Source organism: Furipterus horrens, unplaced genomic scaffold (assembly GCF_987537825.1).
Source record: "Furipterus horrens unplaced genomic scaffold, mFurHor1.1.pri manual_scaffold_2, whole genome shotgun sequence".
NCBI classification, from domain to species: domain Eukaryota; kingdom Metazoa; phylum Chordata; class Mammalia; order Chiroptera; family Furipteridae; genus Furipterus; species Furipterus horrens.
The window spans coordinates 20195017-20339195 of NW_028327172.1; the positions used below are offsets into that span (position 1 = coordinate 20195017).

The 144179-nt window shown below is 43.3% G+C and overlaps 1 protein-coding gene and 1 pseudogene across 1 annotated transcript; both read right to left on the reverse strand.

Moving 5' to 3' along the window:
• Nucleotides 1-9674: 9674 nt before the first annotated feature.
• Nucleotides 9675-97993, reverse strand: CD44 (CD44 molecule (IN blood group)). The gene is made up of 15 exons (XM_090262700.1): nt 97747-97993; nt 61549-61714; nt 57706-57839; nt 51929-51997; nt 49485-49718; nt 39565-39690; nt 36950-37063; nt 31608-31736; nt 28568-28669; nt 26751-26840; nt 25770-25976; nt 22483-22545; nt 18902-18973; nt 16719-16797; nt 9675-10605 (listed from the first exon to the last, which is right to left on the reverse strand). Exons 1-15 carry the CDS (start codon nt 97811-97813, stop codon nt 10401-10403), a joined length of 1857 nt encoding a protein of 618 aa, XP_090118826.1. The 5' UTR covers nt 97814-97993; the 3' UTR covers nt 9675-10400.
• Nucleotides 97994-117343: 19350 nt separating this feature from the next.
• Nucleotides 117344-118118, reverse strand: LOC150017971 (large ribosomal subunit protein uL30 pseudogene; annotated as a pseudogene).
• Between the last annotated feature and the right edge of the window lie 26061 nt (nt 118119-144179).

Here is a 144179-nt window from a genome sequence, read left to right on the forward strand (position 1 = left end):
CACTGTGTAGTAAGATGTTGGCAATAATAAGCCTGCATATTCCAAACTTTCCCAGAAAACAGAGGGGAACCATTTTTCCTTTCTGATGACTACTTGAACCTCTCAGGGTTGGAGGGGGTAGATTTTTAGATCCAATTATTACAAAGGTTCAGGAGGGGCTCATCAATTCTTGGAATAGCCCTGACTTCCTCTACATCATGGTTCATATTCTATTGAGGTTCCCTCCTATGAAGGCGGCAGGAGGGAGGGAGGAACACCTGTGTACATCTATTATATGCCATTCATTTTACATACATTAACATATTTAATCTACCAGCAGTCTTTCTGGTAGTAATTACTATTCCCATTTATAGATGAGGAAACTGAGGCACAAAGCCATTCAATAACTTCTGTAAGGTCATACAGGGAGTAAGTGGCAGGGGTTGGATTTGAACTTGGAGTCTTATTTTAAAGGCCACCATTTTCGAACTCAACTTCAGCTGCCTTTCCCAAGGCTCTCACCATTCCTCTTTAGGGAGTGAGGAAGGAGGAAGTGGTTTGGATGAGACTGCTGGGAAACAGTAGTCATCACATGGTGAAGAGCAGTCTGTAAGCCTGAGGGGGCGGGTTAAGGAGGCAGGTTATGGGGAGGCCCGATGGGCAGACCACTGTGTTGAAGGCCAGATGTCAACACAGGCAAGAGATGGAGCGAGAGGCTGGGGTGCTGGTTATTGGGAAAGGAATATGGTTTAGCCATACTTCCTGCTCCCCTGACACTTTGCCCTGAGCATTGTAGCAAAAATCATAGTTATATATGACCTGGTCCTTTTCTTTTGAATAGACACAGCATCTATGAGGTTGTTTACAGTTTCCCAAATTAATTCTGTCACCAGTATGACTTTAAATGGTGAGTGAATCTTCACTTACTCATCCCTAAACCCTTTCTGTGGTTTCTGGAAGCCTCCTTTGGCCCCACCAGGCACAGAGTGAGGGCATGCTGACCTGGTTTGCAGCATTCAGAAACATCTCTTAGTTTCAACAAATTCAATCTACCAAGCTTCTGACAATAGGCAATGAAGCACATTAATTCAGGAACTTTGGACAGAGCTTAGCTCCAATCCAGCTACCACTTCCTATTTGTGTAGCTTGGGGACCATAATTAACTTCTTTGCACCCCTAGTCACCTTGCCTGTTAAAATGGGATAAGAATTCTCCTTTCCTAAAAGGAAGAAAGATTCAAAGATATCTAAATGCTGGCATCCATAAGCACTCAGTAGACGGTAACTTTTGAGGCAATTACTGATCTTGGCCTTTAATTGTGTGTTGGAGATACAGAGCCAAATCTTGGCCTCAAGAGGCTTGCTTGTCTCATGGGAGAGACAAGGCCATAGGCAAATTAATGAAATGTAGAGTAAGACCTGCTTCAGGGACATGTGGGGACAAGGTGGAGAGATGGCATGAGAGGGGGAAATAGGCTCAGATCACGTAGAGACAACTTTCTTGAGATTATGATCAAAGCATGGGTGGAGTCCCAATTTTGGTTAATCTGCAGCCGCAATGGCCACGGTTTCATCAAGGGATGCCAGCCGAAGTGCTTCCTGGACTTCTTGCTTTTCAGTCGTGCTTTGGAAGCAAACAGCATTTCTGTTAAAATCATAGCGTTTCCCTTATAAGGAGCCTTGGATTATGAAACATTCTGGTCCCTGGCCCCTTACGTTAATAGAAACACACACTTAAAGCTGGTTAGAGCCCTGGCTGGTGTGGCTCAGTGGACTGAGCACCAGCCCACAAACCAAAGGGTTGCCAATTCGATTCCCAGTCAGGGCACATGCCTGGGTTGTGGGCCAGGTCCACACTTGGGGGCGAGCAAGAGGCAACCACACATTGATGTTTCTCTCCCTCTCTTTCTCCCTCCTTTCCCATCTCTCTAAAAATAAATAAAATCTTTAAAAAAATAAAAATTAAAAATAAAAGCTGGTAGAGGTTAGGAAACTGGAGCGATGGTGAAGGGAGAAGTTTAATACCTACTGTGTGTATGGAGAGGATAAATTAATATTCCTGTGGGAATTAATCTTTCTGAGAACCCATAAATGCCAGGCACTGTTGTGAACTTATTACCTCATTTAATCCTCATAGTGACCCTATGAAGGTTTTATTCTCCCTCGTTTACAGATGAGAAAAGTAATATTCAAAGTAGTTATGATAGGTGAGCAGGGTTGCATAGTTCTGTGATAGTGTCAGTATTAAAACCCAGGTTTGTTTAATTCCAAAGCTCATGCTCTTTCTCCTAGACCAGGTAAGCTCGAGGACATGTATTTACACAAGATCCTGCTCCTTCTTTTTCCCATAAACATGGTATTTATAAAGTTGTTTATGATTTTCTAAATTAATTCTATTGCCAATATGGCCAAATGATGTACATTTATTAAGCACAAATTTGAGAGGTGCCCTCCTCAATCATAAGAATCTTTCAATACCTCTGTCACAGACTGATGGCATTCATGGTCCTGGTCACTGGCCTCCTTGTAGTCACACTTTTTGCAGTATGATTGTGCAGTGCCTCCCATTAAGAGGTAGAATATATTTCCCATCCTTTAAGTTTGGGCTGCTCTTGTGACTTGTTTGGTCAACAGTATAAAATATAGTGCTAATTCTGGCCTACGCCTCAGGAAGACTCGTGGGTATCTGCCATCGCTGCCAGGTCTGGACAAGGCAGCTGAAGGCATGTGAGGGACACTCAGAGACTCCAGTCACCCAGCCATCCCAAATGACGCCATCATATTCCAGCAGACCTGTTTGCTAACCACAGACCCCCATGTGAGTGCAGTCATGTTCAACTGAGCTCTGCCCAGATCAGTAGAAACACCCCGTCAATGGGTGGACTCATGAAAAATAACAAATGTATGTTGTTTTAGGCGACTGCATTTTGTTTTGTTTTGTTTTGTTTTTTGTTTTTTTTACTTCTTTTTTTTAATGTGTTTTATTGATTATAATATTACATTTGTGCCAATTTCCCTTCCCTCTGCTCCCCTCCACCCGGTGGCCCCCCTCCCTCCAGTTGTCCCCCCCTTTTAGATCATGTCCATTAGTTGTGCATACAGTTCTTCTCAACCTCTCTCTGTCTATTCCATTCCCTCCTACCATGATCCGTAATTCCTATATCATCTCCCTCCCTCTCCCCATTCCCCCTCCCTGTTGACCTCCCCCCAATATGCTTCCCGTACCCACAGTTCCTTTTCCACTTTCGTTGTCTGTTTAGTTTGCCTTTGTTTCATCTCCCTAGCTTCTGTTTTTTAAACCAGTCCCTTTAACATCTCATATAACAGTGGTTTGGATCTAATGAACTCTTTCAGTTTTATTTTGTCCTGGAAACACTTTCTCTGTCCTTCTATTCTGAATGACAATTTCGCTGGATAGAGTATTCGTGGTTGTAGGTTTTGGATTTTCATTACTTTGAATATTTCTTGCCAGTCCCTTCTTGCCTGCAGGGTCTCCCTTGAGAAGTCAGCTGATAGTCTAATTGGGACCCCTTTGTACATAATTCTTTTCTTCTCTCTTGCTGCTTTTAAGATTCTCTCTTTATCTTTAATTTTTGACATTTTGATTATAATGTGTCTTGGAGTGGTTCTCCCTGGGTCCAGTTTTTTTGGAACTCTCTGTGCTTCCTGGACCTGTAAGTCTATTTCCTTCCCCAAGTCTGGGAAGTTCTCCTTTATTATATTTTCACTCAATTTCTCAAGTTCTAGTTCATCTTCCTCGCTCTCTGGCAAACCAATGATTCTTATGTTGGGCCTTTTATAGCTGTCCCAGAGGTTTCTGATCCTCTCATCGTTGCTTCCCATTTCCTCTCTCTGCATTGGTTGACTGCTTGTTCCTTCTCCATATTCCAGTTTGTTGAAATGAACTCTGGATTTTATTTCCTCACCATCTGTCTCGTATGTGGTTTTGTTCCTTTCGTTATGAGTGTTTTTCGCTTCTTTCTCATCTTTTTCCAGATCTTTTGTGAATTCTGTAAGCCACCTGATAACAATGGCCCAGAACTGAGCATCTGACAGGTTTCTTATCTGTTCATCTGTCAGGTTCTCTATCTGTTGCCTGGTGAGCTGTGCCACCGGGATTTCTATAGTTGTCTGCCTCATTTTGACAGATGCGTTTTGTTTTCTTGGGCTGGCTGTAGGGGGCAGTGCCTGTGTACGCGTCACAATTCAGCGACCGGCGCCTGTCCGCGACCTATTTTGCAGCCCTGTGGCGCTTTCTTTGGGGGCGGGGGTCCAAGATGGATTCACACAGTTATTCCGCTAGGAGACCGGGATCCGTCCTCCCGCCCCCCTGGGCCTCACTGTTCAAGGCGATGCGGTGGCTGCTTTCCCCAGCGTTGGGGTCGCGATCTGCCAGGGGTTCGACTGCAGCCGGGGTTGTTCTCCCCGCCGCTGTCCCAGGTGCGACCGCAAACAGCCCCGCCCCCTTTCTCTCGTCCTACCTGCCCAAAGAGCGCCGCTGGTTTATAACTTCATATGTTGGGCTTCCGTGTAGTTTTATTTTCTGGAATTTCTAGTTATCCTTTGTTTTGAAGTAGTTGTATTCCTTTCTAGTTGTAGAGGGAGGCCTAGCGCGTCCGTCTAAGCCTCCATCTTGGCCGGAAGTCCGGCGACTGCATTTTGGAGTGGTTCTCAATGCATCAAGAGTTAACTGATATAACCAAAGACTAATTTTCTTTTTAACGAGAGGTCAATGAAGCCAAGGCATTTGTCTCATTTATCAGCCCACACTCGAACTTGGACCGAATGTTCCCTAGGTCTGCTGTGCAGCTGTCATCTCGGGATCTCCCTTTATCATCATTTTAGAAATTTCCTTTACTTTGTTTTCTGAATCTCATGCCTTCCCCTTTCTTGGTAACTCCCTTGTTTTGCTGGAGTACGTCCTTTGGGAGTTGCCTGAAAATGGATGAGCAGGTTTGGAGACCATGCATATTTGAAATGCCTCCATTCTACCCTTTTACTAAGTCTGTGGTTTAGCTAAATTGGAGTTCTAGCTTAGAAACATTTCTCTCTGAATTTTGAAGACACTGTTCCATGGTCTTCAATGTGGCTTTGAAAAGTCTAATTCTATTTTGATTTTTGATCTTCTATGTTATCATTTTTTTCTCTCTAGAGCTTATAGAATAATCTCTTTGACTTAATTGTTATGAATTCTTAAAATGATGTCCCTTAGTATAGGTCTGTTTTTATCTATTATACTAAACACTCACTTGGCTCTTTTTGCCTAGATATTCACTTAGATATTTGCCTAGATATTTTTCAATTTGGGGGAATCGTTTTGATTTATTTTTTGGATGATTTCTTTCTCTTTGTTTTCTCTCCTTTCTCTTTCTGCAACTCCTATTATTTGCATATTAGATTTCCTTGATGATTCTCTACATTTTTTTCTCTCCTCTGTTTCCATTGCTTTGTCTTCACTCTATTTTCTGGGACAGGCCTTCAACTGTATTTTGTAAACCTTCTATTAAGTTTACTTTTAAATCTGTGCTTTCATGTTTAAATGTTAAAGATCTTCTTTTTTTTTAGGTGTTCCCTGAACAATTTTTACTCTAGCATTTCATAGATACACTATCTCCTCTTACTGTATTGAGGTTATTAGTGATCTTTATTTTTTTCTTCTCTGTGAATTGCCTCAGCTTCTTATGTGTAAGAGGGAGGGAGCCACAGAAAGCTGAGTCTTGTGTGATCCTGGTGAGACCTGAGGTGTGATCTTTACTGTAGATTGCTACGCTCAGCATTTCCTTGGGGAGCTATCATGCTAGTATCTCTATGGTTTTCTCTAAGGTTTATCAGATTTCCCAGAAAGACTGAACTTCTGCCTGGAGGAAGCCATGCTTGGCTGTTGACATTCTGGGAGCCAAGTCAGGGGAAAAGGCGAGACAGTCAGAACATTCCTCGTGCATGGCTTCACTTTTCAGTATGGTATTTCTAGGGTCAACTGTGTGCGCCTTGTTGCCCTTCAGCCAGAGACTCTTTATTTTGCCCTCTTCAGAGGGATGAACTTCTGGTCATTTGCTGGAATTGGGAAAGAAGAGTCACTCAGATACGTAGGGTGGGGAAGGAGATCTGGGTTTCTAACTTTAACTGTGTCTGAAGGAGATATTAAACCCATGTCCTAATTTTAGCGCCTACTTCGCTACCACATCCTGAAGTAGAAGCTTCTGGTTCCTGAGCCTTTAAGGGGTTCTGCTACACAAATCTGGTTGCTTCTCAATTTCCCCATTTCTGGCTTAAGATTCAGCTTTACCAAATGTGCTCAGCCAGTAACCAATGAACTGTCACTTTCCAGCTTCAGATTTTTGTTACTATTGTCTCTTCTTCTATTCTCTTTGACCCCGTTAGTTGACACCTTTTTGGAATACCTCTTATTGTCTTTCGAGTCTTGCATGAGGAAAAAGAGGAATGTTCACTTTCTTCTCTTTACCTGGAAGTCCAGGAGTAGTTCTTGGCTTTAAAGGACTAATGCTTCAATAATTCATTTAGTTTGAAGTATGTGGACCACACATCTTCTGTGGACAATTAGACTTTCTCAAAAGAAGATGCTCAAGTGATAGAAATCCATGAAGTTTTTCCTTTTAGAAAAAATAACGTGAGTGTGAGGCTTCAGCCACCTCCTAAACCTTTAACCTTGTGTTTCTATATTACCTAGACAGGCAGATAATCCCAACTCTGCCCTTCCCAGGATCCCATGCCCCTTAAATCATAGACAGCCAAGTCCATTTTCTTTAACTTTTCAATAGTAACCTTTTAACAAATTTGCCAATAAGTGCTTTACTGGGAAGTATACATATCGCGCTTTCCTTATTATTACTAGCCCATCAAGCCCTGGCTGGTTTAGCTCAGTGGATTGAGCGTCGGCCTGCGAGCTAAGTGTCGCTGGTTCGATCTTCCAGTCAGGGTACATCAGAGAAGGAAAACTCTGACTCCAAAAAACCTCCGCTGCCTTGCGGCATACCTCTTCAGGGGAAAGGCTAAGGGAGTAAACCCCGACAGAAAATCCGGAGCCGGAGTCCCTAAGGCGGTTTGATGTTGTGATCAACACCGGCAACTCCTGCGGCGCACCTGAACCCAAGCTGTATCGACTCCGTCTTTCCCTTGGACCCTTCAGCTGCGAAGAGAGGGGGGGTCTGCTGCATGGGCAACAGCAGACCCTCCATATTACCCTGCCCAGGCTCTGTAGCTTCAGCGTCATCGCAAGATGTCGATTCAACACGGGAGGAGACAGATACCATGTCACTCCCGAGTCGGACTGCACAGCCATTCTCGGCGGTGCAGATGGACTCTTAAGAAGCTACACCATCGTCTCTCGAGACGGACGGCTGCCGACGACGACGACTAGCCCATCAATAAATATACAAAAATCAGAGGACACGTGTGCTGTGGAAAATAAAAAAGTAACAATGGTCATTGTACATGTGCGAATGACAGACTTCGAAAACGCAAAGTGATTTACAAAAGGCATAACTGTGACATAAAGGTGAATGATTCATGCTATTCTTGTTCTTCAATAAATTTTACTCTTTTAGAGAAGTGGGAGGTTTCCTTTCTCCTACTCCTACTGTGCCAGAATTGAATGAACATTGGCCACAGAATTGATCCTTGGTGTTATGGTCTCAATGTAAAACTTTTTGAGATGTTTTGCGGCAAAATCCATTCTGCAGGTGAAAATCTGCAAAATACAGATACGAAGGTATCTTTTGTCCCATTATATTTTCTGCCCAGTGCTAATTTAATGGACACATTACATTTTAAGCTCTTAGCTTTGGAGAGCTCTCATCTTTGCTCTCTTAAGTTTTGCAAAATAATGAAATGCTGGCTCCTTACTAATACAACCAAGGCCCAGTTTAATGACTTAACCCAGGTCACCTGGCAAGTCACTGGTAGGAATGATGTGTAGTCAAGCTGTGCTTCTGGAGTTATGCCATTACATCAATGGGAGAGAATGCATCCTGGTCCATGAACTTTAGGCAATATTGCAGGTGGAGTGTACCTAAGGGATGAAAGATCTAGAGTCCCCCCCAGTCCCACCTTGAGAAGACAAAGGCATATCCAAGTGGGGGACTACAACAATAATAAAAGGAAAGATCATATTTAATTCCAAAATAAAGCAGAAAAACCATCTCTCTCAGTTTATTTGTTGGAAATGTCTAGAAGAGGTGAAAAACAATCCCTGGCTCTGAGACTTATATGACTCTCTAGCGCCCTAAAGAGAATCCGGGGGACAGGTAGAGGTCAGGAATAGCCTTCCTCAACCTGAACACACAGTGACTTGTTGCATTTAGGTTGAAGATCCAGTAAAGTTCTTGGAAAGCAGAAAGCACTTAGACACTAGTGGCAGTAACAATGGAGTGACCACGTGTACATTTTTCTTTTCTTTCAACTTGAAAAGAAAAAGAAAACCAGACAGAAGAAGAGAAAGGGGTTTTCAATGACCATGGCAGGGATGGGGTTGTGAAGGTGGAGAGGGGAGAGCAAAGGCTGGACATGAATGCAGAAAGTGGGCTTCTCTCCTTTAAATATCGCCTTCAGAATCAGCTCTTTGTGTAAGCCCAGCCCTAATTTAGGTGGGAGCTTTATCCTTTTTCTCCCCTCCTCCTTCTTCCACCTCATCCTCTCCCTTCTCCTCCCCTTCCTCCTCCTCTTTCTCTTCATCCTCCTTTTCCTTCTCCTCTCCTTTCTCTTCCTCTTCTTCCTCCTCCCTCTCCTCTTTCTCTTCCTCTCTTTCTTCTCTTCTTCCTCATCGTCTTCCTCCTCCTTCTCCTCTTCCTTCTCCTCCTTTTTCTGGTTCTTTTACTTTTTGTTTAAGAAATATTTTCAGTTAAGCATGTTAGTTTAGGCAACAGATAACTTTTAATGGGAGCCTAAGGAATGAAGTCCTATTTTATAGGAGTTCTCACTTTACAGATCCAATCTCTTGTACTACAAGTAGCTTTTTGAAGTTCCAGGATGAATGGGGTCTTCTGAACTTATGAATAAAGACCACAGAGGACATGCCAAGCAAGGGATAAAGCCATTAATCCCTAATTTCGCTATAAACCTGGTTATCTGGTGGTGGGATTCCAATGGTGGGAAACCCTGTAAACTTTTGAGAGATTTCCCCAGGCACTTAACTTTCTGGGTAGCGACTTCATTGAGGACAGACAACTGGAATGTTAAAGTATAAACAAATGAAGCCATAAAATACTCGAACAGGATCTACACTGTTCACTCTCTCCCCCAACTGCCCTGGCCTGTGCCAATCAGTTGGCTACTGTCCATGCTCTCTTTCATTTCCACTCTTTCTCCTTTGATTATAAGAGGTCAAAAGGCACTTCCATGTTGTTTTTGGACATCACTAATGCAATCAGTGTCCATGAAATGAGCTATCACAACGGTGAGTCATGCAGACGTTAATGTGACTTTCCATAGTCTTTCAGGGGAGAGCACAGGTAGCCATTAAAACACAAAAGCTGCTGAAGCTCCTCCTCTCACAATTCTAGTTCTAGGGCAAGACAGAAAGCCTCTTCCCTGATCTTCTGTGAGATTTGGCTGAGGGAGCCTGAGTACGACTCAGCTCTGAGATGAAGTCTTTCAGGGAGACCTTCTTACATGTTTCTGATGATCAGTGTGGACCCAGACTGGGCTGGTTAAGAAACTGAAGGATCACAGCACCAAGGGTAAAAGTGGAGGAAATACAGACGTTTATTATGAATCAGCTTAAACCCTTTTATGCCTCTGACAAAGTAACAAAAAAAAAAAAAAAAAAAAAAAATCATACGAATCAAAGGACCGCCAGGGTTTAAGATTTCAAAAACAAAGATAAATAGATTACTACAGATAAATAGCTTCACCCTTTGGGCATTCTCAGAAGCGTATGAGAAATCTCCAGGAGGTCTGCAGACGGGGATGTGTAACCAGTACACCTCGATCCCCTACCCCACCAGAAAGCAATGCCCGGGGATTGGGCCCCTGGAGAGGCAATATGGACCCATTCAGATTTCCTCCCAGGAACCAATCCCTCTTAGCTCTGGGGATGTCCTTAGCATGTGGCTGTCACCTGGGAGGTCGGGTGGAGGGAAGGTTGGGGATGGGAAAGATGTATTTAAGGCTTTTGTTAGAAGCCATCTATAGCACACCCCAGGGAGTGAGAAGCTTCGAGATGGGAACTGAAACAGTCAAATTCTTGTCGATTGTTAATTGGGCGCTCATTTCAGAAAGCAGTGCTATTTTTATAAATTGGACTGACTTCAAAAAACAAAGCACGATAAACAAAAAGGAGTAGAAAATTTTATGCTAAAAAATAAGAATCCCAATGAAATAATCAGTAGCACATTGCATCTGTGAGTGTCCCAGCTCCCTGTAATGGGTCATGTGTGATTTCTACCCAAGGTCATGGTGTAACTATTACACCCCAATCTTCACGTCCTCATTCTGCAAGTTCCTTGTCTCGTCGGTGGTCATAAACTGGTCCGGGGTCTCTGACGGCTCCTTGTTCACCAAATGCACCATCTCCTGAGACTTGCTGGCCTCCCCGTTGAGTCCACTTGGCTTTCTGTCCTCCACGGCTCCATTCCCATTGTTGATCACCAGCTTTTTCTTCTGCCCACACCTAATAATTTAAAGATCATGTGAGAAAAGGGTGCAATGACACAATCACCATCATCATGGTTGTCGCCACTATCATTATCACCACGGTTTATAGCAATCTTAGAACACGTGTTTCATCTTATGGGACTCTTTAAAGTGAGGCCCCCTAAACCAGCAGTAAAAAGCATCATCTGTGAACTTGTTAGAAAAGCAAATTCTCAGCCCTACCCCAGACATATGGAATAAGGGAATTCTAGGAGTGCGGCCCAGGACCTATGGTTTAATGAGCCTTCAAGGGGTTTCTCATGCACACTCAGGGTGGAGAACCAGTGGTCACAACTCAGGAAGCCAGTGCTCTTATAGGTGAAGAAACCTTGGGGCTCAGAAAATTCAGTGCCTTGAGCCAGGTTACTCAGCAAGTAATAGACAAATCGGAATTCAACCCCTGGAGTGTTTGACTCCCAAGTTCTAAATCTCCTTTCACCATACGACACAATGGAAATGTCTGCCTCTTATTAGTGCTTTAGCAATTTCTGCAGACTCAGATAAACCATCAACATGATGGTTGTAAATCATTCTGATTTGTGTATTCAAGGAAGTCCCATTACTTCTTCTTGCAGTCAACATTCTGTTGACCTTTTCAGGGTTATTGCTGCATGTACTGAGAAGAATGAAACACCATTTCTCTAGAAGTGTAAGGCTGTATTGATTTTTCCCTAACATTGGTTACCTTTCTATATAACCCTGGTTATAGGAGGTCGAACTAACTACACAAGGCAAATAGTTCAGTTACTTTAAGGTTTCTTAGTAACATTACTGTTACTTTGTTTTCTTAGTGACATTACTGTTACTTTAAGGTATCTCAGTAATATTTCTTAAGAATTAAATGCAGAAGGTCTTCTCTGGAAGAGCATGACTTTGGTCTTTTCCCTGGGTTCACTGTCATAGCACTGCCTCACTCCACGCAGCCTGACACAATGCTTCCTCCTTCCTGTAACATGATCACTGCTACACATTTAGAAGTCAGACTGTGCTTCATGGAAGCAAAATAACAGAGCCTCACAACCAGCACCCCACCCCTCGAGGGACAGCCACATGCTAAAGACACCTCCTGAAGGCCAGGCATTTTCCACATAATTTCATGTAATCCTCACAACAATCCCACATCAGTGGACACTGAGGCCCAGGGAGGTTTAATAACTAACTTGTAGTCGTATATCTAGTAGGAGAGAGAGTCAATATTCAACTCCAGACCTTTATGATCAAAAGCCTGGACTCTGCCCAGCTCTATTCATACTCCCAACCATATGGAGATTTGCGAACAGTATAAAGTTGGAATCATTCACTTTGCTCCTGGATATTTGGGGCTGTAGAGAGAAGGCCTCTATTGTTCACGATTATGGGCCATTTCTGCTAGGACTGTCAAGACCATAAACTTTAATCCCTTGTTTGGGGAAATAGAAATTATAGCTCCTCAACGGGAGTTGGATCTTGTCTCCTCTGGCAGGATGCTTGATGAGGGCAGAGGGAAGAATGCTTGACCCGGCTGCAGATCCGTGGGACCAGCAGTATGGATGCAATCCACACAGACAAGAACAATGGCTTAGGTGGCCTGGTTTTGAGATTTTACTGCTGTGTGACCTGGGACAACCCACTTACCCTCTCTGAGCCTCGGCTTGCTTATCTGTAGTCTCAGGCTACTTAGAGTACCAGTTTCAGAAGATTGTAGAAAGCCCTCAAAACAGAGCTTGGCACTGCATACATGAGTCTATTATTATTTTATTTGTTGCTTGTATGAACATTATAGGGCGAGGAAACCAAACGCTTGGTTAAGCACTTAGAACAGTATCTGGAACACAGTAAATGCTCAAGAATCATGGGCTGTAATTGTTAATCTAATGACCATCACATTAAATGGGTTTTGCTTGTTTCTTCAGCTGTCTACATTTATTATGAAGATGACTTAAAAGGCCAAAGGTGGAATCATACTCATGTTATTTTAGATTCTCAGGTAGCATTTTGTGTGTTCTTTGGAAGAAAGGTGTCTTGTTAAAGTAATCCCAATTTGCCTACCTAATGGGTGCTTGAGAAGTTGAATGCAATATTGCAGGAAGGTGATTTATAAGCATAAAAACAAGTTTGTGCTTTTTGGGGGATAAACGGAGGGTTGATTCTATTGACATAAACAATGTTGATTTTAAAGGTGGACGACATTTGACCTGTAGGGCTTAAAAATGTGGTGCTTGGGCTTTGTTCTGCCCACATTTCCCTTTAAATTTATGTGTTTCTGTTACCTGCCTCAGTTCTTTCAGGAGGGCAGGACAATTCTTTTAAACAACCCAGTCCAATGTATGGTGCTCCAGGCATTTAAATAAGTAATTTAAAAGACATATCCTATGCCTTGACTGGTGTGGCTCAGTGGATTGAGTGCTGGCCTATGAACCAAAAGGTTGCCGGTTCAATTCCTGGTCAGGACACATGCCTGGGTTGTGGGCCAGGTCCCCAGTTGGGAGCATGAGAGAGGCATCCCATCAATGTATCTCTCCCTCTCTTAAAAAAGGAATAAAAAATAAATAAATAAATAACTGACACATCCTAATTTTTTCATCCTTCTTAGTTAGAGAAATTTTAAAAGGAACATTAGCACTGAAGGGACTTCAGAGTCATCCAGTCCAACCTTTTCTTTACGTTAACTGGAAACTGAGTCCAAGAAGTCGAGGCTATCATCCAAAACTGCACCACTAGCGAGGGCAGGACCGACATTGTGCCAACTGAGATTTTCTGAGTCCAAAGGTCACAGCTCTCCACTGAACTGCATCTTGCCTTCCCCTCCTTTCCCTTTAAATCTCAGGCATTAGTTGTGCATAGTGACCACACACTGTGGAAGGACCCAGGCTGGAGCCTTGCCAGGAGAGGGAGGGCAGGCTCCATGGGGCTTAGAAACCAGGTCGTACATTTAGGGCACGGAAGAATTTCTCCTGAAAGACTTGGAGTGGGGGTGGGGGCAGGTAACAACTGCTCTTATGTCTCTTCTACCTGGTCATCCTTAAAGGTATTGAAAGGTTTATTTTGCTTTGTGTTAGAGCTGGGTTGTTCAATATGGTCACTACTAGCACATGTGCCTATTTAAATTTAAACTAATTAAAATAAAATAAAATAAAATAAAATAAAATTTAAAATTCATTTAAGTTGAACTAGCCACATTTGGAGTGCTCAGTAGCCACCAGGGATTGGTGGTTGTGTATTGACCATTGCAGGAAATTCTATAGGACAGCTCTGTGCTAGAGGACAGAACGAGGCTGGGTGAGCACAGATTGCGGCTTAAGAAAAGACAGGCATTCTAAATCCTGGAGCTTTAGAGAGGGGACCTGCCAAGCAGAGGATGGGTGACTGCCTGCTGGGATTTACAGAAAAAAAAAATGATTATTTCTATGAGAGAGAAATCTGGTGAAGACCTTTTCTGCAAAATCAGTGTAGAAACATTGTTTAATCATTCCTGTTTTGTGAAGCCTTTTCTGGTCAGGCCCTCCCATTTTTTCTCTCTTCTTCATACGGGTCAGATAAATTCTTTAAGGAGAAGGCACTTACTTCTCTTGAGCCTCACTGAATATCTACCAATCCAACAGACTCCTAAAACCATTGTTTGCTCTTAAGGACAGTACAGAAAGTACAGTTTTCATTGGCAAGTTGCAATTCAAGGACTCTGGTTCCATGAAGAACAGCAAGAAAAGGTGATGTGGGTTATGACAGGGATGGGAGAAGCTAGGGAAATAACAGGACCCCTAAATCAGCATCTTTAAGATGATGCCACTCACAGACAACATTGTCATGGAAACCTGTGGCCAACCCTTAAACGTCAGCTTTGGCGACTAATGCTTTTTCATTTTGATCTTTTAACTATAATTCATACAATTATGTAGGTGCTCAATAAATATTAGATGACTCAAATCCAACAGGCCAATGTTGCCATGAAACCTCAAGATTCTTTTAGGGAAAGGATGGTACTCTTTTTGTTTTCAATCTTCTCCTTCTCTTCCCCAGTGCTGACAGAGCTGCCTCTCAAAAGATGTTTCCTGAATAAATAAATGCCTGTTGTAGGTCCCTACATTCAACCAAACTTTGTGACAAACATAGGCTTTTGTATCTCTCTAACATACAATGCTCAAAGCAGAAAGGCCTGGCCTTTAAGAGGATTAGAAAAAGGCTGGCAACTTTAGCAGCACAAGTGCACATTAAGGGGCCTGGGAAGCCATAACCACCCGTTAGCTACCTGGCAAGTCTGTTTTTGATATATCAGATCAGGACATGGTAATTTACGGCGTCCAAGCAACTCCTTTCCCAGTGAGATACTGGCCCTGCCAGATCCTGCGTGTCCCTGTTTGCCTGTTGCTAGGGTGACTGCTGATCTTGGGAAGAGGGGGAGGGCAATAATGAGGCCTGCTTTCGCTGCTGGCATGATGAGGAGTGACGTGTGAGCTAACCAGCCACATTGCGCAGACTCCAGCTGCTCTCAGGGACAGCTGCGCTGCTTCTTTGAGGTCCCCCCCACGTCGACACCATCAAGGGCCACCGTTTCTATGGTGACATGTGCAGAACTCATGGACTGTGTATGTGAGCATAGGCAGTACATTCTAGGACCTGGGACAAAAGGACTGATTTCCAAGAGTAGGAAATTCATAGTTAATTGAGCAAAAGTAAGAGAAAGTAAGGAAGCCAAGGAGAAGTAAACAGATTCTTTGTAATGGGTCCCTCAAGTCACATTATTTAAGTTCATCTAAAAGAACCTCTTTCCATTTAGTCATAGAAGATGACTAAATCAACTACCATGACTATTTTTGTGTATGTGTGCCCTCAAAGATACAGATAGCAACATAGCTATTTGATTTTAATATAGCACTTTTATTAACTTGTCCCCATGTAAGCCAGCCTTAATTTCCTCAGATAATTAGTGATACTGTGTGGGCTGCACACAGCAATGGAATTGGGTATTTGTTGTTTGTGCAAAACCCAACAAGAAAGATTCTATCATTTTCTGCATGTTCCTCCTAAACCAAGGGTATTTCCTGGCCTGTTAGAGGATCTAGTGATACAATAAAGGTGACCCCACTTGGAAGTAAGATTTTTTACCTTATAAGAAATCTCAAGAGACACTTACAAAAGATTTAATGTTCCTACGTGTATTTTCAGAGAAAAATAACACATCTTGAAAGCATCTTAAGCAGGAAATTTAGATATGTATTTGTGGAGTACCCCTCAAAGTTCATTTCCTTTGTTGCTAGAATGACTATTTTCCTTTACTTCACTTTAGGTGGCATTTTTCCTGGAGCCTGGTCACAGCTCAACTAGGTATATATATTGTTTAAATACCTACTGAAATAATAGGCCTTGATTGATGTAGGGCAGGAGAGGGACATTTGAGAATATGCAAATATCTCCTGTGTCAGTCCTAGGAACATGACTGTCTTTACTCTGACTTTCTAAGGTAAGTTCTTCATTGTTTGTTTCATAGATGTCACTGTCAGGGAGCTCTCCCTAGGCCAAAATCTGAATCCTTTCAACTGCCGCTTCCAGAAAATAGAAAATAGTGTTCTTACAAAAAACAAACAAACAAAAACAAAACAAACACACAAACTCAATGCCTGTTTTAGGCAAGGGTTCTAGAAAGTTCCATGGACCTCAGGGAATGATCAGCCCTTGAGTCTTTATATGGTGTTTTTGTGTATTGTGAGTGCACTTAATAAATATGAGTATATACTTTTATGTCTTTCTGTGAGATAGTTCATAATTCATCAGATAAAGCTCCAATGGGCTTTAACCCCCAAATAATTAAGATCCCCAAGAGATTCGCCCACTATTTAAAAGTGGTGGTCCAGATAATTACAGTGTCTCCTTTTTCCAAAGAATGTGCCTGAGCAGGGCTTCTTAAGCTGTACCATGCGTACAAATCTCTGAGACCTGGTCAAAACAGACTCTAATACAGGAGGTCTGGGAGGGGTCCGAGATTTTGCATTTGTAACAAGCCCCCAGGGTGCTGAGGCTGCTGATTCCCAGGGCTACCCTTTGAGCAGCAAGGACAGTGCCTAAGTTTAAGTGATGCCCTTCCAATGTCAAAGTCTCCAAGGAACATCCCCTTACCGTCTTCGACTGTTGACAGCAATGCAAACTGCGAGAATCAAAGCCAGGGCCAAGAGGGACGCCAAGATGATCAGCCATTCTGGTGGGAGTGAAGCAAAAGACAGCCATGAACTTGGGGAATATGTTTTGTGAAAACAAACATGCACTTTATAAAACTGATCTGGTCCAAACAAGAACCACAGTCAGCACTACAGATAAGTCTGACCAAATGGTCCAGCCAGTAGGTAAATAATATTGGAAAAGCAATTTTGCTATAGGTGTTTGTCCAAGCGACCTCTTATTTTAATCTTTCATCATCAGTCAGAATTTTTACATCTTTCCAGGAGAAACATGTTTCCAAAAAAATGTAGAAGGATCTGTTGAGACTTGCAGTTGCCCTTGGTACAGTTATTAAGTAAACTGAAAAAACTTTATTCTTCCCTTGAAAGGAAGATTCTTTTCCTATATAAGAGCAGTCACCTAAAAATGGAGGCCACAACTTGTGAGTGAGAAAAAGGACACCCCTGTAGATGTTTGAACTTGTGCATGTTCATTGGGGGGGTCATTTGACAAAATTGTCAAAAGCCTTCAAAATGCACATGCTTTTGATCCAGCAGTTACACTTCAAGGAATTTATAAGACCTTAGAATTAGCTATGAAGATGTTTATCACTGAGCTATCTATAATAGAAAAAGTTGAAAACAACCTAATATGCAGCAATAAGAAATTGATTGAATAAATTAGAGTACATGCATGGGATTATGTACTATAATAAAGAGGAGGAATATTTGATGACATTGGAAAGCTGTGGTCAGCCAGCTGAGAATGGTAGTTTACTAAACAGCATGTATGGTATAATTACATTTTTGTACATAAATTATATTGAAAAATGACAGGAAGGACATATATGAATATGGTAACCATGGTATTTCTGGATGGTGAGGTAGAAAATAAGTGATTGACATTTTTGCCCTTTTTTAGCTGTATTTTCTGAAACATCTGCAATAATTAATGTATAACTTGTGGACTAATAAAATACCATACACATGCATTTAAATCAAGTTTAACATGATAAGATATGACTTGACAACTTGAATAAATTCAGTTGCCAAGTGGACTATATATCTGTGCAATGAACTAGAGCTTAGGAAACAAGAAAGGTGGACAATCATTCACCATATATTGGTCTTTGGGGGTCCTGGTTCTCTAGTTTCCTGGTCAATGTGGCCTTTGCCTGACCTCTGCCTGGTTAGGTGAGTCAGGAGTTAGGGAGGTCAACAGGGGAAAACCATTTCTGTTCTGTCTTGGGTCTCTAGCTCTGAGATGCCCTGCATTCCCACTCACCAAGGCTGGGAAGACTCTTGCTGTCTGATTATAGCAAATTACATCCCACCCACCCTGTCCTTCGGGCAGCCCACTCCCTCTCCATGCGCTCTGCCTCTTGCAGTGCCCAGACCAGCTGAGGCAGGGGGCCAGGCACAGCCCCCATCCTCCCCTTTCCCCACAAGAGGCTCAGTTTGGAGACCTCTGAAGAGCAGGGAGTTTAAAGGATAATTTGCAACTCTAGGAAAACCCTTCCTTTTTTGAAATCCCCCTTTTACAAATGCTCAACTTTGAGCCCAAGTCAAATAAAGAAGTTGCTTCAAAAGCCTTACATCTCAACACTGAAGAAAGCCAGCTGTCTCAGTCCCCTCACTGCACATGTAACACATTCTGAAACTCTTTTCTGTCTGTGAAGACTGTCCCATGAGAAAAAGTAGTTTGGGGACCAGAAGAATGTTTTTACTCCACCCAATACATGTCTGCAACGTGACAGGAATATTGCGTGTGTCTTCCCCAACCCCAGAAATGAAGGGGAAACTTAATTGGGACAGGCAGGACCTGGCTGTGACCTGGAGTCCCCTGTGTGATCAGTCCTTTGAGGAGGAAACTTTGGGAACTAACATAGCACTGTGTTGGGACAGACCAGGGACAGTGTGAATATGAGCTCAGCCAATCTATGGAACCTGAGGGAAAAAATGTTTCATCTTCTCCTACCTTTTGCTCTCATTCATCTTTAGCCTGCAAAGAGGAGCAATCAGCTCCTAGAGTTGGGCATTTAGGAGATTGTGCTTTCAAAATGGTTGCTTCTGCCTTTCTGGGACATTCAGAGATACCTGCTTTTAGCATCATTCCCATCCCATCCCCCTAAGCTTGAAACTCACCTGGAATTTGAGGTTTCCTTTTAGGACCAGAGGTCGTGTTGGCCCCACCTTCTTGACTCCCACTGGAGTGTCCTAAGGAGAAAAACAACATCTCTCAACCAAAGTTGGGGATGCATAACCAGGCATACAAAGTGGCACACGGGGCCAGCCTCTGCATTCCGTAAAGCTACTTATACATTCAAGCCACAGACATTTTATAAGGTGCTACAAGAAAGGGACCTCCCAAGAAAAGTTCCGTTTGATTCAGGCTAAGGTTTGAAAATGTTATTTTTCATCAAGAACGTGAGACTTCAGAGCAGCAGTGCTGTGTAGTGTTTAAGCGCTTGGGCTCTAGAGCGGGACAGCCCTGGGTTCGAGTCCCGCTTCTACCACTTGCTAATAATCTGTGCTGGCTCAAGTGACCCTCTCCAAGTCTCAGTTTTCTCACTCTTAAGTGGGGTAATACTAGAATTCACTTCATCATAACTTTACACAGGCTTAAAGAAGTACACAAGACTGGTAGTTGTGCATAGTTACTTTCTATTTTTAATTTTGGACCTTGCTACTCAAAGTGTGGTCCCTGGGCCAGCAGCATGGGCATCATGTGGGAGAATGTTGGGAATAGAGAATCTCAGGCCTCACCCCAAAACTACCATATCAGAATCTTCATTTTAACAAGATCCCTGAGGGATTCATATGCTCCAGAAAGGCCAGAGCAAATCTAAAAATCACATCCTATGTCGTCATAGACATGAACATAAATATTATAAAATAAGGGCCCGTGGCCCTTTCTATCTATGAAAAATCACACATAACCAGGCTTACAAAGCAACACACAGGGCCCGTCTCCACATCACTCTGAAGCTATTTATACATCCAAGCCATAGACATTTATGAAGTGCTAAAAGAAAGAGATCTCCCCAGAAAAGTTAATTTTGATCAGGCTGACCTATTTTTGAAACATGCTAATATATTATTAAAACATGCTTTGTTTTTGAGAAATGGACATTTTCTTCTGCTACAAAAGAAAATAAGGAAACAAAAATCTTAGACTCAAAGGAAGCACTGTAAGACAAAGAATCCTCCAGTCAGAACAGGAGGCCTATGAAGAGACATCCAAGTGAAAGCTCTGGGTTTTTCTTTGTGTTTTTATATGCTTCCTTTACTACTTCGAAAGAAAAATTGAAAATATCCCACTAAAATTAACTCTTTCTTGCTTATTAAATGGGATTCCAACTGCAGAATCCCAAAGGCCTCCAAGGGATGAAAAAACAAAACAAAACAGGGAAATCTGTTTGGGTAACCAGTGAATGAAGATGGCTGGGCCTTCAATGAAAAGTTCTCCTAAGAGAGTCAATTTCAACTGTGCACAGTAGTTACTGAAGTCTTGATTATGGTGGTTACTTTGGGTCAGGTGGTTCTTGTTTATGCAATTTGACGTGTTTGTTAAACTCAGGTTTTACCATATGTCTGGCCATTTCAACATATCCCATGCCATTTTGACAGTGACCGCTCCCTTTACAAACCTCAGAAGTCCAAGATCCTTTCTCTAGCTGCTGACCAGAGTCCTTGGTCATTGGCAGGTGGTCATATGCACTGGTCATGGGATATTGGCCATTTAAACTGGAGATCTTTGGCCTTCAAAACCACCTCAGAGGTACAGTCAGTCTCACCGGTCTTTCCCTGACTCACAGCAGCCTTTGACATTTGAAAGGGAGGCCATTAATGGATTATAATCTCTTTATTTCTATTTTCAAAAAAAAGTGCTCCCAGCAAGGAAAGAACTGGGTGTGTATAGCCAGATGAAACCTCCTGTATGAACAACAGACACCTGCACAGGAGTCAAACAAAAGAGACTGCTCCCACCCACTTGGTTCTCACTTCAAGCAAAAGCCCAGAAGATGGGAGAGATACAGCAGGTCTTGCTTTGCGCCATTTGAGGCCTGCCCATGTAGGGCTTGTGAGGAAAGTGAGTTCTGCAAAGAGGAAGACTTGATATTGCAGTTGGGAGTTGAGATCCAATCTGAGACATGTGGACAGAGATGATGCGACTGGTTTTAACTGTGAGAAGAACAATCTAGGATAGTGCTTCTCAAGCCTTAATATATACAAGCTACCTAGTGGAGTGGGGAGGATCTTGATTTGGGAGATCTAGGATGGCTGAGGATTCTGCATTTCCAGCTGGCTCCTAGGTGACGTCTCTGCTGCTGATCCAAGGACTACACTTGGAGTAGACGGTGTCTCTTGATCTTAGAGAGCATTGCCTTTTCATAACAACTCCCTATGATTTCCAAAATATTTTCCAATTCCTGATACCTTGTGTTATTCGCAAGAACTCTAGGAGGCAACTGAGGCCAGGGTTCTAATCCCTTTGTTCAAGTAAAGAAATTGAGGTTGGGAAATGTTAAGTACCCCACCCAGGTCCCCAGAGAGCCTGGGACTTCTGTTCTTATTTTAGAAGCATTTCTAATGAGCCCCCACATCCCCATCCTCTTACGTAAATGGTTATTACCAAAACCACCATGTAAATATCCATTTCACTTTGCTTTAGGTGTGTAAATGTTTAAGCTTGGAGGCAACCTTACTTCCAATGTAGGAATAAAGGGGAGGACCATAGTTCATAAGGATGACCTGGCTTGCATGGTGCCACCTGGAATGATGATGCTCAGGGACACCTTGGTATGACAGCACCAGCGCCGCCCCGGTGTTAGTGGTCACAAGTCAGCCCGCTTCATATCAGACTGTTGCTGCCCGGAGTAATGTTTTCAGGAGTGTGATGTGAGTCACAGGTTAATAACGCATGCCTGTTGATAATTACGGTGATTACAGCACACTCTCTCCAGACTGTGCTTATGAGAGGCGATATGAAACCTCTGGGTTTGAAATGGGGCTCCACCACTCAACTCACTAGTCATGTCAACTTAGCTAAGTTACTTAGTGTCTCTGAGCCTCAGTGTCCTCTGTAATAGTGGGATAATAAAAGTACTTATGTAAGTTGCAGGGCAGGAGGGGCGATTAAATGAGTTAATAATAGGTGAAACATATGAAGCATGTTTAATTTCATATTTGACTACTGACCTACTATTTGATATGGTCCAACCTAAGACACTATGAAAATTAATATTATCCCAATTTTATTGATTAGGAAATCAAGTCTCAGATCCTTTAAGCAATATCCCTAGTTTGTATGCAGAGGAGCTAGGGTCAAACCCAAGCCATGCTGATTCCAAAACCCATGTTATTGGTCATTCTGGTGTAGTCTAATGTTGAACTGAGGCCCTGCTTGGATTCTCCCTGATCCTTTCCAATGGAATAATTTTCTCCAAAGTGGTAGTTCTCAGAGTACAGTCCTTGTTTTGCATCATCAGTGTTACTAGGGAACTTAGTAAAAGTACAAATGCTCAGGCTCCACCCCAGACATACAGAATCGGAAACTTTAAGGATGGGGCCCAGCAGTGTGAGTTAAGAAGCCCTCTCCATGATGGTGATGCATGCTAAGAAAGTTCGAGAACCCCTTTTCCAGAGACACTGCCTCAGACTTCATTAATAATCAGCAGGTTCAATAATGATGACAGTAAATGACTAAAGCAGCTCCGACTCACCAGCTGATTCAGATCCGTGAGTGGTATGGTGCCTCCCGCTGGAGCCAGATGAGTCTTGATCTTCTGTAAGGAGCAATCGAGAAGGTTCAGTGCCATGCGTTTCCATGACATTGACACCTGCATTTCCTCACCTTTGCATTTTCATGCACTTTGCTTTCAGCACAAGGCTTAGTCTTTTAAAGGGAAGCAAAATGATGGCAAAGGAGCGTTGAATGGGTTCACAATATTAATTACTACTCATTTCTTAATCCACCAGTGAGTGGGCTAGAGCTGTCATCAAAATTAAGGAGACTGGTTCAGGACAGACCGTCAAGGATGCACAGGAAGTAAGGCTTTGTGGTAGAAACCCAATAGCTGTCACATGCAAACAAAAATATCATGATGTCTTCACAGGTCTGAGGTTGGGAATTGATACTATGTCTTTGAACTAGGGACTACATGGTTTGAATTATGACAAACAGGATCACTGGGAATGGGTGTGCTCTGTGGCTCAGGGCATGACACATTTAAAGAGAGTTCTCTGAGGCAGGAAATAGAACAAGCTTTTGGTGTGCAGTAAGGAACCTTAGGGTTGAATTATGTAAAAATTCAAAGAGAAAAATCAACTGCTTGTTTAAAGAAAAAGTCTGAAAATAAGTGAAAAAGAAATGGGGAAATGACGCTAACATGTGACTATGTTATATGAATATGTTTCAAATGAAAATATTCTTTAAAAATGACATCTGCATTTTCAACACCAAGAGTTAATGTAATCCATCTTCTCAAACATCCATCACCAACAGACTTTAAACTGAGACAAATTCACGAATTGCTAAACTCTGGATCCACATGTCAGATCCTGGATTTAGCATATGGAAACTCTTGCTTTTCTCCCTCTTCCCCATACATTTTTCAAAACTATACTGGAATATTAAAACAAAACAAAACAGAACAATGGTTTCATACAATGGCTATACTAATCCATTATGAAGGTACCTATAAGGAATATACCATAGTCTGATCACTATCATTTCTCATAAGGCGAAGTAGGTGACCTGTATAGAGGAGACAGATTGCTTTGTTCCTTGGCTGATGGTTAGAAAAATGAAAAACAGCATTTGCTGAAATGCCAGCACCAATACCCCTATACCACTGTTGACATCACCACCACCACCACCACCATCACTACCACTATCACCATCACCACCACCACCACCACCACCACGATCATCATTCACCACCACCACTACAATGCCAAATGTTTTAATTTTTAAGATTAAGCATAAAGACCAAGAAAAAATGTTTTGGAAGAAATGAGAACCAATTTGAATGTTTTGGAAGAAAACCAAAAGTGAGAGTTGGATCACCTACTTAGCATTTAATCCATGGAGAACCATTGGAAATCGGTTGGTACCACCATGGAATGTGGAAGAAATGAGAATATGTGGATATCGATCTTGGCGAAAGCATCGTATTTACTAACAAATTGTCTATGTAATCCTTCTAGGCTACTGGAACTATTAAAATTGTCATTTAACTTTACATCCATTGGGTTGCATGACAGGCCTTATTTAAATTAAACAGTGCTCTTAGATTCATTTCTACAGAAAAATACTGACAATGATACTTGGAATTTTAATAACGAAGGGCAGAACCATGCTGAATAAAAAACCAAAGGGTGTGAGGGTTTCTGTCTGGTTAATATTGCCAAGGTCAGAATTTTCTAAGGCTGTTTTCTCTTAAGCCTGGGATGGGCAGCCCAGAGAAAAGATGCCACACACGTGGCATTCTGGGTTTTCCGTCACCACATTAGTCAGAGCATCACAGCTGTCATTTGTTTTATGTATTGAGTTCTCATAAGATTTATTCTTCTTTGGGGAGGGGAGGGAAAGAACTTATTGCACACAAAAAATACAGGAATTCCTCCTTATCCACTGGGGATAAATTCCAAGACCCCCAGTGGACACCTGGAAACAGGGATAGCACTGAACCCTACATGTGCCATTTTTTCCTGTACATATGAAACTATGATAAAATTTAACTTATAAATTAGGCACAGTAAGAAGTTAGCAACAATAGCTAATATAAAATATAAAAATTACAACAATATACTATAATAAAAGTTATGTGAATGTGGCATTAGTGAGTAGAACAAGGATTACTTGAACACAAGCACTGTGATCCTATGGCAGTTAAACTGATAATTGAGATATCTACTAAATGACCAAGGGGTGCCTAGCATAAATAGCGTGGATACACTGGACAAGGGATGATGTACATCCCTGGCGGGGACAGAGTAGAATGGCACAAGATTTCATCAAGCTACTATGAACAGTGCACAGTTTAAAACTTACAAATTATTTAGTTCTGAAATTTTCCATTTCATATTTTCAGACCACAGTTGACCACAGGTAACTGAAACCGTGGAGAGCAAAACCATAAGGGTAAAGGAAGGGGACTACTATATAGTTAAAAATCACTAATCTTTAATAGGCCTTAGTGGTTGAGTGGTAAGAAGTACTTGAATAATTAGAACCAGGAAGAGAGAATATGATTTTAGTTTCTTAGCCAGAGTATGCATTTTCTAGTTCCATGTTCTAAATGTTACTTCTTTAATGTAAATGGGCAAACAAAGAAAAGCAAAAGTAGGGAGGACTGTTTATTTGGAAAAAAAAAAAAAGACTCATTCTAGGTCCGTGTCCAACTTAATTAAGTCATCTTCAGCCACCTATTTGCCCTTACCACAAGAAAAATGGTGCCTATTCATTAATAGTATATTATATCATGAAGTTTTAACTGTGCATCATAACTAGAAGAGGTTTATCCACAAGCCCTCCACCAAAAGTAAAATTCATCAATCCATTGCCAATAGGAGGTAATAATTTCAGAGCAAAGGCATTAGTATATAGAAATTATTCACATGGTGGGTAAAATCTTACTAAATAGGCAGCATGCTATTAGTTGAATCAAATAAAATAGCTAATGTTTAACTTTTTTGACCTATAAAAATATCAATTTCATATAGATCATCTTAATATATCACAAGATCAGTAAGAAGGCAAAGAAAGAAATTCTACCATAACAACCAAGTCACAAAAATAAATGAAAATTATACTGTCAAATGAAAGCATTTTTTATCTAACCTAAATCTAAGTTTACCTGCACTAGAATGATAGCATGACAAAAGCCGTTCCCATGTCACAGATCAGTCTAATCACAGCCTGCACAGAAAATGTCCCCTGCAACATGAAAGTATGTGCTGTTTTTGACATAAAGAAAGCAAACCAGATAGCAAATGGTCCAGTTACCTGACAAGGAACGGTCAACATAAATGTTGGGGTCTCCAATAGCAGTAACTTCCGTAACTGCAGGGGCCCCAGTATTAGCAGGGGTGCCTGGGAGGAGGGTCGTGTACTCCTTCGTGTCTGTAGAATGAGGGGGATAACCTTCCACTGAAGTAGTTGAGTCTTCAGGAAGATTTCCACCTCTTCTTCCACCTCTGCCATCATTCCTAGCTGTGTGAGGTGGAATCAATGGTAAACCCACATTTGTACAATGAGACCACCACCCATTGTGTGCATGTCTTAAGAATGTGCAATTACTGCAATAGCTTTCCACTTGTTATTTATGACCACAAAACAAAAGAGAGTGTGATTTGTTACATTACTGAACAGAGTCTATATTTTGCAGTTGACATCACTCAACGGAAGATCTGGTGATTCTAATACCCAGGCAAGACGCAGTATCGGCCTGGGTTGTTACAGTAAGGTTTATACCATGACAACTGTGATATTGATAATCTTGAGCTCTTACTCAATTAGACCCACCTTTGATGAAGTGGAGAAAACATATCTTTGAATTAAAAAGTATAATTATGCTATATGTGATAGGAAAAGCCAATGCAAGGCTTCAAAGAGCTGGGGTTTTATTTTTTCCTTTGCCAGAGGTCACTGCTTCTAATTCACCAGCATCATGAGTTTATGATCCAGAGTATAAATGGCAAAATAATATTACTAATGCAAGGAAAATAGAGAGCAATATAAGTCAGTTATAAATCAACAATAAGTGATCTAACTCTAGAGTATAAGAAACTTGACCTTTAAGACATAGAGTTGCATTTCATGTCCAATGGCATCTAAAAAGTCTACAAAGCAGAAAACTCAGACACCCATCACCGGCACACCTTCTGACCAGAAGTAACAGCATTAACAGTTAATGAATGTACCTCCACCAAAGACACTGTGCAAAGACACCCACAGGTGAAGCCACGTGGGCTTTACAATCCTTACTGCTAGATGTTGGAGTAGAAGTCATTGACTGGTCTTTATCTTCTTCCAAGCCTCCACGTGATGTAGAGAAGCTCTGTGTATGACTGTGCTCTGTTTCAATGAGGGATGAATCCAGCATTAATTTGGAGCCCTGAAATAAACCCTGTTATCTGCTGGCAGGGAGGATCTAGCTATATCAAGTCAGACAGGCAGGGGCATAATAATACCAAGGTCTGTGCATGCCTTTCTCCTCTGATTGATGAAAACACACAACAGAATTCAGTTTTGTCACTAGTTGGCTCCTAAGACACTTTGTTTTTTCAGTATAGTCAATAAAGATACAGTGCCAACGTAAAGCCTGAGGCAAAACTTTGTCTATCCTGGATCATCCTGACCCCATTGTACAATAGCATTGCTACCAGTCACTTAGGAAAACCAGAAAACATAGAGGAAGAGTAAAAGAAGTGTTTGAGTCCTAGTGCTCCTAATAGCAATCAAGAGCCCCTAGCTGTGTGCCAAGAAGCGTGACTATCGGGAAAATAAACACCATGATACCACATAGTATACCTGTAGCCACCAAAGAGGAAGAAGTTACTTGCTCAAGTAACTCAGATCAAATATATAAAAGGAAATACTTTAGTCCCTCCTAAAGAACATTAAATTAAAGTTATCATTTTACTCTATTAGCAGGTTTTTTATCTCATCTGTGGATGGGGATTCTCATCAGCGCATTGAGACACCAGGAAATGCTTGCCTGGGCAGACACAGGGCCTTCAGCGTAATGTAGGCAATTAGAGGTTGAGCCACTGCCCATCTCTGAATTCACTTAGACTGTTTTGCGTTCATTTCCTTTGTGTTCTTCTAAGAAAAGTACTGATCCCTTGAGTTACAGGTGCAAGCACGCCATACAGCACACCCATAAGCTGTATCCACCACCAAGTAAACATTACAACCAGGAGAGACATTCACCAAACCCTAAACCAACATTAGAACAAAAGTCAACAGGGACATAAAATGGAAATACAAGACCTTCCATTGGCAGGGACCATTTTTTGGCTTGCTGGTTTTTCCCTCTGCCTAAAAGGGCTCACATAAAGAGCTCTGTCCATTATGTGCTGCAAGCAGTGCAATGAGGCTTCTTAATTCTGGATTTCTTTCATAGTTTGTCAGGAAATTATGAGTGATTTTAGGCTGATGTCTAAGATAGCCCTGCACACATAATGGAAATGAAGGCTACTAGAAGCTTAGTGTTCCTTCCACCAGACGTTTAGTGGTAGGAAGAGGTATTAGCAAACTTCCTCCTTTTGTACCCAGGCCTTGCCACCTTTGTCAATTGTCAACAACATGCCTTCCTCCTCTTCTATGGGCTGATGTAATTTCCCAACTTTCTATCATTATCTGTCCCCAAATTGTCTTTGCACAACCAGTAAAACAATCCTACCCCTCTTCTGCCTTGATTGAAGAAAAGAAGGGAATCAAAAGGGGGTAGTCAGTTAAAACATAGAGAAATCACTGTCCTAACCATGATCTTGGGTGACAATGCCATAAGTACTTAGGGAAGGAAAATCAAGGTGAATGGAGTCCCACCCACCCCCTTTATTTTAAACATAAAGTCATTGAATCTGGAAAACACCAGGAACGAAGGGGGAAAAAATCACAGTTAAAGAACTCCACCAAGATAATATAGAAGTGAAGACAGCTTTTATGCTCTGGGCTGAGCTGAGTCACAAAGCACTAAAAGCACCATTCCGCCACCAAGCTCTGAATTGGAGCCAGTATGAGCAAGAACTAAAGCAGAAACGCAGGTCTTATAAAGCGCTAAGTGTCATTATCCTTACGGGTTGTCACTGAAAGAGAGTCTGTCCTGTCCAAGTCTTCCACAAAACCTGTGTTTGGATCTGCAGGAGGCTGAAGTGTTGTACTATGGCTGGAGTCCATATCTGAAGGAATTAAATCAGTGTTATTGTTTGATTTCACAAACCACGGTGGTTTATGATCTAGAGCTAAATTATTCTTATATTCAAATCTGGTTAAAGAAAAGAAAGCACATACTATTCATGTCTCCAGAATTAGAACAAATTATGGTTTCTTCAAAAGAACATTGAAAAAAGTAACTGGCTTTCATTTAAGAATTTGAGTTGTATGAAAGCTAGAATTTTTGTTTATTTTTGCTGAGTCTGGAAGGACTCTAAACAAACACATGATGGTCCCCCTAAACCTTGCAGAGAGACACACATAAACTGTGTGACTTGTCCCATTCTGAAGACATTGCCTTTTTTATAGACATATGGGATCTGCCACATGGAGAAATGACCAAATGCACTGGTTCAGGGACCATTTTCTTACATTGCCCTTACTTGGCAAAAAACTTTTATAGTCTTCTTCCCTCGTTTGGTCCTCTTCCACTTCACAAAGTGAATGTGCAAATAAAACATAAACTCATCACCCAATACTACCTAGGTAGAAGCCATGGGAAATATTCAGGGGCAAGAAATGAGAAGCAGTGGGTGTCAGTGAATCAGCCATCCTGTAAACACAAATGCGCAGTGTCTTTGGAAATTAACATGTGCAATGTTGAGTGGTAAGAAATTTCACTGAAATATTTACAAATGCTTTTTAAATAATTATCACAAATCAATTCTGTTGAAATAACAAGTCTTGGGTGAAGAAAAGGCCAAATAACGCATAAACACCATTATTATTGTTGGCTCTCTGATTCAAAGTCCACCCACACTACTGCCCCTAGAGAAATTTAACCAGTTCCAGATGACTCCAGAGGGAAAAACTGGAATATTGAGCACCTACATCTACACTGAAGTCTTCCCATACAAAAAGAAAAGAAAATCAAGATCTTTGTCAGAAAAAAAAAAACAAACAAACAAACAAACAAAAAAAACGAAACAGAAGAAAACATGGCTGACTCTATTACCCAGATTAGAAAACGAGAACAGGCTAGGTAACCCAAATCAAAACCCAAAACGGATATTCTCCCAGATAAACTTCTGCCTGTTGGTGGTCTCTAGACACCATTTTTTATGTTCCTTTTTATACATAGAATCCTTCAGGAGGTATCATACCATTTCATGGTTTGAGCTGATTTTATTGTCCTTGACATGTTCATCAATTTAATGAAATCTCTTTCTGTTCACCAGCAGAAAGACAACACTAATTCTGAAGTTATTTTACTAGCTTGGTTTTCTACAATGCATGTCATCAGTGCTCCCAGCAGCCACGTGCATAAATATGTGTAGGTCTGCACGTGACTTCAGCTGTTCACCATGATGGCCACAACCTAGCCATTCAAACTCATCTTCCTTTCTGACAAATGAATCTCTTCACTCTAACAAATTAATTTCTTGGCTTTTCTTCCTTTATGTCTTTATTTACATGAGTCTTCTTCCTACAAAAACTTTCTCTGACTATCCAGGTTTTATTCCACTTTTCTCAAAAACCAGATCCAATCTACCTTTCTCTGACACTCCCTGGAGGGTCCTCTGAATTTCTTTGGCGTTATTGTTGGTAACATTCATTTGACATCTATTACTTGCTGTCTCATATTGTTAGATAAATAAATGTTTTCTTCTCCTAGTTAAATTTTAAGTTCCTTAAGACCATGGACCAAGAATTGTACATTGTTGTGTCTCCACATGCCTTGCACACTAGCAGATATTTAATACCAATATAGTTTCTAATGACTAATATTTGGTGATATCTTTAATACTTGGGAAGGACAGTTTCAGAGTTCTAAAGATATGAAACCATAAAAACTTCTGGATCCATTTTGGAGATAATGTCGTTCAAATTCACTACAAAGAGATGTGGTCATTGTGCTCTTAGAGCTCATTTTAATAATGTTGGTGTTGTGCATACTCTTCGCAGTTTGGATCTTGATTAGTCAATGCCATGAGTAATAATTCACATCCCTATATCGATTCTTTGGTTTACCTCCCTTTTTGGAATGTCACATTTCTGTGACCAAGACATTTTGTTAAATAACAAAACAGAATGAGTAACTTTTCATGGGTATGGTAAGAAACATGGATTCTTTAACCTAATAAAGACTGAGAAAAGAGCGGCATCACCTCCTACAAACTCTTGCAGGTTCTCTAAGGAAAGTTGCCCTCTGTAGTGATAGAGGAAGAATTCTTTTTAAATACAAAAATTTGTCAAATAAAATCACAATCTTCCATTTTCCATTCTTACAGAACTACAATTAGTATCTTTTTTACTCTCTCTCTCTCTCCTTCTCTCATTTAAGTCTGTTTTTGAATAGTTTATAGGTAAATAAGAAAACAGAGATTGCATTCTATGTAAAAGTTGTCCACTTTTGAAATTCACAAACATTTATGGAGGGCCAAGAATGGTCTAAATCTCAGGTCACTGGGTACTATATCTATCTCTAAATGTGGCAAAAGTAAATAATAAAGTTTTCTGAGCTCTTTAGTTATTTGTTCAAAATGAGCACTCACCACTTTTTTGCCTTCTAAGATTTCTCTACCAAAGATAAGTTATATCTTTGGGTCTACAATGGAAATAGTCACTGAATCCAACACTTCACATTTTTAAAACCCTGCTCTAAGGAGTAAGTGAAAAAGGACTCTTGAGACTGCTTCTTCTTCAGAGGAAATGACTTCCGCTCCCATCATTTTAGGACTAATTCTTCTTTAACTCTCCTGCCACATTCTTCGCTCTCTGGTCAGGACCTTACATTCAGATAAATAGGCATATCACTTCTACCAAGAAAAGAAATTTTTGCAGAAACTTCAATTTCCTTGTTAAGAATGTAGAGTGGTCTAAAACCAAGGATGTATTTCTAGGAAAAAAAGCCATTTGGCAGCCTTCAAAAACAAAGTATAAAAAAGGCTCAGAGGCTATTACCCATTCTTCTTTCTGTTTGGTGACCTCGTCCCATGGGATGTGAGATTGGGTCCAAGAAATAAGTCCAGGAACTCTCCTCTTGACTCTGCGTTGTCATTCCTTGATTTGGATGGCTGTCATGAGTTGAGGCTGTTGTGACCATGCAGTTCAAGCAATTGTCAAAGTGTTAGTTGATATCTGGCCAGGGATACACTGATTTTTTAAAATACTTAAAAAAAAAAAAAATCTAGACAAGAAAATGAAAACATCTTCCTGGCATCCAGAGCCAGGAAGTTGCATAAACACAGAATGTTTTAGTAGGTATGAGTTCATTCATGCTCATTTTCTTAGCAATCAGGATGCAAACTGGAGGACACAAAAGTTTTAATGACTTCTCCAGTGGACAGAAGACGAGTTATAGACAAAGTGAAGATGAAGGAGTAGTTTTTGACCATGTTGCCACCATCCTTAAAAGAAGGAAGTATAAGAGTCCAAGTACATGATGTCCTTCTGAGATACCCACATCCCAGAGAAATGCACATTAGGATGGTAGTAATTTAGAGAAGGAATCAGGTAACAGCTGCTCATGAGATACATATGAAACTAAATGCCATTCATCTCAAAGGCATGAATGAAATCCATTAGAAGTATTACTTTCTAGCAGTGAGATTTATGGCTTAAATGACATGTAAGAATGTAGCACATGCTTTTGCTCCATTCTGTGTCGATGAAGAGGTATAGGCAGAAAAAATCAAAATAGTAGCCCCTGAGCAATAAACAACCACACCACATTGCCAGTCACTGACTCCATTGCTCTGCCGAGAATGCATTCAGAAGTTGCCACACACTGGAAGGACATTGTGCATTATAGTCCATATTGCAAATGGAAACTTGGGGATATTTCTCATTGGTGCCAAACAAGAATCTCACATTCTTTTACAAGTCAGGGTGTATTTCAATGTCTCTGTCACACAGACAAATGAATCCTGCATAGGAGCTTGCAGAGTCAAGTTATCTGGCTTAGATAGAAGGGAGTTTAGACATGGTAACAAGACTTGAGTTCAATTTCTACTATCCCACAATTCAAGAATAGGGACGGTGTGTTTTTTGTGTTTTGTTTGTTTTTTTCTGTAAATCTAAGAAAAAACCTTATATGTTTAAGGAGAGATCTTCAAACAGACATGACAAAGCACCAAAAGACATCAGACAGGTATTTTTCTCAAAATGTCCGGCTCCATTTCTTCAAACTTTGGGGTTCTGACTACATACTTTCTAACAAGCCCAGCATTTTATAGAACTTTCTGTAAAGCATGGACCCACATCATAAAGTAGATTCCTTTATAAAACAAAAGGGAGTATTTTATAAGATCAGAGTCTCTGCTACAATCTCACCAGGGGCTGCCCCAAACTAGATCTGAAAGTGACATACACAAAGGGCATTGTCTGTGTCTCCTTTATGTACTAATATCCACTCCTGTCCAGGTGATTTTTTACAAGCATTTAAGGGTTGGCTCTGTGTTGACCACACCATAATTTATTAAGGAACCTTAACATCTTGTGACAATTCCTTCAATAACTTATTTGTTCAGTGTCCTCAATGTTCAACATTTAACCCAAGAGGAAGTTGCCACTCAACTTGCTTGTTAAACCATCCGTTACCAGCTGTCCCTGCTGTTGAATAAGAGTTTTCTTTGGACATTTGGAGATATTCTCCATGCCATCCGTTTGTAAACCACTGCTCTTTCTGGGTGGCCATTTCTTCCATTGTACTACTAGGGGTTGCCAGAGCTGTGAGAAGAATTTAAATTGTGAGCCATTATTGTTTGATTTCCTCACCAACACATATCTTTCTATTTTAAGGGCATATACAGGTGGGAAAAAAATAGAAAAGGAAATCATCAAGGAGAGAGAGACCTCTGACCTTCTGAAAGGGATATCAGAAATCAAATGGCCAAATCTTTTAATTTTTCAGATGGGAAAACTAAGGTGCAAAGAAGTTTCCATTTGCTCGAAGTCATATAGCCAGATTAGCACAGTCAGAACTATACCACCAAGGTCTGTGAATTCCCAATATTATTCTTATTTTACTAAAGTCTACGGCTTCATAGATCCTGTCTCAGAGAATTGCCCAAAGATTTATCCTCTTTGTTCATGTGATTCTATTGCAAGGAATATATTACATGACAAGAGATGACAAGATAGCCCAGTAAGAGGCCTTCTGAATTGGTGGTCACATGACCCATAGTCCCAGGCCCTGGAAGCACAGAGAAGTAGATTTGCCCAGCACTAAGGATGCTGGGAATGACCAGGATGCTCCTCCACCAGCACATAATTAGAGTATGCCTAAGTGGCATCTAAAATTGCCAAATTCATTTTTTAATAAAATTAACTCAGTGGAAGAAAACTATTTTCGCCAGTGTTTGGCATTCTATAAACAACAGCAATGTGTGACAGACTAAAATTTTCAATCACTCAGTGTTATAGTTGTCCAGTTTTTAAAAGGACAAAATGAATTGAATAAAATTGTATCAGGGTGCTTATGGGAAAAATAAGAAAGTCATTGACATTTTCCTCCAGGGCAACCAGTAGTAGATTTTTAGCTCTCAAGATAAAGAGAGCTTAGAAACTTGCCGAGTTGAAGTAGACTTTGCAACATTAAAACTAGTTATATTTCATTATTTTAGAAAATATGTGTGATTTTATAGTAGCAAAAACATTTAAAAAATAAAACTGTTCTCACTTTACCTTAATATTGGCCAGAACATTCTTAGAGTTAATTTGTTATCAGATGTGAGTTAAAAAAAAAAAAAAAGTCTTAAGGTGTACTTCCCACCGACTATATCACTGCTTTCTGACAAATAATGAAGTTAGAACAACCATTGTGTGCAATTACAAAAAGGAAAAAATCAACTCAAACATAAACTTACTATTTAAAGTTTAAAAAAAGGAAAAGAAAAGAAATGCATGCACATATGTGCACACACGCACAAACACACACTATTCTATATGCCTTCTATCGTTATCTTTACAAACAATACGATCCTTTAAATACCCAGTAACCCAACCAATTGTTTTCAACATATGGGTTAGCAGAGTAGGATTTCCATTGTAAAAATGTGACTTTCTTTTAGAAAGTGTAACATTCTTTTTAAATAAGCCTTTGTACATTTATTTAACTATATGAAAATTCTTAAAGCAAGAATAAATGTTTGAATTTTTGCATAATTTTTCCAATAAAATTATGATATTTTTACTTTATATTTAAGTTTTGTACTAAAATCAAAAGTAGGGTCATTTCTGTATAACACTCAAAGGTTTTATCAATTTTCTGCAGGGCCTTTCCTTAGTCCGGTGAGATAGTCACATAACTCTTTGACATGTCTATTGTGTTGTACTGTTTCTTTGATAAAGCCCAGAGGCCACCAACCAGAATCTCTTCATGTTTTGAAAAGGCTGATAAGAGTATTACTGAGGCTGGTGCTGCTTTTCCTCTGGGAGGTTCTGCTATGTCAACTCCCTTTCAGTAATAATACCCCACCACCACCACCACCACCTTTTGACAGTATAGGCTCATAATTCTGAGCCTCTTAAGTAGCTTTTGTTTTTTTAAGCACAAACTGTCATAAGTCATTTTTAAAATATAGTGTTGGGGCCCAAAGAGGACTGGTACAGATTCTCATTCTTATTTCTTATTTCTCTCTTTTATCAGAAGACTCTGTTCTGAACTCAGCCCATAATCTTCATGCATACAGCAAATCTATCAGGTTAAGTAGTGAGGTGTACGCATGTTGGATGTATTCAGTACAATATCAGGACTTTTTAACTAATGCCTTAGCTAATGTATGAAACGTTTCTTTTGTTTTCTGAAGACATCCCTCAAACCATGAATTACCAAACCCCTTTGACTTCTCCTTTTGGATTCTAAGTGGATGTTTCTTACATTTTTGCTTTAGAAATATCCACAGCTATGAGCCATAGTTTTCAAAATGCTACAGGCTGTTATCCTAAATTGAGGCTTCTTTTATTCCAAATATAATAGGTATCTTTCAAAAAATAGATGAAAGAAGAGTATATACTTTCTATATTTTTGTCCTGTCTTCACTGTCCAGCAGCAAGACTTGGAAGTGTTTTTAGAAAACCTGAGATGTTTGCACATAAGTAGAAGTAACAGCAGCAAAGCCTTTCCCAAGTTATCCTAGGCTTAAAAATAGAAAAAGACCACCCATAGAATTCAAATGTAGACCATCTGAGCTATTGACTTTCCTCCAAAGAGTACAAAGGATCCCTTTCTATAATGTAGTGAGGAAAAGAATGTGAAGAAGAAACTGAATTCATCAAAGGTCTTCATAGAAAATAAAGATTCCATGGAAGAAAATTTAAAAAGAAAAGAAAAAGAAATAAGGATTCCAAAAAACAATGCACCCATCAAGCTTTCTTTGCAGATGCCACTACTAAGCACCAACAGAGTAAACTCTTCATTATACATTTTCATAAACACACAAAAATCACCCAACTGGAACCTCAAGGAATCTTTAACACAAAAGTCATATCTCAGATCTTTTCCAGATTTCACTTTTTAAATATTTTGGCCTTTTGGGAAACCCAACAAGTTAGCATTTTTTCTTCTAATTTCTAAAACTTGTGTGCAGATTTGGCAGCTTTTCATGCTCTGAGGATTAAAAAAATTATGGTGTGTCCATAGAAGATGTGGACATGTCTAAAAATAGTCTTCCCTCTTTGGAATGACTTCACTAGTTCATCTAACTCAGAACTGCTGACCACCATCCTTCTTACTTGTGCTTGTAGAATGCTGGGTCTCCTCTTCATCATCGTGCTTGTGATGAATGAGAGGAGACTGTGATTCCTGGGTCCAGTTTTCTCCATAATCACTGGTGCCACTTCTGTCCACATCTGTTGTGATGATGGTTATATGCACTGTGACTTTTCATCAACCAACCTTTGATGATTCTGTTCTTCCATTAAAGTGCATGATATTTAACAGTTCAATGCCTGAGCATCTACTAACAATAGTTTTGAGTGACTTCACCAATCTCGCTCAAGAAAGAAAACAATGGGCAAGGAATCTCTTAATGATGACCGGTTATTCCACTATAACCATTTTCTCAGGGGCATCACCATAAACATCTTAATGTATTCACTTTTATAACAGAGCAACATAAAATATCTTGTGCCCAGATAGATTGACAACTGACCCCTAAGTTGAATTGAGTATTGTCATGAAAGTTCTCTAAGAATTTGTGATGAGATATTAACTAAATTTCCCACTGTGTCCTGACCATTGACCTTTGCAGCATCATAGTTTGAGAAAAAAAATCTGTAATTAAGAATGCATATCCCATTACCAGTCATCCTTGTGGTTGTCTGAAGTAATACTTCTGGATTTAAAAAGCCTGGGTTCCACTGGTTCCAATCCTGGTTCTGTGTTGGGATGTCAAAAACCCGTGGTGTGGTTGAAACTGTGATAATGATGATTGAAGTTATTAGGAAAATAGTTTTTCTTGAGCTTTCACCACCTGTTTTGCACTTTTTCCCCTTCTTTGGTCTATATAGTGAATCATCTATACCAGGTTGTATAGATGGTTGAGTGGAAATGGAAGGGAAGCAGAGTGCCTTCAGCTCGATTCAGCCATATTGTGAAGCATCCCAGTGTCCTTTGCATTCTGTCACAGAATACGTTGGGGTTAGAACATGAGAGCTTCTGGAGGAAGCAGCCAAGGAAGCTGCAGCAGGAGGAAGAACAGCTTTGAAAATACCAGCCCTCCACCGAGGAGAACCAAAGACAGCAGAACTTTGCCCATCCATGCAGTTGGTAATGGCCCTTTGCACTTGAAAGATTAAGGAATTTGTATCACTGGCAAGTGCACTACATGTAGATCCTCAGAATGAAGAGGTACATACCTGATAGTTATACTGTGGTGATCACTTTATTTCGTTAGCAGTTTTGGTGGGGAAAGAAATACTCTGGGCATCCAGAGCTTTCCTATAGGTGATTTGAAGAAAGAATATCTACTTCTAACAGCCACATGACTTACCTATACATTTCTGAATATTTATCAAACACCTATAGTAATCTCATCAAATATAAAGCATTTCACAAGCAAGCCATTCATAGTCAGTGAAAGAAAACCAAGATGCATACATTCAGTAGAAAAATACCATAGGGAACCCACCGCCATCACCGCAGATCTCCAAGGGAAAAAAAGAGGCATACTGTCACCCAGAATGATAGGGCTGGAATAGGAGACACCCCCAACAGAAGGATCATGACAAAATCAGAATCAATGTCTTTTGTGAAAAGGTTATTTGCAAATCCATCCTAATTCTTTCAAACTTCACTCTGATACCCAAATAATACAATACTCTTTTCAGAACTATACAACTATCAGCTCTATTTCACAAGTTATGAAAATCAAGTTTAGAGTCATTGATCACATTTACAATAAGCATGAAAAAAGTGGCAGTTTTCATATGCCTATGGAAGAAAGAGGGCATCCTGCTGAATTATGTGCCTAGGGGCCAAGCAGAAAAGTGAACTGAAATTGGAAAATATGCCACAGAGATGAAAATTACCAAGGGAAACTTCCTCCTGGAGTGTAACCATACAATTTATTTTCAGGTTGATCTGTGTGGATTGCCATGCAAGAGTTTAGTTTCTTGGGTATCAAGATCACATCTTTATTAGTGGCTCCACCTAGAAGATGGGACCATATCCTAAACCCAGGAGAGAGTGTAACAATAGAGCTCCAGTGTTTCTGGTTATTTGGTTTTCTTTTTGAAGTTGTTAAAAGAGTTTCCTTGTTCCATAGACGAAGGTCTGAGGTGTCCAGGCTAAAACATATACCACTTAACAGCTTAGATATAAGGCATCTAATTCATCTCAAGTTGTTTTTTTTTTTTTTTCTCTATCAATACCATATATAGTTAGATGCCTTCACGGCCTAAGCTATTTTTTGGAGCCCTCCCTTCCTGGGTGCAGTCCATTTGGAGATGATACTTTCAGATTAGGAGGGTCAGAACTTCAGTGACCCAAGAGGGCTCATGTAACAACTCAATGTGACACCCTCGCAAAGGAAAAGCAGAGCTGTTGTGGAATCAGGTTCAGGATTCTCATCACTGTTCAGCAATATCTTAGATCATTACAGGTATGAATAGGAAACCCAGTCATCTGGCTGAGTATGAGACCAATCATTGCATTTTTAAAGGATATTTTTTTTTCATCTCAATTTCCATCTCTGTTCTCAAAATGTTTTATAATTGTCACAAATTTGGATATTGTTATGCAGTGGTTTTACTACTTGTTTTTAATAATTGGCACTGTTTTGTTAAAGCTCAACTGACATTTGTCCTTTGCTTTAATGTTTTTCTATAATATCCATGCCTGATTTGTTAAAACTCTGGATTTGTTCCTTTGACCTCAACCAGGTTTTGATTAACTAGGACAATTCTTGAGTTCTGATACCCACTGTTGAAGCCTTCCTAGGGCCATCTAAGTCTTCAATTTAGGCTCATCTACAACTTTTAATTAATATCTTCCCAATTACATGCTCAGGTCCATTGCTACAATAGACCATGGGCTCCTTGAAGGCTTCTTTTATCTTCGTGTTCCCTGCACCTAGCACAGTAATTATAGAATGAATATTTGTCATAAATTTTACTATGTCATTTTCTGACAAAGTTCAATAGTTCAAAGAGAATCTGTAGCAGCAGACCAGAGGAAGAACATGAGGCATTAGGAATTTTATAAAACATGTTTTTTCCCATTTCTCTCCAAATATGTTTTGGCTTCCATTAAAAAATCTATTTCTTCCTTTAAAATCTAATCAAGGTTTAACTAAGGTGTGATCATAGACTCTTGCTCATTTTTCATATTAACTATTTCCCAGGAGAAATACTGTTGGGCATCACTGAGATTGATAAGCCTTGCATAAATAGTTCTACTGTAATTGATTATTCTTACTGGTACTGGAGATAAAATCTTCATCATCATCAATGCCTGATCCAGAATGACTGGGGTGTTTGTCTCTTTCATCTTCATTTTCTTCAGTTGGCTCCCAGCCTGCTGAGATGATATTTGAATCCATACCTGTTGTGGTGACTTTCATTAGTAGCTGAGCTGGATGCCAAATAACCCACTTGACAAAGGAAGAAAATCAGACTCAGAGTGTATGTTGGAAATATCAAGATTTTAAGAAAAAAGTGAAATATTTGATGTGTATATCCCCAAATTCTTTTTTTTTTTATTGAATGGTTGAGAGAGGGAGAATAAGAGAGAGAGAGACAGAGAGAGAGAGAAAGAGAGAGAGAGATTGATTTGTTGTTGCACTTATTTATGCATTTATTGGTTGATTCCTGTATGTGTCCTGACCAGGGATCAAACCCCTAACCATTGCATATCAGGACAATGCTCTAATCAACTGAGCTACCCAGCCAGAGACTACCCCAAATTCTTATATCTTGGTTTCTGAAGCTAATCTATAGATTTAAAAACAATTGGCTATTATTTTACAACTGAATGGTCTCTTTAAGAAAGTTGAAGAATAAATATAGACACAACCCAACCAAAGAAGTAAAAGACAAAAAGGCCAATAAACACTTCCTCGTGCTTTTAGATACACTTATTAACTTATAAAGCATATGTCATTAAAGGTAGGACATCCAGCAGGAAATGAAATGTTTCACATGTGCCTACTTGCTTTGTCAAGCTATCTTAAAAAAAAAAAAAAAAAAAAAAAACCTTGGAGAGACTTCAGTCAAGATGAAGGTGTAGTTAGACATGTTTCACCTCCTAACACCACCATAGAAAGAATAACAACTAGAACCACCAGAAAATTGGCTATTTGGAAGTCAGACAAATAACGATTTAAAGAAGCCACATCCATCCAGATGGGTAGAAGGGGCAGAGTTGCAGGAACAAGGTGGAGGGTAGAGTGGCTCAGGCAAGTGGTGGTGGTGGAGGAGGCAGTGTAGGTGGCAGGACGAATGGTTCCCACATTCACATATGGTGGATAAAAATTGGGAGGGATACCCTAGAAGCAAGAGATCTCAGACCCAAGCTGGACCACACAGCCCAGGGTTCCAGCACTGGGAAGATAAATCCCCATTACCTCTGCCTATAAAAACAACTAGGGATTGGGGCAGCAGAAGAAACTGCTGAATTTTCACAGTTTAAAGGGTTCCCATGGTCTTAGAATGTACACAAACCCCAGGGCAGCAATTGGAAGGGTGCCAATTGCTTACAGGAAGTGGGTGAAGTGACTGGAAATGGGGCAAATGCCAAGAAAGTTGCCAGAAGCCAGGCAGTGACACTGACCCCTCTCCAAGCTCCCCACCACAAACAGAGCCACAAAGCAGTGAAGCAGGTGGCCCTGCCCTGGCAATTACTTAAAGCTCTGCCCCACAAAATATACAGGTGCCTTTGTTATACAGGCCATGCTACTAAGAGAGGGAGTAAAAGATGCTCTACATAATATACAGAAACAAGTACAGGGAGGCTACCAAATTGAGGAGGCAAAGAAATGTGGCCCAAATGAAAGAACAGAACAAACTCACAGAAAGAACTAAATGAAACAGAGGTGGCCAACCTATCAGATGCAGAGTTCAAAACACTGGTGATAAAGATGCTCAGAGAACTCATAAAGTATGGTAAAAAAAAAAAGGGAAAGGAAGAAATGAAGGTTACACAAAGTGAAATAAAGAAACATATACAGGGAACCAACAGTGATGGGAAGGAAGCTGGGATTCAAATAAATTATTTGGTGTGAAAGGAAGAAATAAACATTCAACCAGAACAGAAAGAAAAAGCAAGAATGCCAAGGTGAAAAAAATAAGAGGAGAGGCTTAGGAACCTCTGGGACAATTTTAAATGTACCAACATCTGAATCATAGGGGTGGTGCCAGAAGAAGAAGAGGAAGATCAAGAAATTGAAAACTTATTTGAAAAAATAAGAAAAGAAAACTTTCCTAATTTGTCAAACAAAACAGACATACAAGTCCAGGGAGCACAGTCTCCCAAACAAGCTAGACCCAAAGAGGATCACACCAAGACACATCATAATTAAAATGCCAAAGATTAAAGATAAAGAGAGAATCTTAAAAGCAGCACGAAAAAAGCTAAGAGTTATCTACAAAGGATTTCCCATAAGACTATCATATGATTTCTCAGAAGAAACTTTGCAGGCAAGAAGGGAATGGCAAGAAGTATTCAAAGTGATAAAAAGTAAGGACCTACAACCTAGATTGCTCTATTCAGCAAAGTTATCATTTAGAATGGAAGGGCAGATAAATGTCTGGGCAGACAAATGCTTCTCACACAAGGTAAAGCTAAAAGAATTCATCATCACCAAGCCAATATTTCAGGAAATGTTAAAGGGACTCAGAAAAAGAAGATCAAAACTATTAACATTAAAATGACAACACACTCACAACTATCAACAACTGAATCTAAAAATCAAATTAAGCAAAAAAAACAGAAGAGGAACAGCATCATAGTTATGGGGAGCACTTGGAGGGTTATCAGCTGGTAGGGGGGAGGGGTAGAATGGGGGAAAATGTACAGGGATTAAGCATAATTGGTAGGAACGAAATAGATGGGGGGATGTTAAGAACAGTACAGGAGAGAGAGAAGCCAAAGAATTTACAAGCACAACCCATGGACATGAACTAGGAGGGTGATTGCCGGAGGAAAGGGAGGCACTGGGCAGAGGGGGACAAAGGGAGTAAAACTGGGACAATTGTAACAGCATAATCAATAAAATATACTTTTCAAAAACCTTGGAATCTAAACACGTTAGTCATTTCTAGAATGCTTCAGTTGTATTCACAAATTGCTAACTCAGTTGTTATCTTCTCTAAGATCAGATCACTGCACTGTAAATGCAAATGAAATCTATGCTGCAGGTCTCAACAATATTTCAGCATACAGCAAAAGAAAAAAAAGTTTGTCAATTGACAAAGAAGTCATTCCTGTCATTTGTTAGTCAACCCTTTTGGCTCACTAAAGTGGACTGTAGCCAAGATTTGGAGAAATTCTCACTTTTCTCCTTTTAGAAGCAACGGCAGGAAAGAAGAAAACCCTCCACCTCTTCTCCATAGTTACTGGAGAAGGCGTCTCTTTACTGCAAAGGAGTTTCCTACATTTTGAATCATATTCATGCAACCTTTTGGAATAACCATTTGTATTTTCATACTGTTCATATATGAAAACCCCAAGAAGAGTTCCACTGATTGAGATTTTCTGTATTTTGTTAAGCTCTAGCTTTGCTATTGTATTTTCTCCTGAGAAGTCAAAAATTTTACATGACTTTGGCCATTTTAGAATACCTTTCAGAGTCGGAATTTTGCTCTGTCATCAAGAAAGACCTATCCCATTTTCACAGTCCCCTTATTAGGCTCCTCCTGGGCTAATTACTTTTATTAAATGGAAAAAAGAAACCTGCTTAATAGTGCTATAAAATCAAACATACAGATCTTAGAGCTCATGCATGATCCTTCTAAAACAACAGAAACATTTGTGAGAACACAATGCACTTCAATGAGAATTATTGAAGACTCTCAAGAAAATTATGAAATGAGGTAATAATAACTCATTATTATCATGGTTCTTGGACTCATGGTGGAAACAACCGTGAACACCAATCCTGAACTTCTTGCCTCTTGGTTACTGTTTTGGAAAATGTACCACTAGTGTTCATCAAAGCTGTTGTAAGCATAATTGAATCAATTGTTGAAAGGTTAATTATTGGTTCCTAAGAAATAGCATTGTATATGTTTTTACTCTTTTTTCTATTCAAGAGAGTTATCGATACTTGATATAGATGGTGGAATGAAAAGGAAAAAGCACAGAAGTTTCATTTCTTTCAGAGGCCCAGACTGTAGTTCATAGAATGTCAGAGATGGGAGAACCTGAAATATCATCTGATTCATACTCCTCATTTCAAATATGAAAAAATTGTACAAGATGGATCCTGACCTGTCTGAAGTCAGAAGGCTAAACAACAGAGGTTTCAAGAAGAGCATGAAAGCCGTCTTTGAATTTTGAAAAGCTATAATGTAAAAGAGAAATTAAATTTTTGTCTGTGCTCCCAACAGGCTAAATTAGAACCTGTGGCGAGAATTTCAGGGAGGTGACTATTCTTTCAAATGTTGAATTTAAAAAGTTAATAATCTGAACTATTCAACAATGAGCTTCTTCATAAAGTATTATATATCCCACCATCAGAAGGATCACTTTGGAGGAAAATTGTGATTAGAACTATTGATTGAACTAGACCTTTTAAGATCTTCTCCAAATCTGAGAGTCTATGACTCAAACCCTGCTCTTCAGAGTCTTAGCCCTTCATCATCCACACATTCTGTCTTGGCCAACCAATATTATTCTCCAAGAATGTAGGATATGATATTTCTGTGAGCAATCCCAGACACATGATCCCAGGTACATGGAAGGATGACACATGAAGTGAAGAATGGAAAAAAAAAATTGTCTTTCTGCTTTTTTTCCATTTAGAGTCCAAATCCTCTAGCAAGCTTGCCCATGATCACTTTTTATATCAACACTTTGCAAAACAGAGCAGGATACTTTGAGTTCCAGATTTTGAAAAGAGGAAAATCAATCAGGAAAGACAGATAGAGATGAAATGACCCAATGACCTCACTAATAAGACCAGAAGCAAGAGTCCTGATATGGAACCTATTAAAGACTGCTAGTTCTGTAACCATGATGTGCATCGAAAGAATATTAGATAACAGATGAAAAACTGAAAAAAATTCAAACAGAGACACTGAAACCATCATTAAAGTCCCAAATACAAAAATAAGTTGAATTAGATTCTCTTTTTCAGCTATCAAGAAAGCCCAGAAATGATCCAAGGTGAAACACCGACAAGATCATTTCTTTCACAAACTAGCATATTCTTTATTCCGCACTATCTATGTCCCTCCCTCCAGCATTCCCTCCCTCCAGCATTATCTTAATCACTATGATATGCAGTCACATCATCGGCAATATTTTCCTTTCTTGAGCATTTGTTGAAATAAAGAATATAGTGTATTCAATGTCTTAAAAGCTAAGCAAATGTAAAGAACCATTTTTGTTGTCTCCTTCTATAGAAAGAAAACCTAGTTATTTTAGGATATGACCATATCGTCCAGTCAATAAATGAAGATATGCTTGTAATCTCCCATTATTACAGACTGAATCTTTTCCCACAAAAGCTCTCAGGTCAACATACTTTGCAGGAACTTAGAGTTAACAGCCAAATATTCAGGGAGCTTGTTAGAGGCTTGGATTCTGGTGTAAAACAACAGGTCACTTCCTACACTTTGCAGTTGAGGTGCAAAGTATCCAGGGCCTACACTTTCTACCTGTATATCAATACTTCCCTCTATTATTATTGACAGTAATAATCAGCAGTAAGTAGGAGTATGAATTTTCTAACAGACTTTTTTTCTAGGCATCTCCTAATAGAAGCCCCTACAGAAAAAAAAATACAGTAGTCCCTCTCTATATTGCAGTTCATTTATCACGGCCTCACTGGATTGCGGGATTTTTAAAAATATTATATTTAATTATTTATCGCAGGTTTTTCCCTCTATCGCAGGATTTTGCGGTACTGTATATGTATGTTGTTAAAGTTACATAGGTTTAAGAGTGTAGAATAGATGTAAGGTTCTTACTTCGCGGGGGGCCGTAGAATGTAATACCCATGAAAAGTGAGGAAATACTGTAATTTTGATTATTTGGCATGTTGCCAAAAGGAAAACAAGTAGAACATTTGAGGGTATCAAGGTGTATCCCAGAACCATGGGGCTCTCTGATAAATGAGATGGTACCAGACCCTGTTCTTTCAACAACTGTGACAGAGCATCAGCAAAAAATGAGAATGGATGTCCTTTTCATGTCCTTTTCCTCAACAGTGAAAGACTTGGCATTCAGGACAACAAATAAGCAGAAGATATAACAGTTTAGTTGTCCTCGCTGTTGTTCAATCCTGAGTCTTAGGCTCTGAATGATCAAATCAGGACCATATCCAATTAATTTGCTCCTGAGCTGCTGCATGGTTATTTGAGTACATGGTTGAAGTAACTGAATCAATTATGAAAATATTCATCTTATGAGATCTTTCTACAAAACCTTTACTCTTAGTTCCCTCTCTATATAATGTCTGTATCTAGTGTAGAGTAAAGATTAGAAAAGGAGAATAGAGGCCTGATTTTATCTTTCCCCTCTCCTAAAGTCGCCTGGGATCTTAGGATAACATCAGAAATGGGTGTGAATTCAATGCTACTCCTTCTTCAAATGGAACCCCCTGTGTACAGAGTCAGAGCAAAATCAAGTAGCAACTTAACAGCCTATAATGGAAAGAGATTTTATATTAACGTGATTGGGTGACCCAGCCATGCACTGAAGGTCTTCAGTGCATAATTTCATAAAGTTGATTTTATTTGCCTATTTTTGGAGGGTCTTTAGAGGTGCTTGCCTGCTTCTTTTGGGTTCATCATTTTATCCAGGTAGGCTGTGATGACACCTGGCATTGGAAAGCTCCAGTGACACTCATTGACTTTAAGTCAAGCTTTAAACTGTACATAAGCCAAGCAAGAACTTTGCAAAAGGTGTGTGTTCAACATGTTGACATCGGATCTCGAGCATCCATCCATCAGTTCCTGTAACTTTTAATTCTAATTCAGAATGCACAGTATCTCCAGCAAAGAAACAAAACTGCTCAAGTTAGAGAAATTCTGGACTCTGTTCAAATTAGAGAAAGGATAATTGGTAATATTTTTACAATTTTGAATCTCTTATTTGACTAAATTTGGCCTGAGTCCAACATGTTTTCCTATAGAAAAGAACGGCAAAGATCACCAGGATAAACATCTAAACCACTTATGATTTTTAAAAACTATTTTGAGTCACACACCCCTTTGGAAAATCTGATATGAGTTATAGCTTCTGAAAAAATGTTATCCTACATGTACACATTCTCAAAATCTTGCATAGTATTTCAGGTGGTCTTTTATGCCTTATGGTATATCATTGAATCTATCGGAAGTTTAGAACTCCAGGTTAAAAACTTGGACTCTACGCACAATACACATTAACCACCTGCACAATATATTCTATACTACAAAGGATGAATTTTCTCAGAATAAAGAGTAGAGAGAGATAGGAGCCAATTTCACGAACAATGACCTGAGATAAACCTGAGCATTCCCTGAAAATTTGCAGACATCCCATTCTTACCTCAAAAACTTATTAAAGATGCATAACTCACAGTACCCTCACCCTATAGTACACCAAAAAGAGACCAACCATAAGTAAACATACAGGAGCAATACAGAAATTGGCATTATTTCTGTTTTTCTGAGGAGATATAGGAAAAAGCTACTGCCTAGCCAGCAGTTTCCAATTTTCCACACCCAAGTAAGCAATATATATGACATGTATGTGTGTGTGTGTGTGTGTGTGTGTGTTTCTTTGGCAGCCAGGAGACAAGGAAATAGAATGCTCCCAGGCAGAGTCTGCTTCCTGAATTAGGTTAGATTTATGGATTCCAGAGAATTCCAGATCACCAGCAGAAAAGAAGCTGATGACATGCCTCCAGGAGGGCTCTTCCAAAAATAACACTTACAATAAAAAGTTCGCTGAAAATCGAAACCTACCCAGATGGTTGTTCTTATTGGCCTTCCCTATGGCCACCCACTAAGGACCCTTAAAGAAAGAATGAGCCAGCTAAGCCAAAGAGTGATTCTAGGTACTCAGCCAATCCTCCTCTTGACCTCTGCCCTCCTGAATAATTAGGGAGGACTTTTGATCACTCCCTCTCACTAGTTTCCAACTCTCAGTCCAACAGTCATGAGGTTTTGAGAATCTCCTCATGGGCTTAGAACATATGGTCTATTCAGGAACTTATCAGTGCTAACTTTTTTATAGTATGCCATATGCCACCTTTAAGTTTCCACCTGATTGTTTTCTTTGACACCCTTCATTGCGTGCACTGATTGAATGGAGCTGCCATTGGCCTAATTGGATCCTACAGCAGGTCAATAACTCTCGGATTAGCCCTGGACTCACTGTGGTGGACAAATGAGTCTCTTTCTTAACTACTGAAAAAACCTAGCTAAGTGCTCTGGAAAGAGGAAAGCATGATTCATTTCTCATCCCACATCCTGAATTAGGTTTCAGTGAAATCTCATAGCACACTTCTTCCTTGATTTCTGAACAGTGTGTAGGCTCCATGAAAGTAGGTCCAACTCTGAGTCCTCAGCAGCTAGAGCAACATCTGGCACAGAGGAGACCTCAAATATTGGTTGAACGAATGACTAGCTTACTGATCCTTACTGCTCTTCTGTGTCCCTCTCTAATGGTGCTGACAACTGGATCCTAGGCATTAGAATAGACCTGGAATGGAGTAGGTCTTCCAAATGTATTTGCTGGCTAACCAACAGGCAGGAAAAGCATGGTCCTTAAAAGATGTACTATGAATTGTTCATAAAACGTGCTAATTGACTTTCTTAAAGCACATGTGAAATACTCACTGTTAACAGATACATTTGTCAGAATTTTCTTTGGTGGGGAGACCTGACCTGCTTCCTGCTGAGACCGGTAATTGCTGTCTGCCAGCATCTGACTTGCCCTGATGATAAACACCTTCAGCAGGCCCGCTTTTAAAGGGCGGGGAAATCAAGGAGCAACAAGGAGCCAGCAGCAGCACCAAGTTGGTTTGCAGAAGCTTCTCTCAGGAAAGGTTGTCCACAGGATTACAAACAATGAAGTGACAAACAGTTGGCTCCAGAGAGCCAATAATCCAGACAGTGTGGGCAATTTGAAAGAATCTGCTTTTTGAAATGCTTCAAAGACTCTGCAGAGGATGAGCAGAACCCCAAACCTATTTGTACTATTATTATTAGCAAGCTGCTAATATAAATTTAAAGCATGGTGGAGCAGGTAACCTTGCATTAAATCATGGTGCTCTGGAAGTTTTCCTCGCTTCTGGGTGATGAGGAATAGGAAAGGTTTCTGTCTTGAGCATTCACAAATCAGTAAATTTCTGCCACGCTCTTCGGAGAGCAGAGTCCCACCCCTCTGGAGCCGTAGCCAGGAAAGGAGCAAGTCCACACCATACTAGGAAAGCCGCTGAGGAGGCAGATGCCCTATTTGAGTTTGAATACTCCTCCACAGCAGGAACGCAGCCAATGGGGGGGGGGGGGGGGCGTACAAAGAAGGAAGTGAAGGAGACAAAAGGGATATTTAAACACTTCCCAGTGAAGCAAAGCATGGGGCCCATTCCCAGAGAAATCTAAGGCAATGTTTACATATTTCTGCCCTCGCGGTGCCAAGGTAGTGAATGACCCACACAAACTAAGCACGTGTTGAGAGCCTTCCCCTACAGCCTGGAAAAGAAAACTCTTAAGCAGATTTAATCAGATCAGATAACTCCTTCAGCTATGTTTCCTTGGACCAAAAACAAAGGAATCGTTCAGTAAATCTTGGGTGATGAATATGACTGAATATTATACAATCAATAACATGAGTATAAATCAGGTTTAAATAGAAAAATATAAAGTTAGGTGAAACATAAAGGAGCCGACGAGATGGTATACAACTGCTGTGATCCAGAAGGAAACTAAAAAACTTCTCAAATGGCACTTCTTATCCCACAGTAAAAAAAACAGAGTTGCAGATTTAAAAAAAAAAAAAAACTGTTGGCAGTAGCAGTCAATGCATACAGGGCACTGACAGCCACCACAGCCCACCTCCCCAAATGACATCACCAACTTTGAGACAGGAGACAAGCGACACAGGAGTGCCTGTCTCTCAGGAAGGACAGAGATGTTTTTGCCAATGAACAGCTATTGGAAAGCACAGTGATCCATTCTCCTTACTGGTAACGGAGGCATCCTCTGTGTAGTTGGGCACCCAGGGACCGTCTTGGTCGTGGGTCGGGTGTTCTGTTGGAAGGTGGGTGTGGAAGATGGTGTAATCTCTTGGAGTGCTTCTTTCACTGGGGAATCCACTGCTGAAATCATCCTCGGTAGCATTGCTAGCATTGATGTCGTCAGGGTTAGTTCTGTATTCGCCTTTCTTGGTGTAGCGGGTACCATCACGGTTGACAATACCTGGGAGACAGAGAAGGCACTTTCAGAACTTGACAGCTCACATTTTCTGAGTATAGAAAAGACTTTGAATTATCATGTAAGATGGTGACTGTAGTGCTGTTTTTCTTATTTATTAAGAAGAGCAATACCTAACTACCTATCTAGTTGGGTGGGGGGTAGATACGTAGCTGAAGCATTGAGAAAAATGTACCCTCGCCTGCCCACTCATGCACCTTGGAAATGGGGATGGGGAAAGAAGGTGTGTTTAGGGCATCCCTGTGTTTGCAGTCCAGCTTTGTGTGGCTCTAGACAAGAAGGTAACTCTTTGAGCTTCAGCTTTGTCACTTGTAAAATAGGGATAATACTACCTTCTGTTATGAGCACAATATAACATTGTATATAAAGTGCTTAGCACAGTATTCACAGTATAGCTGGTGCTCAACAAATGGTAAATCTCCTGCCTGGTCCCTGCTTTCCCTTCTCAAGAACATGTAAACTTGGTGTTATTATTACTTCAACTTATTTCCAGAAAGGATATGAAGTAGGAGACAGAGGCTATTAGCATTATCAGGGAATATATATTGGCAAACCCATGAAGAATTAGATATTTTTTCTAATGGCAAATTTTGTCAGTTTAAGTGAACCCCAACTCCTGGCTAAGAAATTAGCATGCTTGGATATTGAGAGAGCCTCTGCCATCCTCTGTGAAATTCAGCCTTAAAATTAAGAAGCACAAGTGTATATTAAGATTAAAATCTTTGGTTTAAAGAAGAAAATGACTGAAATGGACAGGAGGAGAAAAAGGAAGGATAAATTCATTCACTGTTCCTTCCTAAAAGTATTTTCTGCTGTCAAGTCTGGGCCACTCACTGCCTAATTACGCATTTACCTGAAATTACTGTTTGCTGCATTGCATTGGTAGGACTAAAGACTCCTTTTGACCATCTATCTAGCTTGCCCAGGTGGAACTATTCATAAAACATAAATTTAAAAATATTCCAAAGTCTCAATCACTCTGATAATCTCCGCAGATGAGGATCTGATAAGGAAATATGTCCAAACTTGTACAGGTCTGGACTTCAAAAGAGATCTGTGGGAACCAAGGAAGTGGGACACTTATTGAGCATCTACTATGGGCTCAGCATGCATTAGACATGCTATCTTTCTTAATTCTCATAAAAAAAAAAAAAACTCGTATGTTGTTCCATCACCCAGATGAGCAAACAGAAGCTGAGAAAGAGTGAGTCATTCCTCTAAGTTCACCCAGGTAGTTAAGGAACTAGGATTTAGGACCAGGCCTGACTGAGACAGCACATATCACATTGCAACGCCTCTGCTTCCTTTTGCAAAGCACAGGCCGGGGACCATTCCCTACAAAACAGAGGGCAGAGGGGCTGGATTTGTATATTCCAGGGAAATTCTCATTCCCCTGCTACTGTCACCACTGTTCCTAGGCACACTGAGGGTCTGGCTCCTAGCAGGCAGACATCAGGCCTTCTCAATACTGTGATACTTCTCAAAGAAATGAGGATCAGAGGCAATAAGATCAGAATTAATTACATGACCTATTTTAAAATTTTGATTAAGATATTCTGTTTTCTACAGTGCCAGATGCCTACTTCTGGGGATCATTTTAGGTGGGCATGGTATAAATAATGTTGAATCACATATCAGGAAGTTTATACCCTTTATAATTATTTTGTAATACTCTAGTTAAATCAAACACAAAATCTGGGGGATAGAGTGCCCTTCCCTACCACTTGTTTGTCCTTCTCTATGAAAGAAAACACAGCTCAGAGCCTTCAGATGCCAGAATTTAAGAATATTATTTAATTTTCCATACATTTAAATTTATTTTTCAGGTTATCTCCTAATGATGACCAGGGATATTGGCATTTCATTTTCAGTTTAAAAAATAAATAAATGTATTTAAAAATAAATGTATTTTAAGTAGAAAAGAACGGGTCAATTAAGTGAAAAATATTAATAATAGTGCCAAATAAAGTGAGAGTGGTTTTCACATGACTGAAGTTTGAGGAACAGTGTGTTGGGGCAAACCAGACAGTGTTTTAAGCCATCGCAGAACAAGAGGAAGGGTCATTGACTCATAGCCAATGTGCCCAGTCTTAGCAAAATGACTGCTATTCTAGTCAAATATAAACCATAGAACATGCCCCTGACCCCCTTTCCAAGAACAGGAAAACTCAATCAAAATGACAAAAGATACATACTTATGGTAATCATTCCCTCAAAGGAATTGGGCAGGTCTGTGACTGATGTACAATCTTCTCCTTGCGGTGCTATGAGATAGAAAAGAAAAAAAGGCATGAGAACACTAAAAACTATGAGCAAAATTGATTCCCACTTCTATTAGTAAATTAGAATGAAATTTTATTATAAATTATCCCAAGTAATTTTCTTTTTCTGAACCTTTGTTAAGTCTCCTGGGAACTTCTCTGGCCTTTGTGACACAGTTTTCATCTTTATTTAGCTTCACACATTTTTTGGAAGCTCACTTGTTCCTCTTCCCACGCCAACAAATTCATTCATTAGCAAATATATATATGTTTTATATCAGGCATTGTGGAAAGCTGGGGGCACAATGATCAATAAGATAGACATGGTCCTTCTCTAAGGAAGCCCAGATTAGAAATTTATTTCTTAATTTGTTGTTATAAAAGTAATCTGGGAACTCTGAAAAACATTTAAAAACATACATAACTATAGTAAGAAAATCATGTGTAATCCCAATAATCTACAAAAGTAATGAAAAAACATGGCAGACAAATATAATCAAATGTTTATCAATATGAACATTATGAGAATCTAAACATTAAATAACCAACAAATTTTTCTTGACAGAAATATTTAAAAACAAACCAGTCTTCAATCTTTTATTAATGTATTAATTTTTTATTAATTTGACTTCTCAACATGAAGCTTCTGAGGTTGCCTACCTTTGGTCCATGTGCCCAGAATATTCCCTGAGATTACTCTTTTGGCATATGTCACTGTGGGTATCTCTGGCTTCTTTTTCTTTTGTCCTCCATTTATCATCCATCATCCCCTTCTACCTTTGGGAATAAAGCTTTCTGACTATACCTTGGGCCTGCCTGATTACCCAAGACATGAATAGTAGCCCTCTGAGAAACACTGTGTGAAACCTTACGAAAACAGGCCTTGCAAGTTCTACCTTGCAGGCCGTCCCTTGAGTCCTGAAAGAAGATGGCAGAATGCCTTAACCAACTGTTCCATTCTTGTCCAAGTGCTCTAGTCAGTACCTAGATCTTGTGTTGAGCTCTAAAATCTCAAAGAGCTTTAAACTGGCTTTGCATTTATAGGAAGGCTGGATCCAATTGTGCATTACAGTTTTTTTACACGGTGTGTATGTATGTGTGTGTAAAATGTAAAATGGCAACTTATTTCTTAGGTTGGTTTCTCCCAGAGTTGCTTATTGGCAAAGAGCAAGGAAGAAAGGGATAGATGGATGGATGATGGAGGAAGACAAACAGAATGCTATCAAAAGGAAGGCTATTATCACAAGTATTCTAAGTATCCTGCCATAAACCATTGGGTGCTCATAACATTGGACAAAAACATGAGTTGAACAGAACAGGGTTTGGTTGCTTCCCAGTTCCTAGGAGCATCTTTTCCCACAGATGCTCTTCACCTGCCTATTTCTTTGGCCTCATAGCGGAACTAAATGGCAGCTTTATATTTCCAGCAGAGAAAAGCGGGTTTTAGGAAAAGCCATTCTTGCAAAGGCTGATTAAAAGATCTTGCAGAAGAGAGACTCTCCAAAGAGAAAGTCACCTCCCTGGGAAAGCCATTTCTCACCATCCAATCTAAACCAGCCCCTCACCAACCCCCATGCCCGTCACCATCATGCATTACCTGCTCTCATTTCTGCCTCAGGCTTACCACTATCTAAAATCATCCTGTTCATTTTCCTAGATGGCTGTTCATGGCACATCTCCCAAACCCTACCACCTGCTCTGTACCCACCTCCACAGAAATATTTAAGCTCCAGAATATGAGTAGGAACCACATCTGTCTTGGCCAAGAACATTTATGTATGATGGAGACAGAGAGGTACTCGATAAATATTGTTGAATGAATGAAAAAGGAAAAAAGTCCATTCTTCTAGTAAACACACCTAAGATGTTAACCCTGAAATTGGTCTGCAAATATAAGCAGGCCAAAAAACATTTAGATAAAGCCTGAATGGCAATGCCATAAGAAATAGTTAAAGAGAGTTCCAGATATATCAGTTCATTTATTCATTTTAAGCATTTACTCAACACATATGACAAATTGCATAATTTTAAAAAGAGCAAAAAAAAAAAGAAACATGTTCTTCTTGTTTCTGCTTCTGAGGAATTCACAAGGTCATGGGGAATAATAATAATTAATATTTATTTTGATTTTTAAAGTTTTCAAAATACTTTTCCAGTGAATCCCTCACTAGAAAATTAGGGCAAATAGCCACCCTGGGTGATCCTGAAGGAGTATCTCCCCAGTCTACTTTGGGGACACCACCAGAAACTGGCCTGACCTGTGACATACTTCTGATATTGTCACATTGCACAGACCAGAAACAGACCTTAGATTATGACTTCTTAATGGAAGGAACTCCACCAAATTTAGGCATAACTGCAGCTAACAGTAGAGTGCACTGGAAATTTCTAGGAGTTAAGTTGTAATAGAAGGATGCACGATGTCAAAAACACTAAGACATTTTTGTAAATGATTATTAGAGCATTTGTTCAAATGAATCCCTGTCATGCCCCAATTCACCTTCTTCTATAAAGCGCATCAAAGCTGGCAAGCATGCTAAGATGAATGGTGACCCAAATGTGCAATTAATACATTCATGCTCCTGGGTCAGAGAGCAGGGCCTCATTTGACAGCCTTTCCTTCTGTTTAATGAGCATTGTGTTGCTGGGAGAATCAGACCTGGTGCACTTTTCCTGAACCTAAAGATTTGGTGGAAACTCTGAGGTGAGCTTCCTGGGGGGGGGGGCTGCATCTCAAAACCTTGCCTCCACGCACTAAAAAGCCAAGAAAAATGTTAATCATTCAGTCTAGCCAATCGCTCAGTGCCAGATAGAAAGGTGCCTTCCTCAATGCTTGATACATTTTAGGTATCCAATAAATATTTGTTCAGTAAATGAGTAAATGAATAAATAAATAAATGTAGAATCTTCCCTAACTTCCTCCTTCATAAGAGGATGAGGCATTTTATTTAAAGCCAATATTAAAAATGAACTAATTCAAGTCAGTTCTCTTTGTGGTTAACAAGAAGTCACCAGGCTCAGGCTGGGCCTTATCGCTGACAGATGAGGGAAAAAACCCCACAAAGCCTTTGCAGGGCCTGCCTTATTTTCATTTGTAAGCCACAGGCTGTGTTTTATAAAAAACATTGCTGAAATTGTAAGCATACAGAAGCTATCTGCTAAGACTGAGCTGGCTTTGGTCCCTATAACCAGTGTGTGTGGGGATTGTATCATTGGGTCCTGCTGGTAGTTCTCAGGCTAAGTTGCATTCAAGGATCTTTCCAATGAGATCTGTAGCTTACTTAATACCCCTATCATCTGACTCTAAAACAAGACAGTTAGAATCTATGTATCCTTCAATAAACATTGTTCTCAAGGTCCTTCACTTTTTATCTTGTTCCTTCAACAAGATTAAGTCCCCAGATAAGAAATACAGTCCCTGGTTCTTTCTCACCCCACTCTGCCCCGCACAGTACAGAGTGCATATAGCTGATCAATAAATAAACTTTTTAAAATTAAAAATAAAATAAAATAAAAAACTTACAAAAGCAGCCTACCCTTATTGAGTAAATCTGGAAAAAGGGAAAAGAAAAATATCACTTTCAACTTCACTACTTTAATACAGCCGCTTTTCTATGCAATATGCCCCCAGGACTTCTCAAACTTTTCAACTAAACTACTCCCCTCCACCAATGAAAAGGAACGTTAAGCAGTACTGTTCCCTCCTTTCTTTGAGGACAGGCCCAAACTTATGGTCAAAAATAAGGACAGGGAGAAAAGTCTCAGTAGTAACTTACCTAGATGGCTTCATTTCTGGGCAATAAAACAGTGTGAGTGCCCACCTTTTCGAATTAAGTTTCTTTTCGGCAAGTGATAACAACTTGTAAATCAGGTGAGATGTTGTGGATATGCAACAACATAATATATTGCATACATTCACTCAACACAACTCTGTGGAAGATGCAGCAGGCAGTAGGTGCTAGCTCTTTTCCATAGGGCTGACCCCCTCATCTAAAGCATGGTCTTCCCAAATCTTCCATGAGCTCTGGCACTAAGATAAGCTAGCTAGACCACATGTGGCTCTGTGGCTCTTTCCTATTTATTTGCAAGGTTTTTTTCTCATTATCATGTCATTAGAATGGCCATTCTGGATATAGTTGCTGGACCTGGGTATAGGCCACATACTGTGTAGCTTCAGCTGGACTCTCCCCCTTTTGGTTAAACTCCATTTGTATTCTTTGTTCATATGACTGGGAGGAATAAATAGTCTACAGTTTTCTCCTTATGTTGAGCATCCCTCCAAAGGTTTAGTGACCGGTATATATATTTTTTGTCACTCCATTTCAACTAACTAGCCCTGATCATTTCTCTTTCTCCTTAACCCTTTGAATCCTCACTCTGATCCCCACTGTTCATGCAGCAGTAGGTGGGTGGTATAGCCTAAAGCTACTGATGTAATCTTACAATTTCTTTGACGTTCCTACTTTGGCATAAAAGTCCATGCAGGTTTTGTATTCTACTGCCATATATAATATCTGTGTTTGTCTCATAAAAAATAATGCCTTCAGTCATCATATAATAACACCTGTGTTCATGTCATACAGAAAATGTCTTAAGTTACTTTCCAAATAATTTAAAGACAGGAAGGATGGAAAACTGGTATGCCAGGTAGATGTGTCAAGTTTACCTTGTGGATTTATCTTCCCCTTCACACAATGTCAAACCTTTAGGCAGAACAGAAGGCTCAGTTTGAGAAGTAAAACATTTGATTGTTGGCGTTGAAAAATGACACTTATGGGTCTGACTTTTCTCAGAAGACTCTGAAAATTCATGATGTATAGAATTCTTCAGTTTTGCTGGGGCCTGAATCAGACCTGTAAGCATGTGTTTCTAGGCTTTTGTTGGAAGCAATTCCTTAGACCGGGAGGGGGCCTGGCCACCAGCCCAGCATGCAAATCTTAACTTGGCATCCTTATTCTCTAGTTACTAAGTTCTCAATCGTTGAGTAGGGACACTCGACAAGGTCAAAGGCCTTCCATACATCCTCCCAATGGTCTCACAGCATATAATAAATACGTCTAAGCTAAGCCATTTGGCTTGTACCCCCTTGCTCTCATTAGATTCACATCACTTCCCTATCCAAAACCCTGCCATGACTTCCCATCACACTGAGAACAAAATCCAAACTCCCCATCATGGCCCACGAGCCCTTATGCGCTCTGGCGCCTGCTTACCTCTCTGACTTCATTCCTTGGCATTCTTTCCTCTGCTTGCTGGGCTTTATTCACCACAGCCTCCCTGCTGTTCCCAGAACCGGCCATGGTGCTCCCACACACCTGGCTTCGTGCTGGCCATCCACACTGCTCACGGCTTTCTCCCACATTTTCCTCGGGCTCACTGATGTGGCTCTTCTCAAAGGCTCTTTCCCTGACCACCTTCTCAGAAAAATCATCCCTAGTACTCTGAAGCCTCTTGTTCTGCTTCCCTTTTTTATAGTTCTTATCTCCCTCTGACTTCATATCAGGTGTTTATTTGCTTACTGTTGGCCTCCCCAACTTAGCAGGTACACACCCTGGAGAGAGAAATCTTGTCTCTGCTGTAGAGATATTCAGTGAGCATCTGGAAGCTACATGAAGCCTCACTTAAGCTGAGATTGAACCACCTTTGGCCATGCTGCCACGAGCTTGCCTGTCAAAAGACACCCCAAACACAGACATCCACTCGAAACCAACCTGAAGCATTGAAGCAGTACGTGTCATAATGGGAGGTGTTGGAGGTGAGGATGTACACTCCGGTGTTGTTTGCGGCACAGATGGAGTTGGGATGGATCCGGGGGATCACCACGTGCCCTTCTATGAACCCGTACCTGCAGAAGAAACACCAATGGTTATCCACCTGCAGGGCTGTGATGGGTATGCCATCATGTCCCATCAAATGACATGTCATGCAGTGTAATGCTTCATTCAACTTACCCCAAGAGGTGTTAGAAGTTTCAACCACTGACTTATGTGAAATCCAAAAATAACAGCAGAGGAAGAGCGAAAGGGATCAACAAGGCTGATAGAGACAAAGTGATTTCATGGAGGCCTCTATGAGAACTTTTTTAAAAAGAGAGATTCGTGAAAGAAAATTTGTTTCAAATAAAAATGTGGTCAAGTCAGTTTGAAGAAAAAGGAAGCCTGAGTCACAGAAGAAAAAAAAATGATGACTTTTATGATGTGAGATTCATTCTGGCTCTCCAGTACCTTCCTGTTTTTCACAAAATACATAAAATGACCAGCTCCCCATAAGACAGAACTAGGTGGCTCTTTATTTCAGCCCTCAAATGTCAAACCTGCTGCATTTCCCATCCCTAAACTTCTCTCCCTGCCTCGCCTTTTCCTGTGATTCCTTCATTCCAGATCCCATTACTCTAAACATGAAGCCTTATTCATATGCCAGATACGAGAGCACTTTGCCTCATGAGCATCCCAGGCATAATTTCATGGCCAGTGGAAGTAAACTGACTGTCATTAAAATAGGAGTAATAGTAATTAAGTAAGTAAACAGCAATGCCTCATTTAGCTCAGGAATTTTCCAGAAGCTGCACAGCCAGGGAAGCGCTTAAGCCCCTCTGCCCCACCAAGGTGTTTCTGGGAGCATGTTGGAGCCGGAGGCCCTTTCAGATACAACAGACAGCACCCAGCCTCTTCTATCAGCATCACGGTGGCTAAAGACTCACTGCACAATGTCTTTGGAATATCAATGCATAAAAAAAAAGAGAGAGAGAGAGAGATGTGCGCTGAGAAAATAGCATTTGCAAGAGATGAGGTGTTGGCAGGGGAAGGGCAGAGAGGGAGGAGCTAAATCCAGCAGGTTTCTGAAAAATGCAAAGTTGGCTAAAATGCACAATCCTTTTAATCTCTCCTGCCAGTGGCAACAATAGTGCATTGCACTGCAAGACCCATGGAACAGGCGGTGAGTTTGAAATTTCGAAGTAGAACTCATTATGTCTATGTTGCAGCTGTAGCTGGCATGACTAATTCCTCATCTAAACCGACAGTCTGGTTTCTCCAAAGATGCCTTAGCTTGGTGGGGGGAGGGGCGGCAATTACATGTTAGTAAGTACCATATATCTGAGAATTGTTACTAATCAGGGTGGGGCAGACAGAAAAGAGTAGCTGCTAAGTAAGGTTCTATCATAGCCTGAGACTCTGCCATCTGTCCTCTGGCAGATAGCTGATTCATAGCTACAAGTGAAATTATGGAGATGAGTTTTGCAACACTTAATACCAGCTATGGAGGCAACAATAGGGTTCTTTGGCATAATTCTTGTTCTCGCTCTCTCTCTTTCTCTCTCTCTCTCTCTCTCCCTCTTTCTTTCTTTCTCTTTTAAATAATAACCCTCCCTCCCATCCTTACTGCATGCATCAAGTCTGTTTAACACTGACAATGCAGAATCTACATTCCCTGTGGAAATTATTCCTGAGTTTTGCCACATCAGGTCAATGGCCAGTTTTGTGTGTCACACTGTACATAAGTTGGGGATATTAAAATGTATATGTGTGTGTACTGCCTGAGTAGGTTGCTGTTCACAGGGAGAAAAGAAACACCCAGCAAATCCATGCATCACACTTGCATCTGCCTTTTGTTCTCAGTCCTTCTGGGGGCTTGGTTATTAAAATATTGCCCTGGGTTCAGACGAAGCAGGACAGAATCTGGACTCCTCCCTCTGCAGTCAATGTGGCCCACGGTGAGCTGTGGAACTTCCCTAAACTTCACTTGCTTCATCTGTAAGTGGGGTAATGTAATAGAGCATGGTTCCGTTTAAGGATTAAGTAAGGGTTGTGAGCAGGTGCCCGCATCTATGTGCTTGATGATTGGCCAGTGGAAGTAGTAAGAACTTCTCTCTTTTTCAGCATATGAGAACATTTCTGTATTTCGTAACTATGTCTTGCCTGCATTTCACAATAAAAATTCAGCTCACTAAACCCACTTTCTTAGTAGATTTCTTACTGACCTAGTCTAGGCAATATTTAAACAACTAGCCTTGGAAATAGAATCAATGCATCTGTTAACTGGCCTGCCTTCATCACAGACTGCAGCTCAGGGGAAGCAGCCACCAAAGCTGGCTCCCTTCTCTGATCCTTGTATGTTCTCGCAAGCAGAGCTTTGAACACACACAGATGTCTTATACAGCGGCTGTCTGTTTTAGAGCAATGCTATGCAGTAGAGCTTTATGTTATCCTTAAAATGGGTATAACTGACTTTGTTCCATACAGGAGCCACTAGTCATTTGTAGCTTGTTGAAATGTAGCTACTGTGCCATTGAAGAACCAAGGTTTTAATTTCACGTAATTTTAATTAATTATAGATCACCTGGGGTCTGCTGCATGGGCAACAGCAGACCCTCCATATCACCCTGCCCAGGCTCTGTAGCTTCAGCTTCACTGGAGAGGACACTCCAGTGACATCGCAAGATGTCGATTCAACACGGGAGGAGACAGATACCGTGTCACTCCCGAGTCGGACTGCACAGCCATTCTCGGCGGTGCAGATAGACTCTTAAGAAGCTACACCATCGTCTCTCGAGACGGACGGCTGCCGACGACGACGACGAGATCACCACATGTGACTAGTGGCTCCCATATTAAACCTCAAGATTTTCCTTTTCCTTTTCAGCAAGAGCCTCAGGTACTGCTCATAAAGTGCATACCTCACTCTAACCAAGGGTGGGGGTTAGATGTATTTAATGATCCTAATGACATTACATTGCAAAAGCACAGAGTGGGTAGTGATGGGCTGGGATGGAAACTTAGCAGTTGCTCAGATGACCCATAGAGCTTCCACTAAAAATAAACCAAACCATACACTTCACTGTGTTTGTCAACCCTGCTTGCTCTTAAAGCGCTCCACTCACCACAGGGCCTTCGGACACTCAAGAAAGAAAAAAGGGAAGGGGAGGAAAGGGGAGGGGAGGGGAGGGAAGGGAAGGGAAGTCCATTGCTTGCTGTGATTGTCCTCCAGCAGGGCTCCACAGAGTACGATATCCCCAGAAGCTCCACAGAAGCTGGGTGCTTTCTGAGTCCCTCCCATCGTTTCCCAATTACCAGCAATTTGTCTCAATAATTTTCATACCCACCCTTCTTTTTGACCCTCTCAACCCAAAGCAACATAGAAGAGAATAAAAAAAGAGAGAGAAAGAGAGAAAGAGAGTTGTTTGAAAAATCCATTTTAAGCCTAGTCTGCAGGGCCAAGATTCTAGGCACTTATTTATTTTAAACACTGTTATTTGGTATACATTTTCTTGTGGTTAATATTGCACATTTTCTTCAAAGCCAGGAGAGCGCTTTGTCAAAGCACTTGAGGCAAGAAGATTCCAGCGGCTGACCCTTAGTGGCCTCCTCTGGGCGACCCCGCTACCATTCACAAGGGGTCTTTGGAAGACTTTAAATTTCAGTTGTTTTGCAGGTTCCAGATCGATAGGCCAAACTAATAGGTGGAGCTCACCCAATCAGGTTTCAGGGAGGAGCCCTCCCAGCGCTAAGCCCCGCCCCCTAGCTCGGGCAGCTGGCGGACAGTTTCTGGTCTCTCACCTGCAAGTCTCAAACCCGGCCTTCAGGGCTTCCTCCATCTGGGCCATGGTGGGCAGGGTGCAGTTGAAAGCCTCGCAGAGGTCGGCAGCCTCCGTCCGCGAAATGCTATAGCGACCATTTTTCTCCACATGGAATACACCTGAGTACCGGCAGGTTATATTCAAATCTGTGTGGGATGAAACAGAAAGGTTAAGATTCTTTTGCGTAAATAATTCGGAAGAGGTAAGAAGTTTGTTTTTGAGCAGCCTCATTAAAAAAGCCAAATGAACTTATCTATTGGCCAGAACCTTCAATAGTTACTCCAACATTCCGAAGCACCATTACTTTAAACTCAAACCTGAGATAAGACACAGTAAAGTCACATCACCCTTACTTGGTCTCCATCCATTTCTGTACAGCAAAGTCTTTTTAAAACATAGGATTGGGAACGTTCCTAACCACTTTGGGTTTGGCGCTGTCTGATTGAAATCGATTTTTGCTAGAATAAACTCTTAAATTTTTTAGTAAGCCCCAGTTTGTCCTTTACCACTGGTGACATTACAAAATGGTACAGCCACAACAAAACTAAGCATTCTATTACTTTATGATTCAGAGACCGCACTCCTTGCTCAACGGAAATGAGAACTTATATCCACACAAAAATCTACACACAAATGTTTATAGTAGCTTTACTCATAATTGCCAAAATTTAGAAGCAACCAAGATATCTCTCAGGAGGTTAATGAATAAATTTAAGAAAGAAAAGAAAAAAAAATTAAAAGCATGTGATTTACTTCTGATTAGTAAAGCAACACAAGCCTGTGGAAAACTTACACAATTCTGGAAAGCAGTGAAAGAAGAGCAAGCCCACCACTAAGAAAACTACAGCTAACGTTTTAAACATTTTGTTCTATCTTCTTTCAGCTTGTTTTCTGAATGCGTGTGTGTTTCTGGTTAAAATGATACTAAATATGAAGTTTTAGATTTGGGAGTCTCTCCCCCCACCCCCCACCCCGCCCCGCCTTAATCTTATATTATGAGCATTTTCCCACAATCATGTGGCGTTGCTCCCTTGCTTATAACCTGCAGTGGCTTCTGGTTGTACCCAGAATAAATTTCCTTACCACTGCTGATAAGATCTACATGCTCTGGCTCCCTCTAACCTTCAAGTATCTCATTCTGCTTCAGATACAAAGCCTCCCTTCAGTTCCATTGGGCATTCTGAGCTCCTTCCCACCTTAGAACATTTATATCTGCCTTTCCCTCTGTCTGAAATGTTCTGTCCTCAATTATCACTTGTCAGCTCCACATCACCTCCTCGTAGAGTCCTTCCCTGAACACTCTTATCAAATGCACAGCGTCTCCCTCCCCTCACCTTGTGCTAGCACCTTCAACAGCAACTTATTTACTTATGTATGAATTGAGTTATTATCCATTTGCCCTTTTTGTGAGGAAACTCCAAAACAAGCCAAGGCCTTTTAGCGGTTTACAGCTGGTTTTTAACAGTACCTGTCATAGAGGAGAGGCTCAACAAATATTGTTGAATAAATGACTCATTGAAATTTCTTGAAAAACATACTTTTAACATCTTGTCAGATAGATCCGAGACCTGCTGTTTGCTCCCAAGAGTTAATGACATTTAACATGAAGCTTAACTGCTATCCACCGGTGAAAGAGTGGTTTAATCCAAGGACTTCTGTGAGTTTTGCAGACATTAATCTGAAATCTCAATAAGGAGCTGAAAAATCCTCTGGTTCTACAGGATCCTCTGTAACAATCTCAAAAGTCTTAAAACATCTTAATTGAAAACTTTTTTTTTTTTTCCTTCTGGGACTGTATTATCCCCAGTTTGCACTTGAGTAGGCTCCGACACAGAAAGATTAAATTACTGAAACCATCCTGGTGAAGCCTAATTCCTCCTGAGCATGTTCTTGAGCCTCAAAGACAGTCCTTCTCTAAGGATTCTTACCCACTACATGGTGGACTATGTGCCAGGCCAGGTATCACTTTGTTAACCATGAGCCAGGTCTAGATTCAGAAGACCTGGCTTTACTCAGACTCTCACGTGGGCAGGTCCGGAGGTAGTCAGGAAGATTCTGCTTATTTATCAACAAGAAAATTGAGACTCAGAGAACTGAGTTGCACAAGGAAGTGAGTATTTCTGTCCAAAGCCTGTAGTGGCCTTCCAGAATCTCAACTGCTTTGTTCTGCAATTCTGAGTCAATAACCCAGGTACTGGAAATCTGTTACTGCATTGTCACTGGGAACCTGGAACCTTTAGGGTTCTGTGTCGCATCAGCTTCCAAGAACCCTAAGAGGTGAGTTTAATGTGTGTATGTACATATTATTTGTAGGTTAAAAAAAAATTAAAGCTCAGAAAAATTGGACGGCTTCCCAAGTTTGTCCAGCTATTAAGTGGCAGAGCTGGAATTTCATCTTAGGTCTGTTTAATGCCAAATCCATGTTCCAAACCACTTTGCTACTTGCCCTAGGACCCTTTCTTATTATTAGAGCAAGATTTCACTCCAAAGGAGAGAGGTACACCTAACCTACTGTGTCATAAGAACAAAGAGAGTGTCAGTACAGTATGATCGGGTTGTAGAGGCAACAACTGCTTTCTTTTTTCTGAGCAGGAAGCGGGGTCCAACCAGAAGAAAACAGTGCCAGCCAAGTACAAAATGCGATGTTAAGAGACCTGGTAAAATTTTCTATGCTCTTTTTTGACTCTGAACATGGTAAAAGAAACAAGAAATGGAGCTTTGAAAAGGCATGAACCAATATCATATCAACTGGTTTTCTTTTCTTTGGTATCATTAGCATGCAGGTGCCTTAAAAAAGCATCCGAAGTAGGCGAAATGGAGAGAATGTGTTTTTGTGTGAGATTAATTCCTTTTGGGGTGGAATGGGGTGCTTCTTAAACCAGTTACACAGCATGTGGCTGATGACGCAATGGGAGCACAGAGGAGGGAAATGCACAAGGCCGTATTGAAATACTGTTTGTTTTCACTGACATTTTCAGCTTTGGCCTCTGTCAGCCAATTTTAGCAAAGAGAAACTGTCACTCTGGGTGGCAGCTCTTCTAGGGTAGACAGCCCATTCGGGGCTCTGCTTGTCTAGCCTACAAAAGAAAAACGAAGCCTCCCAATCAGCTTCTTGGAGGTGAGGCTGATAGGGGAGACTATCAGCAGACAGCAGGAGAGGCCAACTGCCTGTCGGTGCTCAGCCAGGTGGCTTCTGTCACTCCCAGGTTAAAAATGAAGTCTGAGGCGTGGACGGTGGTTTGGCGCTCAGTGGCAGTTTCTGTGTTATTAAAATTAACTCTAGTGTGCTGCCTGGCACACAAATATGCAAATGGAATAGAAACCAATTCAGGCTGAGACTTTTGAATAAAATCCTTTGTGCCACAGTCAATGTAACTTTATAGACAATACATGCAAGCAGTGTGTGAGTGTGCCTATATGTGTGTATGTGAGTAGTCGTGTGTGGTTGCGAGTGTTCTGCTCAGCCAAGAGAGGAAGAAACAGGTAAACCCAACCTTCAGCCTTCCTAGACTTGAAGGCTTAAACAGGGTCTGACACACAGTGTGTATCAGCCAAGGACTGCCAACGTGCCAATTCCACAGCATGCATTTATCTCGATCTTGTGAAAAAGTCCACCTCCCAATCCTGACGGCATTCAGCCCCCTGGAATTGCAAAGATGGCGTCAAAACTTCATTTCAGGTCAACGGTCCCGTGAGTGTTCACTGTCCCTTCCCTCTGGGTCCCTCATACCTTAAAAGGGACCAAGCATCCAGGGCCATGTATCCTTCAAGTCCTGATAACATATGACTTTCTTTCCAATGGGTTTTCTTAACACTAATACAAACCAAAAGGGTATTATTAATAATACCAATGGCGATAATAGTAGCTAATACATAGTGTGCACGTATTATATATCTGCTGGGCACTATTCTAAGCACTTTACAAGTACTAATTCATTTTACCCTTAAAACAGCCCTACGAAATGGGTAATATTATTATCCTCACTTTCCAGATACAGGAACTGGGGCACAAAGAGGGGAAGAAACATGCCCATGTTCCAAGAGCTAGTAATTACGGAACCAGGATTCAAAGCCAGCCAGTCTGGCACCAAGAGTCCACAGGCTCATCCACTAGGCTACTACTCCTAACCCCAATTTAAGTAACTTTTTATGGCCTCTCAACATCCCCAAAGTACAGCTACTGGTATTCGCAAAGTCAGAGTAAGGCAGAGGTGTGAGTAGCCACGGACGACAGATCACCGGAGAGCACCGGTGTCTGTGGTCATGGAACTGGCCACGCTGCCACCCCCTGCAGGCACGTAGGGCTCCCAGGATGTCTGTACACCTCTCCTGGGAAACAGAGGCCCCTGTGATTAGCAATCTGCTGTGACTCAAGAGGCTAATAGCAACTGGCTGATGCATCTTTCAAACAAGTCTTTCCAATTGGAAATAAATCAAGAACATTTTCCGTTGAGCCCTCTGGTCTCTAATAAATCTCCCGTATCACGTAATAAATGAACCGTCCAAGTTACTCCCTCTGAGAGACCCAAACGGCAACATCAACCATTTGAGGCCACTTTTAGATTCAGGGCGGAGCCTCTCTCAAGGGAGAAATACCACCCGGCACGTTAGGGTTGCCAGGAAGACAAAGGGGCCCTGGGGCCCATCACCTGGTGAGCTCTGCACCCACATGGGAGGAGGTCTGTCAGTGTGACCTGTTAGGAAGATTTTTTTAAAAGGAGCTCTCCAAGAAACTATCTCATCGTTTAACCTACTCTGGCACCAAACACATGAAGGCTGGTACAACAGTTGAGGGTTCTAGCCTCTGTGCTATGCTGCCAATTAGGGCAGGTTCTGGGTAAATTCATTCTTGCTTGGATAAACCATAGCTGACCCAAGACACCATTAATCTTAACTTTATTTTCCACTGAGCCTCAGATCAAGGAAAGTAGATCCTTCTAGTAAAATCACTCCGGCACGTTTTAAAACTTGGCCTACCTCGCAGGGCCTGAGATGAACAGCTTCTTGTTTTGCCCATCATATCCTAAGTAGTAGAAAATCCCAAAATCTTCTGGGAGTAGAGCACTGTGTAATTTCCACCCAACTCACCATTATCTACATCTTCCCAAACTTTCCTGAGAGGTGAGTGGGAGGCGGGGTGAATATCACACAGCTGTCTAGCCGTGAAGGTTTTCAGCCTGGAATCTACAAGTTGACCTTCAGGGGGTCTATAAACCTGTGAAATCGTGTGCAAGATTTTGCATATATGTATGTAGTGTGTTCATGTATGTTTGTCTCTGTGTGTGTGTGCACGTGCGCATGTATAGGTGTTTTGGAATACCCCTGGGTTTCATTAATTTCTCAAAGAAGTCTCTGACACAAACACATAAAGAATTACAAGGATTATTATCTCCAAGGTCTCCTCAGTAATCAAACTCCAGGATTCTGACATTTTGGAACTTCCCTGTGGGCTTCATGACAGCAGAGACTGTCTCTCCCTCCTCACTGCGTCCCCAGTACCCAGCACAGTACTGCACAAAGTAGGCACATGTTGAAAGGATGAATGAGTGAATGAATGAATGAATGAATGAACGAATACCTCTTTCTCCCCCTGCCCTGACAGGACAAGCAGACTTACGGGGTGCAAAAAGAGCCCTGCTCAGCTCCCTTCCCCACATCATGTCTGAAGAATTGCCAGCTGGGCCTTGTTGAAAATTCCCTACAGGACACTTTAAATGTCTTTAACCAGAAGCATTTGCTGTTGAGAAACTTTGCTGTTTTTCCCGGAACCAAATGGTTCAGTCCTGACTCGTGTGGCTCAGTTAGCTCAGTGTCATCCCACAAAGCAAAAGGTCATGGGTTCGATTCCTGGTCAGGGCACATGCCTGGGTTGCAGATTAGGTCCCTGGTTGGGGCACATTCGAGAGGCAACTGATCAATGTTTATCTTTCACATGGATGTTTCCCTCCCTTTTTTTCTCCCTTCCTTCCCCTCTCTCTAAAAATAAATAAATAAAATCTTAAACACACACACACACACACACAAATTTTCAGAGACCAACTTTCAGTTTTGTAACTGGCTTTGTCTGTCTGAATTTTATAAACATCACCTCCGCAATTGGCACAGCCTCTACGCATTCCTGTCACGGAGTCATTTCTGAGGTCAGATGTCCTGAGTGGACGCCAGTCATAGTGCGTCTCACGTGAGGACCGCCAGATGATCTACCATCACCCTGTGCCCAGGGATCCTCAGTTCTCCAAACCAGTCTTCTCCAGATGGTCCAAAAAGAATTGATTTCTTTTCCAACATGAGCCACCAGACAGACATGCCTGGTCCCTATTTGTCATCTCTTCAGGAGGGATGTGGCAGAGTTAGATTTTTTTTCCTACTGATTTGGTCCCAGAGGAGGTTATGTGTCTGGGGAGATTGGTTTTGTTGTTTGTTTGTTTGTTCGTTTTTGAAGATGGAAATAAAGCCAGTTCCTGCGACTTAATGACTTGTGCAGTTCCCATCATGTGATAACAGCGAGCACTCACCCAGCACCTACTCTGGGCCACATAGGGTTTTCAACATTCTACGTGTAAGAATCCATTTCATTCTCATAACAACTCTATGTGGCAGACACCTTTATTATCCCAGTTTTACGCAGGAGGTAACCGACTTGTTGAGAAGACACGAGTAACCTGAGCTAGTAAGCTGTGGATTGGATTTCACACTGGGCAGTCCAGCTGATCACCTTGCAGTGTTATATTGGGCATGGGACAGGTGCTAAAACTATAGGAAATCTACTTTTTCTCTGGTGGTTTTCAAAGTGTGGAAAGGTGAGCATTAAAAGGGAGCTCTGGTAAGAGGAATTCGAGCTTACTGAATATTATTTTTAGGATCAGAGTTCACTTGATTCCAGACCATAAGGCTTAAAAGGGTAGGGTCTTCTGCCCAAAAACTTGGTAAGGTTTCAGAGGGGAAACCCTCACTGATGGAGATTCCACCCTCTCTGTGGGGAGTTGATTCCACCTGCTCCAACAATGTGCTACGTCTCTCTGATTCTACTTGTGCTCTTTCCATGATCCTCTTGGGAATTGAGACTCCAGCACAAGCTACAGCTTAGGCCTCCTTTACCCTTTACAGCCTGAAGTCTCTGGCCAAGGTCAAGCAGAGTGAATAGAAGGCCCAGGGACTTAGGGGTGGCCCAGGGCTGGGAAGCCAGACCACAGGCTGTCCTTGTGACACTATAAGATGTCTGCTGCCCAACCTGAAATCTCAACAAACCAAGCTAAGATGCCAGGCCAATCTAGCTGGAGCAGACCCTTTGGATTGATTGCATCTGACTCCATGGAGCTCCTGGGAGTCTGTCACATGCAAGTCTCTTGGACAGTGGCAGCCAAAGTACTGGCGAGTTCTCTACTTTTCAAAAAACTTTTATAGTGTTTATCATGAAATAGCCAGGATTCTGTTTCTGTCTTCTGATATGCTGAGTTCATGTCTGAAAAGAATTATACAACTCACAAACCTAACTGAATTGATTCTCATCAAACATAGGAAAAGAAAACATCAATTAAAAAAAAATAGCATCGTTACTAATTGGATCGTCTCTGTTTAAAACCAGGAGGGACAACAGACAGCTTCTAATCCAATTCTCTTAAATGTAATAGAAAAAAATTCAGAATGACTGAATATTGCCACCCAGCCAGTTATGAAAAAAGCGGGACCTTAGGGGTTTATAATTGCTAGATTTCTGACTCTTAGACCAGTGCTCTTCCATCTGAACTGCTTTTATAAGAGGTCTGAGCAAGTCATCCCCAATAAAATCATAATCCACTATCATTTTTATTGAATTTATTGGGGTGACACTGATTAGCAAAATTATACAGGTTTCAAGTGCACAATTCTATGACATAACATCTGTATTGTGTGTTGACCACCCCGAGTGTCCTCCCTTCACTGTTTACCCTCCCTGTACTCTCCTCTACTGCCCCCATACTCTCCCCTCTCCCCCAGCAATCACCACGCTGTTGTCCATGTCTGTGAGGTTTTTTCTCTTTTTTTTCCCCCTCACCCCCTCCCCATCCAATCTCTCCCAACAACTGTGAGCCTGCTGCTCTCTAGCTATGAGTCTGTCTTTATTTGGCCTGTTGATTCATTTTGTTCATTAGAGTCTACATATGAGTGAAATCATATGATACTTGTCTTTCTCTCGCTGGCTTACTCACTTAACATAATGCTCTCCAGGTCCATCCATGATGTTGCAAAAGGTAAAAAGTTCTTTTTTTTAGTCCACTCATCTACTGATGGACACTTGGGCTACTTCCAAATCTTGGCTATTATAAATAATGCTGCAATGAACATAGGGGTGCATATATTTTTTCAAATTAGTGCTTCAGGTTTCTTTGGATATATTCCCAGAAGTGGAATCACTGGGTCATAAGGCAGTTCCATTTTTAATTTTTTGAGGTAACTCCATTCTGCTTTCCACAGTGGCTGCACCAGTCTGCATTCCCACCAACAGTGCACTAGGGTTCCTTTTTCTTCACATCCTCACCAGCACTTGTTATTTGTTGATTTGTTAATGATGGTCATTCTGACAGGTGTGAGGTGGTATCTCAATGAGGTTTTAATTTGCATTTTTCTGACATTGAACATCTTTTTATATATCTATTGGCCATCTGTATGTCCTGTTTGGAGAAGTGTTTATTCAGATTCTTTGCCCATTTTTTAATGGGATCTTTTTTTTTTTTTTAAGTATTGAGTTTTATATGTTCTTAATAGATTTTAGATAGTAACCCCTTATCAAGTATATTGGCTATTATATTCTCCCATTCAGTGGGCTGTCTTTTCATGTTGTTGGTGGATTCCTTTGCTGTGCAAAAAATTCTTAGTTTGATGTAGTCCCATTTGTTCATTTTTTTTCTTTTGTTTCCCCTGCCTGAAGTGATATATCAGAAAAAATACTGCTATGAGCAATGTCTGAGATTTTACTGCCTAGGCTTTCTTCAGAATTTTTATGGTTTTGAGTCTAACACTTAAGTCTTTAATCCATTTTGAGTTTATTCTTATGTATCGTGTAAGGAAGTGGTCTAGTTTCATTTTTATGCATGTATCTCTCTAATTCACCATTTAGTGAATAGACAATCTTTCCCTCATTGTATGCTTTCGCCTCCTTTGTCAAATATTAATTGACTATAAAAGCATGGGTTTTTTTCCTGGACTCTTGATTCTGTTCCATTGATATATATGCCTGTTCTTATGCCATAATCCACTGTCATAATGAGACATAAAGAAGACATTCTGTTCTTCATTTCTTTGACTGTATGATGTCTTTGAAGCCCTGAAGTTTCCATCTGGGAGTCTTCCTAGCTATTATAGCCCCTGTTGGCACCCAGGCCTGCCCATCCAGAAGGCTGGCAGGCCTTCCTGCTGCTTCCACGTCACTCACCTCTATCCCCTGACGCCCATGTGATGGGTGCCTGGTGAAAGGCTCTATTGTTCAGCATCTACTTCTGAATGAGGCCAAAATCATACTCGGTGGCCGAATTGCCGTTGGCTGCCCAATGCAGACCCTGAGTCTTGAATGACTCAGCCTCTCCCGGAACTGCCCCGGAGGTGGGTGAGGGTTTAATGAGCAGAGAAAATAGTCATACAGCATCATACCCAGAGAATTTCCTCCAGAATGTGTTCTGGGTGGCTTTCAACTGAACTATTCATCTCCTGGCACTCAGAAAGGAAATGCACCCCAACCTCTTGGCACTTCGCCATCCCCCCTGACCTCTCAGCCTTTCGTCCAAGGAGCATGGAGCATCGTGGCCGCCGACACAACCAACAGGGCCCATACCACTCCCTCTGTCAGAGGAGAGTCCCAAGGGGCTCTCAGCACTACTCTGGCCCTTCAGTCAGGCCTCCAAACAACTGAGCTAATGGAGCTTTGAGGTTGTTTTCACAGTCTGAAGAGCTCTCGCCCCTGCTTCCTAGTGGGACAATGGGAATTGGGGGCGGGGAGGAAGTTGGGAGAGCCCCTTCAGGCTCCTACTCCCCACCCTGGGCCCAACAGTTTTTCTGGCAAAAGAGGGTGTGTGTGTCCTAGAACTGTCACCTCATGAACAACTCTGAAAGGTCAAGTGGTCTTTGGTGAGCAAGTCTCCAGGAAGATGGCTGAGGGAGAGAAACCCTAGGGTATATCCCTGCATGTCACCATGGCAATTGGGGGAAATGCTCGCTCTGGCCTTGCAACTTTTGCTTTCTCCTTTTTTGGATCATATCTGTTTAGCAGATTGACTAGCAGGAACCCAGGATGTGGTAAATAAAATTAAAAAGCATCGCAGGGGCCCACATGGGGTTTTCCCTGTTGCAAGTAGAAGAAAAAAATAGAGTCCCACTTTGTTTCATAACTAGATTTTTTCCTCAGGTAGTTGCAATGGCCACATCACCTAATTCATGTACAGTTTTTGCTGGTGAGTAGCCAGCATTTTGAAGAACTGGCCAATTTTTACAGAAGAAACTAAAGAGTAAGAGATTCAGAGACTCAAAAGTCTTACAGAATTTGAGTAAAATCTAGGCCTCCACTCAGATTTTCAAGGTAGACTTCTCTCCCTTCCCTGTGGAGCTGCCCTGTCCATCTGGGTTGCCAAAAGGCAAAGGGGAAAAGTGGCCGCACTCAGAGAGGAGATTTATGGTTTTCACACCTTTTCTGCCTCCCCGCCACGATGTCTCAGGCAGAACCACAATACTTAGAAAGTAAAAGCCGAGCTGCCCCAGTAGGTACTGGAGTGAGGGTGGAGGGACAGACTCCAGACCCCCTATCCACCCACTGCTCATTCTTGCCCAGCCCCCACCCCATCCCACCGATGGCCCTGACACTCCCCACAATGGTCTAGGAGACTCAGTGGAACACTCTGGAAACCACCACAGTAGGGCCTGTCATAGCAATGATAACCAGCACTTAGCAAGGTCTGCCAAGTGCCAGGGGTTCCACAGCATATGGGCCCTAAGAGTGTTAGTTGCCCCACATGGGCACTGTGGAAACTCAGAACCAGAGTGTTAAGCACTGTAACTAGCACAGGGCTCTGCAGGCCAAATGAAACGCACTGTGTAAAAGTGCTTTACAAGTGACACAGGCCTGGCAGTGTTATTTTGTGTTTTTTCCCCTTGATCTCAAGAATAAAAAGTACCTTGCAATTTAAAGTTCTCCCTAAAGATCATCTCTGGTCTCTAAGGAAGAAATAGCAAAGTCTGAATTTCCAATCTTATCCTACAGGGACCGGAGCTGGGTAACAGTGGGCTTGATAGAACTTACTGAATCAGAAACTGAGGTGAGGCTGTTGTCCTTCAAGAAGGAAGGGGCGCAAAGGGCCACCACCAATTTGCAGAGCCCAACTTCACCACAGTCTTGGGTGTCTTCAACTTTGATTTTATCCTCTTGTCTATCCCTTTTAGCATCTTCTCAAGTGAGAAAGAGAAGTCTCACATCAGCGGGTTTGAAATGCAAGTGCACTGTGGGGTAAAAAGTGTGGTGGGGACCCTCAAGTTCCTCCAGAACCTACAGCCAAGCCCCTGGCTGGGCTCCCAGTAATATCAATACTAATATAGCACCTACTGTGTGCAGGGGTCTGAGCTAGGTGCTTCACACTGATTACCTCACTTAATCCCCACAATAACCATATGAGATAGGCGTTATTATTAGCATCAATTTTTTTTTGTAAATAAAAAAAACTGAAGAGTAGAGAGGTGAAGAAGACACCTGTCCAAGGCTGCACCATTAGATCAGGCACCTGGCCTCTTCTCTCCCATCTGCCACACACAAATACCTCTTTCATTGCTTCACTTTGGGAGATTCCAGGCGATAACAGAATAATGCCTCTTGCCAGATACAGTAGTCCCTCTTTATATCACGGTTCACTTATCGCGGCCTCACTGTACTTAGTTTGAGCACCTCCGGGTTGATATTTGTTAGTGTCATGCAAATAGAGCTGGTGGATAGGAGCTGCTTACTACCCTCTCCTCCAATGGGGTAACTAACAGAGCAAATGAGATGGGAAGAATTTTACAGAAACTGGGACTTAAGAAGAAGCCTGTGCCCTAGACAGGGCTGATCAGCTCAGGAGCACACTCCGGAAAAGCTTGGTGAATGGATTAGATTTCCGCCTGGTTGCAATCATAGACAGATCACTCTGTTCTTCCCATGAGGTATCACACAGGTCAGACACCCCTTAGGTTGATGGTTTTTAACCTCATTCTGCCTTAGCATCACTGCAATTCATAGGAGGAACAATGTCAGTCACCCTCTGATGGGCACCAGGTGCCTTGCAATCCCCAGTGGCCTCGTCCTCTGTCATTTAGAAAAAATCCTATCTGAAGGAAGGCGAGTGAGCATGAAAGTTTTTCTAGAAATAGTCATGAGTTTGGTGCAGTTTCTAAGAAAGCAATGCCATTTGTGAGGCTTGCAACTTGGTTGCCAGTAACCCTGTACTTACAGTGCACCTACAACCAATCCTGACCTGCAGGTGGATCGATACAGAACAAGAATCATGCCTTTAGGCTACCCTTTTCCTCTCCAAATACGGTGAAATGACGTACCTACAAAGTATTTATTTGCAACAAGGATTGCAAGTGACTAAGGAAAGTTCTAGATTTCCACTGATTCTGAATTCACTGGGCTCAACAATCATCAGGTCACATTCCAATAACTCTGCCTCTCTCTTTTCTCATTCCCTCTCCAGCTCTCTGTCAGGTGCTAACCTGAAGAGTGTGTGTGTGTGTGTGTGTGTGTGTGTGTGCGCGCGCGCACACACATGCACAAAAGAGACAGGCTCTCTTTCTCAGTCCAACCACCCACCACTATTCATTCTTCAGATGCTTTTAAGAGGAACACAAATGTCTCAAAGCAGAAGCCCTACCGGGGGAGAGACCGGATTGCGGAGACATTTTAAAAAATCTGGGCCAAATAATGTCCAGGATCAGTACAGTTCCAATTGCCCTGTGAGCAAATAGCTTATAATTCACACCTCTTCCTGAGCTTTCAGTCTGTGAAATCTCATCTGTGACTACAGATGCCAGTCTCAAATGCCAGGATCCAGAAAACTTAGTTCTGACAAGCTTTTAAATCCTACTCAAGCCACAGGATTTGGACCAAAATCTTTACCATTTCATGTTCATCTGGAGTGGGCCAAAAATAACTTCCTGCTCCTAAGGAGCATGGCCCAAGGAAAGACCCAGAAGGTTTAAAATCGAAGGAAGTTACAAATGGCCCTTCTGTGAAGTTGTCAAAGAAAATAAGGCCTCGAGTTTCCTTCAAATAAGTGGCCATGAAACATGGCCAAGAGATCACACCTGGTGAAGGCCCAAGCTCCTTCCACCACGGGCATTTGAGAGGTGCTTTGGAAACAGCAAGATGCAGACAACAAGGTCTCTTTCTGTGAAATGGGTGCCTTCCCAATTGCCATCACTCCCCCTTGGCCATGGCACAGACATCAACTCAACACCGCTTCTAGAAGATACAGATGTTACATGTCAGACATGATTCTGGGTCCTGGGGAGACTTACAGGGTGCCTGCCCTGAAAGAGTTTCCATTCTAGTGTGGGAGAGAGACGGACAGTATACAGCTAAAGGATCAATATATAAATAAGGCCGTTTCAGGTAGTGGTAATGCTCACAGAAAATAAAAGGTGATGCTATAATAGGGAATGACAGGGGGCTGCCTTGTCAGGCAGTCTGTGTGGACTGACACTCTTCTATGAACTTATGGGCATATTTTACTTATTTATTATGGGGCTTTGGGGCTGATCAGCTCAGATACATGGTGACAGGAAATATTTCCCTCCACACACACCCACACAAACAGATTAAATCAAATTTGGAATTCACTTTTGCTTTCCACGAGACACTAGAAGATGTCTCCAGAATTTGGACTTAGTAGGGTAAACAGGGAGACTTGGAAGGCAAAGCTTATGGCAGCGGAATGATCTGGTTTCTAGAATAAGAGTTCCATTTGAATCATAAGCTGGGCACAGAGTTGGTGGAACTGAGGTGCGTCTGCCCTTTCTGGGTCCTCGCCTGAACTTCAAGGAGACAAGTCAGAATGGCAGAGCAGTCTCTCCGAGTGCTACCGTGGCATACCGATGCACAGCCCTGAGTCTCCTGGTCACCCAGCATCTTCAGCATCCTTTATTTTACAGTTGCCGGTAACTGAAGCTATTTATCGCCATGGTATTGTGAGATGGCAGAGTGACCATGCTCGTAGTCTTTCATATCAGGGGGACTTGGATTCAAGTCCTGGCTTGGGGTCTTGTGAAATGTTAGGCACACCATGTTTTCTTAACCTTTAAGCCTCAGTTTCTTCATTCATAAAGTGAAGATAATGACTGTCTCATGAGATACTTTGGGGATTTAAAGAGACCTCTCAGCAACATACCTGACACTTAGAAAAATGCCTCATATGGATAAATATTGGCTAATTAACTCAAAGATTAAGGTACATTTAAGGCAGCTTAAATATGAAATGTCTCATATTCTGACTTGATTCTTGATTAACTGGTCAGCTACTTTTTGTATCATTGGTAACAGCCACTCAAGACCTCCAGTTAGAAACCAGGAACCTAATTATTTAGATACATTAGCTCTTACTCTACATAATATGTATTCATACTAGATAGATGGATGGATAGATGGATGGATAGGAGGACAGTTGATAGACAGACCCTCTATCTAGAAAACATAATTCTAGGAAGAAACCTGTCTAAAGTAATACTAACCCATATAATCAAAGTGGTTTCTTTGGGACCATGATTTATTTATCTTTATATCTCTAGTGTCTCATATATATAGTACAGAGCCCAATAGATGTTTCTCTGGTTTAGGGGAAAGACACTAGGTTGAGTACCAAGGCCTGGAGTCTAGTTTTGGACTTCTTATTGATAAGCTTTCAGCACTTGGAGAAAGCTTCAGTTTCTTCATCAGACCAAGAAGTTGGATTTGATGATCTCTAGGTCCCTAGCCAATCCATCCCTCAGCCTCTGTAAGGAGAAATCTATGTTTCTTTGTGACTTGTTCTCTCCTCGATCCAGAAACCCCAGGGCTCCCTCTTGCCTGCAGCGTTGTGGCATTGCACTGGGGAACCTAGGCGGTGGTGGTGTGATGAATGACTAAAGCAGGGGGACTGGCTGCGAAAAGAAACAATAGACAAAACAAGAGCGTGTTACCAGTATCCTGCTCTCAGATTACACCCAATAAACGACTCCAGTGCAGGCAGGGGCTAGAACCTGTCCCACTAACGCTGGCTGGCGAGAAAGAGAAAGAATGGTTTCAATTAAGAGGAAACCGACAGAATTGCTGATTTCCTTAGAGAGACTCTCCTGAATTACTACCAGCAGCCCCAGCGCTCCCTACAGTGAATTTCCACATCACGGGCCAACTCAAACCATTCTTCAGTCGTGAGACAATCCTAAAGTGAGGCACTGTTGCTAAGCAGCCCCCCACCTGCACAATTGGGGTCCAGATGCCCACCCCCAACTGGATCTCTGATCATTGGTGGTCTTGGGGGCTCCAGTGTCCCTGCAGAGGAGAAAGGGAAGCTCACTTCCTGAAGAGAATTCCTGGTAGTTTGAAATTGTTTCAGTGCCCTTCACTTTAAAGGAGTGAGAAAAATCCAGATTCTTAGGAAAAAGAGATACCTTGATTTTCAAGGCCTCCAGTTCTGGGGATAGAAGAACAGGATTAACCCTGTAAAACTGAAGGGAAAGTGGAGCTCAGAATTGAATTACAGCCCCACCACGTAAGAGCTGAACTTCCTAGGCAAGTTACTTCACCTTTATGAGTCTTAAGTTCTCTGTCTATAAAATGGCTCTGAAGAAATTCAGTCATTCATTTATTCGATGGATATTTGCTGTGTACCTCAAAGAGAAGTTTATGGGTGTTGGATAATAAATGTAAATAAAGCACCAGCACTGCTGGGTTCATAACAGGTGCTGTAAAAGTGTCAATCTTTTCTCTTCTCCCACGGGAAGATAAAACATTGGATGACTGGCCACTGCAACTCCAAGGGTACCCCTCGGTTCTAATTGACAATGTATTACTGCCATGAAAAATCATTTGCGCTTTGATAATCCTCCATTTCATCCTGAACAACAGTCTGCGACTACACTCATGAAATTAAAACCAAGATGAGAACCTGATACAAATGTAAACACTCCTGTTCCGAGATATAAAAGTCTTAGTCACTTCAGAGATGGAACTGGGAGTGGCCTGATCTTCCTTTCTTGAGAGGAGAGCAGAACTAAGCAGCTTAAGGCAAGTAAAGGTGTTTTTGGTGATGAACACCCCAATGATTGGTGGATGGACATCTTATGCCCTTAGTGCTGATTCCCCATCAACAAGCAGGAAATTCCAGTCTTCGGCTTCCAGGGAGGAAGTAGGCTCTGGGAAACCCCAAAATCTCCAGAATGAGAAGGAAGCAACTGCATTAAACTGCCCCTAACGGCCCTTCTACACTCTGAAGCCAGGGAACATCCCTGTAAAGAACACACTTCACCCAGGAAGGAGGAAAATACCATCTCCTCCGCTGGCCCCACCACCAACGGCCAGGACCAAAGGCAGGAAGGGGCTGATCCTGCTGAGACAAGCAGTCTGGGAAATTGACTGACATTGTACAAGTAAAGACAGGACCTGGGGCTCATTTCCACATTCGCTTTCATGAGCTCCTGCAATAGCCAAGGTTTCCGGAACAACGCATGCTGCTTTATCTGCTCAGCAACATTTGTTCCAGTGAGCATACGTGGGTGTCAGCATGCTGGTGCACCCTCCCTGCCAAATTAAATGAGATTTTATTGGCTATTGTTTTGCCCAGAAATGGAATGAAACTCTCCCAAAGGCAGCTGAAAACATTTCTCAAGTGCAGCAGGAACAAAGTTAGGGCTGACGGTGACAGAAAAGATCCCACGTCTAATAATAACCGTGATCACAATGACTACTGATGAATGTTTACTCTATGCCAGTCACTCTGTCAAGAGTTTCATGCGCATGATCACAGAAGTCCGCGCACAGCCCTACAGGTAGGTATTATTACTCTGTTGTAAAGATGAGACTGTTGAGGCTCAGAGATGCTGATTGCGTCAACCGCATAATTGATGAGTGGCAGGACTCAAAGCCAGGCCTCACTCCAGGACCCACACTACTTTCTGAACGCTGGAGACACCAGATTCCAACACCCCCTTCCCCCAACTTGTGCATCTCTCATAGCCTGTGTGTGGCCCAGAGACCGAACTATGTGGGCTTCAGGAAACATTCTCAAATCTAGTCATCAGAAGAAGATAGGAAACCTGACTTTGAGAGACACTGTTCTCTGATGGCCTGCTGGACGTCACACCTGTTTCGGAATGTGTTGCGGGGTGGGGGGTGGGGGTGGAAAGATCACTTGGAGAAGAAACCAAATGAGTTTTCCAAAGGTTTTAACAATGCAAACAATGCATAGTGGCTGTTGACTTTAACCTTCCAACAATGTAAAGAACAGGATGCTAGAACAGATAATAGGGCACCTTTCCTATATCCTGAGAAACAGTCCTTCAGGAAGGCTTGGGATTATCTGATGATGTTTGTTTGAAAGGAGAGTTGCCCTAAATATGTCCCAGAAGGAAGTCACAAGGAGGCCCTCCCTCTACCCCCAGCAAGAAGAGCCTCAAGTATCCAAGGCTTGCATCCCCAAAGCTTGGCCCATCTTTCTTATTCCTAAACAGAAAGGTTTCCTCCTTGTCTCTCCCAATCATCCTGAGAGGTCAGACATTGTAATCTTCAGCTTCCCTGGTGCCTTTGCAAGAAACTAGAGAAGAGACTGTTTCCTAGGTGATGCCAGCCAAGGAAAAAGGATGGGAACTGGGCGGAGCACAGCTGCAAAGAGCAAGGAGAGTATGAGAGGAGATACGGCCTGCTTGCTGATCTTCATTTGCTTTTTAAGCACTTGTCTCTTATTCAAATAGAATAGAATAGAATAAAATAGAATAGAATAGAATAGAATAGAATAGAATAGAATAGAATAAAAAAGTTTTATTTTTTTTAAGTTGAATTTGGGCAGCACAGCCAGAACCGACCATGGTAAGTCACAATCTCATAAAATCAACCCAACACTAAATGAACACAAGTCTTCAGAAAAGATAATAGCAGTTCCAATTTCATTATTTCAATAAAGTTTCATTCAATGACCCCATGTGCAGGGTACTGTTCTAGGCACCAGGACCAGGGCATTGAACAAGATAGGCAAGGTTGTTGTCCCAGTGGAGGTTATGGTCCAGGGGAGAAGACTGACATTCAACAAGTCAATAACACAGCACAATAAATGTTGGAACCAAGTACAAGGCGTCTTTTCTGCCCAAAACTTTTGCATCCCTAAGAGCTGCCTCCCCAGGGCAATGTCATTTGAACTGAGAACTGAAGGGACAGATTGGGAACTAGCAGGCCAGTCTAATAATCAGCAAACCTCGTGGTCAGGAAATTCACCCTCAGCATCAAACATAAATCATTTTGATTTAATAGAATCCATTTCCTTTAGCTCTTTCATCATTAGATTCTGAAATGAAGCAGCCCCCTTCCTGTGTAAGAAACAATCACATCCTAGAGGTCTACATTAAACATCCCTTGGGCTTCTCTTCCCTGCATGCAGTCATAATAAATCATTTAATGGTATTTAGGTGAAAAAAGAAAAAAGGAATGGAAAACAAATCTTAAAACCCTGATGTTTCTCCCCATGCTGTTAGGTTCCGTAGCTAACTAAGGAGGCAGAGGACTGGCCCAGAAAACCCTCCTGTACATCTTTGGGCTTATTAAAATGTTAGGATGTTGGACCCTTGAGCTTCACACTCCAAGTAACTATTTGGAAAGAGGTTTTCTATTTATGAAAGAGCAATTATTAATATAAAATTCAACAGTCCCTTTTAGAGTCCTTGAAAGCAAGTCAAGTCCATCGGGAGCCAACATAGTGTGGTGACGTGGGCATCAGCTCTGCGGGTGAAAAGCTAGGGTTCAAATCCTGAACCTGTACTAATTAGTTACAGAGAAGGAAAACTCTGATTCCAAAAAACCTCCGCTGCCTTGCGGCATACCTCTTCAGGGGAAAGGCTAAGGGAGTAAACCCCGACAGAAAATCCGGAGCCGGAGTCCCTAAGGCGGTTTGACGTTGTAGTCAACACCGGCAACTCCTGCGGCGCACCTGAAGCCAAGCTGTATTGACTCCGTCTTTCCCTTGGACCCTTCAGCTGCGAAGAGAGGGGGGGTCTGCTGCATGGGCAACAGCAGACCCTCCATATCACCCTGCCCAGGCTCTGTAGCTTCAGCTTCACTGGAGAGGACACTCCAGCGTCATCGCAAGATGTCGATTCAACACAGGAGGAGACAGATACCGTGTCACTCCCGAGTCGGACTGCACAGCCATTCTCGGCGGTGCAGATAGACTCTTAAGAAGCTACACCATCGTCTCTCGAGACGGACGGCTGCCGACGACGACTAATTAGTTATATGACCTTGGGAAAGTCATTTAATTTCTCTCCTGTACAGGAGGAGAATAATGCTAACCATGAAGTTAATGTGAGAGCTGGATTAGATAATAGAGCTGAAAACACTTCACACTTGTTAAAACATGCTAGGAGTAGTTATAGAAAAAAGAAGCCAGCTATGTGCCTTTGGGGGTCATCATCTCATAATTTACAGGGAGAGAGATGCTTGTCCAAGGTCTCAATAATTCTTTTTTAATGAATCACTACAGATTAGTGGTACTTATACATGGTGTAGCTCCACAGTGCTAAGGTGAGTTGCAATAGTGAGTTTCTAATATAAACTGCTCAAGTGTGCAAAAGATTGACTATTTGTTGAAATTATAACAGGTTTAAAGTTATTTTCTGATCCTCTTTTGTTGGGAAGAAAAAAAGATAAAGTTATAGCTATTATGATTAAGGATAAGCCACTGATCTTCTAAGCCTCAAACTGTAGTGTGTCCCCCAAGTGAACCCTATTCATGAGGTGTGTCTTTTCAGAAGCTTGAGGGCAGGGCTTAGGAACACAGAACTGAGCTTTGCCTGTTTTTTTCCTTTGGCTGGTATAGTATCTCAAACCATAAGTCCACCACATAGGGGGACACCCTTTGGGATCTTACTGATTGTAACAGGCTTTCTTACCAATGGAATAAAGTTCCTCTAATTGAACCCCAATTTTGTTTAAAGCCCCAATTTATTCTTGAAGGGAGGTGAGGTCCCAGTTTCCAGCTCCAGTGGGTGGATCATGACCGGTCTCAGTCAAGCACTGTGGTCACAGTACTCCTTGCCAATGATCAGTTTGGTGTGGGCATTCCATGGGATGTGACCCACCACTTCCAATGGGAAATAAAGGGAAGTCAATTCTGAAAAAAAAGACTTTTGAAAGAACTAGTCCTCCCTGTTTTAGAAGAGATGTTTGTGGATAAGCTTTCCTTTTTTTGGTGCTGGATATTGATTTTTTTTTTTTTTTTTTCCATAGGATACCTGAACTGTGGAAGTCAGTTTGAGACCACGGAAGGGGCTAACCTGTAGGAAGATACTGGCAGCGGCAGCAAACTGGGAGAAAATTGGGTCTTTGATAATACTGAGCTCCTGGAATTGCCCTACTTCCATGCTTCTTGTTTTAGGAAGATGTCATTTCATGAGGGTCATTTGCTCTGTTACTTAAAGAGAAATTCAACTGGCATGCCCTGATATGGGTATATCAAGAAAAATGTGACAGATAATAATTACATGAGGGACACATCACAGTTTGATGCATAGATGGGTTGTAGTTTACGTTCATTCATGATAGCTATAACTCCATCCTTATCTCTCCTACCCAAGAAAGCACATATGAATAAAAGTGAATAAATGTTACATCACCATAGAGGGGATAACCTTGAATCTGTTCTAGTTTATAAGGCACAGTTGTTTATAACTGACAGTTTGAATCAGCTGGTGCCTCTACTTTACCAATTGATAAATATTATTATTATCTATGCTTTCATCTGAAAGCATTTTAAGTAAAAGTTTTTGTTTTCTCACCACATCTGTCCCACTCTCCTGATAGGACCCACTCTGGGAATCTTTAACTAATTACCACCAACCAAGGAGATAAAAGAGTGAGGCCCTTGTAACCAAGTGGTTGGACATCCATATCCCAGGGTTCTTTGCCTGGTCTCCTTCCTGGACCCAATAGATGAGGCTGCATGACTGCTGGAAATCACCCTGCAAAACACCCCCTACACACACACACACACTCCAGCTACCAACATGCTCAAAAAAAGACCAAGAAACTTTCAATAAAATGGATGAGATATGACCCTAAACAAAGAACGCTAAAGATTCCTAAGTAAATTATGAATTTTCCCCCAAGGCTTAAAATAACTCTGACATCACATGACACATTGCTTCCCAGAGTTTAGGCTCCTTTGCTGCCCCAACGCGTGATTCTAAAAGTCTGAGTCAGCTTGGAGGTTTCTATGGTTCTCTTCCCATTACTGTCTATTGCAAGACAGACACAATAAAGCAGGTGCTTTCAGAATTTTTAGGAGCAGAACTTTCTCTTCTTGCTCTCTTACTCAGAAGACCTATGTGTGAGGCAGTCAGAAGAGGGGCCACCTTGGCTAGATTTGCACCTCTGACCCCACCCACCAGACTGTCCCCAGGACATGAGTGCTGGTAGGGTTGAGACATCCAACAAAGAACATCCCCCACCCACCCACCAAGGAACTGTAGGGATCCTGCAAACATAATCACTGCTATTAATCCTACAGGTCTGGAGAAGACTTCTCTGATGCTCTAGATCAGCCAAGGTCACCCTATTATGTGCTCTCTCAAGAACCTGTGCTCCCCCTTCCCAGCATGCACCTCAAGTATAATAATCAGAGCATAATCAGTTGTTTACTGTCTGTCTTCCCAGATAGACGGTAAGTTCCATGAGTAGAAACCGAGTCCCTCTAGTTTAAAGTTATACCCCTAGCACATGTGGCAGGACACCTAGCACATCTAAATATTCAATAAGTATGTGTTGAGTGAACAGATGAGTCCTTTGAAAACTATTGATTGTTGATCTGACTCACCGAATTGCTGAGAGGGGCTGGGACAAAACAGGCCAGGTTATGCCAGACCTTCTGGTTTCAAAACGCTCATTAAGTCAAAAAGGACCAAAACAAACACCAAATATGGATGTTCAAGATACTGAGTAGGAAGCGCCAGTGGAATGTATATTTTGTAGGCTCTACCTTTCCTGTTTCCTATTGTGCAAAAAAAAAAAAAAAAAAAAAAAAAAAAACCAATGTGCTTTTATCTTCCTCTCTCTGTCACTCCAAGTCTTCTTGCCCTAGTCAGCCCATTATTCTCTTTCTTCTATAATCTCAAAGGGTGAAAGGACCACTGGACTAAGAGTCAAAAGACCAAGGTTTTGACTAGTTGCATGACCTTGGGCAAGTCACTTGCGGTCTTTGAGATGACCTTGCCCTCTTATCTGTTCAGTGTAACCAGTGGGCTATGAAATTGTTAGCACCCTTTTGCACTCTGGCATGCCATCATCTTTGTTGTTTGTCACCAGCCTGTGATAACTTCTCACTTAGGGTCCTTTTTCTCTCTCCCCTCTTCTGTCTCTTTGGATCTACACTTTGGTGCTGCTGTAGGTGCCCAGCTCAGCCTATGCCCTTCTAAGCCCTAACAAAGCATCTAGAGACACTCCCATCCTTGCCTCTAGCACTTCTATTGAGTTACCCCAGCAAGGGCATTGCGACTGAACTCAGCAGGGCACCCCCAGTCCCCTGCCAGCTGGCCTGACAGAATCTGCGTGCCTCAGGAAATGGCAGAACCAAGAAGACTGAGCACATACCAGGTCTTCCTCGATAAGCACTGCCCAGGAGGGGTGGTAGCTTGGAGGAGACTGGTGAGCATTCCAAAGAATACAATTTCAACGATTGGGGTCAACCAGCAACAGGAGACAGAGATAAAGGAGAAAGTTACCTTAGGTAATAATAGGACCTTGTAGTTCTAAATCACGTGCTTCTTCCAATGAGCACAAAACACTTTCACACCAGCAGGCAAAGGTGGAGAGGTCTAAGGGAGGCAAAGGGATTATTTCCCAAGTGGTTCACAGTGTATTGAAGCATTAGACAGATAAAGCCAGTAGCCCAAGGTCACACAATTAGGCTTTGACAGGGTGGGAATTAGAGCAGAGTGTCCTAATCTCACCCGGGGGGGTATTTCTAGTCAATTCTTGATAGAGCCTTTTGTTTCTACCTTGGTTCTGTCTTATCTTCCCTGCCCAGGTAGTGGGCTTGCTTCTTCCCTTGGGGATGAGTAGTGGGAAACTTGAGCAGCCCACAGTGGGCTGGCCAGTCTGAGCTCAGAATCCAGCTTTCTTGACTTGGATGCTACCAGAGGGACCCGTGGGGCCAGTCTGTGGAATGCTGCTGCCTGTCTGCTTTTGGGAGGCACAGAAGAGCCCCGAGTGGCAGCTGAGAATGCAGAGGCTCCAGGGCTGATAAAAGTTGTAATTAACGTGTGCATACAACCCTTTCATCTTCAAAGGCTTCACTCACATTAGCTCCTAATTCCTCCTATCACCGCTATGGGTGAGGCATCATTTTTGTCTTCTCAGTTTGCAGATGGAGAAGCTGATGTGGAGAAGGGGCCCTTTGCCAAGAAGTCTGGCCCTTGTTCACACAGAAGAGATTTCTGGCTTCCAGCATCTAACTGCAATCGGGGTGGTGGGAAAACACAGTGGGAATAAATCAAGGGAAGGCTCAAGCGACTTCACTCCTCTGGGTAGGAGACTGAATTTAGATTGTCCTGGAAAGAGTCAGGGTCTACAGTATGGCTACCTGACTAGATTTGAGCAACTAAGCTCCCCAAGTTACACACAGCTACCAGAAACATAAACTAGAAGAGTCTGCTTCTCTTCTGTGGTGATTTTCATGTGACTCATGGGGGTCAAATTCTCTTTATGGTGCCCATGGCAGACATCACAAATGGATCACAGAAGTCTCTGTAGCTAAGCCAAAGTTTGGCTTCTTAGCAGAGCCTTCTAGGCAGCACCTAGTAATCAATAGGAAATATGACATGGGCTGAAATCTATTGGCTGTTGCTGCTGCCGGGCTTGTTCAGGACTCTCCTAACGTGCCACTCTCCAACCCAGGCAAAGTTGCCCAACTTCGATCTCAACCGGTGTTGGAGCTGGCCTGCTTCTGAACTCTGTGTAGCACACTCTGAAGAGGGTGTCATGAGAACTTCCCTGGGACAGAAGAATTGGATCTTGTAAGACGGAGCCAGTGTTACCTGATCACCTGGAATCTGTCCAACCTCCTCCTTCACTGTTCTTCAACACAGACGCTCTCATTCAGACAGGCTGAGCCCTCTCCTGACCCCAGGCACGCCATACTTAATCCCTCCACTTGAAACTTTTAGCTCATGCTTTCCACTTCCACGGGTTGCTCTCCTCTCTCTTCTCTCTGCCCATTTTCTTACCCACACACACCTCATCCTCAAATTCCGTCCATGACGCTGTCTCATACAATTGCCGCTCACGGAAGTATCTGCTTTCCCTCACCTACTGGTACTTGATGACATGTAATCTTGAGTAGTTCTTTCATCTGTTTAATTTCTCTCCCACCCAGAAACCAAAATCTTCTAATTCCCTCACTTTTTTTCCATAGCGCCAATCACAGAGTACTTTTTAATGAATTGAATTGGTGAGTTTGTCACCATTTTACAAGCAGAGAAACAGAGGCAACCAGTAAAGGAAGAATCGTCCTGTGACTGAAACAGAGAAATGCTAAACCTCTGCTGGCCACATGTCAGTTCTCACTTCTCCTAGAAGGCTCTGTCTGTGGGACTGGCTGGAGATACAGATGACTGACCCATATGCAGCAGCCATGGAGAGACCTGCATATGACATCAGGACTGAACCCTTCTGCTATTTTATTTCAACTTCCGGTTGGCGGATCTCAGATGGGTATGAAATCGGAACACCCAGGCTGGATCACAACCTAAGGACTTTAGATTGTTGATGGAAAGTCGGAACCCAACCATGGGATTTAGTCTCTGACCAATTTTGGCAAACTCCTAAGTAATGCAGTCTTTAAGATTTCCTTTTTATTTCTTTTTTACTGAGCAAGAGTGTCTCTGGTTTCATGGAAAAGAAAGAAATATCTTAGAGTCTGGATGGTTCTCAGTAGAAGAATCAATTTACCATCTCCAAGCCCTGCCTTGCTCAATGCCCTAATGTGTGTGTGTGTGTGTGTGTGTGTGTGTGTGTGTTCTTTTGCTGCATATGCTTATTTTCAGATTCCTAAGGCCACCCATAGGACACTAGTGCTCCCCCTCTAAGCACTATTTTGGCTGAATATTGTGGTTAATTTGCACCAACATGTTGCAGAGTTCCCTTAAGGGAAGCTGAGAAATCCAAGATGCTCCTGGAGCTTTAAAAGTAAAGGACACAGTCTTTTCTTCAGGGCTAGGCTTTTCTGGCCACTTGAAGCAATGTTTTATAGAGTTTAAAATAACGGGTATTACCTCCAGATCCTGCAGAGAATCCCAGGACTGACTTCCTGCATTTTTAGCTATGTGACTGAGACTGTTGCTAACTTCTCTGGCCTGAGCTGTTTTATCTCCCTACACCTAAGTGGTTGAGAGGGTTGGGTGGAGTCCCTGAGCAACGTACCTCGTCCCTAGGAGTCATTCTCGCCCACGGGAGTTTAGGGTGAAACTGGGTCCATATGCTTGTTTCTGTCATGGATTAATAATTCACTTCTGACATTTGATATAAACCAGGCATCACCTTTTCTTTGGCACTGTGTTATAGTCATGTTATTCTTTCCACTAAGTTTCATGAGGCTTAGGTGTTCATTGGCCCACACAGTGGTGGATTTATAGAGCATGAGGCCTGGAAAGGACTTTACAGATCAACAAGAATCCAACCCTCTCATTTTACACATGGAAAATTGAAGGTAAATGGGGTGAAATGATTTACTCAACATCACACAGTGAATCAATAACAGAGAGGAACCAAAACATAATAGCAATTTCTATTCTTGAAACACCTCCTATGTGCTAGACACTCAGTTGTATGTGCTACACATTTTGTTCTAGAACTTAACATGTGCAACTTCCTGACCTTACCCTGCTCTTAAGTGGCAGACAGAGGACTCAACCTGAGATCTGTCCTGTTTAACTGTCCTTCTACACAACCCTCTTCCCATTCCTCCATGTTCAACATCTATTGGTCTTTGGTGTGGAGGGTTATTAAACCATTGAAAGAAACAACTTCCCTTTTTTTTTTTTTCTTTTAACACAGCGACCAAATAACCAACATATTTTCTCTGAGTGTCACTAAGAACATGAGTCTGAAGCTTGGGATTCTTTATATCTGAGGCCAAATTGGAAGTAAGTGCTGAGACATGGAGGTAGACACATCTATAGGAAATCAAGATTTCTGTTCTACTGGACAAAACCTAATAAGCCCTAAAACTCCCCTGCCTTGCTTGATGTGTCAAACCTCAAGAAAGATACTCTCAAATTGGAAATTGTGTAGAGAAAAGCAATTTCAAGGAGGTTCGCGGATCACTACTAGGAAAATTAAAGTAAAAAGATTTTATAGACCAGAAGTTTTTAAAGGATAGAAAAGAATTAGTCAGACCCTTTAAAATCACAAAAGATAAATGATAAAGAAGACTTTGCTAGCAAAATCTAGAAATTTCATTCATTCAGCCATCCACTGAAATATTTGTTGAGCACCTACTATATGTGGGGAACTGTGCTGACAGCTGAGGGCTAGAGAGAAGCAGAAATGTCCAGAAAGCTTGGGCTTTTCCCTAAGGAGCTTATATGTTCATGGATGAAAGAGAACAGATTGCCATAGCACAGCTTAGAGGCATTCCCTGAACTTCTTTTTGGGGTTTTTATGAAATGTCAGGTAGACACAACTAGAAAACAATAGGGAAAGTACAAGTCACTCAAGGAAGTCTAGAGGGATGTTCCTGAGCTCTAAGGCTGACAACTAGTTCCATCCCTGAGCATCAACTGCAAAGACAAATTTCTGGGCAGGAGACATCCATGGCAACATTACTTCCCCCTCCAAACTTCTGTCTGTGTCCACGTGATTAGCACCCTTGTCCGCGCTTGCAGGAGAGCAAGGACTGTGGGGCTAACTAACTCTGTCACATCAGCTGGTTTCCTGTAGGCTGTAAGATAATGCTCAGCTCTGCTAGATTCTGCTTCTTGGACTGCACACACTCAAAAATGGCAACCATTGTGCCCGACATATAGCAAGATGCTCGCTCATTTAAGACATTCGGAGTGTGTCTGAAGACTGAGGCTAGGGGACTGAGCAGAAACAACCTTCTAGGCCAGAGGCAGGAGACCAGGTAGTGACTTCGTGGAACTGTTGTTTCTCCCTGGCATGTCAATTTGCATAATGGTGACCACGTGTGAAGAAGCTTGGTAATTATCACTACTATCGTGGCAGGTTCTCTTTGAGAGAGGAAATAGAAGATACTGCCTAGCTTCATGACTGGCGTGTGGGTTCTTCTAGAAGGTACTGCAGCCTTGCTCAAGTGCAGAGGGATGCACCAAAATTGAGACAGATGGGTAATTTATGATGAATCTCTGTCTCCAGGCCAAAACCACCTCCCCATGCAATGGTCATCTGCTGGGCCAAACAGAAGCCAGACCACCTGGTTTGGCCTAGGGTTGGTGAAAGGAGTTACCCTACACTTCCAGCTTCAGCTCAATTCCTCGTGCCCAGGTGAGTGCAGCCTAATTCCTGGCAGCCTCCTCCCTGAGTTTCCCTCCCTCCCTCATCAATGCTAACTGGTAAGGAAGAAAGCCCTGGCACCATGGACCCTTAGGCTGAGGACAAACATTCTGCTGCTATTTGGCTCATTTCCCACCTTGTCCAATCAAAAGCCGAAGTCTTAGGTGATGGAGAAATCTCAATCAGCAACCTTCTCCTTTCATCCAGGTGACAAGTAATGATGTGATAATGAGCAAACAATTCAACCTGCCATCCTTTTCAGCCTGACATCCTCTCAACTGCCCCTCACACAGAAGAGAATAGAACTTCTATCCGGGGAAAGGAATGAATGAGCCACTCAGAGTATGAATGGGAACAAGTTTCCATTACAACTTCCTTTTCATTTTTGAAATCCCAAGCCCCTCCTCTGACATCGCGTATGAAAAGGAGGGCAAAACCAGCCCTGTGGACATCAGTACTCTACCCACACCCAATTCCCAAATGGCGTTTATGAAAACAACCAGAACGCTACCACCTACCGTCATTCGAGTTCTTGGGGGTCCCCTGACACCTTGATATGCTAAGGGAAAGCACAGTAGTGTTGTGACTAAGTACATGGGCCCAGTAGCCAGAACACCTGGGTGTCAATCCATGCTCCATCGCTTACCAGCCCGGCCCTGAGGCCTTGGGCAATTTACTTAACGTGTCTAGGCCTTCGTTTTCTCAAACGCAAAAGAGGGATAATAATGACACTCCTTCATGAGGTTGGTTATGGATTAAACAGGTTAGTGTATAGGAACATAAGTTAGCATATAGGGCTATTTTAAACAAGCAAGGATAAGGAAACAATTAGAACAGTCCCAGCACATGATTAGCACTCTATAGATGTTTGCTATTATTGCTCATATTGGTGATGGTTTCTCAGAAACATGCAACTAGCTGCCAAGAAGCAAGTGCAAAAGGGTCTCAAGCTCTAACTATGAAGAGAGGTTGTGGAGGAGAAAAATGAACTTTCAGGCAACATCCAAGGAGACCACCATGACACCCCAGCAAATGCTCAACATTACTGATCTATGTGAATGATCTCTCTGCCCACTGGAGTTTTGCAATTAACCTTTACTCTCAAAAGTTGAAGATTTCTGGGGCTTGAGTTTTGCAAATTACCTCCTTGGTGACTCAACTCCTCTCCACCCACCTGGGTCCTGTCTGCCCACACTTGCATTTAGGAGGGGCACTTGCCTCAGGAGGACACACCCAGACAGGCAGTGCACCCCACACTTGGGGAGGACTGGTGTTCTGAGGTCCTGTTCTCCCACAATATGCATCCCCATTCTGTGTTAGACTCCCTGTCTCCAAGTCTCACTGGAAAGATGGTCCCTGGGTGTTAGGCAGGACCTGTCCCCCGTAGTGGGCAACTTCAGACTTGGCAAGTTCTGTGCAGAAGGGCAAGGTTTTGTCATCGCCAGTGTGGCTCCCAACCAGATGTCAAGCTTCCCTGGAAACTGGCTCCTTAAGTAGCTGCAGGAGACCCACAGAGAAGGTAAGAATCCTCTGAGAAGCTCTTCTGCTCCTCTCTCAGCTGCTACTCCCTTCCGGAAGCAGGCATGGGGGTTGGACAGGTGTGGGACTCTCATGCAAGGAGCTGAAACTCAGGTAAGCATCTCCAAAATAACCAGACCTCTAAGCAGGTGGCTGCTGGGGAGTGATTTATTTTGAGGCTTAAATTTTGGGGTTGGTGCCATCATCCTGCCTGGCTCCCACTCCCTTCTTGGCTCAGGAACCTACTAACGAACGCTATCCTTAGGCAGACATCCCAGCCACAGCAAGCAGCCACCAAAGCCATGAACAGGTAGGTGATCTCCTTCCTTGGGCAGACCAAACATGAACCCTGTGATGAGCAGCTGGCTAGCCAAGTGCCTCCTCGGGCCTGCCCTAGGCAAGACTGCCATCACCACAGTTATCCTATAACATAAATGTATTTGTATCTTAGGTGTACTGCCCAGGTATACTCTCCATATATGCAGATAGAGTTATTTCTATATTCTAGATATTCATTTCAGTTCAACAGTGACTGCTAACAACTCAGGGCCAGAACTGAGATCTAGAACCACAAAGATGAGTGAGATACAATCCCTAATGACAGGGGGCTCCCACAATACTGCAGAAGACAGATTACAGAAGATATGTCAGGTTTGGGACTTTCCCCCTTTGAGGAGGGTGAAAGTCATTAGCACCCCTTGGCTCCCAAATATAAGAAGGCTTTCCTGAATGATTTTACTGTGAAGCTTGAAGGCTAATTCACTGGGGACCTAGGGGGACCAGATACCACGTTTTCACAGATGAGGTTCCTAGGATGGCAGCCATCCTGTTACACCAGGGAATCTCCACTGGGGGCAACTTGAACACCAACACACACACACACACACACACACACACACACACACACACACACCAACTTGGCAATGTCTGGAGGCTTTTTTTTTTTTAAAGATTTTATTTACTTATTTCTAGAGAGAGAGAAAGGGAGGGAGAAAGGGAGGGAGAGAAACATCAATGTGTGGTTGCCTCTCACGTGCCCCCAACTGGGGACCTGGCCCTCAACCCAGGCATGTGCCCTGACTGGGAATCTTTGGTTCACAGGCTGGTGTTCAATCCACTGAGCAACACCAGCCAGGGCTGGAGGCATTTTTTGTTGTCACAGTTAGAGCTGAGGGGATGCAACAACCAGAATCTGGTGTGTGGATGCTAGAGATGCAGAGTCAGCCATTATCCAGGAAACCCTATCTATACTAGACAGTGAGCTCTGCAGAGGTAAGGGCTGCTCCTCCTAACAATGGCCCCTCAGTCCTAACTCTGGTGCACTGAGCAGGCAGCGCATAACTGCTTGTTGAGTATATTTTCTAGCTACTTAATTATTTGAGGGTGGGTAAATTAACAGCAGGGTAACAGAAATATGCACACCCCTTTCTCACCCCCTCTTCTTCACATATTCAAATCCTACCTTCAACCCTGGCTGGGTAGCTCAGTTGGTTAGAGTGTCATCCCGATAGGCCAAGGTTGCAGATTTGATCCCGCTCACGGTACATACAAGAATCAACCAATGAATGCATAAATAAGTGGAATAACCAATCTCCCTCTCTCTCTCTCTCTAAGTCAATCAATAAAAATTTTTAATTAAAACATTAATAAAAATAAATATAGCCAAATCCTATTTTGTCTGTATTGTGTCCTCCTCTCTCTCATGGATTCCTCCAGTCCTCCTGGCTGTGCCTCTGCTTGGCAATGTTATTCTCCTTAGACTCGAAACTGGTCAGGCTGTCACTCAACTGTACTATGTTATACGTGTAGAACCATCAAGTCCTTGAATGCAAGGCCCATGTCCCCTACATTTAGATCGCCAAAGTACTCAACAGTGTGGGACCCACAGAAGACATTTTATAAATGCTTAACAGCTGACCAGTAATACCCACATCATATGTGTTCAGATGCATGTAGACTTACAAGCACACCCATGGGTGTATGCCCACTGCTAATATGCAAGAATCAAATGAGTAGCATTTCTTAGTACTTCACATATTGGGATGATCAAGAAATGGAGAACAGAGAAATAAACACTAAATATTTCTCTCCAAAGTACACATTTTTGAACCAAACACAATTTAATCAGCGACTAGACTGACAAAGGAGTTATGGAGATGTGAATTTATTTATGCAAAAAGTCTTACAAAGTTTCTGACTTCTAAAACCTTTGCAAGACTTGCATTTATTTGTAGAAAAATGTGTAAACACTTAGTCAAAGTATACGCGCTGTATCAGCTGGTAGGGTATGTGCATATTTGACATCCTAACTCTCCCGAAGTCTGAAATGCACAATCACTTGTGTCCGTGTCAGCCCAGATCCACGAACACCAACTCCAGAAAGCACCCCTTCCTTATTCTGGAAAACTGGGCCGGCTTCCCGCACTCTTGTTGGCCAGCTTTCGGGGAATACATGTTTAAGGAAAATTTCCTCATCCTAAGTGAGTGAAAAGCGGGGTTTAAATGAAGGGTAGGAGGCACTAGCCTCCCCTGGTAATTCTAAAGAACGTTTGTGTGCTTCCCATTTAAGCAGCAACACAAAGGAAGTTGAGTCATCACTTTCTTTCCGTGCAAACCCCCAGAATTTCTCTGAGGCAGTAAAGATCCCCTTTGTGAACTACGCTTTGTCTGGCAGCATCTGCACCTGCTTCGCTCATTCTTTTACGAGAGTCACTTCCCTTTTAGGCTCTGGGTGCAGTCAGCTCAACCGGAGGTGCTGGGGAAACACAACTTCAGCCCTTATCGCAGCCCCAGCCCCAGCCAGGACAGGCTGCTGAGGAGGCCCAGCTTAGCTGCCTCCCCCTCTGCTCTGTCAGGGGACCCCAGCCTGGAAGCACCTGGCATCACAGGCTGGTCTGCGATCTCACGTGGGTGGCCGCATGTCACCTGGAGCTCCACACTGGCTTTCAGTTCCAGAACCTTGACTGTTGTAGAGAACTGTGACACCTTGGTCCTCAAGACCTTTCCTCACTGAGGCTCCTAGAACCTGCTAAACTCAGAGGGTTTCCAGCGAGCACGTGTTGAGGGGACTCTCTGGGTCTATGCACCTAAATGCTTGCGGGATCCGCAGGAAACCTCTGCAGGGTGGGCCTCTTCCTCAACTTTCCCCGCAGAGGGCATTGTCCTAACTTGTCTCGGAGACAAGGAGCAGCCTCTCCCTTTTTCCCAAGGCTGCACATGAGAGCATGTCTAGAAGGGGAGCTGGATTCTGATCATGTTAAGGACTTACTTTAGTGATAAATAACTAGGTTAGCATCTCGTGGCAGCTGTGGCCAAACGTGAGGAGACACAGGCCAAGGCAGGGTGGGGCAGGGCAGGAGGAACCCCACAGCCCGCCGGGGGAAAGGGAAGTTGCTCACTCTCACGCCAGGCTGCATGTTAGCTGGCCACAGGGATGGGAGAGCGGGAGAACCACGCACGGTTTACCAAGTCCGCCATAGGCAAAGCAATGAATCAAAGGAGCATAGTAGGCACGGGAGTCTAACTTGGGGGATGTTATAGACAATGGGAGACCCCAACTCCACCACTTACTAGCTGTGTGTCCTTGGGACAGTCATGCTCCTGTTTTCCTGAGCCTCAATTTCTTTGTCTAGAAAATGGAGTTAAGGGAGTGCTAAATGTGAGGCTTCTATCAGATAAGCTGTGCTCACTCCCTCGCTGGGTGCCTCGCATAGAGCTGATGCCGGTAAATGCTATTTCCTGGGGACCAGGGCCCTACTTTGCACAGGAGTATATGGTGCAATGTCTGAGTGTCAGTGTTTTAAAACTGGGGTGCTCCTAACTCTAAGGATCAGCAATGGTCCAGGAGGCCCTGGAAGCCTGAGGACAGTACAGAAACTCTTCACTGAGCATCAACTTTGCTTTATGGTAAGAAAGAAATATCTCATTATTCTTATATTAAACTCAAAATGGGTATATTGTGGAGCAAAATTAAAAAAATAATGTAATGCATGTTTAAGATAGTATTGAAGGCATGAAACACCAGTAGACCACACCCTGCCCACCCACTGCAGGGGGTACAGGTGGGGCTCATGGCAGTTGTTGGTGACAGTGGTATTTCAGTGACCCTAAGTATGGAGAGAGTCCTTCCTAACACTGTCAGAGAGAGAGGAAGTCATGCCATTCTCTCTTTCAGGGTCTGCTTCTTTCTAGGGAAAAAGAAGGGGTTTTTCTGAATGATCTTTAGGAGTCCCGCCTCTGAGTCTATGCCAATGAGTCAAGAAATATTTCTTGAGTGAATGAAAGGGAGCTGTCTTAAAAGAAGAATTTCATGCTGCCCAGCATTCCCTCCTCCGTGGTGCAATTTGGAAGAAAATGGGACCTTTTCCTACTGGCTGCCCGCCTGGCGCCCTGCCTTTGCAGGAAGTAGATGCCCAATGTATATCTGGGGAATAACTGAATTAATTGTTGAGAACCTCAAGCAGTGGTGAAGCATTGCTTCCTTGCTCCTTCACCTGGGAAAATACAGCCAAAGCTGTTATGCCCAAGAGGGATCTCTAATGCTCAGAGGGAGCAGAGGGCACATGCCAGCCCCAAGCCCCAGAGCTCCCAAATGCATCCCTCTTTCTCAACACCAGGGGCGCCATTCCCTCGCAATGACCTCTGGCCCACAGTGGAAAGGAGGAGGAGATAGATGTGGGCAGGAGGGCTTCTCCCACCTGCCCTTCACCCAGGGCCACTTTCTTTCTCCTACATATGACACCTAGTTCAAGGTATCTGTTCTCCAGCTCAGGGTTTCTGGGTCCGATATTGTTTAATTACATTTTGCCATTTCTCCACTTGTTGCTTTCCAATACGGAGAATGGAACCTTTTCCTCCCAAAGCCTTGCTCTTTCCAAAGTTTCCTCTTGTCTTCTGGAGCCCCCCCCCGCCCCCCCACCAGAATGGGGCAAACAACACTGCCTTTTGTCCCCGCCCCCAGCTTTCTCCTTCCGCTATCTGCCTGCCCAGCCCAAGACCACTGGTAAATCATATCTCTCTCCTTTCCAAGTCTTAGTTCCTTCCAAACAACTTTCCAAACCAGGGTCCAGGAATTTATTGCTACTGGCACTTTTTTGTTCTTCCTCCAAATGACGCTGCCCAAAAGGACCACAGAAACGTGGAGCAGGAGTGAGCCTGCTCGGGAAGAGCCTCAAGGGTCAGGACAGTGCCAAATATTTGGGGATGGGGTCCTTTAAAAGAATGAGGCAGGCAGGTTAGCAGGAGTTGAGAGTCAGAATCTTCAGAAGCAAAGCAGAAGACGTTACCAGGAGGTAACATGCAAATAAACTTCCCCAGAGGCCCCTCTTTTCTGAGGCCAGGTCCAGGGCTCTCCCTGCACTCAAATTACCCTCTTCTCTCCCATCCCAAGCATTTCTGCTTCTGGATCTCCAGTCTCAGTCTCTGCTAAGGCCTTTGGTTCATCACAATCCCCCTTCCCCAAAATGCTTTTCAATTTTGCCCCCGCCATATGCACAGTCTAACATATTCTGACTCAGACCAGACTAACAGGCCTGGGTTTACATGAGCACCAATCCTCTGGCTGTGCAAACACACGCAAGTCACTTAACTTCTCTAAGCCTCAGTTTGTTTCCCTCCAGTAAAATGGGGCTGATATCAGGATACTTCTCACTGGACCAGCATGAGGGTCAAATGACATAACACCTATACAGAATGTAGCACAGTGCCTGGCAAACATGTGCAATAAATGTTTGCTAGTGCGGTCACTCCTATTATTATTATTATTTCTTCTTCCGGAATCTAAATCATAGATTCCCCACTTATCCCCATTCTAAGGTACCCAGGTAGGACTGTGTCTTTTACTTTCCTGGTACCCCAAAACAAGGTTTAATAAATACTTGCTGAGTAGAATTAACCATAGGCTGAACTGTCTTAATGACTCAGCTGGCACTTCTTAAAAGAAAAATTAATTTTGCTAGTGATAAGCGAATCAGCCGTGTAATTATCTGTACATATATAGACAAAGAAAAGGAATACTTGGAATTCAGCCTCGCCAGAATACCTCACACGCAGTCACCCCTCCACAAACACTGAAAGGCACAGACCCTGTCGGGAAGGAACTTTGGCAGTAGCGCCAGCTCCAGGGTCCCCGATGCAACCTTGGTGCCCAGGCTCCCCGTCCTCCTCTGAGGCTCCCAGGCCGGAAATATTAGCCACATTACTGTCTGGATTTCCCCTAACTGATTGGCAGAAACAGAAGTTTACAAGGACTGAGCAGCTGGCCCAGTCATTGCCTTTCAGGCTCACACTCCCTGCCCCTGGGCTGGAACCTCCTGGAGACCCAGAACCTCCCCCATAGCGCTGGCTCAAGTTCCCACTAGCACTAAGATAGTCAGTGTCTGGAGCCAACTGTAGGAGTTTTGAAACCTAGTCGCAATGGGCAGCCACAGGAAGCCAGGACCCCTTCCTGGAAAGCTCACTGTCACCAGCTCTCATACATGCAACTGTGCCCACCTCTGTAGCCACTTCGCTAACAGCCCTGCCCTGCCCTGCCCTGCCCTGCCCTTCCCACGCCACCGCCCAGCCAAGCTCCGAGAGCCTTTGGGACAGAAGCCCGTTGGTCCATACACCGGCTACGCGCATCCAGAGTGCAGTTACTTTCCGCTTTGTGCTCGGCTTCTGGCGACCTCGCCCAATACGGCGCGCCGGCAGCCTGCCCGGCAAACTTTCTTCTCTCTCTTTTCCTTTCAACAAAATGGTATTTCCATCAACAAACTCTCCAACAGCTTAGCGCACATCTTAGCCCTCCTTAACCAAATCCAAGCCGCACGCCGCACGCCGTCCCCTTGGTTGTAGTCCCCGGGGCCAACTCGGCCTGTGCGGCTGGCAGGTCGGTCGGGACCCTTCCTGCCACCCCCTCCCGCGGCCCCGGAGGGCACTCACCGATCTGCGCCAGGCTCAGCTGCAGGACGCAGAGTCCCCAGACTGCACACCACCCGAACTTGTCCATGGTGTCGGAGCAGACAGAGAGAGCAAGCGAGCGGAGCTGGAGGGTCCCGGCGAACTGGGCTGGGGACCGGTAGAGAACAGGGCGAAGAGGGCGGCCCTAACCTGTCAGTGGCTGGGGTCCGGCTGGGCAATGAGGACTCCTCGGAAGTTGGTTGCAGTTTTTATTCAAGGGCTGGCTGAGAGGGAGGGAGGGAGGGAGCGAGCGAAGGACACACCCAAGAGAGGGGGCTGTGACTAAGCAGCAGGCAGAGGTTTAAAGACGTACGGGCCCTCCTTTGCGCGGGCCCCTGCGCCCCCGCCCCGTTCTCTATGGAGGTTGTAAATCGACCTTTCCCAGGCGTGCGCCGGGAAGGCGGCGAGGTGGGGGCTGGAAGCGCAGCCTCAGGAAAGAGGATGATTGAGTCCTGAAACCTCTGGGTTCAGCCTCTGGCCTCTCCTCTCCGCTAAGTTTCTCTTTGAATCTGGCCTGGGATGATTCTCTCTGGGTTTCACAGGCAGCTGGATATTTGGAGCGAGGAACTGGGACAGTGGTGCTTCCCTGCCCACCGTGGGGAAGAGGCCTGAAGAGCTTGCGATTCATCCAAGAGAAGAGAAAGAGCAGCCAAGTCCACGTGGCTCAGGTGGATTTTGCATCGCATCAGGACTGTTCAGAGAAAGAAGATGGTCAGCCATGGGGCTGGCACTTGGCTCCACTAACCCACCTGTATCCTCCAGTCTCTGGCACCCGGATTCATCCACTATTCACTCATCCATTCCCCCGCACTCTCATCCATTCTCCCAAACATTCTTTCACCCACCCCTTCATCCATCTACCCATCTTTCCTTACATCCCTCAGGGCTCACACATCCCTCCATCCTCCTGTCCATCCATTTATCCAACCACATCCTTTCATCTATCCAGCCACCTTCCCATACAACTTCTCATTTATCTTTGCATACATTTTTTCACATTTCTTCAGAAACCCACATCCATCTATACTCTAGCCTCGTCTTCATTTGTCCACCTACATTTCTGTTCATCAGTGTATCCATCCACCGTTCACCCATCATCCACATATCCACTCCTCGTTTTATCCATCCTCTCATCCACCCGCATGTCTATCCATTCTTCCTTGCTCCCACTAACATGCCTGTTTGGGCAAACATCAATCTGCTTTCTCCCATCTGTCCTACCCAGTAAATCTCAAAAAGGAAGGAGATTATCATATTCTTCAGAGAGGTATTTTGAATTTACAAAATCATATTTGCATTATCATTTCATATCTCCCTCTAATATACTGTGATTTAATGTTTGAACATTAAAAGGGATATTTATTATTAATGTGAAAGTAAATCAGAATGGACTTCTTGCCTGGTGAGATACACAGAAAATGATAGTGGTTACCAGTGACTGTGGCCAGACCCTGAAGGAGCCATGTCAGGATTTCTGAGGGAATGTAATTCCCTTTGATTTTGTTATTTACTGAAAGAAATTGAAAAATGGAGAGAAAGTGCACTCAGCCATCTTTTTAAAAAATATTCACCTAAAGATATGTTTACTGATTTTAGAGAGAGAGAAACTTCTGATCAGTTGCCTCCATGTGTGTCCCAACCAGGGACTGAAGCCATGGCCGTTTGCTGTACAGGACGATGCTCCAAACAACTGAACCACTCGGCCAGGGCCACTCAGCCATCTTTAATTCATCAAATGTGTAGTGAGTGCTCAAAGATATCAGGAGAAATAAGACCTGCCTGTCTTCAGGAGCCTCACACTTTGGTAGGGAACCTGTCTCATGTGCAGGCAGTTACCACGCAATATGTGTGTACAGAGTGTTATCGATCCTAGAAAAAAGAATTGTACCCTTTCTTGGGGAACATCAAGGAGCTCTTCACAGTGGAAGTAATATTTGAACCAGGTCTTGAAGGAGAAGAAGGAATTCTTCTGAAGAAGCCACAGGGATGAAGCATCTGAAGCAGTACTCTATAGTGATCAATAGCAAGGCTTCAGGAGGCCGAATGCCTGGATTCACACCTTGCCTTGGCTGCTTACAAGTTGTGTGACCTGGGATGAGTCACTTAGCCTTTGTGTGCCTCAATTTCCTCAAGCCTAAAACGAGGTTAACAGTATCTATCTCATAGAATTGGTGAAGATTAAATAAATCGAGTTCTGCATATATTAAGCACTATATATATGTGCATATGTGCATATAGTAAGCAGTGTGTATGCGCTTGCTATTATTACTAAAAGCAAAATTGTGAGTGAACATGGAAACGTGAAAGTGCGTGGCTCATTGAGACAATGAAGAGGAGTTTGAACATTTGATCAGATGAAGAGTTTGAGGGGCATGAGGCTAGAGATAGAAGCAGGGGCCAGGTTGTAAACTATACCAGGAAATTTGAACTTGGTCCCCAGGAAACAGGGAGCCAATGTAAGTTTTATTATTATACTGTTGTTGTTATACTTGTACTAAAATACACATATATAAAATTTATCATTTTAACCATTCAGTAGCATTTAGTACAGTCAGAAAATTATGCAGCCATCGTCGTCGTCGTCGTCGTCGTCGCCGTCGGCAGCCGTCCGTCTCGAGAGACGATGGCGTAGCTTCTTGAGAGTCTATCTGCACCGCCGAGAATGGCTGTGCAGTCCGACTCGGGAGTGACAATCCCTGCCGCACTTGTTACAGGTGAAGGCAGATGGCCGTTGTTGCTGCTATTGACGCTGCTTTCGCCTCGATCTTTTCTGGACCGCCTCCTCGTTGCGCGCAGCCTCTGCGCGTGACGTACCTTGCCTGACCGCGAGCCTCCAGGCTAGGCGGTCGTCTGCTTGAACTTCCCATGTGTTGAGATTGATGGAGCATTGTGTCATGTCCTTTTTGCAGATGTCTTTGAACCGCAGTTTTGGGCGCCCTGTCATCCTCTTGCCTTCTGCTAGCTCACCGTAGAGGAGGTCTTTGGGGATACGGCCTGCATCCATTCTTTTGACATGGCCGAGCCACCTGAGGCGTCTCTCGCTAAGAACTGCATGCAAACTGCTCATATTGGCTTGCTTCAGCACCTCGGTGTTGGGGACCTTATCCTGCCAGGCGACATGCAGGACGCGTCGCAGGCACCTCATGTGGAAGCTGTTGAGTTTCCTTTCGTGCCTTGCGTAGGTGGTCCATGTCTCGCTGCCATAGAGGAGAGTGCTGAGTACGCAGGCTTGGTAGATGCGCAGTCTGGTTTTCTCAGTGAGGCTGGAATTGTTCCACGCTCGCCGGTTCAGTCTGGCCATAACTGTGGCTGCCCTGGCGATTCTCCGGTTGACCTCCAAGTCGACTGACAGAGAGCTCGAGATGGTGGACCCGAGGTAAGTGAAGTCGTTGACAACCTCCAGGGTGTGTCCATCGATGGTGATGCATGGGGGAGTCCCCGTGCCTTGAGCCATAACATTCGTCTTCGTCAGGCTGATGGCTAGTCCGAACTCCTTGCATGCGTGGGAAAGGCAAGTGACTAGCTGCTGGAGTCCCTCTTCGGAGTGTGATGTCAAAGCTGCGTCGTCGGCGAAGAGCATCTCACGGATGAGCACCTCTTTGACTTTGGTCTTGGCTCGTAGACGGGCCAGGTTGTAGAGCTTGCCATCGGATCTGGTGTGAATGAAGACACCCTCGCTGCAGTCCTTAAAGGCGTATTGGAGGAGCATGGAGAAGAAGATTCCGAACAGCGTAGGCGCGAGGACGCAGCCCTGCTTTACTCTGCTGCTGACTGGGAAGGCCTCAGAGGTTGCGCCATTGTAGGACACCGTGCTGTGCATGTTGTCGTGAAAGGACATGACCACAGCAAGCAGATGTGGTGGACAGCCAATCTTCCGTAGCAAGCTGAAGAGTCCGCTTCGACTGACCAGATCAAACGCCTTCGTGAGGTCGATAAAGGCGAGGTAGAGTGGTTTATGCTGCTCGTGACACTTCTCCTGCAGCTGGCGTAGGGAGAAGATCATGTCCACTGTTGATCGGCCAGCTCTGAAGCCACACTGGGACTCTGGGTAGACGCGGGAAGCAAGGGTCTGCAGGCGGGCAAGAGCGACCCGGGCGAATACTTTGCCGACGACGCTGAGGAGAGAGATGCCCCGGTAGTTGTTGCAGTCGCTGCGGTCTCCTTTGTTCTTGTACATGGTGATAATGTTGGCGTCTCTCATATCCTGGGGGATGTAACCCTCCTTCCAGCAGAGACAGAGTAGATGGTGGAGCGGCTGTAGCAGGACTGGTTTCCCGCTCTTTAGGATTTCTGGAGGGATTCCGTCACTTCCTGGTGCTTTCCCGCAAGCAAGGCGGTCGATGGCTTTGCCGAGCTCTGCCGCAGTAGGTGGGGTGTCTAGCTCCTCCATGACTGGTAGGTCTGGGATGGCTTTAAGAGCAGTGTCTGTTACAGTGTTCTTCGTTGCGTACAGCTCGAGGTAGTGCTCGGTCCACCGCCGCATTTGCTGTTCCTGGTCAGTGATGACCTCACCTGTCTTGGACTTAAGGGGGGCGATCTTGGAGGGGATTGGGCCTGTTGCCTTCTTGATACCCTCATACATTCCTCGTGCGTTGCCTATATCAGCGGCTTCCTGAATGCTTCTGCACAGGTTTAGCCAATAGGTGTTGGCACAGTGGCGGGCGGTCTTCTGGACTTTGTTCCTGGCAGCCCGTAGAGCTTGAAGTGTACTGGGAGTGGGCGTGACCTTGTAAGCCAGTAGGGCCTTCCTCTTAGCCTCGATCACGGGTTCCATTTCTTCCCAGTGAGCCTCGTACCAGTCAGCGTTCTTCCGCTCTTTCTTCCCGTAAGCAATAATGGCGGAGTTGTATATGGCGTCGCGGAGACGTGGCCAATTGGATTCGATAATGTCATCTGCCGCCACTCCCTCGCCGAGTGCATCTTCCATCTTGTTGATGAATTGCTGGGTCTTAACTGGGTTGCTGGCACAAATGGTGTTGATGCGTGGGCGACCCTTCATCTTGGAGTGGTGCAACCTCTTCGGCATTATGCGCACCTTGCTTACCACGAGGGCATGGTCCATGTCGCAGTCTGCACTGTGGTAGCTGCGGGTGAGGAGGGTGCTGCCAATATCCATTCTTCTGGTGATGACGAGGTCAAGCTGGTGCCAATGGCGGGAGCCATCACCACTGTATTAATCACTTCAAGCTAAAATAACAGAATATCATAAACGGGGTGACTTGAACAACAATATTTCTCACATTTCAGGAGGCTGGGGAGTTTGAGACCAGGGTGCCAGCATGGTTGGGTTCTGGTGAGAACACTCTTCCTGGTTTGCATGTGGCCAACTTCTCCTACCCTCACACAATGGAAAGAGGAAGGGGGTGGAGGGAGCAAGGTCTTGCGTATCTCTCTTCTTATAAAGGCACTTATCCCATTCTTAAGGGCTGCATCCTCATAACCCAATGACCTCTCAAGGGCCCCACCTCTTAAAACCATCACACTGGGAGGTTAGGATTTCAACATATGAATTTTGAAGGGAAACACACATTCAGCCAATAACAACCACTATCTAGTTCAATGCAAGTTTTTGAGTTGGGGAGAGCCTGTGTCATGATGGGCTGCTCCTCTTGCATTTTCAGGGAGAGTGTTCAGGACTGAAAAAAATCACTGAACCTGCTCCCCAACCACTCAGCTGGCATTCTGTGATTCAAGGGGTGACCTGTCTGAAATGAAGGCAGTTCCTCTGAGTTCCACCTGAAGAGCAGACACTTTGAAAAAAATGCTGTCATTAATAGCAGAGTTGACCTTGCTGCTGTCTGGGACAGAGAAGACACTTTTCCAAAACAACTGGAGGGCAAACTGGGTCCCAGGTAGATTCCTCAGGCGTTAACCACCTGAGAAACCAGTCCTGGTGAATTCCATAGAAGGGATCGTAGACAGAGCGGCTTCGGACATGCTACATCCAGGGATTTCAGCTCTCCTTTTTTGGAGGAGGGGCATGAAGCGGGTTGGATATTCACTAGAAACAGTATTTATCTTACTGTGTTTCATGGAACTTGGAGGTTCCTCGGAGACCCCACAGAAACAGACACAGAGGTCAAGGCAAAGACTTAAACACAGGTTGTGCCGCCCTCACCCTCATCTTCACCCCAAGCACAGAAATTCCACTCACATCAATCTTGCACACTAGACTACTGTGTGATATTTCATTTTGACGAAGGATTGTATTTTTTAAAAAAATATTTTAAAACTACTACACTAGGTCATCTCAAACCCTGGTCCCTTCTGCATTTGTACAATCAACTGTCCGTAAATGAAGAAATAAGTTACTGGTGCTTTGTAAACTATAGAGGAGCATGCAAATTCTAGGGATTGTAATTAAGATTATTCTCCCAGGGGGGACTATTCAGCTTGCCTGCTTCCCGATAGTTTAGTGAGGTTGTTTGCCCCCCAAGCCACAACTGACTCATTCCAAACTGACCAGGTGACTTGCTGAGTCAGGGCCAGTCTTCGGGAATTCCTGGAGTATCTCTCTGAGCTCCTCTCTCATCTTCCTTCCAGTCCAGACGCCCCGCCCACCCCACTGGTCTCACAAGAGCTTTCCCTGCTCCTCTCTGAGCCCCCATAAGGATTAAATCCTTACTCATTTCAGATGTTCAGTATCTGTTGTGTGTTGCACCAGATACCTTTCCAAACCAAACCATGAGATGTGGGAAATGGAAAAAGAGAGCTTGAATTGATCTGGGTTGACATGAGATCACATATCTGGAAAGAATCCAGGATGCAATCAACAACCCTGAACTGAGAAAGCCCAAATCTGATCACCGGCTCTCCCTGTTACCAGCCAGTGACGTTACTCAGGTCCCTTAATCTCTGAGAGTTCCAGTTATCCCACCCACAAAATAAGATTAAGAAGACCTTTCCCACAGTCTGTTATGAGTAATAAATGAAAGAAGGCATCGAGACTTTTAGAGGGGTGTCTGCCTCGTGGTGGGACTCATGAGCCACCCTCCTGCCTGAGGACAGAACATGTCTGTCTGTCTCAGGCACTGGTGCACATTCAGCCCTCAGTGCCTGAGAGTTCTCTATCTCTGGCACATGTAGTCTGCTCAGTAAGTACGCATTACAGAAGTGCATAAGTGACTCTTGTTCTTTTTCCACCCAACACACTTTAGAGGGTGACTTCCGCAATCACATGAGCCAGTAGATAGAAGCATTTAGACAATGGGACACTTTCTAGGCAAATGCAAGCAGCAATGTCATATTCAGGTGACCTCTTTCTGAAGGCCCAGTGGAGCCAAAGTGTTGATCGCTCTGCCAGGGGAGTGTTTGTTTATTTATTTTTTCTAAATATTGAGGCCTGCTGGCTTCTGACTAGTAATAAATCTTGTTCTTCTTAAGCAAAGAAGGTCAAATCTAAACTAAATGCGAGCAGGAGTATGTGGAACAAGAGTGGGAGACGTGGGCCTGAACCATGGGATTTGAGGATTATAAACACAGCAGGCCACCAGACTCTTTTAAAGGGACAGCATTCAATTCTGTGTCCCACAGAAGGAGCAGTCTGGCAAGGTAAAGACAAAGTGCCATTCCAGTTAAACTTTAACTCAAAAAAAAAAAAAAAAAAAAAATCCATCCTTAGTTCACCCTCACAGTATGAATTCTACACATGCAAATGAGCAGTGGTAAGAAAGTTGTCATGAAATAATTATTAGTGAAGTCTATATAAACCTGTAATTTGGGAAGCGATCTTCATGATAAACAAATGACGTTGAATGACAAATCAGCCTCAAGCTAACCAAACATGATTATGGAGCTGGGAAGCCTTGGAATTACTAAGGCCTTCAAATCATGGCAAATAAAGCAGTCAGTGTGACTGCTGCACCCTGGAATTTCCAAGGGGGAAAGGTGCCTCTAGATCTTAAATATGTCCATATCAGTTGCAAAATGGGTTTTACGCAGGAACTTCAGATGTCGAAATAGGATGCCAGTAGGACCAAATCCCACCAGTAGATGGTAACTAATTCATAAATATGAATTTTCTGAAGATGAAAATTGAATTAATGGTGTGTACCTTTAGGTAGCAAGCTCATTGGGAGGAAGACAAATGAAAGAGTATAATTGTATGCACTATTATTTAAAAGAAATGTAATTGTATTCCTTTTAAGTCCATTAGTAACTAAAATTATTATTTAATCATCTCTCCTCTCCAAACAAAGTAACTCAGTACAGGCCAAACCTAATGGCATTCAGTTGTCCCAACAACCCTATGAAAAGTTTATCCCCATTTTACAGATAAGAAATTGAGGCTTAGGCAATTAGGTGACTTACCAGAGTCACATCCTCATTTTACTGAAAGGAACTCTTTCTTTCTATTAAGAGATGCAGAAATAGAAAATTTTGACTCCTTCCTGATTCTTGATCTAATATAAATGCTAAGTCAATGGAGTCTTCATTAGCTTATACTGTATTTTATTCCAGTCAGTTTCTTTTAAGAAGAAATATCTCCTTTGGAAGCTTCGTTAGAGTTGAGGAGATAGAGAGAAGGTTGTTAAGGTAGAGGGTGGAGAATGTTTTTTTGTCACTGAAAAATTAAACTTCTAAAATAGGGCAACTTTAAATGCATAGACCCAGACCTTAATTACTTACTAGAAAATTTTAGGTTTGCATAGGACTGTGCCTTCATTCCTTACGGTATCATTGTGAGATAGCTGTACATTCTGCCTAGAAACTTTCAAGAGCTATAAACAGAGAATAGGGTTCATTCCTCAATGATTTCTGAATTGCTGGCCCAGCCCACATATGAATATTGTGGATCCTTCTCTGAATATTGCATCCAGATGCTTAAAGGTAATCCCTGGCAGCCATGATTTTACTATGTGACCCCTCTCTCCTGTGCCCATGGCTGATTGAACAGCTGTGCAAGTTGGGCCAATCAGAGTCGTTAGAAATTTGGGATAAGAGTGTGGCTGAACACGCAAGACACAAATTTAGAAGCCATATACCTTCATGTGAATGGAGACACAAGAGAAAGAAGAGTAAGGCAGAAACTCAGAGAAAATCAGAAAAACTTGAATTCCAACACTTTTCAGTTTCCTTATTTTAGCCCATTCTTGCCCCCTGGCTCCATCCTTGCCCCTGGTTTCTGTGATGCACTCTGGTGGCCTTCAATAAACCCTTTTTATTCCCTTGGGGTAGCTTAAACTGGCTTCTGTTGCAATATTGGAGGGAACTACTCTGTTTTACAGTAAACAGAGGCTCAAATGAATGAGGGATGTGCCTACATTTCAGTCTTGAATTCAGACTTCTGACTCTAAATCTCAGGTTTTGGATTCCAAGTTCCAGGCTCTTAACACTACTGTACCTCTCTTACACCCCCTCCCTTGTATCATACAATTATACCCAAAGAACGCAATTATTTCTCCTTCACTGTTATAGAATCTAGACATCTCTGATGATTTGTCCACAGTTGCATGGCAATCCAAATGAGTGTCAGGTCTTCTAAATCTTGTCTTCCCAAGACTTCTCCAGAAAGTCCCTTTCTGTCTAAACATGCCTTACAGTTTATTTCAAAGGCAAAACCTTTCAGCTGGCAAATGGTAACAGCTGTTTCTCTTCCAAACACCTAAAGGGCAAAACTTCTGGGCTCCAAAGTACAGGTGTGAGGCACCAGCCAAGTTTTGAAAGGGCTTAGCTTCAACTCCTGCAGAAAAGGGAATAGGTGCTGAACTTGGATGTGAGGTCAGGCCAGAACCCAAGTTAGTGCTGGATACTGTTCCTCAACCACAGTAGACTGCTGCTTTAGAAGGCATTGCATGGGCGGGAAAAAGACTTGAACAGATCTTAATTAGGAGAGGATGTGGTTGGGGGCAGGGTAAGAGAGAAAAGGAGACACATCTTGAGAGACCATATGAGAGATGAAGAAGCACAAGAGGCTTGAAACTACCATGACATGAAGAGAAGTAAAAGTCTTCTAACCGCCAATAAAAAAATTAAGGGACAGTTGTTGTACATACTACATGAACTACACACCAAGGAAAAGCCACAGATGAACTGGACCTGTCCTCTCTCTTTAGATGATTTAGGTCTAGATCAGGGCTGGCAGATCAGTTACCTTCATTAGTTCCAGAAATATTTAGTAAGCATCTCTCTGCACCAAGCACTACTCTAAGCACTAAAAATAAAACAGCCAAAGGAAAAAAAAAAAAAAAGGACAGAACCATATTTTATTATCGTTGAGGAGGTGAGGGGAAGGTGCAGGGTAACTTTAAAAGGGTGGACAGAAAAGTCCATATGAGAAGAAGATATTTCAGCTAAACTTGCAAAAATATGAGCAAAAAAACTTGCAAAAAGGAGGGCACAGCAAATGTAAATGCTTAAAACGGGAATTTTCTTTGTTTGAGGAACAGAAAAGTCCATTGTGGCTAGAGCAGAGTGAGAGCGAAAGTTAATGGTAAGAAATGAAATGGTAGAGGAGGGTAAGGTCCAACTCTTGTGCAGCCTTACAGGCCATGGTAAGAAGCTTGGATTTTATGCTGATTGCAGTGAACTGATTTTGGTGGGTTTCCCTTTGTTTTTCAGCTCCAGTTAGTTGGGACTGCTTAGGTCACTGTGATGAGAAATATTCTGAGGCTTTAGCGCTCAACTGGTAAGAGTTTAATGATGGGTTAATATATATATATATATATCACATCTGTAGGATAGGGCAATGACAAGATGAATAATCAATATTTGTCATCTCTGATCAGGATAAAATATAAAGTTGTATAAGTCAGAATAGTCCAGGTTATGCTGCAGTAACAACATGACCAAAGTCTCAATGGCTTGACACAATCACCCAAATGACTTCTCAAAACCATGTTATCTGCTGTGAGTCCTGACAATTCTTTTTTTAAAAAAGACTTCATTTATTTATTCTTTATAGAAAGAGGAAGGAAGGGAGAAAGAGAGGGTGAAACATCAACCAGTTGCCTCTCATATGTGCCCTGACCAATACCATACCAGCAACCCAGGCATATGTCCTGATGGAGAATCGAACTGGCAACCTTTCACTTTGTGGGACAATGCCCAACCAACTGAGCCACACCAGTCAAGGCCAGACAATTCTTCAAGGCACTGTCTTCCATGCAGTAGCTCAATGATTCTGGGTGTTTTGATTTTAAGGCACCTCCATTTTAATGCAATTGCTGATACAAAGGAAAGAGAACAGTAGAAGACCTCATATCAGTTATTAAATGCCTTGACTCAGAAATAATATATGCCATTTCTGCTCACAACCCATTAGCTAGAACTAGTCACATGATCCCACCTAATTGCAAGGAGGCTAGGAAAGGGTAATTCTCCAATACCTAAATGTGCCTAAAGGTTGAGAAGAACCTAATGTAAACAAGCAAGTCCAGTGACCATCTAAGGCAGTTGATAATTAGCTGGATGAGAAGTAGTAAATAATGAAGAAGCTAAAAGAATAGTGAGAGAGAATGGTATAGTTCAGAAAGTCTCTAGAAAGAAGGAATATCTGAGTGAGATCTTAATGGACAGTTTTGTTAGATAGTCATTCCTTAGCTCAATTCTCCTTCACCTCAAGTCCATTAAACCCTTTTCTTCCTATAATGTACCCCCATTCAAGATCCTGAAATGGGCTCTCTGCACTTACCTGGGTCTTTCTATTTGTACGTTTGGATGCAATTTTGTATGATGTTAAATGGCATTATTTATTGCTGTAGAATTTGGGCAATTTACTCAATTCTTGGTGCTTAAATTCCTCATTTAATGCTTTATATAATTATTGTGAAAATTAAAGTAGATAATGTAACAACATAACTTAACAGAATTTAGCTTAACAGAATTTGAAATATAGTAGGGCCCAAAATTAAAGATATTTTTTTAAGTATATTTGATTATGTTGTTACAGTAGTTCCAATTTTTTTCCTCTTTGCTCCCCTCTGCCCAGTACCCCCCTTCCTCCAGCAATCCCATACCCCTTAGCTCATGTCCATGGGTTGTGCATATAAGTTCTTTGGCTTCACCCTTTCCTATATTATTCTTAAATTCCCCCTGTCTATTTTGTACCAACCGATTATGCTTCTTAATCCCTGCACCATTTCCCCATTCCTCCCACTTCCCCCTCCCAGCTGATAACCCTCCAAATGATCCCCATACCTATGATTCTGTTTCTATTTTGGTTTCCTTAGTTGGATTTTGTTTTTACTTTTTAGATTCAGTTGCTAATAGTTGTGAGTTTGTTGTCATTTTAGTGTTCACAGTTTTGATCTTCTTTTTATTAAGTAAGTCTCTTTGACATTTCATATAATAATGGCTTGGTGATGATGAACTCCTTTAGCTTCACCTTGTCTGGGAAGCACTTCATCTGCCCTTTCATTCCAAATGATAGCTTTGCTGGATAGAGTAATTTTGGTTGTAGGTTGCTTTTCATCACATTGAATACTGCTTGCCAGTCCCTTCCTGCCTGCAAAGTGTCCTCTGAGAAATCAGCTGATAGTCCTATAGGCACCCCACTGTAGGCAACTCTCTGCCTCTCTCTTGCTGCCCCCAGAACTCTGTCTTTACCTTTCACCTTTGGCATCTCAATCATGATGCGTCCTGGTGTCGTCCCATCAGGGTCCAGCTTGCCCGGGACCCTCCATGCTTCCCAGACCTGTATATCCATCTCCTTCACAAAATTTGGGAAGTTTTTCTCATTTATTCCAATTCTTGCTTCCTCATTCTTCACTGGCTGACTGTTTTTTTCTCCCTTATGTTCCAAATCATTGATGTGAACCCCAATTTCCTTCTTTTTACCGTTGGTTTTGTGTGGATTTTTCTTCATTTCACTTAGCATAGCCCTCACTTCTTCTCTTATGCATTTGCCGTACTCAAGCATATCTGTCAAGCCTGTGAGCATCTTTATCACCAATGTTTTGAATTCTGCATCTATTAGGTTGGCTATCTCCTCATCACTTAGTTCTCCCACCGGAACTTTGATCCATTCCCCCTTTTGGGCCATACTTCTCTGTCTCCTCATCTTGACAGACTCCCGTGTTTGTTTGCCTCCATGTCCCAGGTAGAGCTGTCATTCCTGTTATGTTGTAAGGGGCGGAGCCTTAGGTATTCGCCAGTACAGGACGACCTGTTTTACCATGATGTGGCACTGTATGTGGGGGAGGGGCCCGAGAGGGAACAATGCTGCCTGCCCAGCACTTGCCCCTTTTCCAGGCACTTCTCCCACTTCCGCACTGGACGGGTGTCCCTCTAGCTGCTGCCCTGGCCGTTGTTCCCAGAGTGGGTGGGTCTGCCAACGTTCTAGGACTGTATGGGGCCTTTAAACAAGCAAACTCTGCTGAGACTGGCAGTTTCTGCTACCACCCCAACCCCCACTGGTCTGCACAGTCAGAATCAATGAGGCTTGATTTCCCCCGGTGCTAGGATCGTGAGCTGTGTGGTCTGGTGAGGAGCTGGGAACACTCCCCAGGTGTCCTTCCTGACTTTTTAAAATGTGTGGCTGTGCTTTCTGCTGGCTTGCTGCTGCTGCCGCCGCCGCCGCCGCTGCCGCCGCCGCCGCCGCTGCCGCCGCCGCCGCCGCCACCACCACCACCACACTGAGTCCTCTCTGCCCCAGCTCCACCCCTCCTACCTGTCTGGATGAGTATTTCTTCTTTATATCTTTGTTTGCTAGACTTCCATGTAGTTTGATTTTCTGGAACTTCTGTTTGTTTCTAGTTTTGAGGTAGTTGTATTCCTTCTTAGTTGTGGAGGGAGATGCAGCATGTCTGTCTACGCCTCCATCTTGGCTAGAAGCTATTATTATTTTTTAAAGAAATACTTTACTGTTTCATTAACAAAAAGTACAGAGAAAGGTAGCTGGCTAAGTAGCTTGATTATAATGTCACAGACAAAAAATCTGTTCATCCTTCTGGACACTCTTGGCCTGCCAGCTTCCACTCTCATGCTCTTTGCCTCATGTAACAAAATAGTTGTCAGAGCTCTGGTTGCTGTGGCTCAGCGAGTTGAGTGCTAGCCTGTGAACCAAAGGGTGGCTGGTTTGATTCCCAGTCATGGTTGCAGGCCAGGTCCCCAGATGGGGGCATGTGAGACACAAACACACATTGATATTTCTCCCCCTCTCTTTCTCCCTCCCTTCCCCTCTCTCTAAAAATAAATAAATAAAATCTTTAATAAAAAGTTGTCAAAGATCCAGGCATTAAATCTTTACATGACAAGATCAAAAGCTGAAGAAAGGAGATAGGCAAAAAGAAAAGTGTCTTTCATCATATGATTTTCTCTTTTAGTCAGAGAGAAAAATTATTCTCGGAAGCTCACCATCTCCTGTCAACCTGCTCATGTCTCAATTTCTAGTTTATATCCAGATGTTATTACTATTATTATTGATTCAATCTTCCTCTAAACTCTGTCCTCTCTAGGCTTTATAGATTCTGCCTCGCCCATCTTTCATCCTACCTTTCAGATGGATTTTTCTTTCTATATTTTGTGGTCCAGTTTTAGCTATTAATAAATTAACTCAGTGATATATAATGGCTCAAACACATAGACATTTATTTTGGGGTCATCTAACACTCACCAGGGTTTCTGGGTAAATAGAATGATGGGGAGGGATGGAAGATTCAGGCTGATGGAGGCTCTGCAATTCTCAACACATGACTTTCAAATTTGCTGGGGTCATTTCCATTCAGTTGGCGGGAGGAAAAAAAAGTATAGAGAGGTACTTTCTGTGAGGATTTTTATGAGCCAAAGTTGGTATCAGACCATGACTTCCACTCACATGTTCTAGCCACACTGACCTACAAGGAAACTGGGAAATGGAGTCCAACTGGGAGTCCAGGGCAGAGAAGAAAACATTAAGGTTAAGCTGTTGTCTTTGCCATGCTTCTCCTTCCATCACTGGCTCCTCCTGCGAGTCTTTTCCATACTTGCTTCTCCTGATGTAGCACTCCTCGAGTCAATATCCCAGTCTGTGTCTGTTCCTTCACTTTCCCCTGGGCTTATTCCACCTACATGCCCCAATAATGACAAAGGAGACTGGTCTGGCCCTCACTCACTGAGCATGCCCACACCTTCTGAGAGCTCTTGTTCTCTTTCCTTTTTCATCCTCCACCTGAACTCTGGGTAAGTCCAACTGCAGACAATGGGAGGAGGTTTGGGGCAGAAAAAGAAAGAGAATGGGGGCTAGCATGAGTTCAATTCCAAGATCAGCCATATGGGATCTTGCACACAGTTTACAGGCAAGAAAATGGCCCATGTAGTCCTAGATTATAACCCTGTGCTTTTCTCTGCCAACTCCCTGGGACATTGTGAGACTACTTTTAATAATATTTATAAAATGCTTTGAGACCATTTCCTCAAAAATACTAATTTCAAGGGTTTTTATATAAGGGTGCACTTCAAAAAAAGGCTTTCTTAGACAAAATATTTGGGAAACATAATTGGGAAATATTGGATTAAATATAAGTTAACAGGTTCCTTACTGTAGAGCCTTTCTTTGTTATTTTACCTATCAACAATTTGTTGAGTGTTTGCTACTGCCAGGCACTGTGTCAGCACTGTGGGTCGTGATGAACACACCCTAGTCTCAGATAGTATATAATCCAATGCTAACATTCTTTGTAAGAGAGGGGACCATGGTATGCAGTTTTTTCCAAAATTGTTTTGCTACAGACACCAACTTCTTTTTTAGAAATTTATCAAAAAATTAGTGCAAAGCATAATTTTGAAATTTCTGAAATAGAGTGTGCAAAATTTTAACACTCACCAAATAGATAAGGTCTTATTTTCAACGTATTGTAACAAATCCCGATAGAGTACAATTTCTCTCCATGTATATGTATGCATTGAAGGACTGGAAGAAAGAGTACCTACAGATGGTCAATAGACAAATGAAAAGATGCTTGATGTCACAAATCATCAGAGAAATGCAAATTAAAACCACAATGAGATGTTATCTCACACCTATCAGAATGGCCATCATCAATAAATCAACAAACAACAAGTGCTGGCGAGGATGTGGAGAGACGAGAACTCTCGTGCACTGTCGGTAGGAATGCAGATTGGTGCAGCCTCTGTAGACAGCACTGTGGAATTTTTTAAAAAAAGGAACTGACTTATGACTCAGCAGTTCCACTTCTGGGCATGTATGTGAAGAAAACCAAGCATTAGTTTGAAAGAATATATGCACCCCTATGTTTACTGCAGCATTATTTACAATAGCCAAAATATGGACGCAACTCAAGTGCCCATAAATAGAAACATGGATAAAAACATCTATGGTACATACAAGGAGGGACCCCCCTAAAACCGGAATTATCTTCTGAAGGATGAGCCCCTTGTAGTACAGGCTTTGCCTGCTAAGTGAGTGTTCTAGGAACCCATCTGTATCAGCGTACCAGCTGGCATTGTTGTGAGAGGATGTGTTCAGCTTCAGTGAATTATTTTTGAAGACTCAACACATTTGCCCATTTTATGATGGGTGATTTACAAGCACACGTGCCCACACCATGCTGAGTGTTCAGCAATTTTTGACCAAAACTGATATGACCCTAGTGCCCTATCCTCCCTATTCACCTGATCTCACCTGAGTGACTTTTTTGGTTTCCCTGGATGAAAAAGTCCTCAAAAGGAAACATTTTGCCCATGTGCAGAAGCACTAAAAGGCATCAGAATCAATGAGTTCAAAAACTATTTTGAGCAGTGGGAAAAAATGTCTTGATAGGTGTATTGCATTAAATGGAGAGTACTTTGAAGATGACTGAAGTTTAAACATGTAAGAATAAATACACATTTTTTAATAATAAATTCCATGTTTTTTACCCCCATTCATATATTCATAATGGAATATTATTCTGCCATTGATAAGAATGAAATCTTAACATTTGCAACATCATGGGTGGACCTAGAGGGTATTATGTTAAGTGAAACGTCGGACAGAGGAAGACAAATACCATGTGATTACACTTATATGTGGAATCTAAAGAACAAAATAAATGAACAAACAAAATTGAAACAGTCTCATAGATACAGAGATAAGTCTGATGGTTGCCTGAGGAGAGGAGGTTGGGGAGACTGGATATAAAAGATAAAGAAATTAAGAAATACAAATTTGGTAGCTACAGAATAGTCACAGGGATGTAAAGTACAGCACAGGAAATATAGTCAATAACATTGTAATAACTGTGTATGGTGCCAGGTGGGTACTTGAAATATTGGGGAGAATCATTTGATAAAGTATATGATTGTCTAGCCCCTATGTTATACACCTGAAAATAAAACAAAATAATATTAAATGTAAACTGTAATTGAAAAATACAATCTTAAAAGGTACTAGAAGAATATGAGGTGGGATTATTGGTGATGTTTTTCCAAATAAGTAAATGGAAGGAGACACATGGCACAAAAGGAAGATAAGAAACTTTTAAAGGACTTTTTAATAAAAAATTTTAATCGTAAATATAGACATACAGTTAGTGAGAAGAGTACAATAAATTCCCATGTACCCATCACCCAGCTGCAACAATTAGCAACACATGGCCCATTTTATCTGCCTGCCCCTCCTACTTCCTTCCTCATCACTGGATTATTTTTATACTAGTCCCAGATGTCATATCTTTTTATCTGTGAATATTTCAATGTTACCTCTAAAATATGAGGGCTATTTAAAATATCATAACCACAATAGTATTATTGCATTATTGTTGATTTTAAGTTTTCTCCACTAGAGGTTTGTACATGTATTATGAAAATATATATTATTTTTGAATCAAACAATAATCTTATTTTAAAGACATATTAAGATGCAGTGAATATAACTGGTGTATTGACAGGCATGCACACACATGCTTGCTAAGAGGCTCTGATGTCATCCCAGGGGAAATGCCCTGGTCCTGAGGGTGGCCTACACCATGTGCTGGGTGGTCCTGCAGCAGAAATGGGGAGGAAATCCTGCCCATCTTTACCCCAGTTCTGTGGGACATGGGGCCCATGGGGATCTGGTTCAGTCTTAAAGTGCTATGAATACCCTGGTCAGGTGGCCTCTGAAAAGTGATGTGGGGCAGGGGAGGGTGACAAACCTGGAGAGCAAGAGGTAGGGCCACCATGGGACATCCTTCAGAGAAGGTCCCTGTCTTCTGTCAGCCAGGTCATGCCCCAACATCTACCACCTGGACTTTTCAAGCCTTATCCATCACTTTAGCCTCAGGGTCGATGAATTTAGAAGAATGTTTCTCACCAGCAGGTCTGGCAAGGGCCTGAGAACTTCAAATACTCAGGAAAAAGCAGAGGGGGAAATCCAGAGAGCAAGGATGTACTAAGGACGTGTTTGTTCCAGTTGGACCTAATCTGGCCTTCTCAGGAGCAAGCCTCCCCAGTCCAGGTGGGGTTATGCCAGTGACGATCAGCACTGTTGAAGTCAAGTCTTGCTTTTGTTCGAGGACAGAAAACTTTCTTCCTTGTGGCCTGGCCTTGTAGGGCAGGGGAACCCCTCCCCCAGACAGTGGGTCATGTATCTTCAAGGACAACCAATGATGGCATTTCCATTGCCTCATCTCATGGACGAACAGCTACCGGTGCCAGCTCCCCTCAATGTGCTGACTCATCTTTCTCTCTCCCCATTCTTTCTCCCTTCTTTTAAAATGTTTTCCTCCTGGCTGGTTTCCCTGTCTCTTTCCCCAACCCTCCTCACCTCCTCATTGCTCAACTTCTCCCCACTCGCCTTCATTCCTATCTCTTGACTGGTTTCTCGCCCCACCAGCCACATTTATGCCCTATTTTTTCAATCATTTAAAAACAACTTTATTGAGGTATAATTTGCATCTCATACAATTCACCCACTTGTTCAACTTCATCATTTTTCATAACTTTACTGAATTGTGCAGCCACCATCACAGTCTAGATTTATTTATTATTTTCCCCCTGCCTGATAAGGTTTTTATTTTTTTTAATTTTTATATTGTATTTTTTTCTATGACCATTTAGTCCCTTTATACCCCACTTCCCCTGCCACAATCACCACCCTGTTGTGCACGTCCATGAGTCTTTTCTCCTTTTGGCTCAATCTCTCCACCCCCTGCCCCCCTTTTTAAAACTTCACTCTCTCTTCCTCCACCTGGGTCTGCCCTCTGCCACCTCCTCAGCCTGGGTTTGTCCCTTTCTCTTTCCCCACCCACAGTGTCAACCCCTGGTGGCCTGATGCCGGCTTCTCATGTATTTCCACTCACATTGCACGCAATCTGGAAACTCACCCTTTGAGCAGTAGGACGGCTGTGGGTGCAGCCTCAAGATAGCTCTGGGTCACACCTGTCCCTTCCCTTAGGAGCAGTGACAGACTTCTCTTGCCTCTTGTTGGAAAGACAGACTGACAGGGAGCTATCCCATGCATAGGGTGGGTGCCGAGGGCACAGGACATGTTTTGCTGTCTTGGTGGTTATGGAGAGTCCATCTCCATGGAGAGGGAAAGGGGGGAACAACAAAGGAACCATTTAGCTTATTGGGGGACACTGGGAGAAAAGCTTCCTCGGAACATAGCTAAATTTTGTGTTATATGGCACCTCAAGATAAAGATTCTGAGGGTCAGAGAGGTTAAGCGGCTTACCTACAGTCACACAGCCTGGAACCAGTGGAGCCAGTGACGGAACCCGGTCTCATGCTTGTTGATCTGGTCTTCCCTGATATCAGCAGCTCCACCTTCTACAAGACAGGTGGTCTTTTTCTTCATTCCACCTTGCGGAGAAGATAATTTGGAGTGCCTCAGGAAGCTGTTTGCTTCTTTGAAGCATTTTCCAACAGTATAGATTTAGTGAATCAGATCCTCCATGTAGATGATGCCATAGTTACTAAGAGATCAAGCAACCAGTGTGTTATCTGTCAGCGCAATTCTATTTTTGTTGATTTTGCCGTGACCAAGCTCATGGATCAATCCATTTACTGACTTCAGCTTTGGGTATCCCCATGCAATATATGGTTTGACGATCCTCAACATGTTGATCGAAGCCTTATTAAGTTTAACAAAGGTGACATTAAAGACCCGGCGAAGGTGAAGAAGCTGCAGCACCTTTTGGACCTTTGGGCTCACACACATTGATACGTCTGATCCTGATGACAAATGCCAATTCGGGTTCCACAGGTGCATAGAAGTTGCCAGCTCTTCTTGCAATCCTAGCCATTCGAATCTCAGGTCTGTACACCTGCCTGTATTCCTTGAGATAGTGCTTAGCTTTTTCATAGAGAAGCTGCCTCCTTGCCTTTCAAAGCAGCTTTTGTGCAAACTTCTTTCTCACGTGCTTGATCTCCAGCTCTGCAAAATTCCTTCCTTTTTTCTTAAGGGTTTCTAGAACCTCAGGAACCTTCATCTTCTTCTCTTTTGCACCCTCCATGGCTCCAGCCAGAAAAGATAAAGCTGGTACAGGCCTAGACTGCCTTCAAGAATGGCTCTTACAACCAACACCTCAGCATTTTTTCCTCTTTTTTCTTCCTTTTACTCATTTGTATGTCATTTCCTCTAGAAAACTTAACTGCAGAGACATCTTCACCAGCCCCAGGCACATCTCCACCCACAGCTTAGTGATATCACCAGTGTCTTGGGCAAGTTCCAAAAAGCTTCCCTGCTCCATGGAGCTTCGGGATTCAGGCTTTCTGAAGTTAGAGCCAAAGCTTCCCTCCCCTGTGGGATGCTTTTAGGCGGCACTCAGGACCTCAAAGTTACATGAGACCGGGGAGCAGGAAAGGAGGAGAATTGCAACCTTCTCAAGGTCAGGCTAACAGGTCCTGGCCAGGTGAAGGCTGAGCTGCGTGGAGCTCCCCCTATTACGCCCAGAGTCCCCTCTGCCCACCAGTGAATTAGCTGATGTGCAAACGTGTGATCCTGTCTACGGCACCCCATGCTTTAATTGACAAGGTAGTGCCTCTGCAATGTTGAAAGCACGCTTGGATTTTTTTTTAAAAATTACCTGGATCCCACTTGTTATTGAAAGTTACTTTTGCTTTTGCATATTTGCTTTTAGTTTTTGATCCCATGTGGACATAGTTTTCTTTTTACACGGTTGCCCTCATGGTATACACACCACGTTCTCTTCTGCTTTGTTCCCTGAGTATTGTAGTCTATAGTGCTCATTTTTCAATGTAAGCTCCAAAAAAAAGTTACTATTTTTAAATTATGTCTAGTATTCCATTGATTGGTTGTAGCAGAATGTGCTAGAATATTTCCCTGCTGATGTACATTTCAGTTGACTCCTCCCCTCACAATTACATAAAACATCGGAATGGAAATGTTACGCGTGTAACTTTTTGCATCTGTTTAGTTATTCCCTCAGAACACTTATCACGAGTGGGAATGGTTATGAACAGCTTGATTGCAATATGCGGTTAGTATCAGGAGTGCAATCCCAGTGACCAGGGTAAAAACCCAGGTTTGGCACTGGCTAGCTGTGGGACCTGGGACAAACTGCTTCACCTCTCTATGTCTGCACGTTCCCAAATGTAAGAAAAAGGCTAACATGTGATAAGTAATCCATGGGGTTGTAGTGATAAGTGAATAAAAGAATTGAATAAAATGAGATATCTGATAGTCCATATATCTTAGCTAGTACTAGCACTAGCACTACTGCCGCTACGACCATGATTACCACTAACGAGTTTCTGTTTCTTTAGACTAAGTGGAGTCAACACCCAAATATTTTCTAGAAGCAAACACAGGCTGGTTTTCAATCATCCAACAGGTCAAATTATTTTAGAACTTCTTACTCTATTCATAACTCTCATTCAATCCACCTTCTCTCTTCACAAATCTACTGTCAATCCTGAGTCTGACATTAGTCAAACCTCAGTTCTTACCTGATCTTTTTAAAGGTTCTTTTAAGCCCTTTGGGGCCCTCTTAGCTTTGGAAACCACATCCTGCAGGAAATATAATTATAGAGGAGCAGCAGTCCTTATAGGAGCCATGGAAGAGTAGATGTAATACAACATTTTATATTCAGTTAAGTACTGATTTTTATTTTGGTTTGAGTTAAGGTTTAGGGATTCAATGAATAATGCCTTCCACCTTCCTTCCTGAGTTCAAAGCCAAATATGAAAAATATTCAGAAGTCAGAGAGATGGAGATTAAGACACCAGCTTCATTACTAGGAAAGCTAAAGAAAAGAATATGGCTTTAATATGTAGCCACAGGGGACTTCTTAATACTAGCCCCTGAAATGAATTGAACTATACACCCCCCATAACAAAACCTTCAGGCCTCGCCCACTTGCCGCAGAGTGAATGATAGCCCAGATTGGACTCTTGCTGCGGGTGGGCATATCTGAAACAGAGGGAGAGGGAGGAGGCAAAGGGAAGAACATTCAGTTCTTCTCCAAACTCACTGTCTAAAAAAAGGGGGTAAAGGATGATCAGAGAGGCGAGGAGTATTTTTAGGCCAGGGAAAGATAGGTTTCATTCTGGATCAGTATTTGGTCCCACACTGACCCGCTGAACAGATGGCAACAGGTTCGGTCTCACCATTTGGACTTTGAGTTGTCTCCCAGCCATGGTGAGAGCCACTTTGTCCTTCCTCCTCCCCTAGCCTTCCCTATAACCCCAGCCAGTCAGTCCTTCTTCCCAAGACAGTATTGGCCTACAGCTGACATCCCCAAGATGGGCTCTGAAATTTACAGCTCTTGAATCATGTTTTCACATGGCTTTCTTGTCAATTTATAGTCCCATCCATCATGGAAAAATTATGCCAGTAGCAAAATAAAAATAAATCCAAAAAATACCGAACAAACAAAAATCCCAATTGAAATTGGCCCAAGCAATAAGAAAATGTATTATTTCACACCACAAGAAGGAAAAATATTACTGTGGTATTATCAGTGACTCAGTGATATTGAACCCGGGTTCTTTCTGTCATTCTGCTCTGTCAACTGCCCTTGGCTTCATCCTAAGACTGGTCCCATTTGTGATCCTAAAATAGATGTTGCAATTCCAGGTGTCTCACCCAGGAACGACCTCATTCAGAAAAAGAGAGGGGGCCGTGATGTCTCTGTTTTACCTTTCTGAAAATGAAGAAATCATTCCTAAAATACCCCTCACACTGTATTGGCCTGAATCAATCTCCAAGCAGGAGGATGTAAGCACCATTATTGTCTTAGACCTATTCACGAAGTCATAACTAGACAGGGTGGCAGCCCTCACAAAACTGGGGCTGCAGCAAAAGAAACCGGGGAGAATGGATGTTGGGTAGGCGGCCAGCCAGGTCTGTTGTGCATCGCTTGGCCTTTTATCAGTGGTTATGATTTTAAAGAACCTCTCTTTCTGTTTCCATGTTTTCATCTCTGAACTTCAATTTTCTCACCTGCCTTCTGTACCTTGCAAGGCTGCTGTAGTGATCCAGTGAGATAGCATATAAACTAGGAAGGCCTGTGGAAGCCTTGCCTCTGTCGAGCATGGTGTCAGAATGTGAACTGTCCCCGCCACTGCCGAGATGCTTCTCATCGCAGGCCCGAGCAGTGGTTCACAAAATTGGGGCAGTCTTTGTGAGACTGCAAAGTGGAAACATCCCATCGCTGGGGTAGGAGGTCTTCTCTGGCTTCCAAATATAATGAAAAAAAAAAGGTAAATAAAAAGTTCAAGCAGATTCAAACAACAAACATATGAAAAGGTGCTCAATGTCACTAATCATTCGGGAAATGCAAATCAAAACCACAATGAGCTATTATCACCTCACATCCATTGGGACAGCTGCTATCCCAGGTGTATCCCAGGATGTGGAGATATCACAACCTTTGTGCTCTGTTGGTGGGAGGTCAATGATGCAGTCATTATGGAAAGCAGTATGGTGGCTCCTCAAAAAATTTACATAGAATTACCTATGATCTACTAATTCTGCTTCTGGGTATATAGACAAAAAGATTGAAGAGATATTTGCACAGCCATGTTCATAGCAGGATTGTTTCATAGTAGCTAAAAAGGTGGAAGGGACTCCATTGTCCATTGTGGGTGAATGGATTAGTAAAATGTGGTACATATGTACAATGGAACATTATTCAGCCTTGAAAAGGAAGAAATGCTGATGAATGAATGAACCTTGAAAACATTATGTTGCATGAAATAAATGAGTCACGAAAAGACAAATGATATATGATTCCATTTATGTAAGGTATTGAGAGTAGTCAGATTCATAGAGACAGAAACAGAGTGGTGGTTTCCAGGGGCTGGAGGGAGGGGAAAATGGAGAGTTGTTGTTTAGTGGGAGAAGAGTTTAAGTATGACAAGATAGAAAAGTTTTGGAGATTGATTCCGCAATAATGAGAATGCACTTACTGCCTCTGAACTGCACACTTAGAAAATGTTAAGATGGTAAAAGATTTGTCATGCTTCTTTAAAAATCAAAGTTGGCTAATATGCAATACTGGATAGTACGGAGTGAAATAAACACTCACTTCCACTCTATCAACAGTTAATGGGACTTTAAATGGGCTTACTTTTTTGTGGTTGGTGGTTTGCTAGTACCCACCCAAATTAAAGGCAGAGAAGGGAGGAAATTCAGTTGGGCATTGTCAGGTAGGAGATCTCTCGGGCCTAAAAAGAAGAATCACTATGTAATAGGACCAGGTGGGATCCCAAGAACCAGTAGAGTCAATAGGCAGAGGCTGCCCACCTCTGCCCAGCAGGTACCATTTGCAGTTTACATTAGGAGACTGAACAAGCCATTCCTCACCAGTTGAGTGAACACAGCCTTTCGAGTGCTGAAGGCCTCTATTTGCTGTACTTCACCTGACCACCAGTTAAATGTGTCTTACCTGTCCATTGCTAATCAGCTTCTTAGAACTGCTCTGCACTTATGCCTGGAGATTCTGCTAAGCCCTCTGTTTACTACCCACATTAGGTACGTCTGGCCAACTAGCAAACAACCTCATATTTTAGTGTCTTAACAGAATAGAACTTTATTTCTCTCTTATATGAATTTCAATGCAGATAAACTTGATCAGGCAACATTCCTGGGCAGTCTTGCTCCCAGCAGTGACTCAAGGATCCAGGTTTCTTCTATTTGGTGGCTTTGCCATGCCCTAAGCCCTCCTCAGAGTCTTCCCTGATACCTTGGCATTCAGCCAGTCAGCCGACAGCAAGTCAAAAGAGACATCAGGGAAAATTACGTGGGCCATTCTAAGGGCCATGCTTGGAAGCGGTATATATCATTGCCACTCATATTCTACAGACAAAAGCTGGTCACATGGTGGCACCTGGATACAAGAGGTCCAAGAAATGTAGTCTTCTTCTGTGTCCATGGAAAAAGTGAGACACTTGGGGAATACATGCCAATGATAGTACCTATATGCACAGCCCCCTATATTAAAAACCTAGAACACTTAAGCCCACTGAAGCAGAGTGAGTGCCTTGATATCTAGAAGGACAGTGGTGAAAAGTGACACATCCTTCCCTGCCCCTGGCCCTGCACCCTACAGGCCATGCTTAGTTGGGTTTATAGAGAGAACTGTCTCAAGATACACCTACTCTGTCCCCAACTGCCACTTTTGTTTTATTCATTTTATAATCCCAGAAAAGAAAATGAAGATAGCCAAATCTATTCTCATCCTCTTTCACCTACCAGAATTTAATTGCTGAGACCACATTTCCCAACAGTTACAGAGAACCTCTCAAACATACGGCAGTGGCTAAAGGAGCTGAAAAACAGATCCTTTGCACCTGCTTGGTCATCTCCATGGAAGAATTCTCCCCTGCCCCACCTATTCAAATCCTACCCATCCACTGGGGAGCACATCACAAGGCCTAAGAATCTTTTCCTCACTTCCCAACCCACAGCGATCTTACCACTTTCTTACAGAACAGTGACTATTTTTGTACCATCATTGGAGGTTTAGTTATCATTTGCATTGAATTCCACATTTTAATGCAACAAATATCTGCCAAGATACCTGGCTCCAGACTAAGAGGCTCAAAAATATAAAACAATAACAAAAACAATAATAACAGTAACAACAAAACAGCCTCCAGGGAATATGCAATCCAGTGGTGGAGGCAGATGAGCATCCTGGGAAGCTCAGTGTCCTAGGGCTACCAGGTAGGTAAATACAAAACATCTTGGAGCTTCAGTGAGAGAGTCCTAAATGACCTTGAAGTGTGCAAAAGACTTCAACAAGTCAAGTCTGAGGAACAGCATTCCAGGTGAAGAGGAGAATGAGCAAAAGCACCAAGGTAGGAATCCGTGGGGAAATTTCAGAACAAGCAAGTGTTTCTGCATGGTTGGAGATAAAGCTGGAAAGGTGGATGTACCTCTTAGGATTCTTTGAGCTGCAAATATTGAAATTCAGTTTACAACTGGCTTAGGCAGTAAAAAAACAAAGAGTATCATACACTGGTGGTCTAGGAACAGTTTGGTCAAGTCTCCACGTCTGTCTCCCTGTTCTCCTCTTGGCTCTCCTCTGCCCTGAGTTCACATTGCCCTCATGGTGGGCACCCTCATGATTACAGAACGGCTGCCGGTGCGCTGAGGGTATGGAAGAAAATAGCTTTGCTTTCCCAGTAGTCCTGTGCAAACCAGTGGCTTAGAACTGCCCATCCCTGAACCGATCAATCACAGTGGAGTTCCCATGAATGGTATAAAGTAATTGCCTAAGCAAAATGCAAGGTAGGGAGCCAGCCACAGTGGTTCCTATAGCAGGCTTAGACCAGGCTGTGGAAAGTTCTGAATCTCAGCCTTGAGAATCTGTATGTAGAATCAAAGATTAAAGGGAGCCGTTGATTGTTTTTACACAGTGGAGTAGACAAAACTGAGCTAAGGGCACAATTATTTGGATGTTTTGATAAGAAATCACCAAGCATAAACAAGTGGATGTGAAATTACCATGTGCCCACTGTCACCATGTCTTCTTCTCCCCACATCAAAAGTGGCCCCCAGAAAAGGAGCTGCTATTCTCATTCATATCAGGTATGAGTGACTGATGAGCTATAACACCAGGGGGAAGGCAAAGGGAGTTTTACTGGGAGAAACATTCTAAGCAGGACTTACAGGATGACTGGAGATGGGGGAAAAATTAAAAATGATTCTGAAGTTGGAAACTAGAATGACTTAAAAGTGTATGAAGTGCCACAAATAGAAATATAGTCATCTAAGAGAGTCAGTGTGGTGATCTTGAATCCATAAATCAGATGCATGATGAATAATGATGATGATAATACTAAAATGATGCTAATAATGAAGTAATAATACTTAGTAATAAAACTAGCATATATTGGGCAGTTACTATGAGTCAATATTTACTAAGATGTTTATTGTTGCTCTGATACATATGTCGTCGTCGGCAGCCGTCCGTCTCGAGAGACGATGGTGTAGCTTCTTAAGAGTCTATCTGCACCGCCGAGAATGGCTGTGCAGTCCGACTCGGGAGTGACACGGTATCTGTCTCCTCCCGTGTTGAATCGACATCTCGCGATGACGCTGGAGTGTCCTCTCCAGTGAAGCTGAAGCTACAGAGCCTGGGCAGGGTGATATGGAGGGTCTGCTGTTGCCCATGCAGCAGACCCCCCCCTCTCTTCGCAGCTGAAGGGTCCAAGGGAAAGACGGAGTCGATACAGCTTGGCTTCAGGTGCGCCGCAGGAGTTGCTGGTGTTGACTACAACGTCAAACCGCCTTAGGGACTCCGGCTCCGGATTTTCTGTCGGGGTTTACTCCCTTAGCCTTTCCCCTGAAGAGGTATGCCGCAGGGCAGCGGAGGTTTTTTGGAGTCAGAGTTTTCCTTCTCTGATGTGCCCCGACTGGAAGATCGAACCAGCAACACTTAGCTCGCAGGCCGACGCTCAATCCACTGAGCTAAACCAGCCAGGGCTTGATACATATGTATGCATTCATTTACTCCTTATATCAATTTTATTATTATCTCAATTTTGCAGAGGAAGAAACTGAGGCAAAGAATGATAAAAGTAAACAGTCCAAGGTCATGTTACTGGTAAGTAGACAAGGCAGAATCAAACCCAGGCTCTCTGACTCTGGACCTTATTCTTTTAGTCATTATAACAATAGCTAATATTTATTAAGTATCTACTATGTGACGATACTTTATATACATGTTCTTTACTCCTTAAAAGTTAACCTATTAAATGGATAGTATTGTCCTTTTGTTTTATAGGTGAGGCAAGGATAAGAGTCTTGCCCAGAGCTGCACCCTTTTAGGTGGCCGTGGTGGCATCACAGTAGGCATAGTAGTAACACACGCACTCCTTAAATGATGCCATGAGAAAGATAAGCACTTCAGGACCACAGAATCTGGCTCTCTTGTCTCAGCAATCAAATTTTGAACTTCTAGCTTATGGACCAAGACTGACACTTTGGAGGTGCATACTTGGAAAGGACAGGACCCTGATGTGTAGATGCCAGAAACCAATAGAATTGTGAAGTGTCTGGCAATCGCTGAAACTACAGTGGGAGGATCCTGTCCAACCAAAGCAATAGATTTGAGGGGGTGGGGTGCTTGGGAGAACAAACTCGGGTCAGACAGGACTGAGTCCAATGGCAGCCCTGCAGGTCATTTGCCAGGGGGCCTACGGCAAACTGCTTAAGCTCTGAGCTTCAATGTCTTCATCTGTAAAACGAGGATAATAACTGCTGGACCTCACACTGGAGTGTGATCTAACTAGGACTGAATACGATGAAGAGAGGGAACATTTGGCCCATTGCCTAGCATATAGTGGCCACTTATAACCTGACAGCGACATTGCTACAGTTATTGTTATTATTATTATGTCTACAAGATGTGGAAGGCAAACAGTCTAAGCCTTCGGGAGAGGATTCTGCTGTTATATTGCATAATGTTCCTGCCCCTTTGAAGCCTCCACATAGCAGCTGCTTTGGCCTCCAAATTTTACAGCAGGATCTCTTCAAACCATATCGAGGAAGGGCAGCCACTGTTCCAGGAGCCAAGGAGGAAGAGGAGAAGGGGGGCGGAGGTGGTGATAGGAGAAGGGAGGTGGAGAAGCTCTGCCCACCCAAGGAGGCTTTCCCTGGATCCCTCCCAGAGCCGGCGGTGGGGCCCCAGCCCCGGCCCAGCCTGTGCTCTTGGCCCAGCCCCGCAGTTTGAATTTCAGAATGTAACCGGCAGCTGTTGGCAGGTGGTTCCAGCTATTAATACTCGGACTGAGAAGTGGTGGGGCTGTGAGGTCGGCGCAGGCAACAAAGCGGCTGCTTCCCTCTCCACGCTGGTGGGGAGCCCTGGGAACCATAGCACCGGGCCCTGGCCGCCCCAGAGGTGTTTTCAGGCCTTCCAAAGTGAGCCCCCCAGCCTGGCTGGCCTAGAACCAAGGGACAAGCCACTTCTCCTCAGCAGCAAATGTTTCCCAGAAGCTTCTGGAATCCCATGAGTCTACAAGTGCTTAGTCATGGAACATTAGAGATGACAAATCCCTTAACCCAGCCATCCCGTTTTGTAGGTGAAGAAACTGAGGCCCGGGGTGGTGGGGTGGTGGTGACGTGACTAATTTCAGATGGCCCATGAGTCAGGGTGGGGCTAGGGCAGGAACTCCGGCTGCAAATAGCAAGTCTGGGGATTTTCTATTACTCAGAATCACAGGGCCCACTCCAGCCTCTTACTTAAAAAGGTCTGGGTCCTATGATCCAGGTGGAACCTGCCGTCACAATCCAAGGACTGCATACCTTTGAAAGAGAACTTACCAGAAACAGATTATGGGCAAAAATGGTGGCAAAGAAAAATGTATTTTGACATGGAAATGTGCTCGCCCTACCGTGTAAAATGAAGAAGAAACAGAATCCCCAAGCAGAATTTATCCTATGGTTCCATTTGTGTAAGAAGCACACACATGTGCACACATATATGCATACACAGAAAAAAGACTGGAAGGAAAAGTAAAACGAACTTACCTCTAGGAGAGGGGTTTTCATTTGTCTCTCCTTTTGTCTTAGCCATATTTTCTAAGCTTTGTACTTTGAGAGTATTTCTTTTTGTCACCACCGTGTTAAAAGGATACAAAACAGATAGACAAGTGCCGGGGTCCCAGGCACCCTCCCTCAGTCAGGCTCAGCTTTGCCGCAGGTCCCAGGACAGGACTACACCCATTGCACAAGGCGGGGGTGTTCTCCTTTCCGGTGAAGCTGAAACAAGCTCGGACCTGAGCCCTGGCAGCCACAGCTGCTGTTTCACTGGAAGCCTGGGAGCAGCAACCCGGGCTCAGGGCACTCCCGAGTCTCCAGCATGCACCCGAGAGGAAGGGCCAGACACCAGACCCTGGCCTCACAGTTGGCTCAGCCATGTCTGAAGGCCTGAGGCAGAGGCCAGCCTGAAGCCTGATGTGTGGATAGTGGGAAAGAGCAACACACAGGCCAGATGGCCCTGCTGGGAACTCTCCCAGTCCCAGGCCACACCCTCCAGGAAACCTCAGTTGTACCTTTCAGACAGGCACATCTAGCTCACACTTCGTTGCCACCTGCCCACTTTGACGCCAATGTCCTGGAGACGAAGCCACCTGTCTGGGTTAGCCTATGAGGGCTGCCTGCCCTGCAGACTTCCCAGCCTTCTGCTTGCAGAGTACAAACCTGGGGATGGTGGGTTTTGTCACCACTGCCGTGGAGCTCAGAAAACGTTTGTTTAGACAGAAACATTGCCCCTTGCCACATACTAAGCTGGGACTGTGGTGTCTGCCCAGCGCCCTGGCTGAGACCTGCTGCTTCCTGGAGCAACCTGTGTAAACCTGGCTGGCTGGCGCTGCTTCCCAAAGGGTCTAAGTACAAGAAATGCCATCACAGGAAGTTCTCTCTACAGAGCACGCCCGTGCCTTCCCCACTCCCTGCCTTCCCCAGGGTGCGCTCTCACCTCCATTAGGACAGCTTCTCCTGTCCCATAAGGGTAGATCTTACATTTTCACATGTGGTGACACATGCAGAGGGAACTGAGCACCCAGGTCAAAGGCATCATAGAGCAGATGGGAAGAGCAGAGGAAAGGAATCCCACCTCCGCTCTCTACCAGTCTGTCCCCTGGGCCGGTGATGGTCCCCACCCTCCCCTACCCTGAGCTTCAGCTTCCTCATGAGTGTCAGAGGGGCTGGGAGGATTCACAGACTCAAACGCTCTCCAACTGGGGTGGGCAAACTGCCGCCCTGGGGTACCAGGTGTGCTGCTTGGTTTTGCATGGTTCTCAAGCCAACAAGCATTTTCACATTTTTTTAATGTCTGAAAAACTAAAAAGAAGAGTGGCATTTCACAAAACATGAAAATGATGTGGCATGCAAATTTCAGTGTCCATAGGTACAGTTGTATTGGAGCACAGCCATGCCCTTCTGTTTACATATTCCCCGTGGCTGTCTTTGTGCCACAGCAATGGAGTGGAGTCCCTGCAACAAAGCCCAGATGGCCCATGAAGACTGGGATATTTGCCACCTGGCCCTTTACAGAGAAAAGGCTGCTGAGCCCTGATCTGAAAGACCTGGTCCATGGCACAGGGTAACCAGAGTTCCTCTTCCTTCTCATCATCTCCTCTTGAATCGTTCCTGCCAGGTACCTTTTTGTCCTGTCTGAGTGACAAGGAGTAGTGCTGTTCGGGGAGGAGGGTGAATGCGGGGGATTCCTCCTCATTGGAGATCATCTGGCTTGAAGTTGGAATATCGATGACAAGGTGGGAGCTTCATTCTGCCATCAGCTGGTGCTATGACCTGGGGAAGGTCACCTCACCTCTCTGAGCCTCAGTTTCCCTCCCCTATGAAATGAAAGAACCATACAGCTAATGTTTACCTACCACCTGTTGTGTGCCCGATATTGTCCCAGTTGCATCAGTCACTTCTTTAATCAGGACAGTTCTATGAGGTAGGTACTGTCATCACCCCATTTGTGGGCAAAGAAAGGTGAGGCAGAGGGAGGCTAAATGAGTTGCCCAGGGTTTCTTAGTTGGTCAGAAGTATATTCAAACAGCCTCGTCGCCTGGGTGCTTAAACAATTACGTTATAGGACCCTGTGTGCTTTGTACACATACAGGAGGAGTCGGCTGAGATAAGGAATCGGAATGCTTTCAGTGACCCATCAAAGCCTATGGCTGCATAGACTCCTTTTATTTTGAAAGAAGGAGGAAGGGATAATGTTTCCAAATTTCTCAGGAATGATGCCATTTCAGAGAACATGGAGGCATCTGAGGAGACATTTGTTGGTGGAAACAAGCCTTACCTGGACTTAGCTGGGTGATCTCTGTGTTCTACCACTCTCAGAACAGGAGAGAAACACCCTGCCCTTGTCCAGACACCAGTGCAGTGTATTAGGAAGACCTGTTCTCACTCAACCCTTGACTGATAAAGAGAAGTCATCTTTCTGCTCAGGTCATGACTGGTCTCCCACCTTGGCTTTGGGTCATGGCCCAGCCACTGCTCTTTGCCCTGTCTTGGCAGAATCGCTGTGGAACAGCCCATGTTCCTCAGCCAGGAATTCAGAACCTGCTGCGCTATGTCCTCCAGCTGATGAGGATGCACCTTTTCCATGGGAGTCCTTCCCAGCTCCCTCCCATCCGTCCTCAGCACATCTCTGCCTTTCACTCCCACGCTAGTGTTTAAACAAGGGCTGAATGCTAAGGGTTGGGGCAGGCAGTGTCTTGCCTTTTTGTCTACCTGATCCCCAGGAGGGTGTCTGGTCCATGCTACACACAGGCTGTGGTGTGGCTGGGAGGCAGGGACGCTGGTATTAGAGATGCAGCCTGCATGGTAAAGGGTTAATAGTTGAGCCCTGCCGTTGGACTTCCTCCACCATTTTCTGGCTGTGGGACCTCGGGCAAGTTACTTAACCTTTCTGTGCCTCTGTTTTCGAACGTGCAAAATGGGGAGAGCGTGAACTGTATGGGGTTATTGTGAGAATTCTGTGAGATACTACATGCAAAAGGCCTCTAATAGTGCCTGGCATCTATTAAGTGCTCTACACTCACGGGCATTATTATTTCTCTCACCCAGTCTTTCAGCTTAAGGTACCTCAAGAGTGTGGCACAGGCTTTTCCCACATGTTCTGTGCCATTCTGCACGTAGTGCATCTTTGATTCACCCAGTCTGTATTGAGGGTCTGCTAAGTGCACTGTTTTAGGCCTGGAAAACACAAAGATCTCACAGTCCAGAGGAGAGAGGAGAGAGACATAAACAGAAACATACACTGGAGCCAGGGATTGAGTCCTCTGACACCTGTGGGCAATGGGGACAAATCCTCCCAACTCTAGTGAACATGTGGTAGTGGAGAGGGCAGGGGCAGGAAAGACCTGCCAAAGGAGAGAGACACTTGAACTGGGGCCTTGGTCATACGCTGCCCTTGGCAGGAGCAGGAAGAGTATGGCAGTCTTCAGGTACAGTGGTGGAGAGGTACAGCCCAGCACCCCTGGTCCACACAGACCCTTTTGTGAGCCTCCATGAAGACCCAGCTGGGTGCCTGAGCTCAGGGCCCAGGTACTGGTGCATGCAGGAAGTGTGGAAGTTCCTTCGACCATCTAATGTTGAGGCCATGGACTGGACAAGAGGAGGGAGACTGTAAATGCTACAGCTGGGAGGAAGTGAAGAAAAAGTGAAAGTTCTGGGGTCCCTGCCAGGGCCTCTCCTTCCCAAAGGTGGTTCAGAGCAACTGAAACAAGTGGACATGCTGCTGATGGCCAAGTAAGCCCAGCAGGAATGGAGAGAAAGAAGAAACAGTAATCAGGATGACCCTCCCCTTCCCAAACCCCCCACATGGAGGGGAAGGAACCAGCGGGCCTGACTGGGGGAAGAGAATGAACCAGGCCAGAGAGGTGCAGGCCAAGAGAGGAACTAGTCAGACCTGGTGGGTAGCAAGCAAGTCTCGCTGCTCTAATGCCTGTGACCCCAGCACGGACCCCTTCTCCATTCCTCCATCCACCCAAGGGAGGCTTTCAGCTCTGTCCTGCTCACCACAGGCAACTCTCAGGAGGAGAGAGCACTGGTCTAGGAAGCAGAAGCCCTGGATCCTCCATCCAGTCTTTGCCCTTAACCAGCAGTGTGGCCTTGGGCAAGTTTCAACCCCTCTGGGCTCCTGTGTCCTTATCCATATAATGAGATCACATGCTTGTTCTCCCTTGCAGTTTGCTCAGAGGAATTAATACAATGTGGGGCGGGGAAGGGGGCACCGCTTTAACTGGGACTGCTGGTGCTATCTGATATCTACACTAAATGTGAAGTTGAGGGGCAGGGAATTTGTCAGGTTACTTCTCCCTGTCGCATTCCAGCACTGAGCACACCTAGACAGTTTGGAGGTGGTTCCGCCTGAAATGGCAGGAGTGGAGGGGGAGTGATTTCAGGCCTCAGTGTGTCCCTCTTACTTGCTCCAGTCTTGTGATCGGAGTGAGACACAAGCTACCAAAGGAACCGTTGGGCCACAACGTAGTGTCAAGGAGGGCGGCTCTCACCTCCTCCATCGACCCTGACCCCTGGGACCACCTGCTGCAATTGTCTCCCCTGTAGCCACTTGGCCTTCTTTCTGATCAATAGAAGTCCAGTTCAGTCTGAGCTGGTGAGGTTTCGAGCCAAGAACTACATTTCTCATCATCCTGGCATCTAAAGCAGCCGTGGGACACAGGTGTGGCCAGAATGACAAGGAGGCACTGGAATGAGATTCTGGAAACCCCCCAGTAGGGTCATCTAGCCTTTGGCCATCTACCTTTTCCCTTCTTACTGCCTGGAATATAGAATTGATGCCTGGAAGTTTAGGAGCCATTTTGAAGTCATGGGGACAAGGTCCACATGCTAAGAATGACTGAGAAAAGGCCTCTGAGCTGTCATATAATCCTGGCCTGCCTACTTTTGGAAATATAAAATTTCCTAATTGTTAAGGCCACTGTGTCCCCCAACCCTGGGAAGAGGTTAAGGTGGGGGTGGAATCAGCTATTTGTAGACAGGCACGATTATAACCAGTACATCCTTTCCACCAAGGACGAAGTCAGTGCCGCCTTCTAAGATCCCACAAAGGACTTACCATCCTGCATTGTATGAGCCGTTACTTGCCCACAGTCCCGCAAACCTACTATTTCAGGAAAAGCAGGGTCTGCACATTCTCTGTCGATCACAAGTGCATCCCAGAGTGTGACAGTTTCTGGCAAACATGCCATATGCTATATGCTTTTCTTGAAAAGAACCCTTCGAGATTTGGTTTTAGATGAAGCTCACCTATCTTGGATCTAGGAACCATCATCTCTGGCCAATTTTGAAACCTCCGTTGACACATCTTTGAAACAGTCAGCTTTTAAAATTGGTTTGCCTGAAATAGTCAAAACCACAGTGCATGAGCTTTGTAAATAACTCTGCCAGCCTCTCACAGAACCGCTGTCTTTTCCTAAACTACCCACAGCCATGGCTGCCTGGTACGTGCCACTATGTGACCCAGAAGGCAACTCATGCAAATTCTCTACTAGATTCTGGTGCCAAGTGATTATGATAGATGAGAAATGGCATTTCCCACAACATAGAGAGGGCTTGATTGCAAAGACACAAATGTGTATATGGAAATAGTCACAGACATATTTGTCAGGTTGTTTTCCTATTTTAAACATCTCAGTTATATTTAGACTGGTAAAATTACTTTCTCCATGACTTCCGAAGATTCCCGCAGTCTCCTCCTCCTCCTCCTTTTTCCTTTATTGTGACTTTCTCCTCAAAACCTGCTGTTTTCACTATGTTCCAAAAAGCATTCATGCTTTTTCTGTATGCAAGTTATCCAAATTGGATATCCAACTATATAACTACTTCATTTGTCTTCCTTTTGAAAGGCATGGTAAGTTCATGAGAATGCCAAGTCTATATATTTCCAACGAACTTGAGTTCATATAGTCAATATATTTATTGACAGTCACTTGGAGAAAATCACATATAAAGTATCAGGGCTGCCTGCTAAAGCCTTCACAGTTTCTTCTTTCTGGGTTCACACCTTTCCCCAAATTTTGCTGGGGCCAAATGACCTGAGACCTTTACTGTCATTCCTCATCCACCAGCTGAATGGGGAAGACTCCAAGGACCTAGCAGAGTATGGAGCCACAAGATGGAAGGACCCTGGTCCTCCTGAGCTGCTGCATGAAACAGAGACCTGCAGTTCTGCACTGGGCTCTTACAGGAACAAGGAAGAAATTTCATGGTACCAAACCAATGCTTTGGATGTTTATCTGTTATAGCATCTGGTGTTATTTACAGATTACTCCTTACTTATCCACAACACTTTTATTTTTAGTGTCTCTCTTCTAAAATGCTGTCACAGTTTGCTTTGCATTAGAGCTACTTACATCCATGATTATACTGAACATAAGTATTTAGATCAATGGTTCTCAACCTTGGCTGCACAACAGAAGTAATTGGGGAGCTTTAAAAACTCCCACTGCTTACATCCATGATTATACTGAACATAAGTATTTAGATCAATGGTTCTCAACCTTGGCTGCACAACAGAAGTAATTGGGGAGCTTTAAAAACTCCCACTGCATAGGTTTCAACCCCAGAGATTGTGATTTAATTGGTTGATCATGAGGCTCAATGTTTGCTATTTTTGAAAGAGGACCCCAGGCAATTCTAAAGGGCAGCCAGAGTTAGGAGCCAAGTTTCTAGATCAGGGGTTCTCAAACTTGAGTGTGCATCAGAACCCTTGACAGACTTGTTAAAACACGAATTTCTGGGGCCCACCCCTAGAGTTTCCGATGCAGAAGGTTTGGGGTAAAGCCTGAGAATTTTCATTTCTAATCATTTCTCAAATGAGGCTGATGGTAATGGTTCAGGAACCATATCCCGAGAACCACTGATTCACACCTTTAAAGCCCCCTGAGTAACAATAACAATCACTGGTGTCATACTGAGAAAACACTAGTCACTCCATAATTGGGTGTATAATTGAATTGAAAATGAAGACACACAGGCCACAATACTTGATAAAGCGTTCAGGCTTTGTTTTGCGGCGAGCTGTCACAGAGACAGCCAGCACGCTTAGCAGCCAGGGTGGCCCCGCCAAGCTCCTTCCCCAGAAACTACGCTCAGCATCCCGACATCAAGCCGCCAGAGCTTTGAACCATGTCTGTGAGCATCTGGGCTTTACCTCCATTTATTTTGTGCATCCGTTAGCAAGATGTGTCCCAAGGTATCAGAAAGCCTGAGAACTTGTAAAGGTGTTACCACTTAGTGTAAAACTGGACATAATTAAGTGTATTTGGTATGATTTGGTAGATCATATCTGGGGTCTGGGAATGCTCACGTAAGTGAATGGTAATGGTGTCCTCGTTTTATACCATTCCCGTTTACAAAGGATTTCATAGGAACCCTCTGCTTCCAGATAGCAGGAGTAACCTGTACTCACCTCTGCTGACCGCTGACGTAATGAGGTAACACAAAGGCGGCCATAGGCGATATGCAAATAAAATGATGGGAACAGATTTGGATCCAACCATAATTTGAGGCAAGACAAGCTGGGGGTGGGGGAAGGGGACGGGAAGAGATATCAAACAAAGTACCCTGAGGACCTAACAATAAGCAAGGGCCAAACAGAGGTCTGGGAAAAGAGCACTTCAGATGGGACAATTTGCACATGACAAAGCTTTGCAGCAAGGGATGCAGCACCTTTCCGGGACAGATGAAAGCTGGTGCATCTGGAGTGTATTAAGAAGAGGAAAAGAAGTACGGCATAACGTCACTGATGGAGGATACCTCTGAGTCTGGAGTTTTTCTGAGTATGACAGGAAGCCACTGGAGGGTTCTAAGCAGAATGGTGATCTGAAAGGCCTGTTTCTTGTCAACAAGAGGAAAGAAAATAACATCTGTTTATTTACAGAGCACCTGGCCAGTGGTTAGCACAGCGAAGTCACTAATGACTTCTTGTGTATTCCTGAGGAGGTACCTGGTGCCTCCACAAGGTCACCAAACCTGGGAAAAGAAGGGACTATAGAAACAAGCCAGCACAACTCTCATATTTTAAAGACACATCAACTGAAACTCAGAGAGGTTAAATGCTTTGCCCAAGGTCACTCATTAAGTCAGCAGCAGAGCTGGGACTGAAACCCTAAGGAGAGAGAATGTCAACAGAGGAGATTGGCCTGATAACAAAGCATTTATTGTGGGAAGGGCAGGATAACTCTGGATCGTATGGTGATGTCACTTGGCTATCTCCGTGAGCCCAGCCCCATGTGGTCTCCATGCCAGGGTTCTGAGGAGAGATGGGCTGTGAGCAAAACCTGAGCAGCGAAGATCTGCAGGCACAATGGCGCTGGGTCAGGGCCTAGTTCTCATGGGCAAAGTTTTGCGTGTGAGCGTTCTACCAGGGGCTGTTGGCTGAAGAATCGTGGACATGGGATGTCCCTAGAAGAGGCCAGAAGTGGACAGGAGGACAATGGCAGGCACCAAATGAAAATGATAAGGGCTTGTTTGTGAGTGCATCTGAAATACCCCAAGAAAGCTCAGAAATACTTGAGTGGCACTTTGAGAAGGGCTGATGTATGTCAAAGAAGGTGAGACTAGTGAAACGTGACTTAACTGCTGTCCACTGCATCCCATTTTTGCCATCCTGTCTGGAACACTCTCAGGAAACACAAGTCACATTTTAAATTCATGGGAGAAGACACAAATCCATACCTTTGTTCATTCAGCAAATATACTGCCACCACCTTAAATATCTACAGACTCGTCCAAAACATTGATTTTTCTAGGAGCTAGTGTACATGGTATTAATGACTCCAGACCTGTGTCCAAAGAGAGCTTTGGTGACTTTGCATGCTGGTCTAGGCAGTACTGTGAGAGGTGGACGGGTCACATCTTTCATGTGGAATATAGCAGGGCTGGGCAGCAGGAAGCCCACGCTCAGGGTCTTGAAGTCAGATCTCTCTGGGCTCCTTCTGAAGTAGGGGAGTGGGGTCTCAGCAGGTTAAGACCCTGCTGTCCTGCCAGCCAGGGTGGCCTTCCTTTCCTTCCTGGACCAGGGCATCAAGTCCTCCCTCTTGCACAGCAAAGCCACCTTTCTATTTTTAGGGGGAAAAAACCTGCTATGAGATGTACTTTCCAATTTTAGGGCTTTTTCCTGGGCTCTATTTCCAGTGACCAACTGGAAAAATATCCCTCTTTCTGAGTGTACATATTTGAAACCTGGCCAGTGGTTTTGGAACCCACTCCCTGGAGAGGGTTTGCAAGAGAGAACCAGTTCCACACAACAGGGCCATGCTTTCAGGAAAACACCAGCCTGCATCCTGCAGAGAAGATGTCAATATCCATGGCGCCACCTCTACTACCTCCCGCCACAGGAAAATTTGAATCATGTTTTGTTTCTCTCAAAGACTGAACTATGACCTTGGGGCTTTCTGCTAATAAAGATGATGAAACTTCAGGCCGTATAAGAAAAGTCAAAGTTCCAAGAAAAGAGTGCAGGCCCCTTCATGACTTTCTCCCAGGGGGTTCGATTCCCAACAGGAAATATGCGTCTTGATAGAGGAGAGGCTAGATGCTCTACTGTAAACAAAGCTAGACATGGGATGTGTTGAGTGGGCTCTGAGTTACCTTCACTAGACCTAAGCCTGCATGGAAAAGGGTGGACAGAAGGAAGCCATGGAAACCAACATTAAGTGAAATACCAGGAGATAATCTTCAAAGTGGAACTGGTGACTCTAACGCAGTTAAAGGGAGGAGGGGTCAGACCCACTGGCCCAATTAGTCAGCTACATAGCTGACATTATTCAGGCTGTCTGGATCATGCTTCCACTCCTAGGGGATGGAAACCCTGCTTTTTCTGAGGATGATGACTCACCTCTCTACAGATATGGAAACTGAGGTTGCACAGAGACTATGGGACTTGCCCCAAAATATGCAGTTGGAAGACAGCAGAGACAAGTGTTGAAGCTGAGCCATGTCCATCAAATTCTAAGCTTTCTTCACTCGCTCAATGGAGCAGGCACTCTGTTTTCTAGTCTTGTTTTCCTGAAGAGTAAAGGAAATTGAAACCCAGACAACAAACCAAAGGGCCTCTTTCCTACCTTCTTATCCAATGATCCTTCCCTCTAAAACTTGTCCCCACCATTCAGTCCATGACAGGTGACTGGATCATTGTGGCCCAGTGGGACAGTCTGCTTGGGTCCTGTGGTTTTGGGTGTTGAGATCCTTCCCCTGGAGAGCAGGCACTCTCACAGCCAAGTGTAAACAGCCCTTGGCCAGAGCACTTTGGCTTCCAGGATGATATTGGCTCTGGTTCGAGCAGCTCCGGTTCCTCCTCCCCTGCCCGTCCCTCTCATTATACAGTGTCAAAATGTCCTGGGCCTCACATACACACCGAGCTTTGTCTGCAGTGACAAATGCCAAAAGGGGCCTGAAAATGGGAGCTGGGTTGCTGAGAAAACAGTACATCCTTTTGGAAACATGAGCAGAGCCACATGGCGTGTGTTCACAGGGCAGGGCGAGGCAGAGCTGAGGAAGACAGGGGAGACCCAAGTCCATGGGGAACCTGTGCCCAGAACTCTGGCCATGGGGAGTTAGGGCCCAATGCTGCTTCTGAGTAGAAAGAAGAGGTGGAAAGGGGGTGGGGGGTGGGGGATACTTCAAAAGGGTCCAGAGCTTCATTGCTAATAGGGATGGCTATCATTTATTTAGTACTTACTCTATGCCAGACTTACTGGTGAGCACTTTACATACTCATTCTATTTTCACAAAAAATGCCCTGAGAGGTAGGTCCTATTATTATTTCTGTTTTTCAGATGAAGACCCGAAAGTGAAGGCATTTGCTCCAATTCACAGCAGCAGAGAACGGCAGAGATTTGAGAACAGATCTTGCAGATGACAAAATCCATATTCAACTAAGTACTTATTCAGTCCTCAGCCTTTGAGTTCTAGACTCAACAGACTTTCAGGAACAGGGTAGCTCAGTGAATTTTAAATCTTTTGTCACTCCGCAGTTGTCTGAGTATCATGCATCTAAATCCAGGCTGAGCTCCTCAGCAGGGCTACAGAACAGGGTTCATTAAGTGCTCACTGGGAGCTCTGCCTAGCACTCCCCAGTTCCTGCAGACTTGCCAAGGCTGTCAACAGATGAAACACATTCATACTAGATAAACACAAGTAACTTGACTGGTTGGATTTTTTTTAATTTCATTGCCCCTATAACACCAAGTTGGTATGAGCTGGTACTGTTACAGTACTTATTTTCAAGGTTGGGTTACAGTCTCCCACACCCCTGGAGGAAGGTAGAAGTTTTTTTTGTCACTGCCCATGGGTTTCTCCTCCACACCCACCTCCATCCCACACCCATTTCTAACTTTTAGGGGAGGAGTAGAAATAGACGCCGAGAAAATATCATGTTCCTCTGTTTGTCAAAAAGATTAATGCGAACTCAGAACCTCCTTCTACAGCATCAGTTCAGTCCTTTGCAATCAGCCAGGGCAGGAAGAGGCAGTGGGAGATGGATTTTACATGTAATACATATAAGTGGCCTAGTTCATGGGTCTACGACGAAATGCTGCTATGGAGCTAGGACATAAAGCTAGGCCACCAGTGTTACAGATAGATGGGTGGCCAAAGCAGACATCACTAGTCAGAGCACTCCTTTGAATCTGGATGTGGATACTCAAATGCTTCTCAAGGGAGTACTCTAGACAGCCATTATCAATTGATCAGAGCATATAAGCTAAAACCTATTTTAAAAAATATTTTATTGATTATGCTATTACAGTTTTCCTGAAGCTTCCCCCTTTGCCCCCCTCCACCCAGCACTACCCCCTCCCTCAAACAATTGTTCATGTCCATGGATCATGTGTATAAGTTCTTTGGCTGTTCCCTTTCCAATACTATACTTTATATCCTCATGGCTATTCTGTAACTATCCATCTGTACTTTTTTTTTTTTTTACTTTTATTTTTATTTTTATTTTTTTAAATATGCTTTATCATTCATGCTATTACAGTTGTCCCAATTTCTTTTCCCTTTGTTCCCCTCCACCCAGTGACCCCCCCTCCCTCAAGTTGTCCCCCGACTTAGTCCATGTCCATTGGTTGTGCATATAGTTCTTCTCGACATCTTCCTATCTACTCCACTCCCTCCTACTATGCTTCTTAATTCCTGTACCATCTCCCTCCCTTTCCCTTCTTCCCCCTCCCGACTGACCTCCCCCCAAAATGTTCCTCATACCTATAATTCTTTTCCCACTCTCGTTGCCCACTTAGTATGCCTTTGTTTCAATTCCCTAGCTTATGTTGTTGGTTGTTGTGATACAGTTTTCATTTTAATGTTCATAGTTTTGATCCTCTTTCTCCTAAACAAGTCCCTTTAACATGTCATATAATAGTGGTTTGGAACTGATGAACTCCTTCAGTTTTACTTTGTCCTGAAAACACTTTCTCTGCCCTTCTATTCTGAATGACAGCCTCGCTGGTTGTAGGTTTTTGCTTTTCATTCCTTTGTATATTTCTTGCCTGCAGAGTTTCTTTTGAGAAATCAGCTGAGAGGCTTATTGGGACTCCTTTGTATGTAATTCTCTTCTTTTGTCTTGCTGCTTTTAAGATTTTCTCTTTATCCTTAATTTTTGACATTTGGATTATAATGTGGTTCTCCCTGGGTCCAGTTTCTTTGGAACTCTCTGTGCTTCCTGGACCTGTAAGTCTATTTCCTTCCCCAAGTTAGGGGAGTTCTGCTTCATTATTTTTTCACATAATTTTTCAATTTCTAGTTCTTCTTCTTCACCTTCTGGCAGCCCTATGATTTGAATGTTGACCCGCTTATAGCTGCCTGTTAAGTTTCTGAGTCTCTCCTGATTTTCTTCATTTCTCATTTCCTCTTTCTGCACTGGTTGACTTTCTGCTCCTTCCCTATGTTCCGATTTGTTGATTTGATCCCTGGTTTTCTTCCCCTCACCACTAGTTTTGTATGTGTTTTTATTAATTTCAGCAGGATTAGCCTTCATTCCTTCGCTGTCTTGTTTAAGATCTGCTATCAGGTCTGTAAGCATTCTTATAACCAAAGCTCTGAACTGAGCCTCAGAAAGATTTCCTATCTGCTGCTTTGTTAGACAGATATTTGCTGTCTGGTCAGCTGAGTCACTGGGATCCCTATCATGATCTGTGCCATCCTAACCGTTTTGTGTTTACCTTTGCTTCCTGGGTAGGGCTGTCACACTCCTATGCTATAGGAGACAGAGCCCCGTGCACTTGTCACAACCAGGTGACCCGTCTCACCACACTGTGGCATTTTCTGCGGGTGTGAGGGTCCGAGATGGTTCCCTGCCATTCACTCTCCACTGAGAGACCGGGAGCCTCCTCCTCCATCCCCACCTGCTCCAGGCCTCACAGTCCAAGGCAATGGAGGTCTGCCTTCCCCGGCTTTGGAATCTCAAGCTGACGGGTCTGGTCTGTAGCCAGGGGTGCTCCCCAGGTGCTTATCACCTCCCCCTAAATAGGGGTGTCTGTGCTTACCGCTGTCCTGCCTCTGTCACTGCTGCTGCTGCAGACAGCACAGCTTAAACTCTTCTCCCAGGCTTCACCCCTGCTACCTGTCCGGACAAGCACCACTTCTTTTTAACTTCATACATTGGACTTCCATTTATTTTCTGGAACTTCTGGTTATTTCTGGTTTTGCGGTAGTTTTATTCCTTCTTAGTTGTGGAAGGAGATGGAGCATGTCAGTCTAGGCCTCCATCTTGGCCAGAAGTCTCCTGTGTTTGTTTGCTTCTGTGTCCCAGGGACAGCTGTCGATCTTACTACGTTGTAAGGGGCGGAGCCTTAGGTGTTTCACCACCTTGTGGAGCTGTCTGCGGGGGAGAGGTCTGAGAAGGAACAATGTCACTTGCTCAGCACTCGTCCCTTTTCCAGGCACTTCTCCCACTTAAGCACCGAATTGGCACACCTCTAGCTGCTGCCCTGGCTGTCGTTCCCAGAGTGGGTGGGTCTGCGGATGTTCCAGGTCCGTGGGGGCCCTTTAAATAAGTGGACTCTGCTGAGAGACCGGCAGTTTCTGCCTCCATCCCAACCCCCACTGGTTTGCACCGTCAAAAGCAATGAAGCTTGATTTTCTCCGGTGCTGGGACAATGAGCTGCATGTTCTGGTGAGGAGCTGGGAGCGCTCCCCAGGTGTCCCTCCTGACTTTTTAAAACGTGTAACTGCATTTTCTGCCAGCCTGCTGCTGTTGCTGCTGCTGCTGCCACCACCACACCAAGTCCTCTCTGTCCCAGCTCCACCCCTCCTACCTGTCTAAATGAGTATTTCTTCTTTACATCTTTGTCTTCTGGACTTCCATATAGTTTGGTTTTCTGGAACTTCTGGTTGTTTCTAGTTTTGAGGTAGTTGTATTCCTTCTTAGTTGTGCAGGTAGACACAGCATGTCTGTCTACGCCTCCATCTTGGCCGGAAGTCCATCTGTACTTCTTAATCCCCTCACCTCGTCACCCATTCCCTCACACCCCATCCATCTGAAAACTATCAAAACACTCTGTATCCATGATTCTGTCTCTGTTCTTGTTCACTTAATTTGTTTTTTAGATTCAACAGTTGGTAGATATGTATTTTTTGCCATTTATTGTTCATAGTTTTTATCTTCTTCTTTTTCTTAAACAAGTCCCTTTAACATTTCATATAAAAAGGTTTGGTGATGATGAACTCCTTTAGTTTTCTCTTGCATGGGAAATGCTTTATCTTCCTCTTGATCCTAAGTGATAGCTTTGCTGGGTAGAGCAATCCAGGCTGTAGTTCTCTGCTTCTCATGACCTTGAACACTTTCTGCCAATTTCCTCTAGCCTGAAAAGTTTCCCTTGAGAAATCAGCTGACAGTCTTATGGGAACTTCCCTGTTTGTACGCAACAAACTTCTCATCTCCTGCTGCCTTTAAGATTTTCTCTTTATCTTTAATCTTTGGCACCTTAATCATGGTGTGTCTTGAATGCCTCTTCACATTCATCTAGCTTCCAATTTTCTGTGCTTCCTGGACTGGCATGTCTATTTCCTTCACCAAATTAGGGAAGTTTTCTTTCATTAATGTTCCAAATAGATTTCCAATTTCTTGTTCTTTCTCCTCTCTTTCTGATACCCCTATTATGTGAATGTTGGACCTCTTGAAGTTTTCCCAGAAGCTGCTTATACTATCCTCATGTTTTTTAACATTTTTCTTCTTGCTGTTCTGATTAGTTATTTTTTGCTTCCTTATGTTTTCAATCATTGATTTGATTCTAGTCTTCATCCACTCTACTATTGTTTCCCTGTAAATTGTTCTTTATTTCAATTAGTTTGTCCTTCCTTCTTGACTGTATCTTCTTTATGCTATTGAGGTCCTCACTAAGTTCCATGGGCATCCTTATAACCTGTGTTTTGAACTCTGCATCTGATAGATTGCTTATCTCCATTTCCTTGAGTTTTTTATATTTTTTTTTTCTAGAGTTTTAATCTGTTCTTTCATTTAGGCCATGTTTCTTTGTCTCTTCATTTTGGTAGCCTCCTGTGTATTAGGCAGAGCTGCTTTGACTCCATGGCTTGGTAGTATGGCCTAATGTAGTTGGTGTCCTGTAGGGTCCAGTGGCACAGCCTGCCATATCTCCCAAGCAGGGTGTTTGAGGTATGCCCACTGTGTGAGGTGAGTACACCCTCCTCTTGTAGTTGAGCCCTGGTTGCTGTTGACATATAAATGAGAGGGACCTACCCAGGCCAATCAGCTGCAAGAACAGGTGTGACATTGACCACCAACCTCTGCCCTCCATGGAGGATCAGCTGTGCAGGGGCAAAGTAATGGTGTTCTGACATGGTCTATAGCTGTCCAGTGAGTGCACTGGCCCTAGATTTTCCCGACGGGTGCATACCAAGGTCAACCTCCACCTGTGTTTTGCTCGGGACACCCTACCTGAGCTATAAAGCAATCTGAGATGGCCGCTACTTTTGCTGGGTTTGGAGATTCCCAGGTGAAGCCAAACTGTGAATCCAGGCTGGCTGCTGCTAGTGCTGGGCCTGGGGCTCACTGAGGTCAGCTGTTGCTTGTTTGATAGGATTTAGGAAGTTGTGCAGCAGGAGCCAAGACCAGCTATTCATATGGAAAAGCAGCTTGGGTGGGTCTGTAAGTGGATGGGGCAAAGTCTCTGGGGGTATCCAAGGAAGGCCAAACAGTGTTAGCCAGGTTGATGGAATCTCAGATATGGCACCAGCTTGTCAGCTCTGTGGTTCTGTAGGGGGAGGTTTTAGAAAAGGGGCAATGGCCTCAGCTCACCTTGATGCCAGACACTTCAGTTTCTACCAGTATGCTGCTGATGCCTTTCAAGCTCCACTGCTGGAGCTCAGAAGGAGTGAGTCTGGGTAAATGAGTCTCTGTGTGGGTTCTTTAAGAGGAACTTCTTGGGGCTCCAGCAATTTCTCCCACCCACTCAATCCCTGCTGGTTTTTGCAGCCAGAAGCTGTGGGGACTTATTTTCTTGGCACTGGAACCCTAGGCTGGGGGGCCTGGTGTGGGGCTGGGTCTCCTCACTCCCAAGGTATCCCTCCCCAATTTCTATCCACCACATGTGG

Excerpts from the sequence above, each read along its gene's own strand:
- CD44 (XM_090262700.1), bottom strand. The coding sequence starts at position 97,813 with ATGGACAAGTTCGGGTGGTGTGCAGTCTGGGGACTCTGCGTCCTGCAG. Across the intron at positions 51,998-57,705 it reads GTACTGCTTCAATGCTTCAG|CACCGCAAGGAGAAGATTGT; the intron begins GTTGGTTTCGAG and ends TCTATCTCATAG. Across the intron at positions 10,606-16,718 it reads GCTGTCAACAGTCGAAGACG|GTGTGGGCAGAAGAAAAAGC; the intron begins GTAAGGGGATGT and ends TTAAATTATTAG.